Source organism: Pieris brassicae, chromosome 4 (assembly GCF_905147105.1).
Source record: "Pieris brassicae chromosome 4, ilPieBrab1.1, whole genome shotgun sequence".
NCBI lineage: Eukaryota > Metazoa > Arthropoda > Insecta > Lepidoptera > Pieridae > Pieris > Pieris brassicae.
Genome location: NC_059668.1, coordinates 21,215,504 through 21,331,342, shown reverse-complemented (window position 1 = coordinate 21,331,342; position 115,839 = coordinate 21,215,504). Strand labels below are relative to the sequence as shown.

At 33.5% G+C, this 115,839-nt stretch overlaps 5 protein-coding genes across 14 annotated transcripts; 2 read left to right on the top strand and 3 right to left on the bottom strand.

Moving 5' to 3' along the window:
* Positions 1-19,788: 19,788 nt before the first annotated feature.
* LOC123708845 (folliculin-interacting protein 2) lies at positions 19,789-54,624 on the bottom strand. Of its 7 annotated transcripts, none has more exons than XM_045659772.1 (13): positions 54,485-54,624; positions 53,308-53,488; positions 49,038-49,150; positions 44,097-44,260; positions 41,221-41,325; positions 40,482-40,606; positions 35,547-35,659; positions 32,686-32,826; positions 31,154-31,303; positions 24,374-25,857; positions 23,338-23,464; positions 22,735-22,846; positions 19,789-21,483 (listed from the first exon to the last, which is right to left on the bottom strand). In XM_045659772.1, the coding sequence occupies exons 1-13, from the start codon at positions 54,556-54,558 to the stop codon at positions 21,277-21,279; spliced, it is 3,096 nt and encodes a 1,031-aa protein (XP_045515728.1). In that variant the 5' UTR covers positions 54,559-54,624; the 3' UTR covers positions 19,789-21,276. The 7 variants fall into 7 exon arrangements, with proteins under 7 accessions (XP_045515728.1, XP_045515729.1, XP_045515730.1 ...); XM_045659773.1 differs by lacking the exon at positions 54,485-54,624 and adding an exon at positions 53,967-54,208; XM_045659774.1 differs by lacking the exon at positions 54,485-54,624 and adding an exon at positions 54,052-54,208 and having other exon boundaries at positions 49,038-49,164.
* LOC123708848 (lysine-specific demethylase 8) lies at positions 54,307-56,827 on the top strand. Of its 2 annotated transcripts, none has more exons than XM_045659782.1 (2): positions 54,307-54,471; positions 55,809-56,827. In XM_045659782.1, the coding sequence occupies exons 1-2, from the start codon at positions 54,461-54,463 to the stop codon at positions 56,485-56,487; spliced, it is 690 nt and encodes a 229-aa protein (XP_045515738.1). In that variant the 5' UTR covers positions 54,307-54,460; the 3' UTR covers positions 56,488-56,827. The 2 variants fall into 2 exon arrangements, with proteins under 2 accessions (XP_045515738.1, XP_045515737.1); XM_045659781.1 differs by having other exon boundaries at positions 54,307-54,491.
* A 35-nt stretch (positions 56,828-56,862) lies between these two features.
* Positions 56,863-65,473, bottom strand: LOC123708847 (isovaleryl-CoA dehydrogenase, mitochondrial). The gene is made up of 9 exons (XM_045659779.1): positions 65,333-65,473; positions 64,668-64,794; positions 63,171-63,249; positions 62,087-62,192; positions 61,272-61,433; positions 60,482-60,637; positions 58,516-58,707; positions 57,983-58,151; positions 56,863-57,034 (listed from the first exon to the last, which is right to left on the bottom strand). Exons 1-9 carry the CDS (start codon positions 65,441-65,443, stop codon positions 56,901-56,903), a joined length of 1,236 nt encoding a protein of 411 aa, XP_045515735.1. The 5' UTR covers positions 65,444-65,473; the 3' UTR covers positions 56,863-56,900.
* A 1,444-nt stretch (positions 65,474-66,917) lies between these two features.
* On the bottom strand, positions 66,918-87,907 carry LOC123708526 (bifunctional 3'-phosphoadenosine 5'-phosphosulfate synthase). Of its 2 annotated transcripts, none has more exons than XM_045659285.1 (14): positions 87,620-87,907; positions 79,776-79,950; positions 77,603-77,775; positions 75,991-76,128; positions 75,279-75,398; positions 73,938-74,075; positions 72,109-72,171; positions 71,542-71,781; positions 70,875-71,030; positions 70,351-70,456; positions 69,375-69,517; positions 68,404-68,565; positions 67,617-67,725; positions 66,918-67,218 (listed from the first exon to the last, which is right to left on the bottom strand). In XM_045659285.1, the coding sequence occupies exons 1-14, from the start codon at positions 87,656-87,658 to the stop codon at positions 67,109-67,111; spliced, it is 1,872 nt and encodes a 623-aa protein (XP_045515241.1). In that variant the 5' UTR covers positions 87,659-87,907; the 3' UTR covers positions 66,918-67,108. The 2 variants fall into 2 exon arrangements, with proteins under 2 accessions (XP_045515241.1, XP_045515239.1); XM_045659283.1 differs by lacking the exon at positions 87,620-87,907 and adding an exon at positions 85,855-86,059 and having other exon boundaries at positions 66,919-67,218.
* Positions 87,908-88,315: 408 nt separating this feature from the next.
* On the top strand, positions 88,316-98,544 carry LOC123708732 (MADS-box MEF2 type transcription factor MIG1). Of its 2 annotated transcripts, none has more exons than XM_045659586.1 (9): positions 88,316-88,650; positions 88,821-88,898; positions 89,635-89,773; positions 90,050-90,182; positions 92,616-92,781; positions 93,535-93,588; positions 94,970-95,241; positions 96,791-96,916; positions 98,365-98,544. In XM_045659586.1, exons 1-9 carry the CDS (start codon positions 88,542-88,544, stop codon positions 98,458-98,460), a joined length of 1,173 nt encoding a protein of 390 aa, XP_045515542.1. In that variant the 5' UTR covers positions 88,316-88,541; the 3' UTR covers positions 98,461-98,544. The 2 variants fall into 2 exon arrangements, with proteins under 2 accessions (XP_045515542.1, XP_045515543.1); XM_045659587.1 differs by having other exon boundaries at positions 88,319-88,650; positions 92,652-92,781.
* Positions 98,545-115,839: the final 17,295 nt, after the last annotated feature.

The following is a 115,839-nucleotide window of genomic DNA, read 5'->3' as shown; positions in this document are numbered from 1 at the left end:
ATCAACAACATTACACTAGGAAAGGCATTAAGTTTAATATGTAACTACTATAAATTCACTCCTCAAGCATACAAAAATATCAACTATATCGGGGAATGCATTTAGCAGACGCAAGCGTGCACCATTATAATTATTGACATGACTTGGTGAAGTGTGATTCCGTCTAACTTGCTTCGTACTCTGTATAATGCTGCCGATCCCTCATACAACCTAAAAGAAATTGCAAGTGTTTAGAGTCATTTCCATCACAAAAAAAACTGGCCAACGATAAAAGTATATCGTTACGTCAAAATACTTGCTGCAATCAAACAGCGACTCCCTGCAACACAGCCTCCAATAGATTTATAATAGGATCAAAACTTTAAAAATAAATACTCAGTGTTTTGTTTGATATCATATGGTTTTTAACCCACTTTATTGTCAACCTACTGCCCGCCTCGCCCACTCAATATGACATCCATAACGAGACATGGCGAGCTTTGTAGCTGTCAGAAATAAACTCAATTGATTACCTCTGTAGGGCACAAATAAAATACACCAACAACCCTCAATTGTTGCTTTTTAACTTGATTGTATATTGTTATACATTAATTTATACTCAGGGTCGTTTATTAATTGATAAAAGTTATGTAATCTATATATTGTCACTACCTTAGGTTAACTTATGCAGCTGAACTATATCGTTCTTTTTATACTCACCACCTATGTATTGGACTTATTGCCGTAAACCGACTACAGGTTATTTCAACTGCTAACCCAAAGGTGAATGTTAGTAATTTAAATTAATAAACCTGATCAACACAATAAGTATCGTTATTTGTTGCTACTCCTCTTTTCAAAGACACTCTTCTTAAAGCCACAGCTCGCATCAGAATACTTGGGGTTGACATATCGCACGATGTTCAGTTATACGGTCATTTGGAGGGAAAGGCTAAATTAGCCTCCAAAAAGCTTGGTGTGCTCAGCAAGGCGAGACGGTACTTCACTCCGGGCCACCGCTTGCAACTCTATAAAGCGCAAATACGGCCCCACAAGGAATACTGTTCTCATTCAACGAAGAGCGTATACGACCAATACCTCTACGAGCGGCTTCATCCTTTGGCGTTGCGTAGAGTGGGGTCCCTCTTCATCTTCTACCGCATTTACCATGGAGAGTGTTCAGAGGAGTTGTTCAGACCTGCAGGCTGACGGACGTCGAGGCAGAATACGAAATTCCACCCATATCACTTCGATGTCCGCCGTTCTACGACTGAGCGTTTTTCAAGGCAATTTTTGCCGAGCAGCACCGCTGTGTAGAGCCAGCTGACCACTGAAGTATTTCCGAACCAATTCGACTTAGGGTCCCTCAAGAAAAGAGCGTACCAATTCTTAACAATGCTGGCAACACACTCGAGAGCCCTCTGGCATTGAGTGTCCATGGGCGGCGTTATCACTTAACAAACCGGTCCGTTTGCCCCCTGTTCTATAAAAAACAAGTGTTAATCTACTAATAGCTTCTGATTACATTAAATACCTTACGCTTAAGGCATTAAGTAATACGATCTTTGAACCCATGTTTATCCTAACGCGTATTATATTAATATATGTTAATAGAAAGTTAAGGCCAACGAAGGCTTTTATGCCGTATACGGTTAGAATATTATTTGTCCTAGGGATGGAGGAGTACGAAAAATTGTAACCCGACTGGACTTACAGTTGGCATACTGTGTACTGAAAGTCTTGAGGAGTGTAGTGTGTTGGGTTGCAACCCAAGTGTACTCCAAAAACTGGGTCTTCCTATCTATGGGATTTGCGACGGCGAAGGCCTAGGTTATTTGCTATAGGGCCAGAACCAGTCTGATACACAAATCCCCGTTATCAAAGGCGTTGCGCCTACTGAATACTAACACTATCGACATATATGTTCGCAGTATGAATTCACATTAGCGATATTAGTGTTTAATATTGTATAATTTATTTTATTTCTCTCGAGATTAACGTATTGGCATTGTCTTTGTGGATAATGTATGTATTTTTGTAATAAATTAATATTTAATTATATACCCTTCGTTATATTAATAGAAAAACTAATAACATATGATAAAAAAATTAGAAAGGCTCCTCCAGGCAACCGTAGTAAAGAAAACTAAAATAATATATAATATATTATTTTAGTTTTTTCTTTACTACGGCCAAATAACTTGAATATCAAAATCTTATAAAAGTGTAATAGAATAAACTAAAAACGAATGAATAAATTAAATATTGATCATGGTTATTTTTTTACAGATAAACCATAGTGAAAATATATACAAAACAGCAAATCAGCGACAGCTATTACGATATCATGTAATTCATTACATAAAACTTGTTAAACACCAAATGTTTATGAAAAAAAAACAACCAAGACAAATAATTTGGAGAAGGTCAATCATTGCTGAATTCACATTCAACTGTAAACCACTTCAAAATTTCTTAAAGCAAAAATGTGGTTATTAAAACATAAAACTAGATACACTAACAGGGAGGGAAACATGTGTGTATCTGCCATTAGGGACTTTATTCATTTCTGCTTTGTCACTGCGTCTAATGGTGAAAAGCCATTAGAAGTTTGTTATGAAATTGGGGTTGAACGGAGTAAACTTCAGTTTTTGGTTAAGTAAACGTTTTCGAAGTTGATAGGTATAAAAATATTGCGCTTTTAATACTAGCCATGCCGTAGTTTCACTCCGTTAGATACCGTTCTCGTGTTAGTTGAAAGTCTACCAAGTTTTTTAAATATTTCTTTCAGATTATTAGATAATCTAATTAATATACAAATTTTACTTAACAATCAATTTTTAAATTCGTAACATCATTTATGTTAAGTAAATTAGTAAATTCATAAATACTCTAATAAAATATTAAAAGAAACATTTTGAACCAGTCTAGGAATTTATAGCTTGATTATTATAAATTGTTAAAAATAAAAACCAAAATATCAAAATTTGATGTAGTTTTGTTTTGTGGCAGCAAAATAATGTCATGTTTTAGAATTCCGACTGGGATAGGGGATAGGCCAACATACAATTGCCCATTAGTGAAACATAATTTTAGTAATTATTATTGTTTATATGGTTATATATTATTGTTCAATAACACGTTCTATAATACTGTATAAGCACATTTTTTTGTTCTATGATCAATAGTTTCTACAACGCACGCAATGACGGATATACATGGTTAATTTTTTCACACCTTGGGTTACATTATTGCATTTTCATCAGGGATCCATATTTTATTAAAAATGCAATATAGTCTTTGTCAGTGAGTGAAGATGTAGCTTTCTAATGGTAAAAGAATTTTAGAAATCTGTCCAGTAGCTTTTGTGTGAAAAATTTACTAACATACATACAAAACCACAAATGATTATTCTTTATAATATTAGTATTGAAGTATAGACCGGCAAAATACAGGACCGCCGTATCACCACAACATGCAAATTTGGAGCTTAAAAGAAATCCTCAAAAGAAACTTCGAAGAGACTGAGACATGCATGTATTTTTTTATGTAGAATTTATTTAAGTAGTTTAAGGTAAAAAGTTACTAGTAATTTTTTTTGTTTATATTGAAAACCAAACGTAACCAATATCGTACCTACTTACGACTCTTGAGTATAGAACCAGGACCAAAAGCTACAATCGAGTCGAGTCGGACCCCAGCTGAAACAGTTGAATCAAACAGTATTCTATGCGTCCTGATTTTAATACTAAGTATAGAATGTCTTAGTAAAAAGTCTCCCTAATTCTTATAGGTTACATATGTCCCATACTAAAACATCGTAGTAGCACCTGCCTTTAAAATAACAAGCTGTATTCAGAACATATGAGACTCCATTAACAGCCAGCGCAATATTCAAACTGCGGACACAGGCATCTGTTAGTTACAAAATATAAGGGATAATATATCTAAATTATCTCGGAAATGTGGGTCCACTTTTGACTCATAACTTTTGTTCAACTAATTTCACGGTCAAATATTATAGCGCTTTGAATTAATTTATCACAAACGACATGAATTGGAGCATGATTTGGGTCGTATTATACTGGACTTTGATTTGGGGACAATGCTGATGTTAAATTTAATTTCTTATGTTTTAAAATATATTTTAAGTTTTTTATTACTTATATTTAGACTGTGTGTGTGTTTGTCGGATTCCACTTGGTAGTCAAAGTCAATACAACTTTTTTCATATAGATAATCAAGTACACTAGTGAACGTCAAAAAAGAAGTTAAATTAATTATAAATTTACATTTACTACCAGTTCGCAAGTCAAGGGCGTAGAGCGGGCTAGAAGGCTTACTGGCTTACTGGCAAGAAACTTTCCGCCACTCTTTTTAATTGCTAAGTTTTGTGAGTTATACAAATTGTTTGAACTGGAGCAAATCAATCCCAAGGAATAGGATTATTTAAATTGTAATAATTTTGTCACAGGGATCAATTCAGCTAAATTCCGTTTTTAGTCACATGAAGGATGTTTCGATCAAGCTACATGCACTTCGCGTTTAATTACATAAAAATAAAATTAAACAAACTATTTCGTGATTACTATACTAAAAAAAATCGCAATTTATGATAATGTAAATTGCATTTCACAAACAGTTTTGCAAATTGTATCAAAGTAGGTCATCCTCTGTTCAAATTCAAAATTGTAACAAAGAAACTTAAAGTAACTCACATAAAATACACTTTATTACCTCACAGATAATTTTGTTTTATAAATCCTTAAAGGAACGAGAGAATCGATAGAAAATTACACATCGTCTTCGCATCAAAATGTTATTTCCTTTTTACGAAGGGATGTAATTTCCGAGTGAAGTAGAACCGGCTCGAAATCTTATACAGGAAGGCGAAAGTTCAATTTTCGTAATCCGTCTCCTGAGTAAAGGCTTTATTACACTTTCTAAATTTCGGATTGCATATAATAAAATGCTAATTACTACGTCGTCGTAGTCGTTTACAGACTGTGACGTTTCGGATTCACATAAATATGCCATGCTTAAACTAAAAATTTGAAGCTAAATATGTTTTGTAAATTTTGTATCTTTCCCTGTTAGTGTTTCTAGTTTCGATTATTAATCACATTTTCGCTTTAATAGCAAAAAGTTCTGAATGCTTTTCGGTTAAATGTGATTGACCTGCTGAAAATTGTTTGTTTAGTTGGAATTTAACGAGTTGTGTGTTGTGAATTTCGTTGTATCGGTTCGAACGGCAGTGGTTGGCTATTTTTCATCACAGAAACCAAAGCAACACTTTAACTTTATTATGTTTAGACAAACTACATTTTATTTATAACCCCTTATTAAACATCTCTTTACTAATCACTAGACGGGCTAGACTCCACAATTTCATTGTTTAGTATTTATATGAAGCTGGCCCAGTTTTGTAGTTAAGATGGTTTTTCAGTCGCAATAATTTCTAAACTCAAAGACCAGCGATATCTGCTAGGCACAAGAATGCTGATTACCTACAAAAAAATAAAATCTGTACCCAAAACCTATAAAGGTCAGTAGATGTGCGTACTTTAAAACAAAAACGAATATAAGAAATTGCCACAATAGAAAATAACCAGTATTGTATCAGGATTATTTCCCCAAAACGGTTGCCCATTCCCTGTCCAAATCGATTTATAAGACCACAAAAGAATCCTATTACAGGCCGGGGAATGCTGCAGTAATAAGATTTTCAATCTCTGCAACTTAGACCCTTTCAAATCGTTAATCTCTCCTAATAAATGTTCGATCACACGGAAACTCGGTCAGAGGGAAAGCAGGTCCTGAACCTACGGTACGGTTCACTTTATCGCTTTATAGTTGGTTATATAAATTTTTAATAAGGCGTTTTAAAGCCTATTACATGTTGTTCGATAAAAGCTTTACAGAAATCTTTACAGTAATCAAATCAGTTGTCAAATATCTATGGTATTGAGCAAATATATAACATACTACAATTGTATGGGATTAATCTAATGCTTTGAACATTAAACTATATATTTGTTTATGTAACAGAAGGCAAATGGGCAGGAGGCTCACCTGATGTTAAGTGATATCGCCGCCCATTGACACTCACATTGCCAGAGGTCACGTAAGTGCGTTGCCGGACTTATTTATTTATTTATACTTTGTTACCATAATAAACATAATTATACAAACAAAAAACAAAAAGTAAGAAGGTTACATAAGTCACTAGGCAACAGGCGGCCTTTACTGTTTTGCCTGTTTTTCTAATGACAAATATTTGACAACTTGATATTTATGTTTATGAATATTAAAACACTCGAAAGTGTTAAGTAAACAAAAGAACAGTGTTACTTTTTTATGACATTTTCATGTCATGTGACACGTGTCAATACCATTGCTTTGGTCAGGTTTCCTCACGATCCTTTCCTTATACCTATGAATTATTAATTGTGTATAGAAATCTTAATTGGTGCAAAACTGGTTAGAACTCACGATATCAAGGTTGAGAGTCGTGTGCCAGGATAATGCTTTAAGTAGTCACACGTCTTGATTTAACCGCAAAGTTAACTTAAACTTAGAACGCTGAATTATTATCAAAGTTCGTTATTTACCTTACCCAATAAAGCCACTTGGCGTTGTGGTAATTGGGTCAAGTGATGTGCAAGCGTTTGGAGTGAACTGCATACCCATACGAACTTCACAACTAAGTAGTATCTACAACTTTCCTTATGTATTCTGTGTGTTGACATTATAGGTTTAAAAGGTTGATAAACTTTTATAAATGTTATGTCGTAGCTAATTGCGTTTAAGTTTACGACATTTATTTTTATTAAGCTATTTATTAGCTCCGTTTTTTAAAACAAAAGGTGACTTTCACCAGTATAATACGCGAAATAAAACTAATTTGAGTATACGACCAACCAGGCTCCAGAAGATAAACCACTCCTTATATGGAAATTGTATTCGTTTTTACAACAAGCTCCCAAGGGAAATTAGAGAATTGTCACTAAATAACTTCAAAGCCCTCGTTAAACGTAAATTAATCAATAAAGCTTTTTATAAATTTGACGAATACTTAAATGATCGTAATCCTTGGGATTGATTTCCTCCAATTCAAACAATTTGCATGACTCAATACTTGGCGATTAAAAAGAGTGGCGAAAAGTTTCTTGCCAGTTCTTCTTACCCGCTCTACGCCCTTGACTTGCGAACTGGTAGTAAATGTAAATTTACAATTAATTTAACTTCTTTTTGACATTCATACGTGTATTTATTTACCTATATGAATAAAGATATTTTGAGTTTGAGTTCTAATTACAGATAAATAAAATATTAGGGAGGCAATGGCTGGCCTTATGGCTAACAAGGATCTCTTCCACAAAGAAATACTAATCAAGCAAGAAGTGTAAATCTAAATAAAAAATAGAAATAACAATGACAAAATAATAATTTAATTTTATAATTATTAACCAAAATAAAAAAAAACAAACACTTATCTTAAGATATATTTATATGCTATACAATAATATATAATTATACAAATATCGAATGGATTTGTTTTTATATAATAGGAGGCAAACGGGCAGGAGGCTCACCTGGTGTTAAGTGATACCGCCGCCCATGGACACTAACATTGCCAGAAGGCTCGCTCGGCTCTGCGTTGCCGGCCTTTCGAGAATTGGTACCCTCTTTTCTTGAAGGACCCTAAGTCGAATACTTCAGTGTGTGTTTTTCAATAAGTATATATATTGTTTGATTTCGTGTAAGATAAAAATAACAATTTTGACTATTATAAATTTATTGCAAACATAAATGCAAATTACTCCTAATAAAATACTTAAGCTAAGAAAATAAATCCAATCTTTCAACTTTTATAGTCAACTGCTTTGTTTAATTTGCTGGAAATTTTTATTATGACCAACATGTCTTTGAACTCACCTACGATAATTAACAAATTTTACAAACGACTGAACACTTTTCCTAGCTTTGATCACAGAGGAATTGATTGCAGTCTGGTCGTAAACTAAACTGAACTAAATTTATTATTCACTCGGAAGCTTCCAGAAAAGTTTTTGTTGGTTTAGAAACAAGTCGGACTATTTTAAATGTATTTCTTTAGAATACTTATCATATTAATTTTCTGAGCATTGTTGGAACACTTAATTTTATATATATTATTTGTCAACATACAAAATAGCTTCTTTCTTGAACTTTTATCTGAGGCTTTAGTCGACGGTTTGCAACGAAGTAAGTACGGCTTGACTTGGTTAGAACGAGGTGTCAATCAAAGTTGTAAAAATAAATAAATCAGCTCAAGTTAAGTAAATCATATAAATAATGTTTATGTATGATTGTTATGTTACATTTAAAACACATAATGTATTTTCAATATAGAAATAGAATTATGTATATCAGTATTTTTTTACATGTGTCTTTTAAACCATGGAACATTACGATCTAGCCTAATTTAAGGACTAATAAGAAAATAAAGTCTTACCTAATGAACTATTAAAGATATTAAACTACTTACAGTCAATATTAATTAGGTTATAATTCAGGAAAGACACTCTGTTTTTGTGTTCCATTTTTTTTACTTACTTATGATTATATTACTACGTAGAATTATATTTTGGTGGAATTGGTTCGGAAATACTTCAGTGGGCAGCTGGTTCCACATAGTAGTGGTGCGTGGCAAAAACTGCCTTAGAAAACGCTCAGTTGTGGAACGACGGACGTAATTATACACAACCATTACTTATATTATTTATTTAATATTTATACACATATTAATGTGTAAAGGTTAGGTTAGTTAATGACTACTTAGAAGATAAAATCGCATGGTAATAGTTCTAGCAATATTGTTATAATTTATTATTTTATCATTCAAGTGTAGTGAATATGTGTGTAATGGTGAATGTGGTAAATAACGGAATAGTTCTTATATTTTTTTTACATATGTAACTTTAATGACGTTGTGGTTTATGAAATTTTCCTTTGAATAATTGGAGGAGAGAGGGAGGGTAAAACTTGCTTGCAAGAAACTCTTGCCCGTTCTTCTCAGAACAAGGCTTCCTGGTGGATTTGAGAACGTATGGCATTGTCTTGCTCTTTCGCGAATTTTGTAAACGTTTGACATTCATAAGCATGCGCTAAGATGCATCTAAACTGAATAACCGTATTTTGTTTTTTTATTTTATAAACTGTATTTACAATATTCTTAACCTACATAATAATAATTGATAAATAGAAAACCTAACCTAGACAATCGTATACATCTTCGTATAACTATAACTGTAATAACCACTCTCTTGTATGTCTAAAATAAAATATCGACCTCGTATATTACAGTTTGGTGACATCATTACTCAATCCACCTGGGTGACGCGGCTAAAAGCTTTCTCCTGTTTTTCGAATGTACTACCAAGTGTTTGAACTTTGATGTTCATAAACGTATATTATGTTTAAATAAAAGTGAACGTGTAAAATTCAATTTTAAAACAAATCGTAATATTAAAACTATTAGTATTTTCGTTAATATATTTAAAATAATTAATCTAATATATATTTCGCAGTAAAGTAGTTAATTGAATCTCTAGAGTTGATTAAATGTCGATATTCAATAAAGTCACTAGCATATTGATTTAAATAAAGCAACGTCGAAAACGTTTAACTATCTGTCTGACCGTAAGCCAGCGTGTTGATTAACAATCTAAAACAAGACTCGGCCATGATTATTTCATTTGTTATTGTTATTTAATTTACTTAAAATTTACCTTTTTCTTAAAAAAAATTTTCAGTTTTTGATCATTATCTTTACTATTTTAGTGTTTCGTTAGTAATAAATATTATGTTTATGTAACTATAATGTATAGTATTCTGTTATAATTCTTTCAAATTAATAATAAATATTTTAAAAGAACAAAAAATAAAAATATACGCATGATAATGAAGCCTTGTATGAAAAATTGCAGCAATGACGTTTGAAATATAAACTAATTGAGGCAGAGGTAACGAAGCAGGGGATGAGAGCAATCAAGAATAATGATCCTCGTGGGTCACGGAGAAACAGCGATTTGTCACGGCTATGGCTAAATATTTCTTATTTTGTATACTATTCGTCTACGTTATATTTGCTTGACGGAGTTGAAATAATTAATCATTGTTTGAGCAAGCAGTGTGAGTAGTATTGGTGGTTAATACCTGAGTTCGATCGTATGAGGTGATCTACTGTTTCAGAGTTCACCTAGCCTGATTGGAACAGAGGCGGAGAGGGAAAGGAAAAACGTATATTATTTATTGCAGTGAAGTATGAACCCTAAGCAGAAAATAATAGTTATAGCTCTAGATAAAACCAGTTGGAAATGAAGGAAGAAAGAGTACTTTTACTGGAATATAGCCTTCTAGCGATTTGGCACAAAACTTTCTAATTACCTTCATATATATGTCATATATACTATATATATACTCTATACTATACTATACTATACTATATATATACTTAAAAACATAATGAAATATGGTATATCGTCATAAACCTACGTTTTTAGATGGTAAAATAAATCAAATGTTTCATAATATTATATTTGAGGTATATAAGCTCTCGCTGATTAGAATTTGCTTTTGTGAGCATAAATTCATAAATGCATGAAAAGTAGGCCGCCACATCGCGGCCCTCATTACACAGAGCCTTCGGGGGAATTCGCTTGTACATTTCAAAACCTTCTATAAAATGGTGTCGATATTCTTATAACACTCAGTTACTTATCATGGGAATAAAGGGAGTTTCGTCACGTTTTGAAGGTACAGGCTGTATAACTTTATTATTGAAATTATAAACTTATTTTTAAACTGAAATTGTTTGAAGTACGAGACCTACCGACCTAACAGTTCTCCGTAATTAGGTTTTGATTATTTGCCGGACTTCACCAAAGTTTTGTTGTCAAACTCGTGCATAAGTTGTTAATAAAAAGATAAGGAATTATCCTTGTTTTAATTACCGAATTTATGATCACACGCAATCACATATTGATTAATCAGGCAATATACACTTGAACCTCTTTTATTTAAACACTGAACTTTAATATTTCAAATTATGTTCTTATCAGCTTTAAAGCACTATAAAAAGTTCAATATCATACGTGACTTTTTGATTAAGATATTTGTTTTTTTAATCAAACAAAACGTATACATATTTAAAAGATTAATGAACAAATTATGTAGACAACTCTTAATAAGTTCTAAGTACTGTCCAGCACAATCTGTCGGTCCGAAAAGGTTGATTTTTGACTAGTATACTATTTCAGTTACTATTTACTATTTTTATTTCAAAATATTAAAATTACCAACCTTTTTTTATGGCTCAGGGAAAAGGAGTCACACCTAATGTTAAGTTATACCGCCGCCCATGGACACTCTCAATCTCTCAATGCCAGAAAGCTCGCGATTGCGTTGCCAGCCTTTTGAAAATCGGTAAGCTTTTTTCTTGGGGGATCCTAAGTTGAATTGGTTCGGAAATACTTCAGTGGGCAGCTGGTTCGCGGGTGGTGGTGCGCGCATAAAAGAAAATCGCTTAGTTCTAGAACGGCGGTTGTCGAGGTGATACGGGTGGCATTTCGTATTCTGCCTCGACTTCCGATGATGAAATTCAGCTGCAGGTATTCATTTGAAAATTATTAATTTAATTATTCATCTTGAATGCGGAGAGCGAGAGAGAGAGAGAGAGATGAACATGGAGATTGACCCCACATGAATGGACATATCCGCCTACCAAGGAACCTTTGATGTCCTTTCAAAAGATTATAAGCACACTTACAAATTGTAACTATTCTTGCACTACATTTCATACAACCAAATGATACAAAAAGTACAAAATAGAAATATGTTCTGATTTAATCTAGGATATTCAATTCATTAATGCATTTAACTGTTATTAATTGGGAGATGGCGAAGATTAGACACAGATTGTTTTACAACATTATTGACGTTCTCTGATGTTGGATTCAGTAATTCGTCCAAGGATCCATTTTCCAGGTGGTAAGTTTTGTCGTTATCAATACGGTAGCTCCAATATTAATTATTCAACGCAAACTATTAAGACATTACATCTGATAATGAGCTTATAAATATCACTTATCAGCCCACCATTTTTTAATTTATTTCGAATCCCAGGTGGCATTAGACAATTAAAAAACTTAGTAGAAGTTTTTAATAAATGATTCACAAACGCAATTTTCTCATAAAGTACATTTACATGAAGAAAATATAATTTAAAACTAAATCCTACTTTATGGCTTGCAGGTTGAATTTATGAAGATTTAATAAAGCGACAACAAACAGTGGCGAAACTCAAGTTACAGGACTGGAGTACGGGGCCTTGGAGCCTAGGGCCTTCGGCTATAATAGTGTTCTTGATAATGAATTTACATTCTAATTTCTATTTGTCGTGATGGTTACATGATGGATTTCATACATTTTAAGGTAAAAAAGGAGGTCGTTGATGCCTTGGACGATGGGACGGGCTTTGGTATGGGATCCTACTTGTGTGGACACGTTAGACTCGTCTCACCTCACTACGGACAAGCAAAAAGGCTGGAGCGGCCGCATAGCAGGCGGAAAATAATAAATGGCTCAAATACAAGAGTCATTCCATCAACTTCGATTTTGTTCCCCTTATAGCAGAGACTCTTGGGCCGTAAGGTCCATATGCTCAGGCGCTAATTAAAGATTTAAGTTGCTGCCTGATAGATAGTACCGGTAACCCAGAGCTGGTACTCTGCTCACACAACGAATAAGTATCGGAATATTCGCTAGGAAATTCTGCTGGGCTAGTATCACCGACTTCGCCAGATCCTATATTAACATTAAGAAAACATATCATTTATATTACTATAAGAGGATGTTATCAATTGTACACAATATTAAAACGTTCTTGTAAGAGTTTCGAATTAGGATAGTCGAACGTGATACTAGCACCTTTATAAGTATAGAACACATGGAAGAGAAACAGAAAGCTGATACACAGTTATAAAATAAAATAAGTCAATAGCTGTTTAATCATTTGTCAATCTAATCGAAATCCTGTGCCTGACACACGCCGTCGACTGTTTTGTTCTAAAGCAAGCTGATTTCCCGCGATATTTTCCTTCAACGTTCGAGCTAATGTAAATTGCACCCAGAAAGTGCATTGGTGCACAGCTTGGGCTCGAATCTAAAGGTTATACCGTTAGCAATACACAATGCCATAATTTTAAAGCTCTGTTTTTATTCAGAAGTTTAATTTATGATTGCATAGATTGTCTTTCTCAAAGTCAACTAATTAATTAAACTAATTAAGTAAAAGTCGGTTATATATTTTGTGACAAAGGAGTTTATTGAATATAAAGGCCCTAACTCATACTAACGTCACTGTTCCAAATAAGGCTCGCTGGTTTTAATAATGTCTACGAAGTAATGACTCATAATTTTGTTCTTTAATAAATCTTGACCTTTCTAAACGGTGTACTTTTTAAAGGTTAAAATAGAGATGGGATAATTTTACCCGCTTAATACTGCATATTCATAATTTACTCGGTATTGTGTGTTTATTTGTATTTTAACTGAATAAGTTCAAAATACAATTTTAGCAAATATTTATACTATTTAGAATTGTGGATTGAATTGAACATCACATCACAATCACGAAACTATTTCTAAATTTTTAATTCTAGTACCTAATTTATTTTGAATTTTTCTTTCAAAGCTAAAGCGTTAAAAAATGTTTTAATTTTGTAATTACTTTGCACTCGCTATAATTCTTCAGGGCCCCGCAGGTCGTATGAAAAGGGTATGACGGCAAAATATAATTATGTAGGTTAATCCAAGTAAATTACGCTTACATTTACGTTTTATATTAAGTAGGATATTTAAAGATTTTAATAGAATGCCCAATTTATACTGCACTTAGATTTTAAGTGAGGATCGAAAATAATATACACTATTTCACGGTTTTTTTGGATCCAGTACAACGAGATACAATGTCAACGTCAGAAAAATTATGAATATAACTGTAATTTCAAGTGTTTTTATACTGGTAAGATGACAGACTACGATCGTTTTCAGTCAGCATCTGTCAATAGATTTATAACTGTAACATTCACCCTGTTCACGCCCCAGGGAGGGTCATGTGTGGTGTCTGGATCCGCTAATGGTTCAGAAATCAAATTTGTACAATATAATGTATGTTTAAACGGATTAAAAAAAACTACAAGACCGATATAAAAAAAATATTTCACCATTATAAGTTCAGTAGCCCCGAGTAACATAGGCTTTCCGATTAAATATCCACACATGCGAAACGTGTCGCACATCCATATTATATCTTAAATTATCGTGATTTATGGGTCTTTTTATTTTCTATTTTTAATGATGATACATTAGTTTTTAGTTTCGTTTGTTTTTTTTTGTTCCTGTTTAGTTTTGTCTTAATAAATGTGTATAACATGTATTTTTGTACTACTTGCCTATCTTATGTAATTTAATACATTTTTATTTTTTCTTTACTCACAGTGGTAGCCTGGAAGAGATCGCTCGTAAGCGATAAGGCCGCAAGTTGCCCTCCTTTTGATTTAATTATGTACAAAAAAAATATTGTAGTGTAACTGTAAATAAATTTATATTATAGATTTGGTCTTTATTTTTTTATCCAGTGCATACAAAAAATAATAGATTTAAAATTCGTCTAATAAAGAAAGACTATTCGGAAATTTAAAGGCTGAGCGGTACTGCCGGCCTTACCGCTTATGTATCTCCCAGGCAACGTGCTAAAGATAAACCATATCTGTCAAACCTAAAAATCGTTTTCCGCAAAACGTCAGAACGTCAATGAATTACCTTTTATTCCTAGTACGAACCATTTATCGTTACGTTCAACGTAGAAAGTTATCGAAAGAAAAGGAAATTGCATGTCGTTTGTGATGCATTTTACTTTGGTTTCTATTCAGAGCTTGAAGAAAATGAATACGTAGCAATGACTAATGATGAAAGTGTTTTCACATATTTCCTTTAGAAAAACACAGTTCTATTCTTTATGGTATAGATTTTCATAAGGATCTTTAATATGATTATGTACTCTGACATTTATAATGAACTACAGGACGCAGTGAACTTTGAACCTGACCAAAGAAATCAGAGTTTATACTACACATTTTCAAAGAGCATCTATATATATATGACAACCCAGTGACAATTTTTTATTTATATACAGACAAAATACATTAAATATACTAGGAATAGATTTTATTGGAACATTCAGTTGTCGTTTTTAAGATTTATTTTTAGTTAATATTTATGTTTACCATCGTTTAAACCTTCCCTAAATTTCCACAAATATTACAAGATCCAAATGGATCCACCATTCCGGACCATTTTCGAATATTAGTGAGACAAACTAACCACAATTCATTTATATATACAAATATAAGATATTTTACTATTACAAATATTGATGCGTCACACGCTAAAAATATTTATTTTCATGCTAAGTACATAATAGAACATGGTTTTATCACAAAAAGCTCTATTTTAACATATAGCTTTGTTTTATCGTCTGAAATTGCTAAGCTTCCTTCTTAATGCTTTAATTCTTTGTTCTTAGGGTGGTTACAGACTAACGTATTTTTTTTTTCGTTTCAGCATACTGACGCGCACGCTACAATACGCGCTTTGAAAAACCGGACACGCGGGAACTGGCATATTTCGGCGTGTTCGCTCGAACCGGTAGTGGCGTCAGTATCAACATGGATTCTGCCAAAGAAATATTGCTACTTGTGTTACTTATTCGCCGTCGACTGAAGACGAATAAGATGCTGCATCAATGGTTGCCTCAAGACAGAGAACCGGTAACTTTAATACACTCAGGCGGCGGCAGGAGAGTGACGTATCGATTGTGTGATTGGTAAATCAATTAACGTTTGTGTCCAACGCTGTGTACGATGCGCAAAATTTCTCCTATTCCCTTGTTTAATGCTCGAGAAGTTTGCCGGTATCTGTACGAATAGCGCCTATACGTGCCTACATGCGCTTTCAAAAACGAATACGCGTGTAAAAACGCTAGTATCTAACCGCCCTGAAGCAGACAACACTTACCTACGTTGCTCCAAGATTTTTTGCATGCGCTATGCAATTTAATTATATGCCGGGGCATTTTTAATTTTCAATTCTGCATCTTGCATTTTAAATAACAAATGTATTAAAAAGTTAATTTAATAGATAGTAGAAAATGAAGCAGTTCTAACAGGAGCCTCAAAAGAATGTTTACAATCAATTCAGAGCGTGAAAATGTTAGACGACTTCTTGGTGCCTGAACTTCAGAACTTTCCTGGCCAAAGAACACGGTTCCAGCAGGACGCAGCAACGTCACACACGTCCAATACGTCTCTGCAACAAGTTCGTGAAATTTTGTCAGGCAAATTATCTCCAGGAGAGCTGACATAAATTTGCCTCCACACAGTTCTGATTTAACCCCTATAGACTTTCTCTTATGGGGTTACCTTAAATCTAAAGTCTACGCCCACAAGCCGACTTCTCTTGCGCAATTGAAATAAAATATGCACGAAATGGCAGCCATCACTGAGTCCACTTGCCGAGCCGTACTAAGTAATTTTATTGTACGATTAAACGAGTGCCGCGAGGGTATACATTTCGAAGGTATTATTTAAAAAAAAACCCCGATAATGTGTACTTCAATAATGGATAAACACTTTTTCGATACAGGATTTACTTTTTTTTAAATACAAACATTCTTTTAAGACACCTTGTATAAAGTTTTCTTTAGGACTTGTTAACTACTTTTTTGTATGTAACGAGTTCACGTTTTATTAGATGCTTAAAGTTGCTGACATATAAGACATAAGACAATTGTGACGGACACTGAAATAATTTATCACAATTTCGCAATTAATTATCAAACTCTTCTATCGTTTCGTTCTTTGTGCAGCAATCAATATTCACATAAAAAAACGAGTGGCGCTACAACCTTCTTAGGTGTAGTCCTCAGATTTCTAGTATTTGTTTTATGATCATTTGTCAATGAATAGCAAGCAAATGTTAAATGCGAACATAGAAAGAAAGTCCATTGGTGCACAGCCGGTAAACGTATTTACGACCTCAGGGATGAGTCACACGTTCAAGCCACTAGGTCAACACTGCTCGATAATATTCACATATAATTTGAGTGTTATATTAATCCACAACTCCTTTTTGGAAATTGTATTCGTTTTTACAACTAACTCCCAAGAGAATTGTCACTAAAGTAACTCAAAGTTAAACGTAAATTAATCAATAAAACTTTTTATAAATTTTACGAATACTTAATGATCCTAATCCTTGGGCTTGATTTGCTCCAATTCAAACAATTTGTATGACTCAAAACTTAGCGATTAAAGAGTGGCAGAGAGCTACTTGCCAGTTCTTCATGCCCGCTCTACGTCCTGGACTTGCGAACTGAGAGTAAATGTAAATTTACAATTAATTTAACTTCTTTTCTGGCGTTCATAAGTTTACTAGTTTACCTATATGAATAAAGTTATTTTGAGTTTGAGTTAAATATATTAAGAATAATAAAATCTCGCAAATTCCACTCCAAAACACCTACTTTATAAGCAGCAGGTAGGTAGGTGGCGTAAAAATATATATATTACAAATACTTTTTAATATTCAAGACATTTAGAAGCTGGATATCAAATCAAGCCGCTTGGCAAATAGGTCAAGCAGAAGCAATATCCTAATGTGCCGAACGGTGAACGTGGCACGAATAAAAGTGTTTTATATGTCTGTTTTTTTTATTATTGTTGCGTCCAAGATAGATTATTTAGAGAATTTAGAACAAATTAGGACTCACCGCCACGCACGCTGAAAAGTATGCGAAACGTCGAAAAAATTTTCAAATTATGTAAATAATTATAAGTTTTTAATAATAGTTAGTTTCAATTCGTTTAAAAAGTGTTTTCTTAAATTGTCCTAATTTACTTACTGTTGGAAATAATTTATTGCATCTTTTGGTGAATCTTGTAAGCTAAACCATTGTTGAAAAGAGTGTCCATGGAGTTTCTTGTCGGTTCTTCTCCATGAGACCCACTTTTTGGAACCGTGCAACTAGACGTTTCATAAGAGCCTGCAAAGGCCTATTTGAAATAAAAACTTTTGATTTTTGATTTTTGAATATCGACTCGAAAATTTTTATTTTCATTTCCAATATGTAACCGTGTCAAGAAGACTTATTTATTTACTGTATACACGCCAACAACAACTTACATCATATCTCAGTCTCAAAGCTGTCACAGATTTATCCAGTTCTGATGCAGAAGTAAGGAAACGGTTAACCCAAGAGATCATTAGCGGAACCAGTGACCGCTGGTGGAGGACAATTAGTGAGCTCAGACGGCAAGGCCATGTCTCTGGTATCTGAAATACTTTTCTGGCCCATACAGTCGCCAGCAATGCGGCCCAAAATATTTAGTGTAAACTAGATTGCCAGTTGCTCTCTCCGTAGTTCAAGTGATTAAAACCCCAACGTACCCAGAAACAACACTGATGGGTTCAAGAAGGGGTTATAGTAATATTTACACCGGCAATGTTGCCGTAAGTACCACGTCTGTTCACAACATTAGCCTATTTTTTCGAGTGCACTCCGAACAAAAAAAATCAATGGCGGTACACCCTTTTTAGGCCTGGGCCTCAGATTTCTGTATCTGTTTCATGATCATTTGTAAATCGAATAGGCTAGTAGGTGACCAGCCTCCTGTACCTGACACACACCGTCGACTTTTTTGTCTACGGCAAGCCCGTTTCCTCACGATTCACCGTTCGAGCTAATGTTAAATGCGCACTTAGAAAGAAAATCCAGTGATCAAACCTACAACCTTAAGGATGACAGTCGCATGCTGAAGCCACTAGGCCAACACTGCTCTCATCCGAACAAGTCCCTCTCATCCAATAAAGTGTCTACGTTGCTCTGTCCGAGAATTCCTTAGAATTACGCATAATAAATCCGAGATTATTGCAGCATCAGCCAGTGAACGAATGTGTACTCCTAAAACGGTATCGAGCCTACTGATTAACCTTACCTAATGATACCTACCGATTTGTAAATATCGGTGAGGTTTTATGGGAGCTAAAAAAAATGAACCCAACGGCACTTTTCAATATTAAATAAGAGTTTAATTTTTTTTACTCCAAGCATACTTTGTGCCGACTGAACAAACATACCACATACATAGGCTATTATTGATATTTCTAAACATTTTAATATCATCTGCAAATAATAGTGTTTCGCGTGACTGAATTGCGTCGAGTACGTCGTAATTAGTTAATTAGTCGTAATTAATATAAGAAATAGGAGCGGTCCGAGGTTCAAACCTTGGTTTATTCCAGAGTGTGATAGGTATGTTTTGGAACGAAAGCGTCTTAATAAGCTGCAGCCGGCCAGGTAGATAATTTGAAAAAATACCTCAACCAATGTTAATTTTATTTAAAAAAACGACGACAGAACGCCGATTTAAAATGATTTTGCGTATGCCTCTGCGATATCCATTCTCTAATATTCAACATTAAATAGGAGTTGTTTTAAGACAATTGGTTAGTCAGTGAAGGGCTAACCCCTTAGTTTTCTAATTTTAGAATAATATTACTGGATAAATTACTTTGGGAAGTACCTTTATAAATAGAAAGACAATATAGCTAAAAAGATCGCAAGCGTCGTACCAGCGATTATTGGCTACCAACACTTACCATTTTATTTTGTATGTGTACTCGACGAAAAATAAAAATAAAAAATAAGAAAAATAATTTATTCAATAACTAAGTATAAAAATTATTACATCACATATTTTTACATTTAGGGTTTTTTGTGAATAGACGGTGATTTACTAGACTAGCTTAAAGTTTGTAATAGTATACATATCTTAAAGATTTTGGTGATACAGAGGATAAATCAGGAAAGAGAAGTTGAAAGATGGCGACTGTATTGTCTCGGCATGTGAATTGGCAAGATTTTGCGTAATAGATATTTATGAAACTGATATATAATAAAAGTTTTAAAAATTTAAAAAGTAAACTAGATAATTACGTATTTTGTCTAAAGCTTAATCTGTGAAGAAAATTAAAGTTTACTAACGTTATGTCAACTGTCAAACATCGCGGCCACAGATTAGTAAAATATGTCATAGTCAAATATATATATCATATAGATACACAATAGAGATGGCGCCAAAAACTATTTTGAAGTTTGACTTATGAGCAAAGCTTTGTAATGAATATTAAGAAAATTACTTATAAAATATGAAAATTGCATTGGAAAAAACATTAGAGACTCCTGCGCTAACTCTTGCCAACTTATTTGCCGGGAAGCATAACGATGGAACTGAAAGTCTAACACATCAAGCCAAAATTTGCATTTGAACCATAAAGTCAGGATTTTAAATATGTAATCCTGTAATAATGTGACTATAGATAATATTTTATTTCTAACCGATAATCAAGTCAGCGCCCTCTCGTGTTTCTTACGTCACTTTCAGTACCATTCTATGTTAAAAATCTATGGTTGATAATTTAGTACAGATAAAATATGTTCTATAATTTATAGATTTTATATTAAGAATTTTTTGCATGAACGAGAAATCTCTATAAATACTACATATAAAACAAATTGAAATATTATCAAATGATTCATTTCTATGCTGTCACCCAGAAACAGAAATATAAAAAATATAATTTACAAATAAATTTAAAATTAAAATTAAATAAAAATGTTGTTTACGTTTGATACAGCACCAAAATTTTGAGTATTGTTCACCAATATTGCACATACGTCATTTTTATACTACGACCAGTATTACCACAGATAAAAATATCTCATTATGCAGAAGAAATCACAGATAACATAATCTTAATACTAAAGAGAAAATGCTTTCATTATATATACAAATTGTGATTTTGTGCTATGACTTCTCAAGCCACTAATTTGAAAAATTTATCCACCCAAAAACTAGTGGGGCATGGGGCACACATAACACGTCCGTTTCAATAATAATTTTGAGCCTAATCCGAAATCTGCAGGTAATCGAACCTAGGAATTAATCCACTCTGTGGAGGCTTCTCAACCTACGGCCTCATTCGTATATCAGTTCAATCAATCTATTCTTGATGTCAAATGTTTCAACAAATTTGACAGCTCCGGAAACTAGTTTGAAGAAAAAGATTTGGTGCACACATGTTTTTAGGCAATATAGAATGTATCTCATTCAATTTAAAGCCATAAGCCAACTACCTATATGTGATTCCATATCGCGTGGCCACTTGTGGTGTATGCGTACTCGCCACAGCCAACAACAACGGCACATCATTAACATCAATATTGAGTGATGTGGTAAGCGTACTGATGTCACAAAAGTCGGTTGACATAAGCATATCTGCGAGGGTTTTGGACAAAACGCAGAATTCCCGAAGTTTGCTCTCAAGGAAGAGGAGACACTGTAAAAAACAAAACATTTGTAAGGAATAATTTAAATATTTCACATACATCAATTATATTATATTAGAACAAGCAATCTAGCAAGGGAAAACATAAACAGGCCACGACAAAATAAAAAAGACAAAAAATAATAATAACAATAATTAAATAGAAACTTAAACCTCATTAAGAGCGTGATAAACAAAGTTACGTTAAGTTGAAAGACATCAATGACAGTTGTAAGATCGATATTAATCACTCACGTGTTTTATGTTTTTTTATGTAATGGGAGGCAGACGGGCTCACCTGATGTTAAGTGATACCACCGCCCATGGACAGTTACATTGCCAGAAGGCTCGCAAATGCGTTGCCGGTCTTTCAAGAATTGAATTCTTTTCTTGAAGGACCCTAAGTCGAATTGGTTCGGAAATACTTTGGTGGGCAGCTGGTTCCACATAGTGGTGGTGCGTGGAAAAAACTGCCTTAGAAAACGCTCAGTTGTGGAACGACGGACGTCGAGGTGATACGGATGGTATTTCGTATTTTACCTTGACGTCCGTGTAACAAAAGAATGTATCAATGTGAATTAATTAAATACTATGAATGCTAAATAAAATGCTATGCTATGCTTATGATGCTGAAGAGCCTCTGGCTTTACTCTCGGGGCGTATCTACCGCGATTTATGTTGAGGAATTATTTATATAATCATTTGTCGCGCTCCTAACAAGACAAGATTTACATTGATACAAACAACAGTGGTTCAGATTGAATTATTTTCTAAAATAAATTAATTAAAAATAAGTAGTCGCTTATTAAGAAAGCCGAAGTGAGCAAAATACAGCCTTGGCAATAGTCACTAAGGACGCGCTTTCAAGGCCTTAATATTAAAGATTTATTATTTCTAAGGCAATTAATCCGCGATGTTGTATAAAGAAAACTTATTAATGAAATATCGTTCCATGCCTGATCACTATAGAGCATATAGGATATAAGACATGGTTTCCATGGTGAATTAAAATAAGGCTGTATGTGTGTGTGTTAACTGTGCAGATATAAAATTAACCAATCAATTGAATTTGTTTCTTTTATTCAATCTTTAAGATTCCGAAAAAATGGGTATGATGTCAATAGTCTTTCTAATATGTCAACTATATATGTGTTTTTACTTTAGTGTTAAGATATAATTATATGTATAGATAATATATAAATAGTCATATTTCTATTTAGTTCTATTAATGTTTGTAACTAAAATTTGCTACTCATAATTTACCTGATGTGCGGGTACCCTCGCCATGCGCATTGCGGGTATCGCGTCCAACATTCCGCCAACCAGTGGTGATAAACCACCACAGCCACAATCCCTACCTAATATACGCACTTCCCTGAAAAAAAAAATTATTGACAGTATATTTCAAAGTGGTTGCCTAGTGGCTTTAACTTGGACACTCATCACTGAGATCGTAAGTTTATACCCTGGCTGTTCATCAATGTACTTTCTCTCCATGTGCTCAATTAACACTCGCTCGTACGGTGACGGAAAACATCGTGAGAAAACCGGCATGCCTAAGACTCAAAAACTCCAAGGCGGTGATCCGACGTTTCTTCTTACATTTGATCCAATTTTTAAATGTTATCACATTAAGTGATAATGCAACCCATGGTTTGCACCCACATTGCCAGAACACACTCACATTGCATTGCCGACAAAAACCAATAATGCGTCACAAAGTTGGTTCATTATTGAAACCAGCAGTAGGTCTGTTTAAGGATGCTTAAATAATATAAAACACAACTCTTCAAGTTGCATATAACTGGTTTACGGAAGATGCTTAGCTATGAGGCTAATAAATGATACAAATAAAACATTACATACCAATTGTTAGTATCGCCAACGATGGCCACCGCTTGCATTGGCGAGTCCAAAGTCTTATTCAGGTACAAAGTCAAGTCCAGCTCCCTCCGCAAATCAGCTTCCCAGACTTTGGGATTCGCTAGAGTCCCTGAAAAATCGAAAGTAATAAATGCTTTACATTTGATGTTTACTGTATTGTTTGCAGGCAGCAAGAAGACATTACTGCGTCTCCTTTGTAGATATTTCAAGCTAGTTGACAGCTTTCAGTCCACCAACCAAAGGTAGTTCTCTAGAATGTTCGGGTCATATATCATTTGCGTTAATGTGATAAGCAGGGGGCATTGAAGCGGTTTATTGACGTAATTTTGTATTTTCGCGCGTTTTCCAAAATGTCACAATTGGAAATTCATAGTCAAGTCAAACATTGACAGGTCTTAAAACAAAAATAAATTTCATCACAATCAAAAATATGTCTATAATCTCTGTATCTAGTTCGTTATGAAATAAATACGTGATTTACATTACTTCAAATATCAATTAAATTTAAATCCTTATTTTATTTAACTATGACAGTAAAATTATTTGAGTAACCTTATCTGTTCATTATATAATTCTACTGATTACAATTTAATAATGACTTAAACACATACTAATTGCATGTATTACATAAATTGCAAAGGCAAATAAGATATATAAGTTTACGTATGCCAAACAATGTCTGGTTGTGACAGGAAACATGTGTGATACAGGAAAGGAAAAATACCGAATATGTACAAATGTATGCCATCGCTGTATTATAATTTAGAAATATTCCTCTCTCCACGAGAGACTCTGTGTACGAAACCAGCGAGTTCCCGAGCCAAAAAGTCGCCAGACTGTATGAGGGACATGAGTCCCTCCCTGAGAGAGCCATGAGGCTGTACATACTTGTCTATTAAGAAAAAATAATCTTGAAACAGATACAATAATCTCACGCCAGTCCAAAGTTTGTAGCGCCACTGGACATCCAAATAATAAAAAACAGCTTACAGAAATTGAATTTTTAAGCACAACTCACCTTGTAAAACTAAATCAGGTACATAATGATCTGTGACTCCGCCAAGAAGGGAGACATCAAACCCAGTGTTCAGTTTGTTCACTGAATTTATGACAGGAAGTGGAAACTCTATCACTTGTTTCACATCCACTCTTTCTTTCTTCGCACGTGAAACCTTCGTTGCAGACATCACTCTGGCCTGCAGTTTGCTTTGCGAAGATTCCTTTAAGTTCGGCGATGTTGATAAGCTCGCGTTTTCATGACGTAATGATTCTATCTGTGCATCTTCGTTTTTCTTTACGTTTATAATGACAGTATTTTCTTTTCTTTTCCGAACAAATGTTTTCGGAGAGATCTCTCGCTGACTCTCCTGCGTGACTGTTTCCTTCGCGTATTGGAGCTCCTGCCGGGGCATGTCGTTCATGTACTCCATTTCAGAGGCGTTAGTAGGTGTCTGCAGTAGAGATTCCATCATCTGGCACTTGTAGCAAGCCTCACATCTCTCTTCTTGTATTGGCGGGATTATAGTGGGGTCGAACTGGAAATTGTCCAACTTCAAATTTCCCGGCTTGCCTATATAATGTCTATCTAAAATCTCCAAGTTCTTGCTCTTCATGTAGTTGGTCACTATTTGAGGATACTTATCGAACTCAAACTTAAAACCGGAATGTTTAATGGGTTTGGAATGTTCAAGTGTTAGGCTGCAGCATTTGGATGAACCGTCTAGTGGTTTCTTCTCGCAACTTTTATCACAATTTGTTTTTTCTGGAAGGTCTACGTTGACTGGTTCGTTGTGCACTTTAGACGATCTCTTCACACTTTTCCCGTCAACCGATTTATTCTTCAAGCCTACTAATTTTTCATCGTCTCCTAGAACAAAAACTACTTTCTTCTCGAGTTCACTTTCTTCTGTTAACGAGGATTTTTGACTCGAATCTGTCGACCCTCCCAGAGTGATCATGATAGATGGATTTCTTCGCATCTGGCCCGCCTCACTCTTTGAACTGGTTTCTGGGTTAGAGAGCTTGTGACTTAAATTAGTGAGTGTTGTAGATTTTTTAAGACCATCTGCGATAGCCAACCGACTATCGCTTGACGTATTCACTGTTAAGTTTTCATCATTATCATTCACACCACGCACTGTACTCGAAACCTCGGTTTCAAAAGTCCGAGAGTCAACTAACGTAACTTTACTACCTTGCGCACAGTCTTCATATAGAAAATCGTTTCGTTTCACATCACCGCACCTCACGAAATAGGTAAGAACACTTAAGAGTCTATTGATAAATGGTGTATTTGCAGAACCGGCCACAATAGTCCTTGCAGTTCGAGGTGGAAAGCCAATGCTTCCACAGAGATCTCCTAATTGTGCCCATAACGCGTTATATGGCCTTTTGTAATCCCCTTTTGAAAGTTTTGTGGGAACGACGGCATCGTAAGGGCTGACTGTAGTCACCCAGCCGAGATGATGTGTCAGCACATGTGTTAGTAAGGTGCTGATGAAACTGAAACAAAAGATATCATTTTATTGCTCTCCTCCATTATCACAGTTTATTTATTTATTAAGGCATGAGGTCTGATAATTCATTTCCGTCGAAACAATAGTAATTATACTACAAAAGCGAAAGTTTGACAGAGTTAAACACATTCGAAAATTGTGATTGATGTACCTTAATCATGACATTATAAAAATAATATAATAAAAAAAACGAATCAGCGTATTGGCACATTATACATGATATAAACCTTATCTCAGCGTAATACAAATCATTCAATGGCTCTCGTCATGTTCATTGATGCGTCGATATCACTATCACCTCATTGGCACAATCATCAAAACAGGAAGTACACCGTATTTGCTTGATATTAAAGTACGTACGTAAGCATTAAAGACTTCGGCTTTTGGCCTTAAATAAGTCAATGTTAATTTAAAATTTTAGGAAATTTAACATGTTTTATTTACTCATAACTTTATCTATTTATTCAGATGCTTAATATTACTATCCTAGAAAATGTTAACTTTTTGGATACTGTTTATCTAAATAATGATGTTTATGGTGTATAAGACAAAGGAACCACAAACTAAAGACTATAATTTTGCCTCAATTTAAAATGCTTCTACTCTCTTATTACTGCCCAATTACGTATCATTTCATTACACACTGTATTCGTACTTTGATTGCGTACGTCAACGCAGCTCCATCACGTGAACGTACATGTACGCAAATATATCAACTCAAAATAAAAATATCCTGTTTTCGAGTACTATAAGATTATATTAAGTTTATCTTATTATTTGATATTAGTACACGACCTCGGACAGAGTGAAGGTCTCCTTCAGAATCTTCCATTTGTCTCTCTTCTCTTTGTCACTATTTTCCAATATTTCCCTGCTATCTCTTTTCCTTCTTCTTCTTCCATTCTTCATTCACTCGAACGGTGAAGGGAAACATCGCGATGAACCGGCTTGCCTTTGACCCAGAAGTCGATGGCGTCTGTCAGGCATAGGAGGCTGATCACCTTGCATATTGACAAATGATCACCACAGATAGAGAAATCGGAGGACCAGACATAAAAAAAGTGCGTTGACAATTCAGAAACTAAAAATACTGAACCAAATATAATTAAGCATTCCTTCACACGTCTCCGTAATTATGGAACCGGCCAAAGATAAGAGTTTTTCTTTTTACTGATCGCTCATTAATTGTAAACGCGTATTGGCTGACGCCCAATGCTACTAAAACTAAAGCTGTCAAAACTGAATTACTCGAGATTAAAACTTTACTTATTTTTTGACAGTGCTAAAAACATCGTAAAATTGTTAAAATAGTTAATAATTGCTAAATTATTGAAATTGAAATGAAGAGGTTCACTATACACCGAAATCTATATGTTATTGGGTGACTCGAATTGGCTGTACCGATAATTCCACAATCAGGATCTAATGAGATGAAACAAGGCAACTCATAAAATATTGTGTTCACGTATTTTTTCGTGCATTTCGGAAATTACAACTTGCTGAACTTCATATAACCTACATATATGTCAAAAGTTAAAATATATTTTTTTTAAAACAGAGTCTAAGTCAAAGTCGAAAATCATTTATTCATATAGTACACAATGTACACTTATGAACGTCATAAAAAGCAATATACATTAAATGCAACAATTTTACATTAATGTCAGTTCGCAAATCAAAGGCGTAGAACGGAAGAGAACTGGTAATAGGCTGTCCGCAACTCTTTTAAATTGCCAAGTTTTTTTTTGTTTTACACAACGTTTGTAAGGAGCTTCAACCATTACATAATTAATAAAATAGATTAAAAACACAGATCCTGTATCAGCAGGAGGCATGGTGAAATAGGAGCACGCACTTAACATTCTCGTGGGAACAACACGCAAATACGTAGTCGAATTAACCAACATCACCGCATACACGAATTCAAGTCCGACCAGTCACCACAAGTAGCTCCCGTTCACGATAAGCCAAATACCAAACAGATCGAACCTCATACTTCTTCTTCTTCTTAACATATAACAACCAAGTGATATTTTTTTATTTCTAAAAAAGACATAATTACTTCCCAGCTAGGAACAGTTTTTATTGAAAAAATCATTTGTTATTTATTATTATTATTAAGGAGGTTTGTATTGTTCAACTATTGAGTTAACAATAGGACGGTAGAAAAATGCACTGGAATCGAAAGGAGTGATAATACATATTTATGTCAAAAAATAACTAAAGAATTAACGTTTATTATATTGTATTTGGACAAGGCGTTAACATGAAGGCGATAAAAGTACTAAACAAAACTGTATGACGATCAATATCAAATGTATTAATTTCTGTGCAAATTTTATGTATTTTATCAAAATGATTTTGAATACAACAGTACAAGGTAGGGGTTGACAAGAGGACACGTTACTCAGCACTCCAGATGTCGTAACGTCATATTTATCGTGAGATATATCTATTTATAGCTTTAAATCGTTTTATAATTTCTATTAACATATGAATCTAAAAGTACCAATCTTAAAAGGCTTTTTTCATTGAATACCCATTGGCAGCGATATCACTTAACATCAGGTTCACCTTCACCTTCTGCCCGTTTGTTCTACAAAAAAACCTAGCAATATTAACTATAGCTTTTTATTAATCAAAAGGGTCATGTGTATTATAAAATCCAAGACGATAAAGATGTAAGGCGCTAATTCATCTCTGCATGTGCGGCTTCCCTGGCAACTTGCGCTGTGCAAGTGTGTGTATCTCATTTTACACTAATAGTAAAAACTCAATTTTCTTTTGCATTGTATAGAATCTCTGTATACCTTGCATTATATAAACTTCTCAGCCGATTATTACTATTGTAACCGAGTCTTTGTAAGCTAAACCATTGTTGAAAAGAGTGTCCATGGAGTTTCTTGCCGGTTCTTCTCCATGAGACCCACTTTTTGGAACCGTGCAACTAGACGTTTCATAAGAGCCTGCAAAGGCCTATTTGAAATAAAAACTTATGATTTTGATGATTTTTTTGATCTGTTAGGTTCATTACTTTTAGTATATTATCTGAGTTAGATGTAAGTGGATGCTATCTGAGAATAAATTCAAGAAACACGAAAGAGTTTATTCGTATTGTTAAAACTATACATAATCGCAAACAATTCCCATCTGTTGTAACTAGGACGGGATTTTTCCTTATTTATCAATAGAGATATTAAATTTTTATTTGTGTCAATTTCAACAACAAAAAAAATAGTTTTTAGCGTAGCGTCCTTGAGGTATATTTTCTAATCCAACAACAATGGATTTTTCTTACTAAGTGCGCATTTAGGACCTTTCGTACTGTGAAGGAAAACCAGGCTCCCGGGTGTTTTAATTTTTTAAAGCATTTACGATAAACAAAAGTTCAACTTTAACGTTACGGGACTAATCATGTGATTCAAAGATTATAAAACGACGTCACTGTTTAACGACAACATGGGCTATTTTTATCACCTGCGCACGATTCATTTTTAGAATATACAAAGTGATCTTTTCCTGGCATGAAGCATTTAGTTGCATAACTTATTTTGCTACTTTCTTTCAATTGGTCATACTTTTGGCAGGCGTTATCTTTTTGGCTGTGAACACAGACTATTTTGTATGAACAATTTACATCAATATTACTTTCGCGACATAAAAATAATTACCATACAACAAAACAGTAAAGATACATTTGTTGTATGAAATAAACAAATACACGCATACACTATATATCATAGATATTAAAATTGTTCATCAATACTTAATCTTTACAAATATTCACAACAAATTCAAACAAAGAAAAACGTAATAATTGTACGGACAAAAATGTTGATACAGACACTTTTATTTTCGAACAGGAGCAAACAGGCAGGAGGCCCACCTGATGACTTAACATCATTCTTTACGCCGATATTCGATAACGCCCATGGACACTTTCAATGCCAGAGGACTTTGTGTTGCCGGCCTTTTAAGAATTGGTAAAAAAAACATAAATATCTCCGATACCCGTAATAATAATATTTAGGCCCGTTTAATTTCTAATCGTGACAAAAAATTCTAATATACAGCTTGGAATTTTTAAATTTTTTTTGTTATTCTATATCCTAGCTACCTTCAGTACCGTCGATCTAAATCCCTTCACGGCTAAAGGCCTCCTCCAGCTTCTTCCAACTGTCTCTGACTTTCTTTTTCCATTCGCTTCCTGCTACCGCTCCTATTTCTTCTATCTATCTTCTCTATCTTCTTTGTTTTGGGGCGCACTCTTCTCCTTTTTCGCCTTGGTCCTTCCATATAGTTGTCTTTAAGTTCACCTTTTATCTTTTCTCACTTCTGTTTTCGGTCTTAACGGCATCTAACACTTTTATTTTACCCATCGTAACTATTGCCAAAATATCCAAAAGTATTTAGATTTAATATATATTATTTTAATTATAAGTGGAAATTCTTTAAAAACAAATGTTGTTTGTGAAAATTTATGACTATCCTATTTAAAAGCTTTAAACGTTTACGACTCGTTTTATGACATCATAAATCGTGTCACGTACTAGCAGACTCACGTGAGTTTAGATAAAAAAGGAGTTCAGTTATAGATACTAGAAAATGTAATGTGTAATTTGATAACGCCACGTGATGGATTGTTTACAATAATCATCAAAAGCAATGTCAATCAGTTCTAAACCTAAACCCGAGTTATATTTTTAAATGATGCATGAATGGTGAAGTAATGTTCGATCGAAATCCGATAATTAAAGGCAATTATAGATATTGTGATATCTGTCTGTCGATACATCAATTAAATCCCAAATCAAAGAGCAAACACGACTAAAACATACAAAATTTTCATCGACAAAAATATAAAAAATCTGCAATAATTATGATTCGTTACAGTCCATGTTAGGTTATAGCGCGACTGAATCCTTATTAAAAACCAACACAACATAGGTTGATTAATCGAAATTGAATAAAAGATATAATTTCATTATAACAGGTATACCTACACAAATTTAATTCTTTACGCTCTGGTTGCATTAAATCCCTGGAATTCTTCTTTGGCGTGTAGTTTCTAATGTTATGCCTTTTCCGATTATTTATGTTTTTTATTTAACGTGATGGTAAGCATGATGTGGTTGCAGCCACAAACTTTTTGTGGAGAAAATTAAGAATTTATTAACAGTTTTTAAGTCCATTGACGACGGTAAATGTATGGTTCGAAGCATTTTCTGTCTGCAGTACAATATATAAATGTTATTTTTATAGATTATTTAACAAATACTTACAAATTAGTGGTCTTTGTGTCTCCAAAGGCGATCACCGAACAGAGGTCTGACACTATGCACTCAGCGATTTTATTTGACTGCCTCGTGTCACTTGTAACGAGGTTTGACCATAGTGGCTGCAATCGTACACCATACATTAGATCCGACAACCTGAAAATACATATGAACCTCTTAATGAAAAAAGTCCATACGTTTTTTGAAACACCAATGTACAAAGCACCATTTGTATATAAAAACAACATCTCGTATCTAAATTAACCAAGAGTTAACTTTACGGTCCGTTAATTCGAAACCAGCAGTTCCTGTATTATGATAGGAGGAGATAGGAGAATTGTGCCTATTATGATAGGCAAAATTAAACGCAAAACTGATAGGAGCAAAATGTCTTGGCTACAGAATATCCATGGATCCAGGATGGAACAACAGTTTAGATTGACAATGACAAGGATAAATTTCGGAGATTGACTGCCGGCAGTAATTGAAAAGTTTTTATACTGGATGGATGGAATTGGCTACCAGATTTTAATTGTTAACAGATGAGACTACGTTGAATTGAAGTTGCCCCTTCAATCTTGCCCCTGCCTAAATCGTGTAGCAGAACTTGGAAATGTCTACGAGGGGGTTTAAACAGTCTCAAAAACAGTAAATTATTAGAGACAACATCAACGAAGACTCAATCGTAATTGTTTAAAAAATAAATACATTTTTTCTTTGTGTTAATCTTAGCTTATCACGGTTTGGTTGGACGCTTATAAGTTCGTTGCACACAGCTTATAGATTATCAATCACATTCCTGTGTGTAAATAGAAATTGTATTGAAATTAATGAATCTCTGTGATACCTTATATACATCGTCATTTCACGAAACATGGCAAGTTGCCGTATCGCTTTATAATCATACGACCGGAAGTCATAAGTGTGTAGGTTGATTCTGGATTGAATTGGATTTATTTCTTTGACTATTGCGCCATTTCTACAGTACATTCGATAACAGGCCAGGATTTTTAACGTCGAGTTATGTATATTATATTCGTCTAATAACTGTAAAAGTATTTTTTAAACTAAGCCAGTTATTTTTAAATAAAAATGTTGGCCCTTTATTTTCCATTCCAATCGATAACAGCTGGCGTTATTTACGTTTAATATAAATTATCATTATTCCTAATCAAACATTTTTCTATAATAAAATTGATGAATGGATTTTATTTTTGGGAAATTTAAAAATATAAATAGATAGGAATAGCATTTTTGGTAATATACTCACATGAAATATACAAAATTTAGGCCTGAATTTGAAAGATTTAACAGCGTTTGTAAAATCACCTCCGAAACGGCTTAACGATTTTAATTATTTTTGTCGGTAGTTCTAAGAAATGGGTAAGTAGAAATTATTTTTAAACCATTGTTTTTTTTAATGATTTGAGCCTAAATGTTGCCCTTGATTTCTCCATTCCACCCCCAACCCTTATTATAATATAGCGATATTATTATATAGCAAAACAACTTTTGAGTTGTTTGTTAATAAATCTTACCATTTCGCTGCGTCTTCAGTGGCCTTATACAATGTCGAAACGAATTTGTTCCCAGATCCAGCTCTTAAAGTAGCCAGCCGCAATCGGCACACCAAGGATTGGAGCTGGTTTGAATGCTCCACACACCGTCGTATTACGTCCCTTTAAGAAAAATCATATTTATTATACACACAGAACACCACCTTAATAGGTGTATAATAATTCTTAAAAGGAGAGCCCTCTGGCGAGGTAAGTGTGTATGGGCAGCGGTATCACTTAAAATCGTTTGAATGCCCGTTTGATTATTATTTTAATAAAAATTATATAAAAAATACAATGCTGCATTTTTGGGTGATACAAGGTATTGAAAATTCAACAAATACAAATAGATCAGTATCGATTTTTGAAGTGCCATCTGAAGGCACAAATGAATATAGAAGGTTGTATCTTGTTGTGTATTTTTACACACCAAGTTTCCAGTGTTATATACATAGGACAATATATCGCAACAATAAATCTCTGTCCAAGACAGATTGCCTATAATTTTTATTTGTGGAATTTTAATTTAGGTTCTCGAATAGACGTGCTGATTTCTGCACGAAATTTATCCACACAGTACGAAGAAAATGAATAAAAATTCCATAGGAATCACAACACAATTTAGGTTGTGAACTCACGTATAGCTACACAAGGTGTTTCATAACGATGCGTCAAATTTAATACTGTCAAAGTCAAAATATTATATAGACAAGGTATTGTGTACAAAAATTAACTAAATTTATTGTCAACCCTCACATCAAGCACACAAGAAGAACTGGTAAGAAACTCTCCGCCTCTATTAAACGAAAGCTACAAGGTCACTACTTTTTTATTTAAGTTATTATTGTTGGGAAATCAATTTACGGACCCCCGTGTCACTTTTAAGTTGCCCCGGCGTCGGTGTGTCGGTCCGTGAGTGGCAATGGATCCAGTACCCACTAAAATTCACAGCCCTCATCTGCTCGCTATAGACCAGAGGCATGATAACAGTAATCCATGTCGCCGTCAAGAGCTTCTGCTTCGAGATTGGCCAATCCGGTGCGGTCTCTTGCCTAACTAAACATACATGACCGTTTACGGTGGTCCCTTTTTTATCACAGCAGATAATACGAGTTAAAACCACAATTAATATGTCTAAAGAATTTTAAATTGATATCTGTTTTCGCATGTACACCATTTGGTCCAGTATACGTAATCAAAATATCAACATTTTTAAAAGTGCATACATTAACACTTCCAACGCACCTAAACCTCGTGTCAAATCACTTAGCAACGTCACAATCGGACGTACTATTAATAAATCCACAAATTCTCATTTTTTTTTCACACGCATTTATATATTGTAAACAGCACTTGACTCACAGTCACATGTCTTGTGACGTTAGTACATACCTACTCATTCATAAATAGATATCTCGCCACGCTCGCGAGGACTTTTTATTATGACTTGAGTGTATTTAAATATTAGTTATTTTAATTATTTATTTTAAGAGAATCCTTTTTGATGGCTTTAAGACGCTTTTAATTATTTAGTTCTAACAATTTGTAGTAATTTATTATATTATAAGGGCCAAGGTCCGTAATTCAAAAATGTATTGAATGTCCACATACGGGAGTCGCGATTCGCTACATCTCGACATTGAATAACGCTAAAACGTGCCAGACACGATATTTGGCACAGCCAGATTTCAACAAATTCAGAGTACACACGCCTAACCACTGATATGGCTCTTAATTAATTTACTATTTCGTATTTAAAACTATTAAGAAGCGGATGTTTTGTGTCTTTTGCAGTGGTATTATTGTATTTTAAAGAAAACATATTTTTTTATATATTTAATACTTAAATAAATATATACGCAATTATCAAACAAAACAATAATCCAGCAGTTCTACAACCTTATATGGATCATGGGCGCAGACTGCATCCGTTTCGTCAACCAATTTATTTAATAGACTAGAAGCTAATCAGCCTTCTCCGTCGTCGATTTTTGGATTTGATTTGATGTCTGCCTTCACAATACGAGCGATTGTTGGTTGCGCATTAACTTTCGTTTCTAGGTATTTTTTTAGGTATGAAATATAACATTATTTCTATGAACGGAACATTCTACATATAGTTATAGTCACATATTTCTTTTTAGTAACAAGCCAAATCTCTTTTATTAATTTAAACTATTGGGATAGCAGCCAACACTGACCTACCCAATAAATCACATACAAAAACCATTTAATGAATTTTAATTAAGGAATTAGATACAAAACAAACATCCTTTATTATCATTGCATTAACGTTATAATCCTGTTTAGAACTAGCCACATTATTTATTCCAATGATATGGTAAAATATTAATAATTTATTTATAAGAAAATTTTTAATTAATTAAATTAAAATTTTGCTTGTAACTGGGAATGTACCGGCTACTGAAACACAGCTATAACTACAGGAGGCATATGTTCTTTTGTTGCAAATAATTACGCAATTGCACTTACAGCAAATGGCATGTAACAGGTGTGCAACGAGCAGGCTATATCAAAAGCTCTTAAAAGCTTTTTGAGAATAAAAACAAGTCTACTATATGGATTGTAACTTTATATAAACTTAACATAAACCAATTATTTTTTTATTTATGTAAATTGTTGAAATGAATTCTCGATTTAGATACACTTCTCACTACACCAGAAGCCTGATTGAAAAAATAAATTTAACAAACACTTCCGCAATAGACATTATGACCGTTCAGAATTATAACGCGCTTCAATTCCCGTTCCATTTTCCCGGCACATCTGGACCTGATGCTCTTGGATAATAAGACAGCTATTTGTTTATATATATTACTCACACATCAGCACTCTCAGATACTGTGATCAGCAACGCGAGGCCCAGTTTCCGTCTTCTAGATGGCGGACACGAAGCGAGGCTGTCATTCGTCCTACTTGAACTATTACTGTATACCTGTGAAAATATTAAACTTATCTTGACTGGTCCGGAGAGGTGTTGGTGAATAATAAATAAATCAATGGCGCTACAACCTTTTTAGGTCTGGGCCTCAGATTTCTGTATATGTTTCATGATCATTTGTTAATCTAATAGGCAAGTAGGTGATCAGACTTCTGTGCCTGACGCACGCCGTCGACGTTTTTGGGTCTAAAGCAAGCCGGTTTCCTCTCGATAATTTCCTTCACCGTTTGAACGAATGTTAAAATACGCACATAGAAAGAAAATCCATTGGAGCACAGCCGGGGATCGAACCTACGACCTCAGGGATGAGAGTCACACGCTGAAGCCACTAGGCCAACACTGCTCTTAGAATAATAACATCAATATATATTTAAGTTATAAACAATAAATAATGTTGCATGCATAATTCGCCAATGTTCCGGGTTTTATTTAACTATGATAATATTGACATTTTCCACCTCACCAAAGAATAGGAAGTATTTGAAAAGGCGGGAAGACTTTGATTCTGTTTAAGCAGTAATTTGAATTATTAAGTATTATTTGTTGTTTCAAATGTTAAATTTCCGTTTTCTTATATATTTTTACACTTGAGCCGTGAAGGACTCGCTTGTGTGGTTCTCATTGACGTAGGTTCAATCCCAACTGTAAATTGACTTTTATTTTTACATTATTAATTATTATTAGTTGTTTTAAAATTTCAGTTTTATTTAGATATTTGCTTTTATTTTTTTTGTCTATTAATGTACGAGTTACTTGTTTTCTGTTTCACATATAGTATATTGTTTAGCTACGTTTTGGCTTTACATACCGTCTAAGTGTTTTGTTTTATAATATGTTAGCCGTGAGATTACTACTACATAAATAAATAAATAATAACATATCCTTAAGAAAAACACTTTTTGACCGGATTAAACGGATTAAATCTAAATTGACCGTGACCACGCACACTGAAAAGCACGCAAAACGTCGGAAAAAATTTAAAATTTAGAATTATGTAAATAACTATAAGTTTTAATAATAATACATAGCTTTAATCCGTTCAAAAAGTGTTTTTCTTAATGTGTAAAAGCTATTTTAACAAAAGACAATATTAATAACATATCCTATTAATTTTGCCTTATATATTGAGAATGGAACATATTTATATACAACTGGTATGCGCTCTCTTCAAGCATATATCATAGGGAGTGTTCCGAAAAACTCCTCAGCAAAATACATCATCTGACGTCAAAAATGAATACTATTATTGCAACCATTCCACATTGACGTTCCACGACAGACCGTCCAAAAAACTTCAGCCTGCTGTCCCAATAAATCAAAATGCATCAACAAAACACGTAAAGCAAACCTCTTTGGGTATTTTCCTTTAGTCCTGATATCGGGGATTATTAGTAAACACTTTTTAGGTATATTATATACTAACAGAGCAGTATTGGACGATGGACTTTTGTCTATGTGCGCATCTAAGGAAACCGGCTTGCCTCTGTATAATTAACGTCAATATTTATCATTCATTCACGAAGAGATTTTATTAGAGATTGATAACTAATCTAATAGCTCATTATTTTTCTGTGTCGGCTGTAATCAATGTCTGATTAAATATTTGAATGACTTTTATGATTTGTGTTTCTCGTGTCTTTTATGAGTGTTTAATGCTAGTTATTTAATTATTAGTAATGTTACAGCTAACAAGCTTATTATAAAACAAATATTTACACAATACAGAAAGCCAAAACAGATTACATAAGTAACTTGTACATTCATAGATAAAAAAATATCGAAAGAAAACTGAAAATTAACATTACAAACTACAAATTAATAAGGTAAAAATAAAAGTCAATTCACAGTTGGGGTTGAACCTACGTCAATGAGAACCACACAAGGAAGTCCTTCATGTGTATTAAAAGTTACTACTTTTGTTATACTTTTAATAGAATTCGCAAATAATTGCGAATTGACAGTATTGTGAGCAATGAAATTATCGCAATTACAAGAGTTAATAATTTATAGCGATAAGACCATCACATGACTGAGAATATACGGTCATTCATGTGACAAATCACGAGTGCTTTGATAGTAGATAAATAAAAGCCTGTTAAGTAAATAAATCGTGTCTGCTTTTGTAAATTCGGTAATCCTCGAAGTAACGGAATACTTGTATCAGCGAAGAATTCCAGTTTCTATAGCAACCCGTTCCCTTTCAAATCTGGCTTGTGATTATCGTAATCATCGTAATGCTCGTTGTCACAGCAACGAAGTATTCCAGATTCTATAGCAACGCGTTTCTTTAGAAATATGGCTAGTAATCATCGTAATGCTCGTTGTCACAGCAACGAAGTATTCCAGTTTCTATAGCAACGCGTTTCTTTAGAAATATGGCTAGTAATCATCGTAATACTCGTTGTCACAGCAACGAAGAATTCCAGTTTCTGTAGCAACGCGTTTCTTTAGAAATATGGCTAGTAATCATCGTAATACTCGTTGTCACAGCAACGAAGTATTCCAGTTTCTATAGCAACGCGTTTCTTTAGAAATATGGCTAGTAATCATCGTAATACTCGTTGTCACAGCAACGAAGAATTCCAGTTTCTATAGCAACGCGTTTCTTTAGAAATATGGCTAGTAATCATCGTAATACTCGTTGTCACAGCAACGAAGAATTCCAGTTTCTATAGCAACGCGTTTCTTTAGAAATATGGCTAGTAATCATCGTAATACTCGTTGTCACAGCAACGAAGAATTCCAGTTTCTATAGCAACGCGTTTCTTTAGAAATATGGCTAGTAATCATCGTAATACTTGTTGTCACAGCAACGAAGAATTCCAGTTTCTATAGCAACGCGTTTCTTTAGAAATATGGCTAGTAATCATCGTAATACTCGTTGTCACAGCAACGAAGAATTCCAGTTTCTATAGCAACGCGTTTCTTTAGAAATATGGCTAGTAATCATCGTAATACTCGTTGTCACAGCAACGAAGACTTCCAGTTTCTATAGCAACGCGTTTCTTTAGAAATATGGCTAGTAATCATCGTAATACTTGTTGTCACAGCAACGAAGAATTCCAGTTTCTATAGCAACGCGTTTCTTTAGAAATATGGCTAGTAATCATCGTAATACTCGTTGTCACAGCAACGAAGAATTCCAGTTTCTATAGCAACGCGTTTCTTTAGAAATATGGCTAGTAATCATCGTAATACTTGTTGTCACAGCAACGAAGAATTCCAGTTTCTATAGCAACGCGTTTCTTTAGAAATATGGCTAGTAATCATCGTAATACTCGTTGTCACAGCAACGAAGACTTCCAGTTTCTATAGCAACGCGTTTCTTTAGAAATATGGCTAGTAATCATCGTAATACTTGTTGTCACAGCAACGAAGAATTCCAGTTTCTATAGCAACGCGTTTCTTTAGAAATATGGCTAGTAATCATCGTAATACTCGTTGTCACAGCAACGAAGAATTCCAGTTTCTATAGCAACGCGTTCCTTTAGAGATATGGCTAGTAATCATCGTAATACTCGTTGTCACAGCAACGAAGAATTCCAGTTTCCATAGCAACGCGTTTCTTTAGAAATATGGCTAGTAATCATCGTAATACTCGTTGTCACAGCAACGAAGAATTTCAGTTTCTATAGCAACGCGTTTCTTTAGAAATATGGCTAGTAATCATCGTAATACTCGTTGTCACAGCAACGAAGAATTTCAGTTTCTATAGCAACGCGTTTCTTTAGAAATATGGCTAGTAATCATCGTAATACTCGTTGTCACAGCAACGAAGAATTCCAGTTTCTGTAGCAACGCGTTTCCTTTCACATAAGCTTTTAATAATCGGAATATTGAATTTCAGTTTCTATTAGAACGTGTTTCCTTTGAAATATGGCTAGTAATCATTGTAATACTTGTTGACATGACAACTAATAATTCCAATAGCGAGGTGTTTCCTTTCAATAGCGAAAATAACACTACGTTTTATTTTAAATCAATTTAAATACCAACATCAGATAAAAAAGTATCTATATAAATCAAAATCAATTGTAATATGTTGCTAAGCTCAAAACTCGAAGGCGGTTAGACCAATTCGAGTTTTTTTTTAATTTTTCTTTGAATTCTGAGAAAGGGTATTATGGAAAGGGAAATTGGAAAAATATAAAAAAAAACATTGAAAAGTTTAGTTTTATTTAGTACTTAGGTTTTTTTTTGGAGAAGCTAATCTATATGGTAGCAAAACAAAATGTTCCATATGTATATAGTTACTAAAATGGTAGGCTTAGTTAAAAATCTTAGAGGAAACATTGTTGCCGCGGACAGCTAGTTTAAAAAAAAATTACAGTAACATTAACATAGTTTAGGAATTAAAATATATCAGATGTTGATTATATGCTATTCATACTGAATTATATGATACGATACAGTTTCATGAAAGGGCACATCAGGAAGGAAAATTATTCAGTAAAAAAAGGTATATTACGTCCAGTCATAGGATCATCGTGATCAGTATTTTCCAACTTTTTTGGCTTTTTGTGCCTTAGCCTACCTAAACTTCATATTTTCCTCACGAGATTTCTTTCACCATTCGAGCTAGTGTTAAATGTGCACATAAAAAGAAAATACATTGGTGCACAGCCGGGGCTCGAACCTACAACCTCAGTGATGAGAGTCTCACGCTGAAGCCAACACTGCTCAATATTTAATATATTTCTCAAAATATAAACGCATGCTACGAATTAATGAACAATACAAATATTAATTGTACTGTTCATTAATTCGAAACAGCAGGTAATCTAGGAAAATATAAAGCCATAGAAACGCCGCTTACCTGTGAATCAGTGGAGATAGTGGAAATAGTGGGCACCCGCAGTGACGTAGAGAGATCGAATCGCGTCGCAAGACTTTGTGACGTGCGCCTGCGCAAGCTGCCACTTGAGCTAAGCACGCTGGACGCTGGCAAATCACACGACTATTTATACAATAAACTCAGTTTAGTTAGACGCCTATGATAAAGTCCAGGGATATTTGGTAAATGGACGAAATTAACGTATCGTGTCGTGTCTCAACGCAAATAAAGAGACGCCATTGACTAATCACAATCGAAAGCGTCGTTTCCTCATTCGTTTTACACGTTCACCACACAAGTGTAGGACGTGCTCCCAGTATATCATCATCATCGGCCTTAGCCTCCATTCATTAAAATATATAATAGAGGCGCAATGAAGCCTGCAGGTCGCCCAAAATGGGCAGTCATCGCAGCCCATATACACCATTTTTAGTGAGTGCGTTGCCAGCCTTTGAGGAAGATTACACTCGAATTTTGAAGAGTTGGAGGACGTATCTCTCAGGAAGTCGATTCCACAGTTCGCTAGTTCGCAAAAGAAAATGCTTCGTGAAACGGAAAATCAAATAAATGTTTATCTTGCTTTTATTAACTTTATATACAGACCTTTGAGGCCATTAGGATTTAGCCTATATTTATGATGCTATAGAATCACGATGCGTAGAATTTACGACTCGTATTTTGCATATAAAAACCAGAGCCAGTCAACTCTAAAGATACTTACATGAAAACGAATATTCTTGGGTATTTCCATCCCAATTTTCCATAACGGGATAGAAATCGATGTTAGACCCCAATGTGCTGTATGAAGATTGATCGCCATAGAAACCTGTGAATATAGATTGTATTGTAATGATTATCCAAATTCCTTCTGAAACCCAACCAAGGCGTTCAGGCCCCTCTCTTTCGAATTCTTCGAGATTTGAACGCGATTAAACTGTACTTATTCGGAGCTAGGATACAATCGGTTTTAAATATTATTTATCATGTATGTTGGACCGGTTTTGTGTACAAAGATGTGTTACTAACACATCTTTGTAATCCAAACAACAATTATAGAAAAAATATATCCAAAAATGGAATAAATACATTTAACTTATTAAAACCAACATGACGGTGCGTAGTTGATCCCTCAATGTGTCAATCATGAATAACAGTATGGATATTTTGAATCACGAGGTTTTTATGGTCTTTAAATTTCAAGGGGCAAAGGGGTTAAGGCAAAAAAAAATTGACTTAACTAAGAAAATTGAATAATTGAGTTTGAGAATGAATTTTCAAAATTCCCTTTGGAAATGGCTGTGGTATTCGAAAGTTTTTTTGCGTAATTTTTAAAATAAAATAAAGCCGGATAAATTTAAATAATTTCAATGAATATAGGCACTGTTAAAAACTAAAATTACGCAGAAAAATAGCACAGAATTGCATACAAAATCATTACCTAAGTTTACATATAAGTTTTACTCTTTTTGTCATACATCTATCATTAATTATTGCGATATAAAAATAATAGGCAAGTTTGTTTTTACATTTAAAACACCAGTAACGCTTCAAACTTTTTAGGTCTGGCCTCAGACTTTTGTATATATTCTTGATCATATGTCAATTGAATAGGCAAGTAGGTGATCAGCCTTCTGTGCCTGATACGCTCTCGACTTTCTGGTTCTAAAGCAAGCCCGTTTGTGTGTTTTCCTTCACCGTTCGAGCGATGTTAAATGCGCACATAGACAGAAAGTCCATGAGCGACCTCAGGGTTGAGAGTCGCACACTTAACTCATGAGGCAACACTGCTCATCAGTTTTTGCATTACAGAAATGTTTAATGTGTTACACAATAAACGTGATCTGACCTTAATTGTCAAACCACAACTAAAACGGAATACCGCCACCTACATGTTAATAGTTTCCCAATGGGGTTTGGAGCAAAGGAATGTTTTATTGTTTCGGGTTTTTGCTAACTATAACACAAATTATGAAGATTTTGACATTTTCAATCTTGAAAGAAAACAATTTTTTAATCGGATTTTTATTATTATAAACTTATAATTATTACATAATTTAAAATTTTCCGACGTTTCGCGTGCTTTACAGCGTACGTGGTCACGGTGACGGAAGACAAAAGGTGTTGAATGTCAAAAGTATCACAGCTGTAGAGAAAGTTGTGTTATCTGTATTTATTTCCCCGGAGTTGGTATCGACTAAAAGATGACGGGTTTTTACAGAAACAGTGTTCTGCAGCTATGTTAACCAAAGACAATACTATTTTCAACCTTACTTAAGGGGATGTGAGGACATATTTATAGAATCGGGAAGTCTTTGACTTCATTTAGCAGTAGTAACAAATTAGTTTATTATTTAAAATATTAAGCTGTTGTTTGTTTAATTAGGATTTTATCTATAAATGTACTTTGTATGAACCCAGGCTGAACATTTTGCTCACTCAGGCTTTCTTAATTTTATAAGCGTGGCTATTTTCTAAATAATCGGAGTTACGCCCTGAGACGCCAGACTTAGACACTCTCTTCAACTGTTACATTGCATTCATTCGTTACATAGCAATTAAAATTTTATTATTTCACTTATATTCTATTGTTGTACGCGAGTGTAATATAGAGTATACCTAAAATCCTCTATTATTTAAACCACCCAATGACGATACATCATACTTAATTTACTTATATTTTCTATTTCGTATATTTTGTTTAACAATGTAATGTGTTTTGGCTTTGTAAGTGTCTAAGTATTTTATTTTATAAAATTACTTTTAAATAAATAAATTATATTAATTTAATTTAAGTGTTTAATGTTCCAAAATCTACAGAGGCACTTTCAGCGTCATTTATGTTTTTTTTTAAATAAGAGCCGACCAATTACGGTTTTCTTGATTTATTTATATGTCAGTTTTTAGTTCTATTAATAAGTAACCCGTAAGCATTATGAAGTCTTAAAACTCTTCTGTAGAACTCAGTCATAGATCTCTTATTTATAGCAAAAAAAACCGTTTTTGTTCGACCGTTTTTTCTTTGAATTTCTTTGCATTTTCGATTAGCACGAAGATCTTCATTATATGGGTCTATATCTAGACTATGACACTTAGCAATAACGTGGTTTTCTATTGGTAAAATAATTCATATATTAACGGGAAGTAATCAAACATTTGAAAGTACTGAAAACGTCTAGTTATGTAAATAATGTATGTATGTGGAATACATGTGCCGGTTAGTATGACTACACATGTTTTGAATATTTCGGAAAAAACCTATAGGGGTAGCATTCAAATGGCTAAAGATCTTGCAATAGGTCGAGTAGTTTTTTAATATCTATCGTTTAATAGAGATGACACATATATCAACGTCAAGCCGAAGTCAGGAGGCTAACCCCAGATTTTTTTGTAAACTTTGCAATTAGGACATGCGCCATCTTTTTGTGTCATTTTTCATCGATAATTATTGGTTGTAATAATAAAACATTACAGGGCGCATAAAATTAATTTATATGTAATAATTTAGAGATTACTTCTATAAATATTCTGGTGTTAATTTCCTACCCGATTCCGGCTTGTTAATTGATGAACGCTGTATATATTTTTAGTATCACTGACCTGAATCACCACGATCAATTGAGAAGCTCAAGGACATTCCCTCTTTCGTTGGTACATTTAATGGCGAAGAAGAATTCATATCACTTATATTCCCATTTATATCTGGCTTGCCACGACTTGTTCTTCTTTTTGTTGGTACACAAAATATCTTTGTGCACATCAGCCTAAAAAAATAAATTTTATATTTGACGAATATATATACTTGCATTTATATGCTGTTGGTACACTGTGATTTTGTTCGCAATTATGCCAATAGCGTGCTAATTTGTGGTTTAGGCAATGTTATTTCAATACAAATTCTATTTTTATCCTTATTATAATTTGTGCAAATATTAGATACTATATTGGTAAAATAATTCGTAGAAGACTGATAGGAAGTATAGGGCTGTAGCGTGACCAAAACTTATTTAAACTTGGGGTTATAACAAATTACATATTCACGGCATAAGTAAGTGTTAACTCTTAAAGAGTTTCAGACATAAAATACACAGTAATATATAGTCAATACAATAATATTCATGAGTATTAAATTTTTTACACAACTTTGTATAAGGTATAATCGTAATAAAAGACAACTTTAGCTAGGTGCTAAGCGATTAATAGATGACCGAGGTAAGTCTTTAGTGTATAATTTGTTGTGAATCTTACACTCATAATCATTAGATGTCGACACAGATACTAAAAAGTACTTTTTACAAAGTAGTAGTTACAAAGACAGGCGATTCTTAAACCTGAAGTAGTTCGCTTAAAGGATTAATTGGATCATCTAAGACTCAAAAGCGACGGCCTAAAGGCAATTTGCCTATTAAGGAAACCTACATAGATCTGCAATGTATTTCATACCAGATTTGTACCACTATCAAATCCCATTTCTTAGTAAAACGTGTTCCATACATTCGATTAGGTTATTAGGTAAACCTACCTACCTACCTACTACGCACATACTGTCTCCATTGGAATTTTGAGTCGAGAATACAGTTTCAAGATATTTTGAAAACTGATATCAGATAACTAAATTGTCACCGGTATTTTATCTTTACAATTATTTATGTTTGTACAGTGAAGCTTTTAAGCTTATTAAATCTATAGCGACTTTAACCCCCTAACTTATAAAAGAACTCATCGTACAATTATCAGTTAGAGAAAGAAGATAGATTACTGAAAACAGTACTAAACTATAGTATTGTCTTTTGTTAATATAGCTTTTACACATTGAAAGAAAACACTTTTTTATCGGATTGAAGCTATGTATTATTATAAACTTATAATTAAATAGCTTCAATCCGGTAAAAAAGTGTTTTCTTTCAGTACTAAACTAAATTAGTATTTATAAAAAAGGGATATTCATATAATAAGAATAAATCTAGTGGCTACACCAGCGGTTCTCTACCCAGCTTGTGCGAACAAAGCTTAGAATTGTCATTTTATAAATGCGCAATTAATCTTATAAAGTAAAGAATTTGTAAGGAAGACGTGTACAAATCTACGACAAGCTTACAGCCTATAAAAAAGAAGGACCAAAAACCCCTAACTGTTTTTTATTAATATAAAAATTAGTAGGTATTGCAACGCAGGCTTTTTTCAATTCAGAGGTACCATCCTCTAACGTTAACGTTAACTCAATAAATAAATGGTAGCACAAGGAGCCGTAAACTAAGTACGAAGCCAAGTGAAAACAAAGGACAATTATTAACCATATTTTGCAACGTCCGTGAAACGACATCACGTGCTTCTTGCACAATTCGCCTTTCACATTGTGTTCCTATACAAAAATACTTAGAGAGGATCCTCGATACTAACAGTACTTGTATTTACAATTTATGAATTATTATAACTGTACCGGGTTACAGTCGACGATCCAGCTCGTACTGTACGGCACCTGGGAATGTCAAAAACCAAGGGGATGAACTTCCAGCGGTATAGACGAGAGACTAATCCCTCAAACAAGTATTAAAGATATAAACAACGTGTTTGTTGTCTTGGTTACGATGTTTTTACCATGAAAGAATAGTCTAGGTTTTTTTTTAAGAACAAACGAGCAGGAGGCTCACTAAGTGATACCGCCGCAGATGGACACTCACAAGAGGGCTCGCGAATGCGTTGCCAGCCTTTTAAGAATTGGTACGCCCTTTCCTAAAGGACCCTAAGCCGAATTGGTTGGGAAATACTTCAGTGGGCAGCTAGTTCCATATAGCGGTGGTGCGCGCCAAACATTGGCGTTTTATAACAATACTTACAAAATTAAGCGTATTTTTATAGTCAAATTTGAATAATAATTTAACTTTAGTTTTGTAGTACATATATCATAGACCCAGCCCTCATTAGATAATTGTTGTTAAAACCCTATGGAAGTAACGCAAAAATACGTAAATTAAACAGAAATCAATTGATAATTATTATTAATCTACTAATCAATTAATAATAACGACTATAAGGTCAAACCACTGCAACACGATAAGCATTTGAAGGATAATATTCTTACGTATAGTTAGGACAATCTATTTATGACTTTGGTGTCCTGCAAGTACCAATAGTGTATCCATCATTTAAGAGGTACACACGTAATATATACACACATTATCCTTACAGTTCTGTAATATAAGTAAAAGATAATACCAACAAGATAATATCGAAAAAATAATAATATTAAAAATATAATATACACAATATCGGTACTGTGAACGTGTCGAACACTGCGAACATATAAAGATGTCGATAGTGTAGGAGATATATAAATTAAGTATTTGCAATAATTTAATAAAACTGTATGAAATTTTAAATATTAACATTTTATTTTAATTAAAGTTCAAAGCTTATCTAAAAATAAGGACGGCTGTCTGATGACATTTCGTTCGTATTATAAAAGTCAAATGGGTAAAAAAAATATAATTTTGCAATCAGAAATAAAGTAACGTAAATAAGTGTATTTTCAGGTCAGAGTGATTTGTCTCATTTCATCACATAATAAACACAATTTCACTGAAAGAGACAAGTGTCAAAATTGTTTTTTTCGTTCGTGCTAATTTAAAAAAAAAAACGTAAATTTCAATTTTAAATTTGATTATTACAGTTTCCTTTTTGGTAGCACTCGGTAGATCTACTACGCCTTATACAAATTGAAGGAGTTATCTGTCTCTTTAAATCATACAAAAATCACAATTTCATTGAACGAGACAAGTGTATGCCTTTGTCAAAATTGTTTTTTTCGTTCCTGCTAATTCATTACACTAAATAAAGTGTCACAAACTTTTCATGACCGGCGCCTTAATTTCATATTAACGTCGCCATTTTGAAATGTCAGACTGACATTGTATATTTTCTGTAATTTATTTGTGTGTACAATAAATAATTTTACTGTCTACCAACATCTCATAAAAATCCAACTAAAATGTATTTATTATTATGCATTACAATGGCAAAGTTTTAATTATTAAACGGTTCTAATTGCTAGGTATCTTAAAGATATTATATTAATAGTAAAGGTAACAAAACCTATCATATCAGTTGTTCCTAAGTTTGTGTCACATTTATTTAAGCCTAGAACTGTATTTTCTGGTTACTAGTTTTATTAATACATTTTAATAAATTATAAAGTTAGCTTGCATGGCTTCAAATGATTCCTCTAATGGTTATATCTGAAGAGAAACTGCGTTATCGGCGTTGGAAAAAAATCTACCGTCACATTTTTCCGTTACGCGCCAACTTTTTTTTGTCCCTACCATGGTTGATTCGAAGAGATTCGCGAAGCCATTCATAATATAAATATATAATAACGATAACAATGATAGTAATAATTATATTACAATTAATAAAATTCCTTAATAATCCTAGTAGTAAATAAGGTATAAGGTAAATGAAATAATTGTATTATTTGTATTGTATGTTAACAAACTATATAATTTAACTTTATTTAACCTATTTCTGAAAAGTTGCATATAGTAGATCATTTTTCGAAAAATATGGTCGTAAGAAGTGAAACTTCTTTATGTGTGTGTACACTAGTACACGCACATATTTTTTATTTACTGGCAATACTAATATCTACGACAGCGACGCTATAACCGGCGAAGAAAAGATTGTGGCACTATCAAGCTTTGTAATACCTTAAACAATGAATGCAAAGACTTCAAAATAATTATCATCAAAACGACATTTTGTTAGTTAAAATATAAATTTAATTCGTAAACGATGCAATGATAAATTGCCTCAATTACACGTTATTGCCTAATTCTAACGTTATCTGGTTTTCACCAACTCTAGTTAAGTGTTGCGTGTTTAATATTCGACGTCGATATACATCTTAATAATAAACTAAATAATTGAGGATTATTTGTATCTATTTTAATGTACATTTACGTGTAATTCGCTTCGTCTGTTAATGTAATATAGAACATGAAACATTCAAGAAACTTTGACTAGTTATAATTCTTAGTAATTAAATTGGAAATATACCGTGTTTATACAATGCCTGCATTAGTTTTGTTCGCAGCGAAGTTATAGTCGAAAATGAACTGTTTCGAGACAAGGATGATACGGCAGTGTTAATGTTATTAATAATATACATATATCAAAATCAGTGGCGCTACATCGTTTTTAGTTGTGGGCCTCAGATTTCTGTATATGTTCATGATCATTTTTTAATCTAATAGGCAATTAGAAGATCAGCCTCCCGTCAGACGCACAACAGTGCTTGCCAAAAAACCTACAAGAAATATGTATTTCTCTAACGTAATACGTACTTATATAGGCCAGTAAGATCCGAGTGTCTTATAGACCCCTAAATAGACTCTCTATTACTAGAAGTAAGAACTGTTTCTGGACATTTTCTTATGTTAAATATCCTTTTTTGTTAATTTGGTTCGACCTACATTACTTATTGGTCATAGTAAAGTTAAATTACATCTTTGTGTAGAGCAAACATATAAATCAAGTAATACGGACCTTTTAGGGTCATCCATGATGTGAATTTTCAATGAGACACTCTTGCAGTTCATGGCCACAGCTCCGAACATCATCTCACCGAGTACGCCCGCATCAGTTGCCGGGCCTTTATACTAAAAGGGAAAAACTAAATTTTAATAAAACAATTCCTTGACAATGGCTAATATATTAGACACGTTTTGATTTAGTTATGCAGGGATACGTTACAAGATTTTTTTAACTTGTCAAAATTACATATTACGCGACTTCAGTCCCTATAACAATCAACACTTTTCGCGTTATATTTCTGTACTGAGATATTTCAACACGTGCATATTTCATCCATAACATATTTTTTTCATAAAATTTTTGTTTTGAATCTCCTTTAACGAGAACTATGAAACGTGAATCATTTTTACATAACGCGTTATATGGGCTCCTACAAGCCTTATGCGAGAATACTGTTACAACGCGTTTCCTATAACGCGGCACCGCGTAAACAGATTTTATTGCTGAATGTGTGTTATGTTGTGGTTGTTCTATCCTTGGCAAGAGTACATAGTTCGCCCTATTACCTAATAGTTTGCGTAACTTTCAAGTTTACCACATCATACATAATACTATTACGGTATATGTTTACAAGCTTTTTTTTATGTATGACAATTAAGGTAAACATAAATATTACAATAAGCATACAATAATAACCAGAAAAACACAGCAAAACAGCGGACTAGGTAGGAGACAAGATAGACTTAACTTAACAGTACTTCTTTTAATATTAATTATGTTATTAAATAAAAGTATTCTTTTGTTTATTTTTAAATAAACTAAACACTTAAACGTGCCTTTCTTTCACACAAAATAAAACTAACACACAAACAATAAATATTACATCAACTAATACAATTATATCAAATGATGTCATTGATAGAAATCTCGAACTTTGATTTACAAGTTTCCTTGACCTTATAAAAGATCGTTACCACTTACCACTGGTCGTTTAACTTTCAAACAATTTGCAAACGATGCTGTGTTGTATATATACGAATTTTCTTACGTTGTTTAGTTTCTGCATGCCGTATTTCTACCTTTATATTTATTTATTTGAGTTTCGCTATATTACAAATAAAAAACTAACATTCATTCTTAGGGACGCAACGGGCGGCCCTACAAAGCGATATTTTCCAGATAACCTAATAATTACTAAAAAATAAATACTAAGTGTAAATTGTTTAAGTAAATCAACATAAACTACCGGAAACATAAACAATTACCAAACAATCTAAAATAAACCAGGAACCAGGATATGGTTAATGGTTTTATGTAGTAGACTATGAAAAGAGGTTAAAGAGGAAGGCAATTGTATGGAGTCGGGGAGCGTTCACAATCTTTGTAGACCAGAGACAAGAGTGTATATCAACTTATTAGTCCTATAATAACGAAATCAGTGTAATTCCACTATTTTAATATAAATAGTCTTTCGTCTCTTTCTGCCAAATTGCGGTAACGTTGTGAAGTCAGTACTGTCAGTTTTCAACGGGTAAATGAGTTTTTTTTTTTTTATAGTGCATTAATAAAAGTAATTCAGGTTCTATGAACTATGTAATACTGGAGCAACTTTTACCTCTTTAAGTAGGTAAGTAAAACAATATTTCTCTAATATTGTTCTTCCCATAGTAATGACACCTTTCACGTACATATTTTATAAATGTCCAATCATTTACATTGCTAACCTTCAACTCGCAAAGGTTAGTCTGTTAAAACCGAAACAGTTTTCCCAGGAATATATGTGCTTCCTTAATTAATCCGTGGAAGAGACTAGTTAGTATATTAATCCTCTTTGTGTTTGCAGACGTATATATATTATAACTATATTTATATTATATTAGCGACGCTGTGGAAAATCTATACGACGCAAGTGGAAAGTAGATTTTAATTAGTAGAGTTCGGAACAGATTTAGCTAGTTCTTTTTTTTAAATTTGGGTAAACGTGCTTACGGCCATTAACTACAGACTAGTCGATAACAACTCCGGGAAAATAAATACAGATAATACAACTTTCTTTACAGCTGTGATACCTTTTGACATTCGACACCTTTTGTCTTCAGTTACGGTGACCACGCACGCTGTAAAGCATGCGAAATGTCGTAAAAAATTAAAATTATGTAAAATAATTATAAGTTAACTATCAATGGGTTCGTTGCCGTTCTTAATTTGAATCTAAAAACTTAAGACAAGATTATTTATTTTACCACAGATTGGCGTGACAATGAGAGAAAAAATCGTTATCGTAAAGTTATAATTAGAAAGTCCGACAAAGCCAATAATAAATGCGGACATTTGAAGCCGCATAAAATACCACAGTTCACCGTTTCAAACACGCATCACGTGAGACGAGATGAATTATAAAAACCGGTTTTGAATTTAAAAAAACCGGTTTTGAATCGCGAAACCGGCGTGTTTATTCACTATAAGTCTTTTAGGCCAGTCTACGAATAGTCTGGCTCCTGGAATCGATACATCCTTCAGCTCTACATGAAATAGCCTTAGTTAGATATCAAACTCAAACTCAAAATAACTTTATTCATACAGGTAACCAACTACACTTATAAACGTCAACAGAAAATATGTTAAATTTATTCTAAATTTAAATTCACTACCAGATCGCAAGTCAAGGGCGGGCAAGAAGAACTGGAAAAAAAACTCTTCGCCACTCCAGCAAATCAATCCCAAGGAAAAGGATCATTTATATAATCATGAAATATTTAGATATTTAGAGAAGTTAATAATTTAATTTGCAAATTATATTCTATTGTATTACTGTTGGATGTCCCGTACCTTACAGAAAAAAATTAGGTTGAGAAGCGGTTCGAAAAGCCGTTAAAATTTCAACAATACTTTAAAATTAGGCTCAAGCTGATTGAGTTTATCTTAAAAATATACAGTCATCAATTAAAATTAATAAACGCCTAAGAATTAGTACACAATACATCAGCTTAGCGAGCTACATTCATTAATATGAATGAAGCTAAAATTACAGTCCCAAGTGAGCATTATTTACGTTGTAATCAAAAGGACTAACATCTAAAGTGGTCTAAATATAGATACGAGTAGTGCGAATAAACTGTGAATTGAGTCTCGTGACGTTCAATTGTTTGTTATTTTTATTCTGTAACAGTTAATACGATATCCACAGACTAAAACAGAAGAAATATAAATTATTTTTAATTCGAAAAATTTCATTTTAATTCTATAAGCATAAAAATGAAATAATCATAGATTGAAGATCAGATATAATAAATGATAATAGAATAATAATAGTGTATTGCACAATATAAAATCTAATAGAACTGCTAGTGTTTGTAAAGTGATGGGATTCATGCCTTAGGCTAGTATTGTTGATACTGTTGCATTTGTATGCTGACTTATACAGAGTGGCCAAAAAGTCTGGCCAAAGATTCTTCCCTGGCGCAAAAGCCATATAGATAATTCATTTCTGCATAATCCAGTTGAGTGTATTCTCTCTGTTTGAATCTAGCCCGATTCATACAGTACTGGTCACAGGTTATCATAAGTCTGAATCATTGTTTTGTATTTTCGTTCTAGAAAGAAATTAAGAGCCACTAATGGCCATGTCTAATAACTTTTTAGAATCTCTATTAAATGCGCCAACAACTTGTAATATAGTGTCACTTTTGGGTAGAGTATTTTTTGTAACAGTGTGGTCCGAAGTAAACAAGAAGTTATGATTTGAGAAATTTTCATTTCGTAAAACTTAATATTATCTTCAATAAACAACCATAAATAGCATGTCTAATGCAAGTACTCATCAGTACCAAAAGATACAGGTATAGATTTTTTCGAATTTTAATAAGCATTAGTAAAAAAAGGAAATTGTCTTTTAAAACGCAAAATAAATCATAACTCTGCAGGGGTTGATTAAGTTAAATACTTTACTGAATTTGGAGAATAAATTTGTTATATTTATAATTTTTAAACAAAGTTTTTGATCCTAGTATTAGAATTGTGTTATTTTTAAACAAAGTCAATATCCCCAAATAACGAGATTTAAATATAATAATAATATATTTACTAAACTTAAATATAAAGTGTTATTTCTCAGGGACATTCTACAGCAAAGAAAAACTAAATAACATTAAAATATGAAACTGACTGATTCATATTTGTTATAAAATAAAGCTATAAGCTCCATTTTTCAGAAAGATAATGGGTTGTTAACACTGAAAATCCTAGTATTTTATTTAAATTTATATATATAAAAATCACTTACCAAATATGTATGGCCTTCAGACACTTCCAAAATGCAGGGTATAGTACCACTCTCAGGTTTGTCATTTTTATTTGCTGATAATTTTTCTATTGTTGATGAATCAAATAATACTTTTTTGCCTCTTTTATCACACTCTTTATATAGCAGTAAACGCACTTGCTCTATAGCTCCTTCACAAGATCTATCAAAAAAACACTCATTTTTACACCAACACTATAAAACTATTTCACTTTACACAAGGACAAGCTATAGTATGATTATTCATAAGTATAATCTAATATAAATATAGCAAGAAATAATAACTAATACAATAATGTGTAAATCATTAAGTATTAAGAAAGTATATTCAATACATATATACAACTTCACTTTCTCTTGCGTAGTACAAGTGATGTGCTTTAAACCTACATTTCAATGTTGTGTTGTGTTTAATATTTACCACATAATTCAATTGTATATAAATAGTTATTCATATAGCAAATAATGTATTAGCTAAAAAGCTACATTGGATTTTTTTTAATACATGTGCAATATCTATGTTCTACTTCTTGTAATATGTTCCAAATACGTACAAATCTAGAATCTACTTGTCACCACACTTAAGTCAGCATAGGTAAATTGCAAAATAGCAAAACTTTTGTTTAAACTAGTTAAATTACCTCAATATCATCTTAATACATAGTCGTTTACAATAACCTCACAGCTGTTTCCTAGTGTTACATACAAGTACTGATAGATACACACATGCACTTATACAGGAAATGCAATAGGAGTTTCTCTATAAATGCAGTCCGATGAAGAGGTGAGAATAGGTAATCGGCCGAATTGTATGGAATGTGCTATCGTACTGGCTCGCGTGTAAATAACAAGTAAACATTGATTGAGTAGCGACCGTCCCCCTTCCGCTATGACGACTGACGTGATCACTGAACGAGCACTCGCCCACACGTCCCCCCCGCACCAACCTTGCTTATCACATGTTTTCTGCTTCCCTTTTCGACCACTCGCCAACCGTGAATTGTGAATCGCAGGCTATTGTAAAATCTGACGCTGAATGGACTGGTTGTTATTACGAGAAAATATTTGCGAAGCCATAGACGAAAATTGACGATGGGTTGTTGTGTGCGCAATTACACAAACCCAAAAGAACATAATGAGTTTAATGTAGGTCTCTTACCTGCTTCGTAAGTTCCGATTGTCATTGTTTTGTTTTCGATATCTTGTAACAAAGATCTTTTCTAATAAAGCCATTACGTCACATGCTACATTTCACAACATCTTCTTCTATAGGTGTATATTTCGTCATTATGAGAAATACGTTTTTTAAAATCTTAAAATTAAAGTTATTTCCATCTACGAAAACCCTAACATTGTAAATAAAAATAATTCATGACACTCGACAGCTGATATTACATCTGGTCTGACAGGTCACGTGATTGAAGTCATGTGATTTTCCACAGATCAAAAAATGTGTGTTGCGGGAAGTGCATGCATATTGTATTCAGTATTGTATTTATTTATTACCATTATTCATTAAATGTCCTTTTATACATGACTTGAGTATCAAAAATAAAAAAGGGACATTCATAATACGCCACTGTAATATATAGAATCACGAGCGTGAGAATACTGACTTATGATCTTTAAATAAAAGAAACGTATACAGTGTAAGCACGGCGATAGTCTTAAATCTTAGTTGACTGTTACTTTGTCATTTATCATAATATGCCGATTGCCGAGAAACTTTTGACAGTTATAAACTATAAAGTTTTACCGAAAGGTAAACATTAAAAACGTACAAATATTATATATTTTATTGAGTAGAGATAGGAAGAATTTAAATTATAACTTATAAAATCCTAATTACAGTCATAGTATATTTCAATAAACATTTGTGTCCACGTCTAGGTGGGAAGTCGGACAATACGATTTATTTGTATTGGTTTCAGTTTTTTTTATTATTTTCTAACAATGTCTAAAGCTTTAGAAATTCGAGAAATGATATTGTCTTTCATGCCAAAAGTAGTTTCTTCGCTAGATTGTGTCTCAGAATTGGATCACGCTTCTTACTCTGTATTAGAAGGTTTTCTTCAAGGTAATAAATCATTAAAATCTAGAGATTCTATTGTTATAATACAAGGTGTGATTGATTATATGTATGAAAGTATTAACATAGGCAACTGGAAAGATGTGAGATTATTTTTAAGGCAAACAATAACTATAGCAACATACCTTAAACTGATAGCACTTCTAGACAATCATTCTGAACTTACTGACACAGCTATAAAGGATTTATTAGAAACTATTGATTTTGGAATAATGTTTGGAAGTTTAATTCATAATGAACCACAATTACTACAAAAATGTGCCACAATATTAAATCCATTTATTTTGCAAAGTGACATTTCTATTGAAACTGGTAATCTAAACTCTAAAGAAAGTATTAGCAGTACAGTAATCCCTGAAGGTGTTATTAATATAGATTTAATAAAATGTCCTAGTATGGAAAGGTTTTATACAGACTACATAATGCAAGAGAAGCCTGTTATTCTAGAAGAATGTATGACTCACTGGCCAGCTTTGACCAAATGGACTGACAACAATTATTTTATAAATCTAGCTGGTTTACGAACAGTTTCTATAGAGATTGGCAAGGAATATACTGACTCTGAGTGGACACAAAAACTAATAACTATGAAAGAATTTATTGAAACATATATTTACCAAAATAAGGGACCAACAGGTTACCTAGCGCAGTATCCATTGTTTACGCAAATTCCAGAACTACATGAAGATATCATAGAGCCTGAATACTGTAGTTTTGCAGAAACAGATGATGGTGTCAATATTATGGCATGGTATGGACCAAAAGGTACCGTATCTCCTTTGCATCATGATCCAACAAAAAATTTGCTGGCTCAAGTTGTAGGTGAAAAAAAAATTTACCTATTTTCTCCGAATGACTCAGAAAATTTATATCCTTATGAAAGTGAACTTCTTGATAATACCGCAAGAGTAGATCCTAGGATTCCTGATTTGAACAAGTATCCTAAATACCAAGATGCTAAAGCCTATTATTGTGTATTAAAACCAGGACAAATGTTGTTCATACCACCAAAATGGTGGCACTTTGTTGAGTCACTTTCTATTAGTTTTTCAGTCAGCTTTTGGTGGACATAGCACATCAATTATTTGTCACAGCCACCTTTGAAAACTCAGTGTAAACTCTATATAGCGACACCGAAGGAACTGACCATGTTCTTGGAGAGCTGTTATATGAATAGACATCTAAATAGTATGTACTACAGAGTAACAAACAAATAGATACATTTTAGTGAGTTGTGTTGATGTGAATTCAAGAGGTACTACTTGGAGTTCAAACTTTTACAATTAATATGAATATTTTTTTTTAACATCTGTTCTTTTTCTACAAAAATATATAACTGTAATGTATGAAGCCCAAATATGTAATTAATTTATGAGTTAAATAACCTAGTCATTAAATGTATGTTGTACAAAATCTAGAAAGTTTTTATTTACATAAAAAAGCAAAAATAATATTTAAAATATATTTTTTCTTAAGAATACATTTTTTATTTATATTCGATGTTTAATGCTCGTCCTATAAGCATTCTTCTAATTTCAGATGTACCAGCACCAATTTCATATAGTTTTGCATCTCTGAGTATTCTTCCAGTGGGGTAGTCATTAATGTAGCCGTTGCCCCCTGAAACAGAATTAATTTGATAAATTTACTTTCCTGCGTATTACGTCACGCAATTTTTTGGAGATTCTTGACCCCCCCCCCCATGAAACGCGCCGTAACGTTTCTGTTTCCAATAGCAAAACGTTTCGTAACCAACCCCAGTGACTCTTTACTAAAACTTACCAATATGTGGTGTAAAGTACTGGAAAGTAGAAAATAATATTAACAATAACGCGTAACTCAATCCCCGTCCCGCATCGTAACGTTTTACAAAAGGACCCCCCCCCAAGCCAGAGTCTGTCGACGTCTATTTAAATCCTTTAGTATCGCGCAGCCTGGACGCGCAAAATCACCTGCATCATGAACGTACATACCCTCAAACTTACACCATCACAACACACAGCCAAATTTGGTATCTTAGTTAAATGTATTGAATAATTTTTATTGTTTGTAAATACTATGTATTAGGGTGATACGACATCTCTGGCTATATTTTAGTGTAATTGTTTGTTATATATATTTTTTGTTAGCTGTTAGATTAAATAAATATGTAATTGTAATCTTAACTGTTCCTATAAGTTCAACCTCTAGGTTTATTAGTCGTGAGACCGGAACTTCGGTAGTCGATATAGGGAACAATTACGAAGCCGAGTCTACGACTGGTATAGATACCGGCAAACATCTTGAACAAATGTCATTGGGCCGGAGAGTGACGTGTCGATCGCTTGATTAATAAAACAGTTGAAGTTTGTGTCCCGCGCTGTGTACTCAAGAAGTTTGCCGGTATCTGTACAGTCGGAATTAAAGACGTATATTTATATACTTTAAGTTAAACCTCCTTGTAAAAATCTTTACAAGGCTGGTACATATTTATTTGGCTTTTAAATGTATTTAAACAGAGGGTACATTCAATGTACCTAATATTGGGAAATCTCGGCTAAGTGATATAAATTATATGACCACGTATACCTAATATCTGTATAGCGTCTAATGCTATTTGTGTAGCCTTCTCAGCGCTGTATAAAATGACTCCGGCGCAGTCCTTACTATTTACATGGCCTTCGTCGCAGGCTTTAGCCACGTTGTAAAGATAACAGCGAGTGGCACTTAACGTTGTGTACATATCGGCCATTTTCCCCTGAAAATTAAATTTATGAATTAGTTTATGTCATTTTAAGATATTAAGAAAAGGTAAACACATTCTTCGTTCATAGATATAAAAATAATTTACTTGAATTCTACTCGGTAAGCTTACAACAAGCGTTCGTCCCACGGAGGTCCCGGGTTCAATCGATGCAATATGATCACAATTCAAAACCATTTATTCATATAGGTAATACAATGTACACTTATGAACGTCAAAACAGAAATGTTTATAAAATGTTCCGCAATGTGTGTGTGTTATGTTCGTTAATAGCTCTTATTTTAAACAATTAAGCAAACTTATTTCGAGTAAGAAAAAAAAATCATTGCATTTATTATTACACAACAAGTCGATATACCTGTAAAAGCTGAAATTCTCCTATATTCTTTCCAAATTGTTTCCTAGTGTGTGCATAATGGAACGCAGTATCAATAGCAGCTTGCATAAGACCCACCGGTCCACCGGCAAGAACTAACCTTTCTAAATCCAAACCGGACATTAGTACATAGACACCTTTATTTACTTCACCTAGTAAGTTTTCCGCTGGAACCTAAAATACATTTACATTAAAACAACTGCGTTCAACTATTTAAATAAGTTCAAAAACAATGGAAAACATTTTATTACGCTTATAAATAGTGCCAATTCCCTTACAATGTTTTTCTTGAGCGTACAAGTAAGTAACTGTACTAATATATTAAAAAACACAATTCCATAGCTAATGTTACCGGCAAACATCTTGAACAAATCTCCTTGCTTGCGCACAAGCGATTTTTAGGTATCACTGGGGGGGGGGGGGGGGGTGACGTGTTCATCGCGGGATTGGTAAATCAGTTTACATTTGTGTCCCGCGCTGTGAACGATGCGCAAACTCCCTTGTTTAATGCTCAAGAAGTTTGCCGGTATCTACAAACTGCTACAGCCGTTTGGCTTCGGATGTTAGGATAATTGCTTACTAAGGGACTCAACTACAATTTTGGAGTCTCTTTATTACTGGTTAGCCCTCTGTGTCGTGAACCGTGTCTTATCCTGTGGTAGAAGCAGTAACTCTTCCGCAGTTCCAATACACTATAATAACGTCACGTATGTTTTTTTTCATTCTACCAACAGGTGCCCTAGATTTAACCCATCATAATTAATTAAAGGAGGTGAATAGGCCACAGCGTAACACGTGGTCCAGGTACGTAACTTTACGTTGCTTGATGCTCTGTATTAGTTTTCTCGATGTTCTAACTCGATCAGGAACTTTCTTGTTATAGAACTTCTGCATCCAATTGTGAAGGAAGCACCATATCACACATGCGACAAACCGGCGGCGGGCCAAGCTTCACAATCATACAGAACGATTGGCCACATGTAACAGAGGATAATTCGGGCTCGGAGTTTAATGTTCAAGTGACAACACCATTTTCTGATTTTGTTGAAAGATTCTCGGTGAATTTAAATTCGAGAATTCAATTATCCTGATCAGAATTCCACTCATTTATAGCACATGTTCCCATATACTTGTATTGGAGCACTTGTTTCAGCGCCCTTCCAGCTACAAATATATTAAAGTGTCGTTCCGAGAAATTCCATTACCTTCGTCTTCACTTCATTAAGCCAGATCGCCTTCGCTAGTTCCATAAACTCTTTTAACAAGCATCTGAAGATCGTCCATTAATCCTGCTATGCTGCAGGTGTATTCTGCATAGCGAATGTTGTTGCTGATCTACAATAGGCTGTATAGTCCCATTTGTTCCCATAGACCCGACACCATTTGTTCTGGATATGGTGGGTTGTGACCAGGTACCCCGAAGAAAGTACCTATATCAGTGGTAGATAGAGACTCCACCATGTTATTGATAACGTTTCTATAAGGACGTAGGAGAAAGTCGACCTTTTTGTTTGTACTCTGGCTGAGTTTACCTCCTAATTTTATTATTACTTATAAGATCTAGGTAGTTAGTATATATGTATATATATATTTTAATTATCACTTTACGTATTATTACGTAGTTCTATCGTAGTAGTCATAACTATGAATATAGAATATGGTTTAAATAAATATTTCCGTTAACTTTATCTCCAACCTGGGTTCTAATATAGTTAAATCAGAATTTACATTCAATAGAAATTGTGACAATATACAGCCTCGACGACTTCAATCAGCGTCCTTGAAAAATCATCTTTAAACTCTATCTAAGTTTACCGAAGAACAATGAAGGTGTGCACACAATATGGCGTGGGTTACATAGATTAATCAATATAGGTATTATTTTTTAAGTAATTCCTAATTTCATTAAATGGTTAAAATAGTTCACCAATGAAAAACATATACAAACCTTACAATCTTCAAAAACTAATTCTCCGGTATTCGAGCCTCTCATTCCTAATTTGTCTAACTTCTGCGCTGTCGAGAATCCCGGAAAGCTTTTCTCGATTATAAACGCAGTGATTCCGTGTTGTGGCTTCGTGTTAAATTCTGTTCTGGCATATACCTAGAACGTAATTTTTGTTAAAAATTTACGTTTATGATATAAACAATATCAGAGTTTATATTCTGCTATAAAACTTTAGCTTTTTATTTAAGTAGTTTGTTGATTTCAGTATAATTTACTTTTTGTAAATTGATTTATAGCCTATAGGATTTATTGTATCTGCTAAATAACATTTAGCTCCACTTAACCAATTAGTATAATATTTGAAGTGTCATTTTATTTAGTTCGTCTATACTTTCGCCTTATAAAAAAATCCAAAGCAATATTTGGTAATTAACAAAAATGAAAGCTCTGCAGCGACACGCGCAACGACCCTGAAACGCGATAGCATAGTTATTCCATCAGTAAAGTATATAAACTAAATTATCGACCTATGCCACTGAGGCCTGCCCTTCAGGCGATTGACCACCCGCGACGGCCCAAGCCGAGGTTCTAGTCTGACAGGAGACGCCCTAACGCTAGCCGCGAGATATTTTTTTACAGGCAGAGCTACGCTCGCGAAAACTGCCCCCGAGCTGGGCTGTAAAGGCCCTTAAGGCCAACAGCGAGATTCCATTTAAAAAAAAAATGCCACTGAGTCCTTCGGGCCGTACAGTCAGTAGAGGAACAGTATACCATACATCACAGCTCTTACCACTAAGACATCAGCATCAGGTCCATTCGTGATCCAAAATTTGTTTCCATTTAAAACATAATAATCGCCCTTTTTCTCCGCTCGCAGCTTCATTGATACTACGTCACTACCGGCTCCTGGCTCAGACATAGCCAATGCTCCCATATGTTCACCTGAACATAACTAAAAAAAAAATTTAGTGTTATACATTAGTCCTGTTGTAGTCTTACTTATCTGTGGATTCTACCTAAAAAGTTTGATAGTCTCCGTTTTTTTACTTCAATCATAAGTACATATTGTAAGCAACCGGCCGCGGCTGTATAAAATAAACATACAGACATTTAGAATACACTTTTTGAACGGATTGAAGCTATGTATTATAACTTATAAGTTTATAGTAATAATACATAGCTTCAATCCGTTAAAAAAGTGTTTTTAATGTGTAAAAGCTACGTTAACAAAAGACAATACTATACAGACATTTGTTGAGTGAGTTATTTAATTGTTTATTTTAATTGCCAAACAAGCCTTGGTTGATAGAAAAATGATTATATAATATGACGTAACAGAGTCATTCATGTTTAAAAATAACATTGATTAGACAAAATATGTCAATGAATGATGAACAAACGGGAACTATGTGGTTGTAAGTCTTAAAACTCATTCAGAATATCTGGATAGACTGCGCTAACTGTGAACCCCGCCAGGCCACCCGTATGTCAAAATTCATACGGTTTTTATGTATAGGAGGCATAATTAGCATGCAATAGTATACTGAATCGCACTAGACATGTATTTCATTTACACGAATTTCAATACAAATATGTATAATGTACCTTGGGTAAAAATTTACTTTTCTGTTCATGAGTTCCATTTCTGTTAATTTGATTGACACAGAGATTTGAGTGTGCTCCGTACGATAACGCGATCCCTCCGCTCGCTCTGAACATTTAAGTACAATTGTAAATAATTTAATTAACATTTGCCTTTGAGCAGGGCAGTGTTGGCCTAGTGGCTACAGCATACGACTCTCATCCCTGAGGACGGTCCATCCCCGGCAGTACTCCAATGTACTTTCTTTCTATGTGCGCATTTAACATTAGCTCGAACGGTGTAGGAAAACATCGTGAGGAAACCGGCTTGCCTTAGACCCAAAAGGTCGATGGCGTGCGTCAAACACAGAAAGCTGATTACCTACTTGCATAAATCATCAAATATCAATGATCATATAACAGACATAGAAATATGAGGCCCATACCTAAGAAGGTTGAAGCGCTATTGATTTTTTATTGTTAAGACTAGAGGTCTTACATTCGGTAATAGGTCATTATGCAGACTTAATGCTGGCCTAGAATGATCGATGAATCGTTAACTTGTAGTTAACTTTCTTAGTGATATTCTTTTGCATTCTATCTTATCTTATATGCATGTACTGTACTGTATCTTATTTTGTCTTTGTGCGTAGAACAATTATTTTAATATTTATTATCGATTGTTTTCTTTATCGATTTATGTTAAGAAATTAAAACAATAATAGCCATTTAGTTCAGATACATTTACATTTTAACACGTGTCTATTCGATCTTTTCTAAGGTATCTGTATGCCCTTTTTGGCAAAGGCCTCCTCCAAATCCCGCCAATTATTAATTAATTAAATAATAATAATTTATATAATAGCTAACATAATTATTTATTTTTATCGTAAATTCTGTTACCTTAATTGTTTTTCTTAAAGTTGTATTCTTTATTTTGTGTTTATATTTATATACAGACGTCTAATAATTTTTATATATTTATCCAAATAGGGTGTAGTAGAAATTGACATAAAATTACACTAAATTTAATGGACGACTCTGAAGTAATTATCATTGTTATCATATTTCTAAACGAATATTACAAAAATACTGATATTTAACCAACCTTGATAACTCTTCCATAATTAGACAATGATCAGAATATTTTCCTCCTGTACCTCCATAGTCAGGGTTTGCAGTTATACCTATAAGTTTAAACCATTCATAAAAATTTATTCTCCTGAAAAAGTATACCGCAAATTTTCTCTCATAATATAATAATAAGTATAAAGTTTTAAATAAAAAAAACATTTAAAATATAAGAAAAGTGTTAATTCGACAATGTAGAGATTATTCCGTTTATTGATCTGAATGATTTTACTTCCGTAACGTGAATGAAAAACTTCCGAAAGTTTGTTTGGTTGCTATACGAAAATCGATTGAAAAAGAAAGGCTTTTGAATATGAGTGACTATGAGTCTGTATCTAAAGGGCTTTAGGCGACTGCCACAATAGAAAATGTTTTAAATTCCGACTAGTAAACTACTTTTTATATGCTAAAAATTGATTGAAAAACTCGACTGAATTTTTTTAAATTTTATTTGGGACCTCTAAATCTGGCCATAGTATCTGTATGTATCTCGCTAGTTTAATTTAAAAAAAAAGTTTATTATGATAAGATATCACTTTTTCCACGTCATTAAATTTGCATTTCATCCCTACTTATCGGCAAAGGCACCTGCCTTATAAAAGACATCATACTTCTTTTGCGTAAAATTATTCTGATGCAGGATGATGATGATGATTCTTTTATTTCGCAGGAAGTAAATAATTATTTCATTTCCTTTACGATTTAAACGAGAACCACGCTATAAAGGCCACGACGTGATGGCTGTATAGAATGGGCTTAGTGGTATTTCATGAAAGGGGCCGTTCAAGTTTTACTTAAGTGGATTTACTGCGATTTATACTCAAACCCTCTTTAACAATAGTAAGCAAATAGTATTAATAGTAGTCTTTTGTTAAAATAGCTTTTACACATTAAGAAAAACACTTTTTGAACGGATTAAAGCTATGTATTATTTTTAAAACTGCTTCAGTGTGCGTGATCACCGTGACCACTGCAAGCACTGAAAAGTACGCGAAACGTTGGAAAAAATTTAAAATTTAGAATTATTTAAATAACTATAAGTTTTAAAAATAATAAATAGCTTTAATCCGTTCAAAAAGTGTTTTTCTTAATGGTAAGCAAAGCTGTCAAAAATAATAGCACATAAACGTAGTAATTTTACATTTTCAAGCATAGACAATTTGTGGGTAATATGTGAAAGAAAGTAAATAATTGTTACCATAATCACCAAATAAGAAAATCAATGAAAGTCTTTATTATGTACCATTGCACTTAGTAGAAGAATCCTATATATATATTCATAGGCCGGCATCGCACTCGCGAGCCCTCTGTGATTGTGTGTCCATGGGCGGAGGTATCACTTAACATCAGATGAGCGTGATGCACGTTTGCCCACTGTTCTTTTGAAAAATAGATAGACAACTAGCTTTATTCTAAGCAGACGTAATCTAGAAATATCAAAGTTAAGTATCACAACGACTGTAATGCATCTAACCGAGTAATCCGAGGCTGCCAAGTTTTTTCCAGAACACTCTTAGTTCTTTGAAATTATTTTCCTTATCAATCTCAGCAGCTTGAGGTGCTAATTCCTTTTGTGCAAAGTCAAATACCACTTGCCTTAGCTGTAAATTAGCAGATGTTATGATTAAAAAAAAATAGAAAAAAAAAACTAATTGTTAAAAAACTTACAATCGCAATGAGCTGTGTTAACAACAACACAGACTATATTATGTTTATATATTTGTCTGCAAATCAATTCATGTGTTTGTCTCATTTATAATATAACATATGTAAATTCTTATGAAATGTTTTTTTTTTGTGTAACAGACAGTTACGTTGCCAGAATTCTTACAAGTGCCAGCCTTTTAGGAACTCTTTTCTTGAAGGACACTAAGTGGAATTGTTACGGATTACTTCAATGGGTTTGCATATGGTAATGGTGCGCGACGAAAACTGTTTTAAAAAACGCTCAGTTGTAGAAAGACGGACGTCGAGGTGAGACGAGCATAGATGTAGAGACCTGTACGCAACGCCAAGGGTTCAAACCGTATGGAAAGAAACTGGCCATCGACGATTCGAACTGCTCTTTGTTAATTACGCTCAAATAGAAAATATGTTCCGAGTTCCATTAAACCCAAATACAAAAATACACGTTCTTACCTGTTTTTGTTCATCGCTTAGTCCAAATATATGTTCATCTATTGGGTAATGCGACATACATCGTTTATTATTTGTATTTAAAATCCGTTTCGCACACAATCGGAGAGCCATAACACGACTTTTCTCATAAACGACTTCTAATGAACTGATAACACTGACGTAACAATTAATTATTTAACCCTTATTACGTAAGTGTTAAGCGTATTATCGCATGTCAACGAAAACAATGATAAATTTAAATGCTAAAATGATAAAGGTCAGTTTCGTATCTGTATTTAATTTCGGTTGATAAATAATGCTGGTTTTCGTTCGAGTTTTAATATTTCGAGAAAAAATGTTTATGAGCTCGCTAAGTAAGGCCGTTAAACAAAAGTATGAATATATCAAAAAGTTATGTTATTTAACATTCATTCTGATGCTCGGAACTGGATGTAATACGTAAAAAAACAATTTAAGTTAATAAAACCAATGATAACTATAAACTTTTGATTAAGTTTATAGGCGAGGACAATAACTATGAGATAACCTTATCACAAATTATATTGTGTGAAACGTTTTCTATCTATAGTATAGAATTATTAAATTCGTTTGAATTAAATTGCTGTTATAATGCGACAATTAAAAGAGAAACGAAACAGAATTCGTTTTTATAAAGTTGCGCTATAACCCTGGCCGAAAGATTTCTATATATTTCGTGTTTTTCAAATAAAATTACTATGTGAAAGGTCATTCGCTATAACGAAAAACTCTCTATAACGTAACAAATTAGTAACATCTGTTTGGTTCAACACAAAACCCATACAATTATTCACTCTTTATAACGCAACGCCTACCCTCTATTATGAAGAAATGTTTTCATATTGAGACATCAACAACATACTTAAGTGTAATTGTTTTTACAATCAGCTTAAAAAATCGAACCTTTTGAGATGCCGAAATTTCTTAGAAAAGGTCATAAACAGCTGTCTCGCCTTTGTTATTGTTAATTGCATTAACTCGTGCCATTTTAAGATTACATTGCTTGTAGGAAATTTTGGTCTCAATTACTAAACGCATGGTGCGTTTCACATATCGTGAATTATCAGTCGTAAACAAAGTTTGAAGCTGTCATGTTGACCAGACTAAACGCGTAATGTGTCAACGAAAAAGTTTGCTTGATACGTGCGATACATAGGTTAGGTTTATTTCTCTCTAAACTCCGTATAACGAAAATGAAATTCGTTATAAAGAGTTTATACGTTATGTTTATTATGGAATATAAGATACAAGTATCACTTATTCCATGTTATTAAATTTGTATAACAGACATCCCTACTCATCGGCAAAGAAGACAGGTGTAGGCCAAGAGAAAAAGCTGGCCTAAAAAACTCTCCGTACTCTTTTGCTGTAGGAGGTTCATTCAATGATAGCAGGATGACCTCTAATAGGCTACGATGATGAAACGTGGTGAAGCGCAGCACATCTGCCCCTTCTAAAACTACTACATAGTGATCACGACCGCTCTGTCAAGAGAGTAGTATAGCCAGTTTTTCAAATAGGGATTATTAAAAAAAAACACATTTTACTGTATTTATATATTAAATAAATCTTTAGATTTTAAGCACCATAATTATGTTTTACAATAAAATTCTCTTACAGCATAACATCCATAACCTTTATAAATTTGAATATATTCAATAAAAACGGAATGTGTAAAACTACACAAATAGATAGAGGAATGTCATAAATAAAATGTTTGCAAAGAATAAATTACCGCTTTGTGACAGATTCGTAAAATCAGTTTGTGTCCATTTTCGCTTTTAATGACTGGTAATATTCCGACAGAATCTTCCAGGCCGATGGCGCCATGAAGCCTTTGGGTGGTTCCTTACCGGTTCTGGCAAGACCTGTAATAATATTACTTCATCAAGTAGTTTATTACACAGTTGTGGCATGGTCAGTGAATCTGAATTTGAGTTCCAGAAGCAGGTGAACACTGAAATAGCCACAGCCTAAAACACCAAGGGGCAGATATTTTGTTAGTCGTCAGAATTATGGGCACACTTCAAAAAATTATTTGGAAATATCTAACGGAACAAAATTCAAGAGTCGAAATTTAAGTCTAAATGACTCCCAGTATGTGAAAGTCGAATTTTGACAGTTGACACTTATGTCAAAGTCGAATTTTAACATATGACACCTATATGTCAACGTCAGTTTTTGACAGTTGACACTTATTCATTTGACGTCTTGAATCTGACACGAGGGGAATTGACACCAATGTCATTGAAGGATCCCAAAATACCTCTCATCCTAGTCCCAGAAATAAAATCGAAGTCCTCTTTTCTTGTGGGATCAAAGAACGCCATTTTACCGGCGGATGCGTCGTACGCCGCCACACGGAATGGAATAATCTAAAAAATACAGTAACATTAAATATACTTTTTTTTTAAATTAAGTCATGTCATATATATATATATTTGTGGCCTCAATCTAGAAAATGCATGTTTTTCTCATGGTCAATTGTACGTGGCATGGTCACGTGTCGGAAAACCATCCGCTTTATTTGTTCTTGCGCCTGACCAAAAAACAAAGAATGTCGTTTACAACAAAGTGCTTGAATGAAAATCCTATTAATGAATTAATCCGAGTTTTTTTTTCTCCCAACCTGCACAACATAGTTTTCAAACATTTTTTTCTGACATGAGTTTGAAGTACTTAATTATTATTTTTTATTTTTATTCTCATTCTGTATGTATGTTTTCATCATAATAAAATACTTTTTTGTTTCTATCTATATAAATATATTATTTTGTATCATTGTTTTACGTTCATCAAAGCCTAAATTAGTTCAGCTAAAAAGTAACACGACATTCATTGACTGTTAGGCGGTACGAAGTTCGCCGGGTCAGCTAGTATATATATATATATATATATATTTGTTAATTAAAATAATATGACTAAAAATAATGATACACAAATCATTGGTACAATTTTATACCTTATTTTGAATGTAGTACAGATGAAATTACTAAAATCAACGACATCTATTATCGTGATATAGCGTTACAAATTTATAAACTGGTGCTCACCTCGAGATGGTTAAGTCCAGGTGCCATCTTAAGCACCATGCCCCCGTGCCTGGCGTCGTAGAGATCGCCACCACCATCAGGGTGGGGCAGACCGGCTGGATCACGTCCCACTATGTAGTGGTTCGCCCCCGCGTTCATTCTGCACTTGGCGTGCCATTGTACCTAAAAAAGATATACAGCTGTTTTAATTAACATATCAGGGAATGTCTCCTATTATTTTTTAAATCATAATTTAATATTTTTTTTTATATGGATCATTATTTAACGAATAAAAGTGCGAATATTGTTCAATCAGAGCAGAGCAAAACGCTCGAGTGGGGGCGAGCGGCCATCTTGACTTTTGACGGTGCGTTCAGGGAACAGAAGACAGTGTTGATTGAGTATTATGGTATGAGTTGTGATGGCCTAGCGACTTCGGCGTGCGACTCTCATCTCTGAGGTCGTAGGTTCGATCCCGGGCTGTACAAACTTTCTGTCTATGAATGCATTTAACATTCGCTCGAACGGTGAAGGAAAACATCGTGAGATAATCGGCTTGCCTAAGACCTGAAAAGTCGACGGCTGGTCACCTGCTTGCCTATTAGATTAACAAATGATCATGAAACAGATACAGAAATCTGAGGCGCAGACCTAAAAAGCGCCACGGATTTATTTATTTATTAAATGGTATTTACAGGTTAGACTAAAACTAGTAGATTGTGGTTAAAAGTGAAATTGTTGTTCTGAACCCACTGCTCGTTCTAATTCATGCTAAAGTGTGTAGTGTGAGCAGGAATCAAACGAAATTAAATATTGTACGATCATAATTCATGTCTTTTGTGGTCCTAATGACGCCTCAATCCCGTTATGACGTTTCTATATGGATAGTGGCGATATTTCTCCGGCATATGAAGGAAAACATCGCGAGGTAATTGAGGATGGATACAAAAATGGTCAAACACAGAAGGCATATTAAATCGTGTGAAATATACCTCTGTCGGCCCAGCATACATCATTGGTGATGGGAAAATCGCCAAGACTGTGGAGTTGGGGTCCAGCACACCCTCATTCAATACAGCCTTATGCTGATTGATGCGGACTTCTAGTGGGACATCATCGTCTTTAGTCCAACCACCTATAAACAAACAACATGAAAAAAAACTTCATATCAACATTTAAATATATATATCTTTAAAAACCTTACTTTAATGTTTTAAAAAAATATCTTTAAAAACTTCGTTTCAATATTAAAAACAATTGTATATACATATATTATGTATTTAAAAACGTCACTTCAATATTAAAAAAAATACTGGATTAAAAATCGTTTAAGCTAAATTTAAAATATATCTTTAAAAACCTTACTTTAATGTTTTAAAAAAATATCTTTAAAAACTTCGTTTCAATATTAAAAACAATTGTATATACATATATTATGTATTTGAAAACGTCACTTAAATATTTAAAGAAAAAATTACTGGATTAAAAATCGTTTAAGCTAAATTAAAAATATATTTAAATATCTTTAAAAACCTTACTTTAATGTTTAAAAAAAATATCTTGAAAAAACTTCATTTCAATCTTAAAAACAATTGTATATACATATAGTGTGTATTTGAAAACGTCACTTGAATATTTAAAGAAAAAATTACTGGATTAAAAATCATTTGAGCTAAATTAACAATATATTTAAATATCTTTAAAAACCTTACTTTAATGTTTTAAAAAAATATCTTGAAAAAACTTCATTTCAATATTAAAAACAATTGTATATACATATAGTATGTATTTAAAAACGTTACTACAATATTTAAAAAAAAACCTGGATTAAAAATCGTTTAAGCTAAATTAAAAATATATCTAAATATCTTTAAAAACTTCATTTCAATTTTAAAAGAAAAGTACTGGATTAAAAATCGTTTAAGCTAAATTTAAATACGCTTTAGGATTTATTAAAGACAATCTCACCCAACGGATGCAGTAACAGAACTGGCTTCTTGAATCCTCTCTCGGCGAGCTGACGTTGAGTGTCTTGCATCAAAAGGGCGTGCCCATTGTGGATTGGATTGCGGAGCTGAAGCATCATTTTTAGGTTACACTTTTTATACCGAAGATATATTTTACAATGCTTAAAAATTAAGTAAGCAATAACACGTAAGCAATAACTTTATTCCATGTCCATCAATTATTAGACTTATAAATATTATAATTTCAAAATCTCATTGAATCTATGGAATTATTATCGATCTATATTTGTCTTTGAGACTTTAATATTTATTTTGTTGCTTTCGTATGAAATATATTTTCCAAAAAATATATGAGTCAATAAGTAATCGGATTTTTTTTGCAATTTAATGAGTTTTTCCTACTTTATTACGCCTAATAGTAATTTCAAAAAATATATCCGATTTCAAAAAACGATAATGAGGTTAACAATCAAAACAGCTTTTTTAAAATTATTCCTGGCTCTATCTGTAAATTAAATTCTTTACCTGGAAGGCGAACACAGCATCAGCGCCGAGTTCCTTGAACTTCTCCCTCAGCTCGTTAGGCGTTAGGCGGAATGCGTCCAGTCCGTCATTCCAACGCACACGCTCAAACACCTCCAAATTACCACCAACAAGCCAATCTCCAGATTCAGCGATCATCTACAATAAAAAAGGAATCAGTGGCGCTACAAGCATTTTTTTAGGTCTAAGCCTCAGATCATTATCATCATCATTTGTCAATCTAGTAGGCAAGTAGGTGATCAGCCTCGTGTGCCTCACACACCGTAAGACTTATTGGGTCTAAGGGGTTTTGGAAACGGGTTTGGGAAACGCATTTTGTGAGGGGGGGGGGGTCCTCTTGTAAAACATTACGATGCGGGACGGGGATTGAATTGAATTACGCGTTATTGTTAATATTATTTTTCACCACATAATTGTAAGTTTTAAATATAAAGAGTCATTGGGGGTGGTCACGAAACGTTTTACTATTGGATACAGGAAACGTTACGGCCCGTTCCATGGGGGGGGGGGGTTGTCAAGAATTTCCAAAAATTGCGTGACGTAATACAGCACGTTGAAGCCACTAGGCTAACAACTGCTCAATACATTATTAACCCAAATTAAATGGTTAAAAAAATGGATCAAACAAGGATAACGAAAACATATTTACCTGAATATACGGATGACCAGTGTGATATATTCCAAATTGCCGGGAGCATCTTTCCTTTTGCCTGTGCGGGTAGAATTCAGGCTCCCTAATAATGGCAACGGTCTTGTCATCGTATACCAGGGAAATTGCCGAAGATCCAGTGAGGCGTTCTTTGTCCTCTGTTGTAATTGGCAACACCACTGGTACCGATTGATTCACGATTGTACCGTCAGAGAGAGTGAGGCAGTTTGAGTGGAGGGCCTGAAAGAAATTTCGGATGATACAGAGGAATTTCTTACACTTCTCTTAATTGCCCATAATTATTGATTATATTATATTAAAATAATGTCTGAACACGTGTAAGCGTTTTACATTTATTTTCTTTAGGTTCTACAGCAGAAACTAATTACCAGGGTATCGATTCCAAGACCTTCGCGTAAATGTAAAGATACTTCATTCGTTTTCACTATTAAAGTTTTATATGTAAGCTTGAACTGTTCTGTATAATTAAGGACGTTATTGGAATGTATGGAAAGTACAAAAATCTGATTCAACAAGTACGAGATCAATGAACCTTCTTCAACTCACTTGTAAATATTCTGTCTCCCTCATGAATCCTTTTAATGGATATGCCCAGCCTTCAGATAAAACCTGAAAAGAAAATTAATGAGAATTCAAAAAAAAAAAAATTGACTGGCCATAAATGGTTCTTCATTTGTTTGAATTTTTTATCCCATCGCCCAGCAAATGAGGACCAGGAGTTGACTCCACAGTTCGCTAGTTCACAAAACAAAATGTCTTGTGAAGCGGACCGTGAGAAACGTCTGGTCAACAAGGTTTTTTTTATATACATGTGTCTTTACTACGACATCATGGAACATTACGATCTAGCCTAATTTAAGACTAATAAGTAATTTAAGTCTATCGTAATTTACTAAAAAGGATTGTTATCATAAGTAAGTGTCCAATAACGCTACTTATAGTCTCTATTAAAGGGAATACACTCTGTTCTTGTGTTCAGTATATTTTTCTTTTCATTCACTGTTTAGCACTTAATAATAAAGTTCACTAACACTAGTTCACTAGTTCAAATGGTTTTATCCTTTTCAATCTTCTCACTAGGCCAGTGGTGTCAAGGAGTTGAATAGCCTCGACATTCACGTGATGGTCAACAAGGTGATGTAGATGAAATTTTGAGTTAATACGAACCGTGCGATGATGAAACTAGGTAGAAGGGATAAACCCAAACAAATTATCAGAACACTATCCATAGTACACGGTTGAGAAAACGCAGACACGTATAGATTTTCTAGAGCGAAAGAGAAGCAAGACGATCGGTAATACTTTGGAGATAGACAATTTCGACCTTCACCTAATTTGGTCATAAGGCCATATAAGGCCGTACTTGAGCCTTGCAGAGTTTGAACGTTCCTGAGTTGACGGAACAACTTTTTTTATTTGTAAATTAATTTAATTTTACAACAGGGCAACAGGTATCTTTGTCATGGAGTACCAGAGGAATAAGAAAATTGCTAAATTGTATAGGAACTAATAAAACAATTTGTATATTTCACGATTGCATTGAGAAAGCGTACATATGGATTTAAGAATTAGATTTTTCATGTGAAACTTCTTTATCGGCATTGTAAAAAAAATACCGTCATATTTTTTCGGTGACGCGTCACATTTTCCGTTACGCGCCATCTTTCTCTTGTCCCTACCACGGTTGATTTAAAGAGATTCGAAGCCATTAACAACAATATATATAATAACGATAACAATGATTATAATAATTCTATTACAATTAATGAAATTCTGTAATAATTTTAGTAGTAATAAGGTAAAATTAAGCAATTGTATTATTTGTATTCATGTCTATGATAATAAAAGCCTTTTGTTAAACTCCATGTAATTTTATTTTATTTTATGGAAAGTTGCACATAGTAGATCATTTTTCGAAAACTAAGGTCATAAAGAAGTTTCATTTCGTACTTGTGTACACTAGTACACGCACATATTTTTAATTTGTATATAAAACGTTTGTATATATTAACTGTCGTGTCCTCAACATAGTATACAGCAAAACGTATCATTAGTGTGTATTAAAGTTATTTTATTATATAAGTATCCTACTATCTTTCTGAATTACACGTCCATGTATTTTTTATACCTTATAAGAATGAAAGATTTTATACAATTATATTTATGTTTGTTCAGAAATAAAATCAAAAGATCTGGATAAATTATCACCATTACAATACTCCATTATGAGTAAATAAATATATTTATTTCAATACATTAAGTATTGAATTCGCAGGCTTCTATGTGTGCGTTGCGTGTACGCATCTTGACCGTAGTACGTATTGTACACGAATGCTTATCTATCGCACACATTCCTTTTTTATATTATCACTCACCTGTACCCACTCCAGGTCCAACTTAGTGATGTTTATTTGGGGGAGCTTCGCGGCCTCTTCGATGGCACTGCTTAGCCGGTTCCCATAAATAAACAACTCGTTCACCCCGGACACACTTTCGTAGTGTGGTATTATACCCTAAAATATATATATATATGTTGTACCCACTGACGTTTTTTCAAACCAATCCGACTTAGGGTCTTTCAGGAAATGAGCGTACTTATTCTTAAAAGGCCGGCAACACTTGCGAACCTTGGCAATGTGAGTGTACATGGGCGGTGGTTTCATAGATCATCAGTCGAGCTCGTTTGCAATTATATTGTATATTAATACATATAATTAATAAAGTTTTTATCACTGAGGTTATTGTAGATTAAAAATTATTGAAAGCATGCCGGTACTTATAAAAATTATAATTATATTTGCTAATTAATTCTCCACCCTGGTGGTGCGTTGAAACCCACAAAGCCATACAGAAATCTGAGGCCAAGAGATTTAGGCATGGGTATTTTGCATAATTGTGTATATGTCGCAGTAAAGTAAAAAAATGGAGTTAATTGAATCTCTAGACAGTTGATTAAATATCGATATTCAATCAATTCGCTAGTATTTTGATTTAAATAAAGCAACATTGAAAACGTTTAACTATCTGTCTGACCGAAAGCCAGTGTGTTGATTAACAAGGCTCCGCCATGATTATTTCATTTGTTTGTGTTATTTCGGTGTGATCGCGAAGAACTGAGAGCTTGGAGATTCCATGTTTTGCTTTATTGTAAATGGTTAGGTTAGGTTAGTCTTATTGCTTAGGAACGTTTAGGAAACTCGTTAAACGTTTCGTTCACTCACTTGTCTGACGGAACTTTAGCGACTTGATTGAATATCGATCTTTAATTAACTGTCTAGAGATTCAATTAACTCTCAGATTTAACTACTCTACTGCGACATATAGATCAGTGTTGGCCTAGTGGCTTCAGCGTGCGACTCTCATCCCTGAGGTAGCAGGTTCGATCCCCGGTTGTACACCAATAGACTTTCTCTGTGCGCATTTAACATTCGCTCGAACATTGAAGGAAAACATCGTGAAAAAACCGGATTTAGACACAAAAACTCGTCTGCGTGTCAGCCCCAGGAGTTTGATCACCTACTTGCCTATTAGATTGACAAATCATCATGAAACGGATACAAAAACCTGAGGCCCAGACCTAAATAGGTTGTAGAGTATTATTTTGAATAACTTATGAAAAACACAAATAAATAAATGAAAATAAACTACAACATCAACGTTATCTTACACTTAACTTCTCATATATATCTTTAATAAATATGTACTTGTATATGTACCTGTGATTCCAAAAGCTTTATGACTTCCATAGTAGACTCTTCAATGGAGCGACCCACTGTCTCAATAACTAGTTCGGGCTGGTCAGGTCTTTCGTAATCTTGTGTTATTCCCGTGAAACCCTGAAAAAAAATCACTGTAATATTATTTATTCTTCTAGAGCAGTGTTGGCCAAGTGGCTTCAGCGTGCGCCACCCATACGCTGAGGTCGTATTAAATAAAAAATAACAATCACGCACAGTTACTTAAATAATGGTACACAGTTATGTATATTATTTGTATTTAAAATATTAAAAAAAAAATAAAACCACAGACCACGGCAATATTTTACCTAAGTTACCACATTCATTTGCGTTTGTGTATTTCCTGTTTATATCTGGTATTATTATTGAACTAGCTATTGGAAGATTGCATTGTGTTCATCTATGGTCGGAGAAGCCAACAGTAGCTGGCAATACTTACTAAAACTGAATAAGATCTTTATAAGTGTAAACAGATCGTTTGAACAATGGCAGATGGAAAATGAGGGTAACAAAGTGGAAAGGTTCACCAAGATACAGAAAGAGACCTCTTGCACGAGCTTAAGGGAGTTGATGGAGAAGATTGGGACAAATTTAAACAGAGGGAGTTGAAGCCAATTAGAGAAGGCATATACTCTTTATTTAAGAGGTCCTTGAAAAAAAAATCCATAATTATCATTAATCATTTAGGTACCTTAATCTGTCCGTCACGGGCCTTTTTGTACAGACCCTTCACGTCACGCTGCTCGCACACTTCCAACGGCGTGTCGATGAACACTTCGAAGAATGGCAGACCAGAATCCGTGTGAATACGACGCGCTATTTCTCTGTCCTGTGTGAATTACATATTAAGTCGTCAGGCCATAGTATAGTTATAATTATGTACTTATAAATTACAAAAAATATGTTACGGTTGATAACCAAGAATATTTGTATAACTAAACGTAAAAAGCAGAGCAGTGTTTGCCTAGCGACTTCAGCGTCCTTGGGTAGAATGCCTGGCGAACCCCGAGGGCCCATCTTAAGGGCGTGTGAAGGGCTGAGTTGTTTTTAGTGGGTGGCGTCTCGCTACCTTTCTGAATAGCAGAGGAATTTGAGTGTAGACTCAGCCCCACAGTCCCCGCGTCAAGCTCGACATCCTTGGAGCGGGATAAGTGAAATTCACTTTTAAAAAAATAGGGACTTCAGCGTGGGAGAAGCACGCTGAAGTCACTATATCACTGAGGTCGTAGGTTCGATCTCCGGTTGTGCAGCAATGGACTCTCTATGAACATATGTAACTCGTCCATACATTGAAGGAAAGCATTGTCAAATGTAAAACCCAAAAATCAAACTTGTAAGCACCAAAAGATAACCTACTTGTTCATAAAAAGGAATAATCGAAATTCATGCTGTGAATAAGATCAGACGAAAAAATTGTGATTAACTTGCATCTGATACATTATAATTAATCTGTTTACGGTTCATTGACCTTTGATATTAGCAATTAAAAGTAACTATAAGATAACCTTACACGAACACTGCCCTATATTTTTAATTATATTAAATATGTGTTTATACAATGCGTCGGATATGCTTAATTATATTTAAACAAAAAATATAACGAATGAACACAAAAACGACTGGTATGTATCAAAATATTCTACATTTCCTACATTTTTCAAACATAACGTCGGTTAATACAAAACATTTCCATTCCGGGGATGAATTTAAAACAGAGAATAGATTCTTAATGTTAATATTATTAATCAATTAATGATAAGTGAGGTTTGTAGACATTGTTACTCTTAATTCCACCGGGATTTTGTCTAAAGATTTATGCCATCATTATGGCAATACATTCATTTTGGAAAGATGCAAAATTACTGGCAGGCATAGCACAGATTAGAATTAACAATAAAAAAGCAATCGATCCTCTTTTGTTTTTTAAAAATAGAATACATTTGGTTCGGTCGTGTCGGAACCTGTTTTTTAAAATGTTATCAATTAAAGTTAATGCGGTTATAAAATATCTCGATTTTTTTTATTACGGAGCCAGTAAAACAGGATAAGAGACCAACATCAGGGGTTCATGCTGCTCCATGTTGGTGTGCTGAGTTCAAACAAAGAACTTGTAAACGCGGAACGCCCTATATCGGTAGAGACTGAACAAATGTTTTATTGCAGATGAAGATTTGTAACAAACATTTGGGTATGAAGAAAAGTTTCAGTGCTGGGTGGGGTCAGACTTGTATCATATATTTAACATAATATATGGCATTTTGTGCGTCAACATATACAATAAATGATGAATTATTTTCAGTTACCTCAGCGAATGGTGATACGAAACTGCACAGACAAACGACTCCACTGTCCGCAAATAACTTGGCGACTTCGGAGACACGTCTAATATTCTCTTCTCTGTCTTCCTTGCTGAAACCCAGGTTCTTGTTGAGGCCTGTACGTACATTGTCGCCATCAAGACCGTAAGCTGGGATACCTGTAATCATTGTTACACTGTGACACAACTGTAAAACAGTTACAGTATCTATACATAGAGGACTCCATACGTTGGGTTATCTCTCTTCCTTAATGCCTTTGAGGCTGATAGATGGCCATGCTTTGGCTTTAAAGGTTTTTTTTTTTAATTTTTATTAAGTTACAATAATTAAGATACTTTAACAAGTTTTGTAAAAAAATGGCGATTTAACAGTTTGAAGAAAAGTTTATTGATAGTTCTTCTCGTCCGTTCTACGGCATTTGGGAACTGGCTTTAGAAGCATTCATTTTTCTGAAATTTATACGTGTACTTAAGTAACCTAAGCTAATAAATATTTAGATTGTATTAGCTTTAAATTGAAATAAAGGAACCTAATTGAAAATGTCAAAAAGACAAACACTTTATTCAGAATCTACCTGGCATAAAAATATCACTAAAAAAAGAGTTACTCTTTTTGTGATACCTCTCGCAAGATAAGCGAAAAAATGCATTTAAAAACTTCGTACTTCGCTGACAAACAAGTATTAGACAGGTTTCATCGTTAACCCTTTGAAACAGGACACATTAAAATTTAAATAACAAAAAAACAGTTCAATAAAGGTCGGCGTAAAATCTAAATTTCGCAATATACCGATGAAGAGTTTCGATAAACTCGCTCATATAAGAAAAGTATATTTTAGTCCATTCATTAAGGATATACACAATCTACAATTTCAGGCTTGCTTGGCTAGAACAGATACCGGCAAACTTCTTGAACAAATGTCCTTGCCTGCGCAAAAGCGATTTTTAGGTATTACTGGGAGGGGGGCGGCGGAAGAGACACGCGTCGATCGCGTGATTGGTGAATCGGTTCACGTTTGTGTTCCGCGCTGTGTACCATGCGCAAACTTTCCCCCACTACCTTGATTAATGTTCAAGAAGTTTGCCGGTATCTTCTAAAAAACAGAGAGTTTCGGGAAAACAAAGAGTTTGCTAATTTGGATAATTATCAGTGATATGGTCAGGGATGATGGGCGTAGCGAATTGGAAAGTCGATTGGCGGATCCCAGAACCAAGATCCTTACTGAACTAACAACCTGGTGGCATGAGAAAACCCGGTAGACCGGGGGCGCGTTGGTGGGATGGAGTTCAAAGTCGGACTCAAGAAGCCTGAGATAGATTGCTATGGTGATGGTGGCGACTAGGGCCCATAAAGTTGGTGACTACTGATTTTCCAATCGAATTGTATAAAAATCAAGTGTTTCAATTGCAAAAAATTAACTCTTTAAACACATACAGTGATAAAGCCGTGCCAGGAAATCCGAAATTATATAACAAAGAAGTTTATGTCACACTAATTTTTTTTAAACTTAAAAGATATACTAAAAATATATCTTATTTGATCGAGTGAACTAAATGTAATGTAAAGTTTATAAACTTTACCACACACCAGACATATAAACTGATTTAAATCTTTTTTAAGGAATCAACTTTGACGTAGCTCACACTGTTTGACTGTTAGTTAACTATTCCTTATAGAGAGCAATGTAAAATCTATTGATGCAATATTTGCAAATATGTGAGCACTATATATCTACATAATAATACAGTTATATACTGCATTATTTTTTATAACACCGCGCCTATTTTATTTTTATATATTAGTACTTTTGCTTTAGGTACATCGTCTTTACATATAAATCAAATCAATAACATACAATATATTGTAAAAACTATTTTAAAATAGTGAGTATGGAGTTTATTGGCAATTCTTCTCCATATACCTTTTGGTATGGGCCACAAGAGCCTTTTTTTTTTAAATATTGTAATAAATTATAATTTTGACTTTTAAAAGTGCCTTTTTAATTGGCTTTATTAAAATAAATGAAGACACTAATATAAAAATACTATAAAAACAAATGCTTCTATTTTTAAATTATACAAATTGTCGTACGGACGGAGGCACTATTGGACATAAAAAGGGAAAAGGGAACGTGAGGAATAGATAAGAACAAAATTACCTTTAGAAACAAGGTACGCCTCCAATGCGAAGGCAATACTGGTTTTTCCGGCTCCACTGAGTCCAGTGAACCAAACTGTGCTGCCTCTAAATGCTTTGCTGCCCAGCGCCTTACTCCTCTTTATCCTTGACACTTGGTGTTTTTGTTCCACTACATTAGTCGCTACTTGGGCGCACTGAAAAAAACAATTACCATGACAATTAGGGGCTTGGAATTCAGTTGAACAATTTACTAAAACCAGTTGCGCTACGACCTTTTTATTATATACCTCTAATAGCCACGCGATCAGGCAGATCTGTGGCGGAGAAGCTAAACAGGGGAGTATCTAATCTCTTTTTATGCTGTTTATCTTGACATATTTTACGATTATGTGGCAATTTTTTTCCATCTGCGATCTGTGCTCAAGCAACATGCCAATCCCGGCATACCCTCATCCTTGTCTCGAGCTCCAAATCGCATCTGGCTCTCCCGAAAGGCGGATAGTCAACAAGGAAATGAACCACGGTATAGATGGTTCATTTATTTGCTACAAACTTTTATGTCTGGGCCTCAGATTTCTGTATATATTTCGTGATATTTATTACCATACAAGTGTTAAGTGGCACACCGAAGCCACTATTTTTTATATAGAACAGGGGACAAACGGGCAGAAGGCTTATACTCTCAATGCCAGAGGGACCGTGTGTGCGTTGTCGGCCTTTAAAACATTGGTACGCTCTTTTCTTGAAGGACCCTAAGTCGAATTGGTTCGGAAATATTTTAGAGAAACACCTTTATACACGATTGTCCAGACAGCCCAAACGGATTACATCTTATTACTGTATTTGCACACAAAAAAAATTGTATAATACAAAACAATTTTTTTTAGTTTCAATAAATAATTTCAACCTTCTAAATATTTAGAGGAAGCTCATATGTGCTAGCTAGTCTGTAGTGAGGGTCTAGACCGCGGCTACCACCTACACAGCATTCTGAACTTAACATAAGTAAGAAATTCGCTTTTAAAGATTAATTCAAATTCCTATATAGTATAAAGATATAAATAAATGCAAGACTTTTATTATAATTTTCGTATGTTGAATATTGTTTTTTAACAACACTAAGTATTATAGGATTTCCAATGCGTAAACAGGTTCTTGAGATAACGATTAATATATTCTTTGTATCTAAATCGGTTAGATATAGAACAATAAGCGACATTACAATCAGATAAAATGCAGTCACAATTGAGTTGTATTGATACGTAATATATACTTACTAGTCATCCATCTCTTTCGTCATAACCTAAATGCAATTTAACAGAAAGAGACGAAATGTATTGAACATTATATAACATTGATATCTTATCATAAATGTATCATTAACGATAACTTAGTTAGTGCCTTAAATAATACACATTATTAGTATTACAATGAAATGTACTTTAAAAGTACTTGAACCTAGATCTTTGTATGACGAGGATGACGAGCCAGAATAAGAAATTCCACCCGTATCACCTCCTTATAGGAAACCAGCTGCCCACCTAAGTATTTCCGAACTGCACTTAGGCCTTTGAGAAAAGATCGTACCAATTCTTAAAAGGCCGTCAACGCACTTGTCAGACTTCTGGCAATGTGAGTGCCCATGGGCGGTATCGCTTCGTAACCGAAGACACCTGTCCGTTTTGCCCGTAATGAAAATTCACATAGAAAAATGTTCAGAGATTAGAACCGTCCTCTCAGGGTCACAGTTGGAAGCCCCTAGCACAACATTGCTCAAAAAATATTACTGGGGTTTATTTTGAGATGGTTGATACTAATTTTACTACACGTACGTACTTAATCTTAAACTACGATTCACAGCCGAAACTTGGTTCGAACTGTTATGACTTAGGGTGACATTCAAAGTTTTGGCGCTAAGTCTGACCCCTTTTGTCAAAAACGTATTGGAATTTGACATACAGGAATCAATGTTTGCTTTTTTTATGTACCCTATATAGCAGTGTTGGCCTAGTGGCTTCGACGTGCGACTTTCATCCCTGAGGTCATAAGTTCGATCCCCGGCTGTGGACCAATGGATTTTCCTTCTATGTGCTCATTTAACACTCGCTCGAACGGTGAAGGAAAACATCGCGAGGAAACCGGCTTGCCGTAGACACGGCGTACGTCAGGCACAGAAGGCTGATCACCTACTTGCCTATTAGATTAACAAATTATCATGCAACAGATATCTGAGACCCAGACTTAAGAAGGTTGTAGCGCCTTTGATTTATATATAAATCGACCCTACGAGACGCCATAAAAGAGCAGTCTTCACAGACCATGGAAACCCCTTGTCCCGTTTCGCATACCTTTGCAGTTGTGTATAGTATCTATGATAATTAAAATATTGTAGGCTATTCTCCATGGGTACCTCTTAGAATTATTAAAATTTCAACATAATTGTTTCGCAGTGTTTCTCAAGTAGGAACTTCTAACTTTATAATCGGCGTAACTAATTGTTGTGCAATAACCAAAATGCAATTTTTCATCTGACTGAACAACAATCATATCCGCCCTTGCACAAAGGTTACACCTGGCTTCCTCTTCCGTAACCATGTTCTATCAATAAAAAATCCAATTGATTTTCCTATAACAAATCGTTTAAATTATTTGTTTAAATTTCATACATATTATTTATACACGTACAAACTGAAATAGTTTAATGTAACAGTTAAAGTCTATTATAGACAAGTATTGAGCAATATCAATTATTTAAAAAAAAAACTGTGTCGGTACTTTTTAGGTTTAATACAGATATCTGTTTTAAGATCAAATTTGTCCAGTACGTGACCAGCATACTGTGTACACGCCGTCAACTTTTTGGATCTAAGGAAAGCGTTTCGCTATGTTTTCTTTCACCGTTCGAGCGAATGTTAAATGCGCACATAGAAAGGTCATTCATACAGCTTGGGATCGAACCTACGACCTCAGGCATGCGAGTCGCACGTCGAAGCCACTAGGCCAATGCCGCTCTGTCAAATTAGCTACTTTAGTCTCTTATCTATTAGTCGTGAACACAGATACAATACAGTCTTTTAGTGGTATATTTTGATTCTGAGAGATGGCTTCGTAATTAAATTTATTCGTATAACACATGTGATAGCGAATGTTGCAGGATATTTTAATCATTTAATTTAATATGATAATTATTCATTAATCAGTTTATAAGAAGCCAAAAAACTGATTTGTGTGAGTGTGTGTGTATTCACTTAAAACATAAGTTATGTAATCTTATAATACAGTTACGTACATTTTGGTTACGTTGATTTGCTTCAGTTCAAACAATTTGTATGACTCAAAACTTAGCGATAAAAAAGAGTGGCGGAAAGTTTCTTGCTAGTTTTTCTTGCCCGCTCTACGCCCTTGACTTGCAAACTGGTAGTAAATGTAAGTATACTTGATTACCTATATGAATAAAGTTATTTTGAGTTTCGAGTTACATACTACGAAAATATTGTTCAATTACATTTTAATAACGCGCTCAAAAACTACGGCTTATAATATAATTAGTTTGTTCTAGTTTATTTTTCTTTTTTTTTTATATATCGTCGTAATATCGTGGTATTTTTCTCAAATGTTTTATTATTATTAATATTTCTAACACATATATATGTAAGATATTTCATATAACGTTTCCATTTTTATAGTGTAATGCAATGTTAATAAATAAGTGTCAGTGGGCAGACCACATACCGCGCATGAACAAGAACGAATGGACCCAAATGCTCATTGAATGGAGATCTCGGCAGAACAAAAGACCGCGCCGGCCCCCACCGACAAGGTGGACTGACGACATCGTCAAGGTGGTTGGCTCCCAGTGGATACAGAGAGGCCAGTGCAAGGCCTACTGGAGGGAAATGGAAGATGCCAATGTCCAGAAATGGACCAAATAAAGAGGCTGATGATAACGATGATCGATTATTTAAAATAGTTCCTAAATCACGTCAGTGTTGTGGGTTTGTAATTATAAATGGTTAGATTCGTTGTATCCATGTTAAGTACAAAAAAACTGATACATTGCATGCATTAAAATTACAGCGATTACGTTGGCAAGATGCCCTTGATCAAATAATGCAGAACATTCGCTCTGATACGATTAGATTGAGACACATTTTATCGAAGATTTCTTCCATAGTTAAAAGATATCTGATATATATATTTGGTTAGTGTAAACGTTTATGTTACAACGAAATATATACACGCATACAACTGTAGATATAAGATATTTTTATAAGAATAAACGCTATGAAAAAACGTACTAATCAAGCATTATTGTAATAGAATTATAATCAGTATTACAAGCATTATGCACGTAATTAACATACATTTATGATCATTGCATCTTTGGTTATAGATAATCGTTAGTTTACGTCTGTATCAAAATGTGTATATACCAATCCATCACGCTGGTATTAGGATTATTAAAATGAATTGTCAAAAAAATATAACATTATTGTTTTAATAAAATTCTCCAAAATAAAAGCGAAAGACAAATCTCATAACAAAGACATTGTTCAGTTAGGCATGTGTTAAAATATATCTGAGATGAAGACACACAATATAGATCTTGTACCGTTACGGAATTAGTTTTTAAATCTATATAAATAAAAATTCATCGAAAAATAACTCGATAAACTGGACCAATTCCATTTTTTTACTGATTAAAATTTGAAAAATATAGTTACAAAAATGATTTTTAATTAGTATTTAGGTTTTCATTACGGAAAAGGGATGATTTTTTTTATTTAATTTTTTTTTCTACTTTACCCAACATTTCTGCTAATTTAATAGAGCGCGTATTTTATCTTGTAATGTTTTGGTTGTATTTTTAAATTTTTAATTTCTATTTTGAAACACTTATGTTTACTTAAATTGTCATACATGTTAGATGAAGGATTTTGTAAAATATGCAGTAGATTTAGTACAATTTATGATGTTAATAAAGAAAATTAAAAAAACGAATAGTTTCTATGGGGTAGCATAAAAAGATTGGCTTAAAAAGCATATTAAGACGAAGCTCGAGGGTGTAGCTAGTTTAATAATAATAATGTTTTAGAATGAATATTATTAACAGAGCAGACTGTACAACAATAGTTGTTTCCTTGTACTGTATTCATTTGGGACTTTATTATATTATGAACACTTTACGATTAAGAATAATAAGATTAAAAATATAATTAAGTATAATAAAGAATGCAATCTTACAACATCGAAGTACCTAAGATCCTTATTGAAACGAAATTATAACATGTGACCTGCAAAGGAATGCAATAAAGATTTGACTTTGAAGTTAGAAGATCTACATTTATACATATATGATAGTAGTAAAGTGATGATGTAATTTGTATATAAGTGCAACAATATAAGCTAGTGTTATGAAGTTAAGTATGTGCTAAAGATGCTTTGTTAGTTTTCAACTTTGAGTACAGAAAAATAATATAATTCAAATAAATGTTCTTTAGAAATAATTACGATATATTGAATATAAATCAAGTATTAAGATGGGCTCTCTAACCAGCAAAGTGACATAGCTAGAACACTGCCAAAGAGTGAAAACAAAGAAGCGGCCAATAACGCAAAAGATGGGAGGACGAACTCAAATTAACAGCAGGCTACAAGAGTCGCCAAGGAAAAAGGTTACAGAAGCCACACCGAAATCCGAGATATGCTCTAGTGAAAATATTTTAATGATCACAGATCACAATGTTTCAGAATATAAAGGCTATATTATTATTATAAATTAAAGATTTAATTTTTTTAAAGTATAAATGGATACTAATTTATTAAATTTATTGAAGATAATATGCATAAAATTCTAACGCGAGATTCAACAAATTAAATAATCGTATTAATAATTAGAACACGATTAGCTTATGTTATTTATTATTTCCTATCCATAAAAGAAAGTAAATAATATCCAGTTTGCATCAATCTTAAGGAAATAAACAAAGTGAAAGTGTAGTCGCTCATTCTAGTTGTTGTATCGTAAACATCATTCACATATAGAAACATCAAGACTTTCGTTTCACAATATATAATATTTAAAAAAAAATACACACCGGTCTCAAACTTGCGCCTCCCCAGCCTCCGATGTTATATTTTTCAAAATGCTCAGCCACCTTCTTATTTCTTTGTTCTAAACTCATTTTTATAATATTTTACAATTTAAATAATTCCCGCCAAAAGTCAACTTTTTTTTTAAATACGGCAGCGCACGCGCTGTTTCAAATAATACTAGCTCGAATGATACTCGATTGTGACTCTCCCCCACTTGCGATGGTGGAATTTAAATAGTATTTTTCAGATATCGATAATTTTTATTGATAAGGTATACGAAATAATTTTACACGCATCGAAATCTATTTTTTCTTTTATTATTAGATTTTTTTTTTTTTCAATTAAGTCAAGTTGTAGAATATTACCTATACTTTTAAATATTTGTCTGTAAGTAACTTTACAATACATCTCAATATTTATATGAACTGATTAGTAATTGCTAATTCTAAAAAAGTAAGTGTCATTATTCCAATGTACACTAGAATTGGTATTATGAATTTAACAATTACAACATAGCGATCCAATGCATTAAGGCAGGGAAAATAAATGATAAAATTGTTTCTTATTTAAATTAAGTAATTTTTTACATGACTGATGCTTTATTGTTTATATACAATAATAGAATTCAAAATAGCAAGTTATTTACTGCTTTTATAATTTAAATTACTGAGTATTATGCTTTCTGTGCACTTAATAATAAGTTATGTTGCAATTTATGTGATACTATGAGAATGTACCACAATTATTTATATAGTGCATACCAAGCAAAACATATAATATTATTCATAGGGTGATGTAACATATTTATAGTACATGTATAATCAAACATAAAATTTTATTGTCTTTTTATTATGTTAAAAGCATATTATACTTTTTAAGAAAATTACAATACTAATGTACGAACTAGAGCATTGTTACTCATGCATGGGTTGCAACCCCCCAATAATCGAGTTTGTTTTAAATGGGAGTCACTGTCTGTTGAAAGAAAATAAAAACAAACTACATATAGGCACAAAAGATTTGTTAAAAATACCATGCTATGTACATCTTATTATAATTTTACAGTGATGGGGTTGCAAGACTGTTTTACTAAATTTTTTGGCTTTTTCGTGTTTCGCAACATGGTTAAGAAAAGATGAACTAGAGAATTATTACTATAAAGCCATAATTATCTATTTAATCTAGTTATTAGAAATTCAAAGACAATCAAGCCTTATAATAAAGAGGCACGGCTTTATTGATTAAAATGGAAAAATATGGGTATGGTCTGTAAAAACTTTATCTTAAGAAAATTGCATAATAATACCTAATTGAATAATTTATATTGGAACATTAATAAATAAAACCTTTGCTAATCTAATCACTGGTAATTTATCACACTATTATAATAATCAGTGACTTCAGAAATGATAAAATGTGTAGAAAAATATGATGATTATGATAAAATAAAAATAAAATGTTTAAAAACTGACAATTCATTCAGTAATAAAATGTATAAAGGTAAAGCTGTACCTCCTATGAGTTTAGTACATTATTAAGAATTTTCCTTCATTCCAAAATTAAGTTTTCCTTGTTTAGTATTTACAGTATGTTAGATATTTTGGATTTAGTGCAAGTGAAATTTGAGTAAATTATTAATTTTAAACACATTTATCATTTCAAACGTAAAAATGAACGTAAGCTACATAAAACCAATGACCTGATTTTACATGATACACAAACAAAAAAGATTACAATAATGTAAGCTTTGATGTTAACAAAACTTACCACTTTAAGCTTCTTTCTTGGTCTTGAAGGTCCATCCATGATTTACTTAAAAAGTATTACAAAATGCAAAAAAAATATTTAAAACCGATAAAATTATCAATTAAGTTATTAATCGTGCTGGATTTGATTTATTTTAGGTATTTAATAGCAAAGCATTCGGTATTTGGTTGCAGTTAACAGAGATTGTGCACTTGGACACCTTGACTTAGATTTACATTAATGTGATCTTAACATTATTGTACTAGTAAATGTAAGAACTAAGTTCAAAAAATTCAAAATATAATCTAGCTAGGCTCTCTCTCTATAGGAGTTGTTCAACTTCTTCAATTTTGACAGCTTGTTGTCTATATTAAAATCGATGTGCTTTAATCTATGTTATGATGTCAGTTGTATGTATTTAGGTTAATCATAAGTCTTATATTAAACTATTCCGACAATCATAATATGGATAATATTAAACAGTTATCTTTATTTAGAAATAACTTATTATTAACAAGTCTCTCTTTTTTTAGAATATTCATTATTAGTTAATTAGATGGTTTTTGTTGCCGACGAGGTCTCATTATATTATTGATATAACGAAGTGTTAATAAATAAATTATATTGATATTTGTTTTCTTTGGATTTATTTGGATAATGATTTTCTTACAGACTAATATGTACATTTATTATATAGTTAATAAGTTAGTAATCTGTGGTAGTCTATGGTAGTTTCTGATTGGCAATTTCTATTTTCTAATGTAAATTGTTGATAAACTTATCACTTGCGAAAAGCAAAAATATAAATACTGCTGGCTTGTTCATTGTTGTAAACCTCCAATTAGAGAAAATATCTACACTAACTTTTAGTGTTGTTTTATTATAGAATATTTTTACATACTAATTCAAAATAACACCAGTCCTGGAGACTACGTCCTTGAAAATGCCAGCAGTTACTTCAACAACTGCTGAAGAACAAAATGAGGGCGATCAGAAGATGTGGAATGCTCTCAAACGCTACATTATACGAGAAAGACAAAGAAAAAAAGAAGGTTCTTATATAAAGTTCATGATGCCTAGTTTATTTCACTGATATCAAAAAAACTTGTTATTCAATATGAGTCTATAAACTGTTTTAATTTTAATAAATAAAAATGATTGCTTTTTTTCGAAGCTGCAGATGGTGGCTTGTTTTATACATTTATCTCTTTACTATTATTAGAATATGAAGCCGAGGTGGAGGAGGAGAGACTAAGAAAAGAGCGGGAAGCTAGAGAACGACAAGATGTTATGACACTTGGTAAGTAATAGTCAGACAAGCTGCTTCTTATGAACTAAAATGTAGGGCTGTAATTACCATATCTGAATTTATAAAACGGGAAATGCTAAAAGAAAGCATACTTCCAATCTTTAATATTATTTTTTTATAGAAAACTATTAAACTAGTATGTACTTTGCACCTGTTCCTTTTAAATTTATTTTATTTCTATATACATAACTTTTTCACTACATACAGGTATGTAGTAAGTAACTGATATCCTTCTGAATTAAAAAAAATATGCATACATTTCAGTCAGCATTTTAATAGTTGAGATTTTCAGTTGTAATCACAATTTTAAAGTCACTACTTTGCTATGATTAGACAATACTTGTACCATACAACAATTGCACACCATGTAACCATTTTCTATTGCTCCCTTTAATTAGGTAAGCTGTACAAAGCGTCTTAGGAAGTTATTACAAATGTTTGTAAATTTTTGTGTATAAATGTAGGTACTCTCTTTCTTCTATTATTATTTAAAAATATTTTGTAAAGTGGGTGATACATCACTCAGGTTATGGCTTATGATATCAATTGATTCTTAAATCTGCACTTGCAGTATTATTAGCATACATAATATTATATAAAAATAATACTTGTTTGTTGAATGGACTGCCTTCTTAGATTAGAGTATATTTGTCTTATGAAATAGATTCCTGGGTACTTTTAAAAACCTTCCTTTGGAAAATGACTTTAAATCATTATTTATTTTTAGAGGAAACAAAGGAGCAAATTGATCAACTTGAACAAAAGTTAAAACAACTAGAAAAAGAGAAACAACAACTGTTTATGCAATTGAAGCGAGTACTGAATGAGGATGAGGTTAGAAAGAGACAGCAACAAAAGGAAGCAAAGTGAGTAAAGGAGATGTAAAGTGATTTACTTTTATAATATTATTATTACAGGTTTTTTCATGTTTTATCTATGTCTCTTATGGATATGATATTTTTGATCTCACATCACTTATATAGCCTTTGTTACTTCATTATCTGTAGATGAAAAATCATATTTTTAGTAACAAATATAAATGTAAAAACAGATTTTACATAAGTGGACAAGCTTAAATATACTCTTATATTGCATTATATCATAAATGTTATATTAGAAAATGCACTTATGTACTTTTCCAGTGAAATGCAACCAATGAAAATGCCAATGGGTAATATACAAATGCCGATGTTTCCGATGCCATCGTCCCAGGGGCAAGGGGAGCCACCACCTCAAGGCCGACCACCTCATCTTAATTCTCATATGCTTAATAAGGTATTTTAAGTTTCAATATAAAATGTTTAGGGTAACATTCAGTATCTAAGAAATTACCTTTTGTCTATTCTTATAAAGAGATCTTCAATGACATTATGCCATAAGCGGAAATTTGTTTCTCCCAGTTAATATACAATATTGATTTTTTTTTGAAATTAGAACCTTTTCTATAGTTCAGTCATTTTCAATCATATTTTAAAATTTACTAGTTTAAGAGAACAAATGAATTCCAAATTTGAAATTAATTATATAAAAATCTATATATTGTTTAATAAGTTTACAGTTCAACATTTTTATGTATGAAGGAGTTAAAGGTATAAAATTTATATTGTCTTGATGTTCAACTGCTTTTATTGTTTTTATTTTACTATGAACTTTATATTTATTTGTTTGTCGATGTTATTGCAAAGTTGGAATTGGTATGAATGGTCACCGATATTTTGTAATTACTTCCTAAACGTAAAATAAATAATTATAAAGATCAATGCTATGCTAAATCTAGCAATTTTGTCTTAATAGAGATTTTATTTATAATAATGGGATAATGCAATAAAATAGTACAGAAACAAACAAAAATCAATTAAGGTAAAAGATACAGATATCTAAAGGACAGAAGTTGTCAAAATTACAAAAAATACACACATTTTAATTTGTTTTTGACCTCTTTACTTTTGTAAGATTGTGCCTGAAAGCTCCTATGATGTGTCATTTAAAAATAAAAACATCTGGAAGAAGGAGCCATCATTATCAAAACCAAAATCAGATTGATATGAGTGTTCCCTATCTTCCTGTACGTAGCTGCTGTAGCTGTATGTGGACTATCCTGGCTTGAGAAAAGCCAAGGATTGATGGGTTAGAGATGTGCAGGAGTAGAATACTGTGGGCTTTACTCTGTTCTAATACTAATAAATGTTATGTCTATGACTAAGCGCACCAATACATCTTGACCCAACTCCGCATACGGACTGGCCTGTCTACCGTATGGGGACAACGAATCAGCTCATATTTCTATAAAGTGTACTACGGTGAGTGTTCTGAAAAATTGTTTGGGGTGATCCCTCCTGCCTCGTTTCAGCACCGTACGAGCCGTATTAATTCCAAATTTCACCAACATCACCTTGATGGCTGGAAATCTTCCACAGTCCGTATCACAAGGCATTTTCTTTTGCGAACTAGCGAACTGTGGAATAGCCTCCCGGTGGAGGTCTTCCCTGAGAGATACGATCTCCAACTGTTCAAAATTCGAGCGTACTCCACCCTCAAAGGGCGGCAACGCACACACTAAAAATGGGTGTCTATGGGCTGCGATAACAACCCTTTTTGGGTGTTCCGCAGGCTAGTTTGCCCCTCTATTATATAAAAAAAAATTCAATGCGCAGAGGCGATGAGTATTTGGAGAACTGATTGTGGTAACTCAGAAAGCAAAAGACCAGGTGGCCGTCAACTAACCAGATGGACCGATCAAGTTAAAGACTCCTCGTCCTAAAAACTGTACACTGTAATGAGAGAGACGCTCGACAGAAACCAGTGGAAACAAGTCTTCGCCAGATTTTTTTTTGCTGACCATGACGTTCAGCTACCGACCAAATTTTTTTTTTAAAGTTTCTGTCAACAATTCTCAGCACTAATCACCAAGCTATGCGTGATCCGTGTCATCTAGAAAGAAACAGTTATTCAGCGAAATTTTATATATATATGTTTTCATGCATTTAATTAATTAATTAATTGGTGGGTGTGTCTACGCATTCGTGATAAAGTTGTTTTCGATAAAACCAAGGTACACAGGTACATATAATCACAATGTAGATTAGTGTTATATATATTTTTTTTAACTAAACATGAAAGTCTGTCGTGAAAAATGTTTAATAAATTCCATATCATATTGTTGTCTAAGGATTCTCTTTTATTTTTGGTTTTGTTTGTTTGGTTTTTGTTTATTTATTCAAGTTTACCACATCATACATAATACTAAACCTACGGTATATGTTACAAAGGGTTTTATTAACAATATATGACAATTATAATAAACATAAATGTTACAAAAAAAATAAATACAATAAAACATGCACAAAATAAAAATACCAGCAACTTTTGTTAAGCAGAAAAAGTACCAGAAAAGGCTTTCTTTAAAATTGATCAGCAAATATTTTTGAATTGATTGATTGACAGTCTAATACACTTAAATATATTTAAATACAATTGTTTACACTAGATTGGCTAGCAAGCTGCACATTGGTCCTTCGAGCCGGATTATGCTTGTAACACTACTTCAATTATAATTTCAAATTCAATATAAATCATTGTTTCTATTGATATTTCAAGATATTATTGTTACTGAAAACCACTCATACCAATTCTGAAAGCTCTTTACCCTTTCTCGGTGTTGTGGTAGTTACAAACACGGAGTTCAAAGGTTGTTTCTCTTTGTTCAAGAAAGCGTACTCAAAGTACAAATTGTTTCCACAACAGCAAACTATTGTACGTGGTCCCATACAGTCTGGTGTCAAACGGCAGAGGTCCCCATCACCCACATACGCCTTGTATGCCCATCGGCTACACCAGCCGGCTATGAAACAGCACACTGTATACTCCGATCATAGTAAGTAAAATATTGTGGCAAATTAAACTTGCGAATTTGTTTTGCTTAGCAATTAAATTGATTTTAATAAATGCTTGTTTTTAACCAACTTTCAAAGTCTGTTATCAAGTTGATCCGATTGTATGTTATATGTGAAGCCTATAGTATTCGGTATAGTATATAATATTTCTAGTTACTGAGAGTATTACGTTCAGTCAAATAAATATTAATAATATCATTTAAAAAAAATATCGATAATAAGGTAGCTCCATAAGTAAATCGTTATAGAATGACCGTGTTTTCAGCAGATATTCACGCCAAAAACTGTATTTTATAGACCGTTTTTAACATTTGTGCTTTGCCAAATATTTCTTAATATTGCGCCGAATATTGGTCATAGTCAGCGAAAAGAAGTATTTCGGTTTGAAAGAAAAAAAGAAGCTATTTTTATATATTGTATAAAAATTTATTTCACTTCGTTAAGCTCAATAACTCGAGAATGGCTTGACCGATTTGGCCATTTTGATCTTGAAATGTTTAAGGTAAGAAACATAATAATACGCAAAGAAAAATTCTAAAAACGAAAATATATAATATATAAAAACTTTTTGAAATAAAAAAATTGTCACGTATTCTTAAGTATTTATAATTGTTGTACTCCGAATTGTTTTTGTGTAAAATATTGTATTAAGTTTTTATACATATGTAGGTGATACGAATTTCACCGGTCAACTATTAATAGGTATTAATAGTTGTTTAAAAATTATTTTGCAGAAGTTGAGGATGGTCGAATGGGCCGCCAAATGGCTCGAGCGGTTTTGTGGAACAGTGAGTTGTCACTAGGTGTCATATTACGCTTGTGCACGAGTTTTCATTATCATTTTCGTTATTTATATTAACTTTTCCTGTAGTACCTGTAGTAGCCTTCCATCTTGTGGTTCGTTTGTAGTACTAAAAATCTAATATGCGAGGTCTGAATATAATCCTATAAAAAGTATCGACATATCGCTAGTTTTCATTTGCTTTTTGTTTTTATTCCTGTAGGACCCTAGACCTTAAAGATTTTATTGCACTGCCTAGAGAAAAATTTCTTTTCAAAGATACTTTATTATGTCAAATAATTACATTTATTTAGTGAGAAAATGTAGGGTAGGGTACCTACAAGAAATTATTGAAAAATAAGGTAGATCATATAAAAATGTCAGGTAGAATATTTTTACAAAAGTGAAGGTAGATCGCATCGATATTATTACAGGTATCGTGTGACTTATAGCAATCATTTTTTAGATAATAAATAGAGTAAAAAATACTACTTAATGTTTTGTTCAAATTATACAAATGTTTATAGTTAACATTTCATTTATTTCTTGCCAATGTGTCCCTCTCACAACCCGAACGATATGTTGTCCTATCCTAAAAAAATCTCTTATGGTGAATTTAACTCGATCCTTAGAAGTTGTTTTATACTAATTTGGTAATTGGTAACTAAATATTTATTTTGTTTGAATAATAACTTAACTATACTAACACTAAATCATTGTGTTGCGCCTTTAACAAAACTAAAATGAAATTTTCACTTACCGTCCTAACATACACTCATAAAGTGCTTGCTTATAAAACATTGTGTATAAATTGATTTCTATATTCCTTAAAAGGGCGGTAACGCACTCGCCAGCCTTGACAGTGTCCATGCGGTATCACGTAACAGTCTCTGTTATTCAGTTATCCATATACAGTTAAAACCATTTACGATGACATATTTGACTGTATTTAAATTTGACTTTTGATTACTAAGTTAGTCTACACTTGAAATAAAAAAAAAAATTTTGTCTCTTTATCTCAAATTATAATTATGATGTGGTGAAATGAGATAAGTGGAAGTAAATTCTGTTGGGTTTATCACATGTTTGTTTTTAACGCACGTCGTTATCATATCTAGATATGTTTTTCCACTGATATGTTGCCTTGTTCGATTGAAGATAACTGTCGATATTGATATTTGTTTTCTTTCAACTCATGGTGACTAGTACATTACGAATTTGTTGGTCACGGTGACTGGCTGGTGACTCATAACATATAAAACTTAGTTTATTGGCTGATTTACTATGTGTGTTGTTGTGTATTAATTGTGTGTCAATATTATATATTTTGTAAATCTATTCACTGTCTATACTTGGCAAATATCTTAGCAAGCACACTTGGTTTATAGAAACATCTCAATATGCGTCAAATGTCAGCGGTTCCGGTGTTTCCTCTGGGGGGTACTACGCGATGCCGACAAGCGTTGTGGGCGTGGTCACTGAGCGTCCACCACCTCTGCTGTACGCTCATCATGCGCATACTCCCCACACTCCACACACGCCCCATACCCCGCATCATTCGAACCTGATGTATGCGCCGGCGCCCCAGTCGCAGCTATATTTGGATATGCTGAAGAATAGGGAGGGGCAGCAACATCCGGAGCCCAAGAAGGATCAGCAGGTAAGCTATGACATAATTTATTGAGAACAGCCCATCTTTTTTTCCTGCTTATTCATGACAAGAAAATTAAGGTTAATATGAAGAGGCAACACTTAGAGCTGAAGAACAGTGTAGATCTGAGCATGCGCCACTCAATCCACAGAAACAGTTAGAATCGTGACCAAATAACACTCACTCAAGGGTGGATAACACTTGAAGCAACGTCCGACTTAGAAATCGTACTAATTTATTTTTCCGTATTTGGTGTAAGATATTTTTTTTACTTGTATATTAATAAAGAAAATATCAGATACAAAAATCTATAAAATTTATTTCGAAGTTAAAGTCGGTAATATTAAATTACAAACAAAGCCGCTTTTTTGTTTCGTGATAGTTTTTTCTTTATAGCTGTACCACCAATGTATTTCAGAAGCAATTCGACTTAGGGTCCGTCAAGAAAAGAGCGTACCAATACATAAAAGGCCGGCAACGCACTTGCGTGCCTATGTCTATGGGCGGCGGTATCAGTTAACATTATGTGAGCAATTCGTTTGCCCCTTTTTATGTATATTAAGAAAGGTCAACAGCCTTCTGTGCCTGACACGATTTTTAGGTCAAAATTCAAATTTCGTCATCATTTTAACACACTGTGGGTTACGCGAACACTTCTTCAGCGTTAAGTATCGCTTCTTAATTTTACCCTACCAGCGCGCAATAAATTTTCGCCTTTTTTTCTATTTTGAGCCAGTTGTAACATCATATATGTATGTGCTAATAACAAAATAGTGTGTGCGTACATATACAAAGTACATATGTCAGAAATGAAACTTCTTTGGCAATTTTAAAGTCTTCTTCATATACAAATCTAAAATTTAAAACGAGACTTCGAGGGAAGATATGTTTGAAATTAAATGAATTTAATAGTCATTAAAAGGTTAAAAGTGTCGAAAATTTATATTTTAATCTAATTTTTTTTAAATTAAAATTTCGTTAATATATTACAAAATCGTGAACGTTTTTTTTTATGTAATAGCAGGCAAACGGGCAAGAGGCTCACCTGATGTGAAGCGATACCGCCGCCCATGGACACTCTCAACGCCAGAGGGCTCGCGAGTGCGTTGCCGGCCTTTTAAGAATTTGTACGCTCTTTTCTTGAATGACCCTAAGTCGAATTGGTTCGGAAATACGCAGTTTACTTAGCTGGTTCAACATAATTAGATTATAATATGAATTAAAATGATTTAGGAGATAAATGCCTACCTAGTGGTATATTAAGCGTAGCGCAAGGCTTGTATATATAATAGGTAAGAATAATAATAAAAATAGGTACCAATTCTTAAAAGGCCGGTAGCGCACCTGCGAGCCTTCTGTCAATGTGAGTGTCCATGGATGGCGTGAAGCCTTCTGCCCGTTTGCCTCCTATTACATAAAAAAAGGTTATGTTTTTTTTCGTACTAAGTACAAGTGGACTTTGTACGCTAATTATATAAAATCAATCTGAAATAAATACTTGCCTTATGAAGCAGTACTGTGTCATACTCAGGGTATAACGATATCATTATATTTTTAGGCTCCACAAGTGTTAATAGGGCTGAGTGAAGCCCACCATCCAGCAGTTAGTAGCGGAGTTGTTTATGCGCAACCGCCCGTGTCCCGTCATCTGGCCATACATCCACCGCAACACAACACAATACAGGTAATATATTCTTTTACAATCCTCGATTTCTCTCCCTCTCTTCTCTTTGAAATTCTCTTCCTTATAAAATAATATGATCCTCCAGTTATATATCCTAATGTGTGTGTATAATTAGAACCTTCATATTTTAGTTAATAATTAAAAGTCGCACGCTTGAAGCCAAAAAGAGCCCTTTAGTGTTTTCCAGACTCATAAATTGTAATACAACATTCCAGTTTCCGATAACGTCCAAACAGGTCGACTGTATATTGTCACAATGCAAGTATCACTTAGATATTTTGTGAACCCTCTTTCGATATACAGGGCGTCCCAAAGTTATGGGACATGAATGGAAATTATCTTAAATATCGTAGGTATTTTACTGAAAGAAGACTTTTTAGAAGTTAGTAATTCTGCAATCAAAGACTTTCTCTTGCCTCGTCTGGGATGAAATGTAAAAAACAACCCCTACTTATGATGCCAATCGAAAGAATGCCCAAAAACTAATAACTCTTCTTGAGTAATATAGTATTTTAAAAAGAAACGAACAGTGTGAAGTGAATTTAACTGCTGTAGTCAATTAATTGGTTATGTTTTTGTAAATTAATGAAAAAAAAATCTCAAAATTTGATCCCTCCTGTCTTACGCAAATCGCCAATCTTTTATTGAGTCCGCTGCCCGTTGATTCGCTTATCATTTCATGATTGGCACAATTCTGTTTGCCACCCACGTTCTCGTATCGCTTTTTGTATTTTTTTTTATATGAGGTGAAAATGTTACTTTTACTATTATTATTATTATTTGTTTCTACTGAGTATTAGATTCGTATTTGTTTTTTTTTACGGCTGAGGCGCAAACTAGCTGCTGTGGTCTCTGGCAGAATGACCAGCGCTGTGGAACAACTCTGCTCCACAGCATAATGCTGAGCCAGGGCCAATTCCAACCACAGCACACACGCAAAACACAATTAAACCTTTTTCTTTAAAAAAAATTGTTATCTGTCTATTATTAATATTTTTATTTATTTTTCTGTTTGATTATTGTTATTTTATGTGTTTCTGTGTGTGTTGGAATTATGTTACGGAAAATGCGCATGCGCAGGCCCGCGTCAAGCTCGACATCCTTGGCTTGGATCACTTTTTGTATAGCATATGTATAAATAAGTTATAATAGAAGGAGTAATATAGGACTCTCAGATAAATATAAAAATATCCAAACTGACTTCACTAGTCACTTTTTTTTACAAAAGCTTGCCAACATATAGTAATATACAATTTTTAATGTGACAAGCACCTATTGGCAAACATGACATACAGGAAGAGATAACAAATATTAAACAAAATAATTAAAATTACAAAAACTAAACGAAAATCTATTTTAAAGTGTCAAGCAATTATGGATTGACCCAGAATATATTTGTAAACTACGGATATTTTTCATAAGATTATATTTATAACATTATTTTGCAGGCAAAACCTGGCAGCATCACTCAAGGCTATCCCGTCCAGCAGTCAAATCCAAACGTACAAAACCCAAACATATATCCAAGCAGACATCGTTATTAGCTGGTTGGCAAACACTCCACCAAACCGCGAAAGATTTAGACGGTTTTGTAATTCGTAAATGTTGTATTAAAATATATATAAGAATGCGTACTTTTATTATGTAGTGACAGATCTGTAAAGGAAATATATTTTTACCAAAATAGAGGGTATTCTTTGGGGTCATTGACCTCGTTAAGGTCATGAACTATCAGCTGTTAATTATTTTACATTTTTTCCTTTTTTGACATTGACAGCGTTTTTATTATTTTTTATTTAGTTAGGGTTGATGAATACATGATATAGATGTGTAAAAATACAACCCAAGTGATGAAATTCATTATTTGCTAGGACAAACTAAAACTTAATTTATTTATGTAGATTCCATGTTGTGTACAAGTTACTTGAGGTTTCGTTGCGGCCTAAACTAATCTAGTATAAATCTTTAATTGTAAATTGTGTCATTTATTATCAAAAATTTAACCAATCTTTATGACTCATACAGATATGATAAACTGTTACCATATCTCTTATGACGATTATCTACTGTTATCATAAATATATACATTCTCGATTATGCTGATGTGTGTTATCGAGATTTAACTGAACTACAGGTCGATAAGTCCGAGCACATATGTACCTAGTCCAGCTATACGTTCTGTTACAAATGACAAGCATTTTTTAATGAAGTAATATAATATCAGAATATATACCTACATATTAAAGTCTCAGCTAAATTGAAAAAAAAAACCTGTTTCCAAGGGAAATTTCGCCACTGCTTGCTAGAAAGATATTTTAAGAGACTCAAAGTCGCCGTATCTTTAAGAACAATGTCCTCTAATACTGACCATGATTTGAAGTCTGAAAGGTTGAGGTCTGGGCTAGATGATGGCCAGTTGAAGACTGCTCTTATAAAGTCCGGAACGTTGGTTACAAGCCAGGCTTTGGAAGTTCCTGCGAGAACTTTCGTTTCTCTATAGCATGTGTGCTTCCAAATGGTTTCGACGAATTCTAGCTTTAAAAGCTTTTGTGCTTCTCACAGCACGCGGCTGCCGACGCATTACTTAAAGTAAAAAGCTCCTCCCTGGCGGTAGTTTTGATTTGGATTCCCTTGACAATCCAATTCTTGAAACCCCTACTCATTATACTGAATTCTATCAGGCCTTTTCTGTGCAAAGTTTCCAGCTGTGGAACTTGATTTCAGATGAGCTTAACCCTAAGATTACATTATTGTTTAGATTTTTCTTAGATGTTAGTTTATTCTAGTTATAGTTAGTGTTACTTTTGTATAAGGTAGCGAAGTGTAAATAAATAAATAACAAAAAATAACACAGTATTAATCACATTGTGTCGGTTGATTGTGATTAGATTATGTTCTTCGCCAGTAACTTATACGAATATTTATTGTACAGAATTGCTGTTGTAGGTACTAAACGAAACATTCTAGAATAATTATAAAATGATATATTATTGCGTGATACCTATCAATATAAAAATACGGTAAGTATCGCGTACTCATTTGTAAGTAGCTCTTATATAATTATTAAGTAATATATGTACGTGAAGGAAATAAGCTATTTGGTGGAAAAAATAAAAACATATAAACAATCTGTTTTTTTAATTACCTCTATTGTAAATGCGATTTTATCTACGTTATATTAAACATTCTTAGGTATGGTTCTTTCAAATATATTTACTAGTGCCACTCTACATAATCTGTATTTATTATACTTATATATAATTTTCTTTTATTTTCAAAGACAAGAAAGTGATCAACCTTCTAATTATAAATAGTCTGGCCATAAATAATGTTACATAAAAACTTTTCTTTTATTCAACTTTTTGATTATTTTAAATTTGGAACACGTATATTATTTTAAAAACTTCTTAGTTCTTTTCATTTTGCGCCGTTTCACATATTTTTTCGTGTACATTATCAAATTACAATATGAAATAGGGTGTTTAAGAAAATAGGATTGCAGTGATTGCCTTGCACCAAGTGGGTATGAAGCCGTCGGTCATATTCCAAAAACTTGGTGCAGATACCGGAAAACTTCTTAAGCATTAAACCAGGCTCATGGGAAATTACTAATTAATTACTATACGGAAAAATATTAAAGAATATATTTATTTATGTATTTATTAATAATACTACTGGGCACAGGTCTCCACTCAGAACAAGAGGGCTTGGGCCATAGTTCCCACGCGGATTGAGAACTTCATACGACCGCCATTGAATTGCTTTGCAGGTTGGTGTAGGTTTCCTAACGATGTTTTCCTTCACCGCAAAGCTCGTGATAAATTTCAAATGTTATTAATAATGATTGCGGAAGAAATATTTAAATAATTTAATCATCATCTCAAAAACATATTATACATTAGCAGAGCTAGTGCTTGGCCTAGGTTTAGGGGTGATGGAGTTATCATGATGCTCATCGTCATCACTGTCTTTTTCATCATCATCATCATCTTCGGACTCACTACCATCGTCAGCATAATTAACGAAATGGTCGGTAACTAAATCTACCACATGATCACTTTTCATGCACGCCAGTTTATTTAGGTGGCAAAAGAACGTGAACGCAGCGCAGGACACAAACGTCAACTGATTTACCAATCAAGCGATCGAAACGTCACTCTCCCGCCGCCGCGCACCACCGACCCCCCCCCCCCCCGTGACTCCTAAAAATCGCTTCTGCGCAGGCAAGGACATTTGTTCAAGATATTTGCTTGTATCAGCCGTATGTTCTTAAATCGTACTATCAACAGATACAACAACATTTCGTCTGTTGACCAAAAAAGATCGGGTCGGCCGCGTCCTGTGAGAACTACAAAAGGCTGTAATGCTGTTAAAGCCAGAATTCGTCATAAGGATCCAAAAAATCTTATTGCGAGAAATGAAGATTCCCGCTAGGACTCTGTCACGTGATACATAACAGGACCTCTGTGCGTACGCCTTCCGTCGCGATATGCAAGCGAAAAGCACAAAAATAACCTCTTTACATTACATTCATAAAAAAAGTATTTTCAATTGTTACAGAACTTATGGCTGGACTAGGTATAGTTTGTATAGTTCACAGAACATGGCAGTTTCTCGCGATGTTTTTCTTCGCCATATAAGTGCGCATATATATGTATAATGAAATCTACTGGTACATAGCGTTTCGATTAAGAATTGAAAGATGTTTTGATTCCTACTTATAAACTTGTCCAATCATATAAATTAGAATTAAACAGACTAGCTTTGTATATTCAGTATTATTATTAGATCGTAAGTATAAACCAGAGCGATATTTTCATATAGAAGTTTATATTTTTTTATAGAACCAATAGGCAGGAGGCTCACCGCCCATGGCCACTCTCAATGCCCGAGGGCTCGCGAGTGCGTTGCCGTCAAAAATATTACATGTTGTACATTACGAAGTACATGTTGAGCCTATATACAGCTCATATATAGGACGCCAATGAAGTTCAATTATAGGCATAGGAACAATGAAGTCGCATATTATTGGTATACTATACACTTTAATATAGTTTTATTAATACAGCCTTAACCTACCTCACGTGTAGTGCAGGAGGAGAGGTCCGGGTGAAGACGCGCGGGGTTTGACCGGGAACTAGGTCACTGCATTGATCGCCATTGCATCTTATTGCGCCGTTCATATGCGAATTGGTCAGTGATATTTATATAAACTAGATTATTACTTGATTGTAGATTCTTATATTAATTCCGATTATTAGGTCAAAATTAAAATCATAGTTATTGATTTAAAGTATGAAAGTTACACTTTGTTAAGCATTTCTTTAGAATTGTTTATATTAGTGAAAGTTGTCGAATGTGACAGTAACTTCATTCGTAGGTAGCACCAATCGTAATTTTAAATATTTAATAATATATTAATTTTGATTATATGAGTATATATTTAATTAACTTTAGTTTAAGATATTTATGAATAAGATTAGTAGACCATACTCTTATCTAAATTTAAATATCGTGTACCATCTTTCTAGAGATAAATGTGTAGATACCCAAGATATCCCGTAGTCCCATTTGTCCCTTTACGAAGAACGCTTTTTGGCCAAATGGTTTTTTCCTTGAATCCTAAATTTTATTTTCGTACGAAATTGGAAATATACATTATATACAATGATACACTCTTCATAGTATCCACCCTCAATAACGACAACAATTAAGAAATAAATATTTGCTAAAATAAGTAAAAACTGCGCAGCTGTGTAAGTTCTTTTGTCGCTTTATTATCCTAGCCCGCAATAAACTTCACTTTCGACATTATGCATACGAACTTTCTCAGAAATTCGTTCTTTTGTTTACAAATTGGGATTGCTTGCACGTGTAGACTGTTGTTGACCATGACTAATAAGTAGGAGTTATGAATTATCTATACGATTTTCTTTTCTGCACTTAAGTTTTAATTTTCTCCAGTGTCGCAATTGCAAGTGATACAATATATGTGATGAGACTAAACCCTTCAAAATTCAAAAGTTGTTGACTTTTTCTTCCATTAGAATCCGTAAAGTTTGCGACGGACATATTATATACAGAGGTTGTGGTCGAATCAAGGTACAGGTGGATTGTTCTTTCTATGTGTTCTTTCACTCATGCAGTGATGAAATTGTGAGAAAATCTTAGACCCAACAATTGACGGTGTGTGTTAGACTGATTGCCTATTATGAAAGATGACAAAACAGATACAAAATCTGATCAAATTAATCTGTAAAACATTTTTTGTAGAATTAGTATTTTACAGTTTACATATAGTTTTAACAACTATTTATAACAACGCGAGGGAGAATCCAATTAATGCGGCCTAAGTATTCTCTATAAGTCAATTTAATGATTGTTATATGAACAAACGTATTACATTTAGTAGGCTTCATTATAAGGAGTAATTATAGTACATATCATAGTGCTTGAATTGTATTAACTTGCACGAATAAACACCTTTTTTTCTAAGGCCACCCTTGAAAACACCACATCTGTATGCCAATATAGCCTCGTACTATGTACCTACAGTTTGTCTATGATTTGCGCCAGTGAGTCCGTCTCTTCGTTCGTCAGTTCAGATTCAGAGTTTGATAGTAAATATGACTCCAGTCCTTGAGAACGAGGTTCATAATAGATATACTCGTCTCCTGCTTGCAAGTATATTAAATAAGAAAAATATTCTTGTAATTTTGTTTTTCCTAAGTAAATTCGTTTAAAAAATATGTTTATTGTTTCGTGTGTAATTGTTTTTCATTGGTTATGCATGTAGATTTAGGGTCACTTGTTAGGACAGGATTGTGTTTTTTGTAAATAAATAAATTAAGGTAACGTACTAACATGGAGTTTCGGGCCTCCATAGTGTTATTTCCTATCACACCCACTTTTTGACTGTTGTTAGGTTTTTGTACTGTAATAAGCACCTTTTAAAATAATTGTTAATTTATGTACTCTAAATTGTTTTTTACCGGTAACTATTGTAAATTATTTTAGTTATGTTACTTTTATTTTTTCTTACCTGTGAAATTATTTAAGAAAATGTATATAATTGCAAATTGTGTTTGTTTATATCTTGAATCTGTGATGTCTATCATGTTTTCATATTAAATCAATAAATATATAGAGTCATACGATGTCTGGCTAAGTTCCAATCGACGCTCGTCAAACGATTCCTAATCGAATTCGTTCGTTGGAGATTGATAAAGCGGATCTTTATTTTGGATATTGTTATCGATTTAGATTTATATTAACAAAGTTATAGGTTTCCGTGTAATCAACGGTGATGAACCGGAATCATTGTCTTGCCATGTATACAAATAGCTATTAATTTTCTAAATATTTTAATCTATTACTGGTTAATGTTGTGATTTTTCTTCTATGTGTATGTATTGTTGGTAAATTTGTCAAATCACGACTCCACCTTGATCAAAGTCAAAAATAATTTCTTCATATAGGTAAAACAATGTACACTTATGAACGTCAATAAAAAAGAAATTGTTTTCTATGCACTTTTGCCATCTCATAGGTAGTTCATTGATCCCTTTACTAAAAAAACCAGTCGGACGGGAATCAATAAAATCTGTGAAGGCGATTTGGACTGCCCTATCAGAGTTAAATTTTTTCCCTTGCAAGAAGTTGTCCAAATTTCGAAAAAAATGGTAATCTGTTGGAGCAAGGTCCGGGGAGTACGGAGGATGTCTTAGACATTCCAATTGAAGCTCTTCTAATTTGGTAGCCGTCTGTTGTGCAGTGTGTGGTCTAGCGTTGTCGTGAAGTAGCAGGGGCGTGGAGCGATTGACCAGCCTAGGTTGTTAAGCTTTTCCGTCATGGTTTGCAATTGCTGACAATAAATATCAGCCGTAATAGTCTGGCCAGATTTGAGAAAACTGCAATGAACAATACCGGCACTAGTCCACCAAACGCTTACAAGTAACTTTTTTGGGGTTGATTTTCGCTTGGGGCAGGATTTGGCTGGCTGGCCAGGATCCAACCATTGCGCTTAGCGCTTCCGATTATCGTAAAGAATCCATTTTTCATCACAAGTAATGATTCGGTTTAAAATACCTTAATTATTGTGCCGGTTCAGTAATGTTACGTAGCAGTCGACGCGCGTTTGCCGGTTTGCTTCAGTCAATTCGTGAGGTACCCACCTTTCAAGCTTTTTTTATCTTCCCAATTTGCTTTAAGTGAATTAAAACAGTTTTATTACTAACACCGCAGCCTGCAGCTAACTCGGACGTGGTTTGCGATGGATCGGCTTCCACAATAGCATGGGTCCCAGGCCGTCCACGGGGTTTGTTCTGCAGGTCGAAATTTCCAGAACGAAAACGTTGGAACCAAAAACGAACTGTGTTTTCTTTTGCAACATGACCGCTATACACATCATTCACCCTTCGAGTCGTTTCCGCAGCACTAGTGCCACGGCGGAACTCGTACTCGTAAATAATGCGATACTTTAAGTTTTCCATTTTGTAAAATGAGTGACGCAAACAGAAAAAAACAAATGAATGACGGTCATCGAAGCACAAATACACGAGTAAATAGCTATACAAATTTGAATTTGGAATTCCTTACCAAAGAGGAGAACACCGTGATTAAAGTGGCCAGTACGAAATACGCCAATTAAATGCTTCTAAATTTACTGCCAGTTTTCAAATCAAGGGCGTGGAACGGAAGAGAAGAACTGACAATAAACACTTCACCACTCTTTTTAATCGCCAAGTTTTTGAAATAATACTTAGTACTACTAAGAAAATTAAAAAAAAAACTGATAATATTACATGCATGTTGTAGCTAAATTGTCTCAATTCCCAGTGGTAAGTAACATTAAGTTAGGTTAGGTTTTTTGGTCTATTCTTTTTTTAAAATCTTAGTGGCGTTTGTGATCACGTTAGGTTAGGTTGAAGCCAAATATTTGTACCTTCATTCACTAATTTCACAAATCATGATATTTCTATAGAGTTAAATAGCAAGCGCCACCACATTACTGCATGTTTTTTTATATATACATAAATTTCGCAATAGCCGCGATCCTTGCAGACTGTTGTGTGAGAACGTGGTATCTTTATTCCATTTTCGTCCACAATGTTTCCCGCGCCGCCTCCTTTGCTAAGGCGTCCGCTCTTTCATTTCCTGGTATATCAATGTGGACCTTAATCCAATCTTCTCTGTTGAAGCCAAAAAGGTGGGGTTGGAGAAGGCATAAAAAATGTTGTGGGCCTTGAGGTGGGCCAGCCTTAGGGATATAAAAATACTTGATATCCTATTTTTAGACCAACCTACACAAAAAGTTTCATAAAAATCGATCCAGCCGTATCGGAGGAGTTTTGTTATAATTACTGTCACAAAGTTTGTATATATAAAGATATAAAAAAACACATGAATAGTGGTGGCTAACCATACGACTGTCAACACTGAGAACTCGTGTGTTTTAACTCCAGCTGCAGATGGAGTATGAGACTAATTAATCCTCGCCTAAAATATATAAGCCGAATCTTTTATGCTAATTCTTTATGACCCCTTGGCTATCAACCTGCCCGTAGTCTTGCTTTATCTGTTTTAACAGTTTTACAACCAAATTCAAACATTAGATACTAATTAACGCACCGTCTTTTAACTGTCATTTCCTTTCAATTGGGTTGTAATGTATTATCAGGTCAGCCACTGTATCTAATAAATCTCGCCATTGCTTTGATATTAGTTAACAAGTGCTAAAAAAATTGTTATGTATTTTAAACAATAAGATTTATTAGATTTAGAACAAGTTTATTTTATTTTTCACCTCAAAAATCACACGCGTTACAAGGAGGACAATTACATACTTATTTATATATGTTATAGAAGAGATATACATGTGTGAAAATAACATGAGAACTTAAGAAGGCGCAGTTCTAACCAGATCATTAAACTTATCACAATATGGCAGCACATAACTCGCGAGGGACTCTTGGTATTGAAGAAGTCGCATGGGTGCAAGCATTCACGAATATACACTATAAAATATAATTATGTTGTTTTTCAGCAAATAATTACAATACCAAATAATTACCAAAAGGTTTCTAAAACGACTCGGCGAAAAGTCTCTTAGGAGTTTCTGAAAATGTCCACCGAGTTTTCATTTTAATAGTAAATATAGGTTAATAATAATTATTTTTAACAACAGAGATAAAAAATATAAATATTTATATATTTTTACAGTAACTTAATTCTACTATAATAGAAAACTATGAACAATGTATAAAACCACCGCTATGTGGAACCAGCTGCCTACTGAAGTATTTCCGAACCAATTCGACTAAGGGTCCTTCAAGAAAAGAGTGTACCAATTCTTAAAAGGCCGGCAACGCACTCGCGAGCCCTCTGGCATTGAGAGTGTCCATGGGCGGAGGTATCACTTAACATCAGGTGGGCCTCCTGCCCGTTTGCCCCCTGTTCTATGTATATAAAAAAAACTGTTAATATAAAAATTAAATTAAACAAGTTAAAAGACCTAAACCTTTTTATAAATAATGCAATTCTTGTGAATTTAGCTAGTGTACAACTAATTATATCTGTCTCACAAGCAATAATGTTTAGGATGCGCAAGACATGCGTAAATCATGCTTCTCTGAGTGAGTTTGTACGCGACCGAGGCACTGCAAGCAATTACGACCGCCACTAGTGATTATTTTGCACACGCAGCCCCAGTCTCTCCATTTCCGCATTATATATTTATTTACACTTCTTAATTAAATCAAAATAAATCAAAAGGAGGGCAACTGGCGGCCTTATCGCTTTCGAGCGATCTCTTCCATGCAACCACTGTGAGTAAAGAAAAAAAATGTATTGAATTACATAAGATAGGCAAGTAGTGCAAAAATACATGTAATACACATTTATTAAGACAAAACTAAATATAGTTATGGGCTCCAACTAAATATAGGAAGGAGTTTTAGGGTTGAAGAAATAGGCCTTTGTAGGCTCTTATGAAACGTTTAGTTGCACGGTTCCAAAAAGTGGGTCTCATGGAGAAGAACCGGCAAGAAACTCCATGGACACTCTTTTCAACAATGGTTTAGCTTACAAAGACTCGGTTACAATAGTAATAATCGGCTAAGAAGTTTATATAATGCAAGGTATACAGAGATTCGATACAATGCAAAAGAAAATTGAATTTTTACAATTAGTGTAAAATGAGATACACACACTTGCACAGCGCAAGTTGCCAGGGAAGCCGCACATGCAGAGATGAATTAGCGCCATACATCTTTATCGTCAACATAGTCTTGGATTTTATAATACGCTTTTTTTAATTAGGCTTCCTTTGATGACGTTTTTGAACTTTTTAGTCGTAAGATCAGTTACACACTTCGGTAACCTGTTGTAGAATCTGACACAATTCCCAAGAAACGATTTATTCGATTTTGTTAATCTGTATTTTGGGACTACTATTTTATGCTTATTCCTGGTATTTATAGAATGAATAACACTTTTGACAGTGAATTGATGCAAGTTTTTACGAACAAACATGATATTCTCTAGAATGTAAAGGGAAGGCAACGTGAGTATATTAATTTCTTTAAATAATTCTCTCAGAGACTCGCGGGGGCCAAGATTGTAAATTGCACGAATTGCCCTTTTCTGGAGAATGAATATGGCATCTACGTCAGCCGCTGCGCCCCACAGTAGAATACCATAGGACATTATGCTATGAAAGTAAGCAAAATATACAAGCCTAGCTGTAGCAACGTCATTAAGCTGTCTTATTTTTCTTTTGCATAAGCTGCAGAACTTAGTCTACCTGATAATGCTGCGATGTGAGCCGTATTATGAATATATCCGTCATTACCTCTAACTTGCTGTATCCTACCATACCCAACACAAACAAAGTTGGATACATAAATAGTGAAAATGGATACACTCCATACAACCTCATATAAATAAAGCTTACCTACTAACTTTAACTAACCACTTACAATATGAAACCTCTTAGATTCCTCTTAGTCCTCCGCCGGTCACAAAATATTAATATAGCTCAGAATTTAATCACTATACCTCAGTTCTAATTGAATCATCTCTCATCTACGGAGGCGGTTATAATATTAAATTCAACAAGCATTGTACAACGCAATTGCCCTGGTAATATACGGCTTCCATGTTGTGTCATACAATAATCCTCTATTCATTCTACTATTGTTATCATTTCTTATCCCATTACCGAGTCTTAGACTTCCTTGCTTGCGTTGTTTGAAGATTTACGAAGTCGTTATACAATCCAGTTCTAGTCGCCTTTGGTTAGATTTAGTGGTCTGCTTTTTGTATATACCATCCTTGTATATCAATTTAGATAATATACAGGATTTTAAAAACGTTTGGAGATTGGAATGTTGCCTCTACTGGACGGCAATGTGTAAAACCAGAAAGATTTATATATAACCTAAAAATTTAGATTCAGTTCACTGAAGTATTTCGAATCAATTCGAACTAACGAAAACTACTAATTCTTTAAAGTTCCGCAACGCATTTGCCCTCTGGCATTGAGAGTTCCCAAACGTATATTTAAACGTGAGGTGAGCCCCAGTTTCCCCCTGTTATATAAAATATTAGGCTCCTCGAAAATGAAGGAACATTTTTATTTGCAACTTACTTCATATTTTTCATACTAAAAAAATTGGTCTCATTTAATTATTTTAATTAACTCTTTCGTCTGTCTCTGTCAAGTAATGTTTTCGGTGTAATGAAAAAAGTCAGATTAGTAGTTAGAACGATGCACTGATTTGTGTATAAGGACTTATTATTTACGTTAAAAATATGTTTTAATTACTTTCGTGTGATAAGGTCACAATTGTTGTGAACTTTTTGATGCTGTTACTTTTGCGAAAGCTCTCGTAGTAATCTCTTGAACGAAATATTGGTTTTATAATTATTTTTCCTCCAAATTAAAAATTCCACTTCAAGTAAAAATAATCTTTTATTGTATATTTACAGATATATCAAACATTTATAGTACTATCCGTGCATTTAACTTTGGACAGTTAACTGAACAGTATATCAAGGATAAACATGCTTTATCAGTATTTATCAAATTACTAATAGTGTATATTGCTACTAATAAAAGATTAACGTAATTGTAATTGCAATTACGTTAATCTTTTATCCGTGATATTTTATCCGTTATTATTATTATGTTATCCGTATTAATTTATCCGTGGTTAAGATAGGAAATTATTCAACATACCTATACCAACTTTTTATTGAATAGAGAAAGAGCAGGCGAGCTTACGGAATGCCCAAAAAGTGCATCGCAGCACACCGACAGCAATATTTGTCGGCCTTTGATGTAAGAGCATACTCATACTTTGAATGATTGGAGTACGTATCTCTCAGGGAAAGCTCCCACCGTACTATAAAACTTAAATTCTAACTGCGTTAAAATTCGCTCAATAACTTTGGAAAACACAAAAAACCTTTCTGGGTTATTCTGACATTTTTATTATTTATTTTAAGCCTTAATTTATTTCCCGATCCACTAATATCCGGATATCCTATGTGTTAGTAATTATTTGTAACAGTTAGTATTTGTAACAGTTAGTATGTATCAGGAACCCTCTCCGGTAAGGGCCTCCTCCAAGGCTTGCCATATTTTCATATTATGACATTATTCTTGTCTAATTATTATTTAATATGTATATTACCTGATATACATATAAACTTCAACTAAAAATACATTAAAGGAATCATGACGTGGCATATGATTACAGTAGTTCTTTGTCTCAATTCTCTATTACATTGTGCGCATGCGTCGTGCTATCGACGCATCGTCGTAAACCTGAATCTCGTATAATGCCTATAGGTTTAGGTGAGTAACAAAATGGTTTTTGTCTAGGTTAAATTTCTCTTTCTTGAATTCGATATTTTAAATATACAGTAGACAAAGTTATGAAGATTAGTATTTAATATCTACTACTTTTAATGGTCCAGTGGCTAGGCTATCTCGCTCTTACAATTACTATCATTAAAGAAAATATTGTTATATTTTACAACAGTCTTCCAACTTATCGTAACTTTGTTTATCACGCTCTTTATTTTGTGGTGGCTTGTTTATTTTTTCCCTTTCTAGCTTATGTTCTATATATTTGTTGTGTATAACATTTTAGACTTCATATTTTCTTGTTCAATTTTATGCATACACCTTTTAGAACTTATAAATAAATACAAAACTGTCTTGTTGTTAATTGACATTTTAAGGCAAGCCTTTTTTGTTAGCCAATTTCGAATAACATAAGTTACGATTGTATGTGGCAGTCCCTTGAGAGTATATATACTCGTTTATATTCATTAAAAAAGTATTTGAATGGGAATGCATTTACGATTCCCCCTCGCCCAGGGCAGGGGTAAGAGAGACTCGACCTTCGTCACACACACTGAGGTTTTACGGTAGTTTCAAGATTGTATCAGTGACGTCTTTGGGTTTGCTTTCACGTTCTTCCGGGACTATTTCACACAGAGCATTTAATTTATAAGAAAGAAAAACATTATTAAATGCCTAAGTAATTTTTCCTTAACAATAAAAGAAAAGTTTAGTAGTGAAATCGAAAACTTTGAAGTTTATTTTTATTATATAATAATACAATTATTTCATTTTACCTTATTACTACTAAGATTATTACAGAATTTCATTAATTGTAATAGATTTAACAATCGTTATTATATATTTTTGTTCGAAGCTTCGAATCTCTTCGAACCAAACGTGGTAGGGACAAATAATATGGCTCGTAACGGAAAAATATGACGCGTAACCAAAAAATGTGGCGGTAAATTTTTTTAGAATAATTTTCACGTAATTTAGAAAACATACCTTGTAACATATACTGTGAATATAGCATTATATATGATGTGGTGAACTTAAATAAATGAATGTATATAATTACCGTATATTAATATTTAAGTATATACAAATTAGTATTTGGCAGCCCATAGAACTACTCACATGACACCTAACCAGTAGGAGGAATTTATTATAATAATTTGTACGTCTGAAGTTCATAGGCACAGATGATAAATAATATTTCTTTAAAAATTGTCAATGTCAGTTATGCAGTCACTTGTCTGTGCCTTGAGAGTTCATGTTGGTTCATAGTTTTTGCTAAAGGCCAAGTTTAAGGGAATTAAAGCTTTGTATACAAGAAATGTATGTAACACACATTGTTAGGAATACTTTCAACTGTACATTGACCTTTTAGTTAGGTTTTAATAATTATGTTTTGTTATATTTTGGGCTTAACTGTTGCACGCAAGAACGCAATTTTCATTACGATAATTACATCATAATAGAAGCTGTTTATTGTATAAAATACTTAAGTAATTTTTCTTAGTAATTGATAATACGTAAAAGCGAGGGAGGTGACCTATTTTTCTTGTTTTGACTTCGTTCCATTAATAACACTGGACCAACAAACTTATTGTAAGTTTTTTTTATAAGGTAATCAATCACATTTAGTTTTCCCTCTATTATAATTTTTTTAATACTAGTTTATACCGTCTTTGAAACAGGCTTGCCTTAGACTCAAAAAGTTGACGGCGTGCGTCAGGCACAGAAGGCTGATCACCTACTTGCCTCTTCGATTAACCAATGATCATGAAACAGATACAGAAATCTGAGGCCCAGACCTAAAAATGTTGTAGCACCGCCGCCCATGGACACTCCCAATGCCAGAGGGCACGCGAGTCAGTTGCAGGCCTAAGTGCATATCGCACTTACGTACTTGGTACGTAGGTAATTGTAGCCGGAAATTAGTCTGTAAGATTTATTACCTATGGTTATGATCTGACTCAAAACTGCACAAATCAGATACATATTCATAACTATATGACATAAAATTAAATTATATCCAGTGGGGTAAATTCCGCACTGCCAAGGTCACATCGATCGATGAGCGAGTAAGGGATAGTGAAGCTCCTTGTCTAAGGACGAAGGGGAAGAGTATATATGAAGTAATTCCTCGACGTACTTAGGGCATACAATACGTACAATACCTTGCTAGGTTTGTTTGTACACCTACTATCTTTAAGCTGACGTCATACACTGAATGCTGTCAAAGTTATTCTGACCTCAAGGATAAATACACCTTCTCAAGCCTCAGCCAACAACTAATTTGCCGGGGATAACTAGGCTTAGCAGAACTAAGGATAATATGTTCTTTATATTACTGGAAAAGAGCAGCGCATGGTAGAAGTCCCAGAACAAATTGAAAACTAAATTTAAAGTAAGATAAATTTTGTTCAGTATAAATGGGTTAATCTTTATTTTGTGGAAGGCAAAGTCAGTATGTTTTTATTTAGATATTTATTTTAAAGCGAGTGCAACCATACTGATAAATGTTTGAAATTAATATTTCAATGTCATTAAGGCTTCAAATTTCTTATCTTGAGGAGTGACAAACGAGTCAAACCTAATAGGGAAAAATAATTTGACACCTTGACACAATTTCCCGTATCTTCATGTTTTAAAATAAATAATTTCTTATGTTTTATACATGAGCTATTATATTTCTATATGAAATGTAAACTAATATTGTCAAAGAGTTTATTTAACTTAACAAACTAAAATGAGAGAAACAGGTTTAATTATTTTTCATTGTTGTCAATTGATCGACGAACGCTTTATACAAGGAAAAATATGTTTATTATGGAATATAAGATACAGATATCACTTATTCCACGTCATTTAATTTGTATCGGTAGACATCCCTGCATATCGGCAAAAAGACAGAGGGTGTAGGCCGAGAGAAAAAGCCGGAGTAAAAAACTCTCGGTACTCTTTTAAAATAGAAAATCATCATATAAAATGGCCAACAACACTTATTGTATAAAAAATATCGCAAATTAATTTGTAACCCTTTTATCAACTAGATAATCGTTACCTTTATAGTAAGCCTTTATACACAGCTTTTCTTTAATACATTTATTAAATTTATTAAAAGAAATATACTTCTAAACTTTAACATAACTACAACTTTTTGTAAATATATAGACAATTGTAAATAATTATGACTGGCAGTATATTGACAGCATTTCAATTTGTAGAGTTTGATTGGAATGTTTTGTATTCGACATGATGAAAATACATCCGGTAAATTATCAGTTCTGTTTATTTTCACAGTACAGTTGTTCTCTTTGATGAAACAATGTAGGAAAACGTTAATTTTACTCACATCGATACCCGATAATCGAAAATATGTATTAAATTTTAAAATATATACCTATTTATAAAAACGAAATCTTTCTTCAAAAGGGTTAATGAGAAATATTTTGTTGAAAGATGTTACATAGGCATAGAAGCGTGGAGAATATATTTAAAATTTCGTACTGGTAATTTTAATTGTATTTACAAACAACTAATATTAAAAATAAAGCCAATAATATAGCAGCAGTATTGGCTACTAGTGGCTTCGACTGTCATCCCTCAGGTAGGTTCGACCCCGGCTATGCACCAATGGACTTTCTTTATATGTGCGCATTTAACATTCACTCGAACGGCGAAGCAAAATATCGTGAGAAAAAACATCCCAATAATCGACGGTGACTTTCAGGCACATAAGCCTGATTGCCAGAAATCTGAGGCCCTGATATAAAAAGGATGTAGACTAATGATTTATTTATTAGAATACTGTTTAGTGACTTAAATAATGGAGGGTAAGGCGGCTGTAAATAAGAACGCGCCGGCTATTGGCGCGCGTCGTCGTCGTTTTTCTTGTGATTTATAACAATACTCATTATACAGAAAAAGGTTAAATCTTTAAAAAATAAATATATTAAAAGAAAACAATTTTTTAAACGGATTAAAGCTATGTGTATTATTATAAACTTATAATTATTTACATAATTTTAAATTTAAATAGAAACTAAATTAAATATATATATGCCCGGGAAATATGCCCGGAGATGGAAATAAATACAGATAACACAACTTTCTCTACAGCTGTGATACTTTTGACATTCAACACCTTTTTTTCTTCAGTCACCGTGACCACGCACGCTGTAAATCACGCGAAATGTCGGAAAATTTAAAATTTAAAATTATGTAAATAATTATAAGTTTATAATAATACACATAGCTTTAATCCGTTAAAAAAAATGTTTTCTTTCAATGTGTAAAAGCTATGTTAACCAAAGACAATACTAAATAAATATATGTATTTATAAAAACTTAACATAACAATCAAATATATAGTATTTACAATTATCTTAACCCACTAATCAATCTGTCTTAATGTACAATATTTTTATCAAAGACAGAAAACATAATACCGAAGACTATATTTAAGTAATATTACATATTAACAAAGTAATTTCTCGAGAGTTTGAGATTCATCTGACATAGTTATTTTTAAAACTGTCCAAAAGTCAACACTCACATAAAGCTTTTATTTGATAAAATTAAAGAAGAAAATACAACCCTAATAAAATAACTGTCGTTTGAAAGTTACAGTCAAAACATTCTTTAAAAAGTTCAAGTTAGCACACGGCTCATCAAGGCCGTCAATATTACAGAATATCTATAATTGTCGTTCCCCAGACACTGGTATTGCGAGACATTAGAACAATAGCATTTTATATAATAATTGTAACATAATAACAGGAAATATGACACGGCGATAAATGTCTTTGTTTCCTGTGTTTATTTTAGATATATGTACATAAATAACGGACATTAATTTAAAAAAAAATTGGTAACATCTTTTTTTGATAAAGATTTGGGAAACTCTTTACGGTAGCCGAAATAGACATAGATATAACATTTATTACGAACGAAACACACACACACAATACAATAAAAATAATAATCAATAATGAAAAATAACAAAAAAAAATTTGGTACGAAAAACATGATAGTAAAATTGACAGTGGTGTACGTAGGT

Bases quoted from the DNA above. Each gene is read 5' to 3' on its own strand.
- LOC123708848 (XM_045659781.1), top strand. From the start codon at position 54,418: ATGGGTTGTTGTGTGCGCAATTACACAAACCCAAAAGAACATAATGAG. The intron at 54,492-55,808 runs GTAAGTTCCGAT...AAAATGTCCTAG, and splicing joins GTAGGTCTCTTACCTGCTTC to TATGGAAAGGTTTTATACAG.
- LOC123708845 (XM_045659772.1), bottom strand. From the start codon at position 54,558: ATGGCTTTATTAGAAAAGATCTTTGTTACAAGATATCGAAAACAAAAC. The intron at 32,827-35,546 runs GTGAGTAATATA...TTTTTCTTAAAG, and splicing joins GTATCTGAGAGTGCTGATGT to GGACGTAATACGACGGTGTG. The intron at 25,858-31,153 runs GTAAGTATTTGT...CTTTTGTTTCAG, and splicing joins GACACAAAGACCACTAATTT to TTTCATCAGCACCTTACTAA.
- LOC123708847 (XM_045659779.1), bottom strand. From the start codon at position 65,443: ATGGCTCTCCGATTGTGTGCGAAACGGATTTTAAATACAAATAATAAA. The intron at 63,250-64,667 runs GTTAGATGCATT...TTAAACTTATAG, and splicing joins TGGCAGCCTCGGATTACTCG to GTATAACTGCAAACCCTGAC. The intron at 61,434-62,086 runs GTACATTATACA...TTTTTTTTTTAG, and splicing joins AAAGTAAATTTTTACCCAAG to TTATGTTCAGGTGAACATAT.
- LOC123708526 (XM_045659283.1), bottom strand. From the start codon at position 85,941: ATGAGTTTAGAACAAAGAAATAAGAAGGTGGCTGAGCATTTTGAAAAA. The intron at 79,951-85,854 runs GTGTGTATTTTT...TGTTTTTTTCAG, and splicing joins GAGGCGCAAGTTTGAGACCG to TGCGCCCAAGTAGCGACTAA. The intron at 77,776-79,775 runs GTAATTTTGTTC...CAATGATTACAG, and splicing joins GGCGTACCTTGTTTCTAAAG to GTATCCCAGCTTACGGTCTT.
- LOC123708732 (XM_045659586.1), top strand. From the start codon at position 88,542: ATGCCAGCAGTTACTTCAACAACTGCTGAAGAACAAAATGAGGGCGAT. The intron at 88,899-89,634 runs GTAAGTAATAGT...ATTTATTTTTAG, and splicing joins ACAAGATGTTATGACACTTG to AGGAAACAAAGGAGCAAATT. The intron at 89,774-90,049 runs GTGAGTAAAGGA...GTACTTTTCCAG, and splicing joins CAGCAACAAAAGGAAGCAAA to TGAAATGCAACCAATGAAAA.